This window comes from Eptesicus fuscus, chromosome 6 (genome assembly GCF_027574615.1).
Source record: "Eptesicus fuscus isolate TK198812 chromosome 6, DD_ASM_mEF_20220401, whole genome shotgun sequence".
NCBI lineage: Eukaryota > Metazoa > Chordata > Mammalia > Chiroptera > Vespertilionidae > Eptesicus > Eptesicus fuscus.
The window spans coordinates 29,476,878-29,590,468 of NC_072478.1; the positions used below are offsets into that span (position 1 = coordinate 29,476,878).

Genomic DNA, 113,591 nt, shown 5'->3' on the forward strand with positions numbered 1-113,591 from the left:
TCTCTAAAATCAATAAAAAAATTTTTTTAAAGAGTCAGGGACAACTATTTTCCCCCATTTTGTTATTCAGTCATTACAGCACTATTTGTTGAAAGACTATTTCTGTCCTCCATTTATTTAACCTTTGTGGCAAATCAGTTGACTATATAAATGTGAAAATACTTTTTCTTTACTCTCTTTTGTCTGTTTCACTGTTTTGATTACCATAGGTTTATAATTAATCTTTTTTTTAATGTTTTTATTGACTTTAGAGAAAGGGAGAGAGATCGATTGGTTGTCTCCAGCACACTCCCTACTGAGGATCGAGCCCACAAACCAAGCATGTACCCTGAAAGGGAATCAAACTGGTGACCTCTCCTCTTGGTGCATGAGAGGACACTCAACCAACTGAGCCACACCATCCAGGGTTCTCTTAGTCATTCTTTTTTTTAAGACTTAATTATATCACTTAGTATTAACTATTAATACTAATACTTAAATACTAATTCTAATACTTAATTCTAACGATTGGTTTTGCCTGTAATTGAACTTCACATAAGTAGAATCATACTGTATACACTCTTTTGTGCCTGGCTTATTTTGTTCAGTATTGTATGGTGTAATTCATCCATTTCATTCTGTGTATAAGTAATTTGTTATTTAGTTGCTGCATAGTATTCCATTGTGTGAATATATTACAAGTTATGTATCCATTTCTGTTGATGGACATTTGGGTTATTTTGGATGGATTTTGCTAATAAAATGCAGCTACTTTGAACATTCTTGTCCAAGTCTTTGGTGGATATGTCACTGCTTTCTTGTTGGGAACAGTAGTGGAATTGCTGGGTCACAGGGTTATACATATTTTAGTTTAAAAAGATACAGCCAGACAGGTGTCCAATATAGCTGTGTAGTTTTACATTCCTACCTGAAATGTAAAAGACAGATCTGGTTGTTCCATATCCTTTCAACACTTGATGTGTGTATGTGTTGGGGGGAGAGTGGCTAGGGAGGGGTCGATGGGGGAAAAAGGAGACATATGCAATTTTTTAAACAATTAAAAAAAAAAGAAGAGCAAAAACCACCCCCAAAACACTTGATGTCATTAGTCTTTCTAATTTTAGCCATGCTCATAGGGGTACAGAGGTATTTCATTGTGGTTTAAATTTATATTTCCCTAATGTCTAATGAGATGGAGCCATATACCCATTGGCCATTCAGATGTTTTCTTTTGTGATGATGAGCATGTTCGTGTTTTGCCATCTCTCGTGATTTGTAAGAATTTTTGTATTGTTCTTCTTGGTTTTCTGTTTTGTTGAGCCATGTTGTGGCTATACTGGTAAGTCCATTGTCAGATATATGTATTGCAAATGTCTTATCTCAGTTTATAGCTTATTTACCCTCTGAATGGTTTATTTGTTGGATTGGCACTGTATGTATCTCGTTACCATTCCTGGCACATGGAAGGCCCTCAATAAATGTTTGTTGAGCCCTAGCCGGTTTGGCTCAGTGAATAGAGCATTGGCCTGAGGAACAAAGGGTCCCAGGTTTGATTCCCGTCAAGGGCACGTACCTTGGCGCGTACAGGAGGCAACCAATTGATGTGTTTCTCTCACATGATGTTTTTCTTTCCCTCTCTCTTTCACTCTCCCTCAATGGAAATATATCCTCAAGTGAGGGTTAACAACAACAAAAAATGTTTGTTGAATGAATGACTGCCTAGTTCTGGGCCATGGTTACACCTGTCCTGCCCATATCACAGGATTTTGTGAGAAGTGCAGGAGAGGCAGGATCTGTTCACCGCAGCGTCGGGTTTGCAAGTTTCAGGTAGCGTCAGCTTTTAGAATCAGAAAAGGCAGAGCTGGACTCTTCTCCAGGAACTTGCCAGAGAAGCTCCACGTGGGCGCCCCGCCCACGGCTGTCACTTAGTAAGGGGCAGGACTGGGAGGTTTTTCTTAGAGCCTGGCTAGTACCCGAAACCAGGAAGTAGGTGGAGCTCCGGGGACACTGGCCAATAAGAGGGAAGAGTCCTGAGCCGGGGTGGGCGGGGCTGAGTAGGCTCCGAGGGCGTTATCCGCGTTTCCACTGGGCGGCCTGGTGTTGCGTGGGAACGTGGTATCTTCACGGAAGGTGGGACTTCCGGGGGCGGGCTGTCGGCCCCGGAGCCTGCTGTCAGCTGACCGGCCACCATCTTGTCCGCCATTTGCAAGTTCCGTGGAGCGTGAGGGGAGGGGAGCGCGGCCTGCCCAGCGGATCCGCCGCTGCCGCCGCTCCGCCCCGGACCGCCGCAGGCCTGGCCTGGTTGCCCGCCCCGCAGTGGCGGCCGGCGGCACAGCGCTCCGCGGGAGGCAAGGGCGGCCCCTGGGTCCCCGCACGGCACCCGGCATCAGGCCTCCCGGGGCTCCAGCCCGCCGGCCGCCGCCGTTATGGCCCTCAAGATGGTCAAGGGCAGCATCGACCGCATGTTCGACAAGAACTTGCAGGACCTGGTGCGCGGCATCCGCAACCACAAGGAGGAGGAGGTGAGCCGGCCGCGCGGCTGGCCCGGCCCTGCCCGCGACCCCGATCTGCGGCTCGTCCCGAGGCTTCCTCCCAGCTTGAGCCCCGCCTGTCCCCGGCCTGGGCGCCGCACACCCGCTCCCTCCCGGAGTCTCAGTTTACTCCCGAGGGCTGAAGGCGGCCCCAGCCGAGACCCCGAAGGTCCCCAAGCCGCGGTTCTCCGACACCCCTTCTAGCCCCTTCTGCCTGGGGGGACCTGCCACGGGGTGGCCTCCCTTTGAGAGCCTCAGTTTACCCGCTTGGTGTTGGGGCTCTCTTCCCCCTTCCCGCGGTGACCCCGGAAGAGACTTCGCGGGTCGCCCCGAGCGGCGGCCCTCCAATCTTGTGTGTCTGGGTCACCTGTTCAAAATACTGAGTCCCTAACCTGCCCCAGGCCTCTTGGTTGAGGGACCCTCCTGTCCGCGGGCAGCCCCGGAGTAATGGGATTAGCGCGTGTCCAGATCGCTCCCTGGGGCCTGGCCCGGAACTGGTTCTTGCCTACGGGGCCCGGTCCGGGGGCTGGGAGGGGGGCGGGGAAGGTGGGTCCTCCCCTCTTAGGGAGAGGGACGGAGGCAGCTGGCGTCCCAGGCCAAAATAAGGAAGCTGCTGAGGGGTCCTGGAATAGTGAAGCCTAAAGGCCAGGGGGAAGGAAAGGTTTTCCAGAAGTAAAACTGTAACCGTGGGCCATCATTTCCTTCCTCCTCCCCCGCAACCTGTGTGACCTAAATTCAGGAGGAATGGGGACAGTGGTCACTAGAACGCTGGCTTCATGGAAAAGGCCCAAGCACGTCCTCGCACATGGGACATTAAAGAAAGCCCCTGCTTCCCTGGCTAGAGAAAGAAGGTGCCCTGAGGAGAGCAACTGTTTGATATTGTGCAGGTGCCGCTACCAGATGCTAACCGGCCTTCCAAGCAATGGCGCCGAGGAAGTCGGGCATTACAGAATAGGAGGTGCAAGGAAGTTGAATTTGCTGGGAGGCAATTGTGCCCTCAGCCCAGGTCCTTCTGCTGGGAGCCTGAGTTTCTGCCTCGGTGGCACTTTTTCAGAAGAGGTGTGATCTCACTGAAATGTGATTAGGTTATTTTCGTTCATTTCCTTAACCTTTCACTGTGTTTTGCATCTTGTTGGAAAGCTCTCCCTAATGGCAATGGTTACAAATGTGTAGCTAACTCCTATCCTGATCGTTCCTTTTGAGTTGAAGGAGTAGTTTAGTTGATTGCCCTTTATTACTGAGCAGTGGCTAAGCAGATCACTGGGCAGTACCCTGACTCTTGGTTTCTTGGGACCCATTAAACCCGGGTACTGGTGGAAGCATTTTTTTAAGTAGCACAGGGCCAAGCTGGTGCTGGAAGTCTTCAGACGTCACAGGTTTCCGAGTGGGCTCTGCCCTGGACCTGTGGGCGATTCCTGGCAGGACATAGCATCTGGGTGCTGTTGTTTTATCATCAGAAGATAGTTATGATCTCGAGGTGTCACTTCTGACTCCTGACGGTTTATCTTTGCCCCTGTAGGAGCGCAGCCCATGACTGCTGAGTTCCTCTCCTAGTCCCCCCCACTCTCTAAAATAGGCGCTTCCCTACCACCCCACCATACCCCAACTGAGACTTCTGACAGTGTGCTTTTCTGCAGCAGAAATAGTTTTCCCCAAAAAGGTTACTTTTTATAATAGATTTTAGCTTAAAACTTCTGTGCAGTATCATAGAAATGAGGTTTAGCAGCAACTTTAAAAGCTGCGTGGAAAGGCAGGGTAAGTTAGTGGAGCTTGTATGAAGTTTAGGAGATTTTAGTCTAAGTTCTTGGGCTTGTTTAACTGAGTGACCTAGGCAGAGCCCTTAACCTGATTCTCATCTGTAAAGTGGGTGCAACTCTGCCGCCTCTCCTTGACGGTGCTGATAAGGATGCAGTGAATAACATAATGCAGGCTTCTGTGGGCACCAGAACACCCCCTCAACCTGTAGCCCTTTAGTGGGTTATAATTCAATTTAAAGGGTTATGCTTCAAAAAAGGAAAAGAAGAAACTAGAAAACCCCAGACTTAATGTACACAGAATAATTGTTTCTTGAAACTTTTATTTCAGTTTATGCTACTCAGTGTGTACATGTGTGTATGTATTGGATTACCAGGGAAAACGTATTTCTTAAAACAAGTCCCCAAAATAGGCCTGATTTACACATTTCTGGATGCTTAAATTTATTATTCTTAAGATACAGCAAGGATAATGTTGGCAGGTAGGGGGAAATCCACTTGTGAATGTCCTTGCTTCTAAAAGTTGGATATGACTAGGAAAAACCCCAATTAATGTTTTATTTTCATGGGCTCTTTTCGTATTATGGGGGAAACTTTTTCTTTTAATCTTTATAAAATTATACCTTTTAAAAAAAATTATACCTTTTTGTAATAAGCTCAGTGTTTATTAAGTAAAAGGGGACACTTCTCCCTGTAAATCAGTTTGTGTCTCGTTAAGACGTTTCTCTGCATAGGAATTGTGGGTGTTTCTCAGTGAAGGTTAAGATTCTGTTGTGACTTGCCTGTGAATTAACAATCTCACTGACAGCTTTCTATGAGAGCATAGGAAGACCCTCCCATCAGTTTATTTAGCCCGTCCCCCTTGGGTGGGCATTAAGTGGTCCAGTTGTTTGCTGTTTGGGGCTGCAGTTCACTCCCTTGGGCACAAGCTCTGCAGGTACCTCTCAGTGTTTGGGTAGAATAGGTGTGGGAAGCTTTGTGTTTGCATCTGCTGCTTTGCTGCCTGGGGCTGGGTACCCAGTGACTAGCCATCCTCCCTTTACCTTTGCTTTTGAATTCGATTCAGACCTGTCTCCTGGAAGCTCCCTGTACTTCCCAAGGCTCCTGAGCCCTCCCTCTGTGCCCCTTGGTAGCCCTAGCACTGACGTCTCTAAGACCTCAGCTACTGAGCTTAATTGACTAGGGGCCCAGCTTCGAAGTCCATCACCTTGTGTTCCACAGGCCATGCTGCCATTCCCAGTTGGTGACTGTGTGCAGGGCCACTTAGGCAGGTGACTGGTCTTGCTGACCTTTTCTTAGCTGCTTCCATCCCGCCTTTCCGCCCTGGCCCTTCACTCAGGGCCAGGTCCACACAGCCTCCTCCCAGCTCCCTCTTCTTTCCTGTCACAGGAGTTGTCCTCAGCAATATCTAGGCACATTTAACCCCATCTTGGGGTCAGCTACTACTGGGCGGGGGTGAGGGAGCCTGGGTTTCTGCCAATGTTTACTGACCTGGTTTCCTGTTACCAACTTTCGAAGCCTACACTGACACTGGAGCCTCCCTGAGGAATGCCTCCTTTTGCCTCCACCTTCACAGCCAGCAGCACAGCCTCATCTGTCTCTCTGGTTCTGACCCTCCTGCCTCCTCCCTACAAGGACCTCTGTGATCACCCTGGGGCCTGTGGGATCCAGGGTCCTCCCCATCTCCTAAGCTAGAAGAGGCTGGGATGTTCTCCCTGGAGCTTCTGGAAGGACCAGCTCTGTCACACTGTCTGGTTGCAGCAGCTGCAGGAGACTTACACTGACCAACTCGCTGGCCTTTGAGTCTTAACCTCCTTCCCCAGTCAGCTCCACACAGCCACTGCTCCTTCAGTCTAAGCCCCTGAAGTGTTGCAGTCACACACACATTGCCCCACGCCACAGCCCCTTGTCCCTCTGAACCACGGTAGCCTCCAGCTGCTCTTCTGCTACCATCTTGCTCACTACTTTGAACAACACCAGCCCTGGGCTGTACCCACTTGTGCTGGAAAAGTCCATCCTGCCAGTTATGGAATAAGTCCTGGAGATGCAGTTACAGCATAGGGAATAGAGTCAGATGCTAACTAGACTTACGGGGTGGTCACTTTGTAAAGTATGTAAATGTTGAATCACTATGTTGTACACCTGAAACTAATGTATTACTGTATGCCAATTAGAATTAAAAATAAATTCAGAATAATAACAACAACAAAACCCCACAAGATAATTCTAAATTTTTTTAAAAGTCCATCTCACAGATGAGGCCGCTCCCAGAACAGGGCCCTGAGCACCACTGCGGACCTTTTGGTGGTCTTCCTGTTCACAAGGGCCCCCTCAGCCTTCTGCACGCTCCTCTTACCCATGCACTTTGCCCAGTTTCCCCAAGAGCATGGCCATTTGTGGCTCTTCATATTGTTGCTGCTCCCCCAGACCTATGGGTCCCTGTGTCCTTCCACTCTATGTCCTGGCTCTAGGGCAGTGGTTCACACTGGGAGTTTCTACCTCTGAGGACTTTGGGCAATGTTGGGAATGTAGCTTTTGAGCTTGCCAGCACCTTGGAATCCACTGCAGGGCTTTGTAAAAACATAGACTCTCTGGGCCTTGACCTGAGAGATCCTGACCACTTGTCCATGGGGGGCCCTGGAGTCTGGATCTTTTAAAAAGTGCCCCAGGGAACTCTCTTGAGCAGCCAGGGTTGAAATGGTTATTTTATTGCAGCTCTGAGGGGTTCATCTATGAAAGATATTTGTATCCTGTGTTTCAAATTAAGTTCTGTCACAATAAAAGCAATGCTGATTTGCCTGTGGTGAAGTGTGAATTGGCATGGGACAGGCTGAGGTGTGAGAACTGTAACCATGTTTGCAACTCTGGTTTCTTCTAAAAAATGTCAATGATAAAAAGCCATTTATCTTAAACATTAAAATAATTCTAATTTATGTTTTTACATAATTTTCTGGATCTAAATTATGTCTGTATATCCCGACCAATTTTTTTTTCTTCTTGTAAGAGGAGGAGTAATATTTTTCTTTCTGTCATCAATGCTGTATAGAAATAAAAGATTAATATAATTTCTTCCCACATTCTTCACTTTAGCTTTACATAACTTTTAGATAAATATTTAGCACTCTTAAGTGAGTATAAAGCAGATTATTTATTTATTTATTTTTTAAATATATTTTATTGATTTTTTACAGAGAGGAAGCGAGAGGGATAGAGAGCTAGAAACATCGATGAGAGAGAAACATCGACCAGCTGCTTCCTGCACACCCCCCACCGGGGATGTGCCCGCAACCAATGTACATGGCCTTGACCGGAATTGAACCTGGGACCCTTCAGTCTGCAGACTGACGCTCTATCCACTGAGCCAAATCGCTTTCGGCTAAAGCAGATTATTTTTCCTCTTATTTATTTTTTGTTAATCCTCACTTGATTTTTTTTCTTTCTTTTTTAAAAAAATACGTTTTTATTGATTTCAGAGAGGAAGGGAAAGGGAGAGAGATAGAGCCATCAGTGATGAGAGAGAATCATTGATTGGTGCCTCCTGCACACCTCCTATTAGGGATTGAGCCCACAACCCAGGCATGTTCTCTTGACCGGGATTGAACTCGGGACCCTTCAGTCTGCAGGCCAACACTATCCACTGAGCCAAACTGGCTAGGGCTTGATATTTTTCCCATTGCTTTTTTCAGAGAGTGGAAGAGGCGGGAGGGAAAGAGAGAGAGAGGCCAGCAGAGGGGGGGCAGTTGGGGGTGATCAAGCAGGCAGGCAGGTGAGCAGTTGTGAGCCAGCGGTCCTGGATTGTGAGAGGGATGTCCAACTGCCGGTTTAGGCCTGATCCCAGGGATCCCCCCCCCCCCGCATAAATTTCATGCACCAGGCCTCTAGTATATATATATGTGTGTGTGTGTGTGTGTGTGTGTGTGTGTGTGTGAACACACACACACTAGAGGCCCAGTGCACACAATTTTTGCATAGGTTGGGTTCCTAGGCCTGACCAGCGATCAGGACCAATCGGGGGCCTTCTGGCTGCTGGCCAGGGCCTTCCTTCATTCTGCGCCGCCCCCTGGTGGTCAGTGCACATCATAGTGAGTGATTGAACTTCTGAGGGGACACTTTGCATATTAGCCTTTTATATATAGATTTTTTAAATTGATTTCGGAGAGGAATGGGGGAGAGAGAGATAGAAACATCAATGATGAGAATCATTGACTGGCTGCCTCTTGCACGCCCCCTACTAGGGATCGAGCCCGCACCCCGGGCATATGCCTTTGACTGGAATCGAACCTGGGACCCTTCAGTCCGCAGGCTGATGCTCTATTCACTGAGCCAAACCGGCTAGAGCCTGTGTTGATTTTCTTATACATTAACCTCTGTTGCAGAGGAAAGCCATTGTAGTCTGCTCCTTAAAAAAAAAACACCAATTACAAAAGCAACATGTACACTCTACTCAGACAGAGCAAGTCCATACAACACCTCGGGCTTCATGGATCTGATCCTGGCTCCAGACAGTCCCTGGTATCATCCAAGGGCAGGTGGCAGCTTAACTGAGCCCTTCCTGAAGCCTCAGATCCTCCTGGCCAGCTGCATATCCTTTGGAAAGAGAGTAACATGGCCAGCATGTAGAGAGGGGAGATAGACATCCTCAGATAGATGTATTAGAAGTGCTTCTGTTGCCTCTTGTAAGGCCAAAAGGGCCTGGGCTTGCCAATTGAAGTCCACAGCATGTGTTAACACATGTTTCTCTTGCCAGGGGGCTGAGGGGGTTCTTTCTTAACATTAGGTATGTGCTCTTCTGAAGATTTTGGATCTCATTCAGAACCAACCATATGTCTCTGGTGACCAGCTCAAAGGAAGGAAGTGCCTAAGGAGGGGTGGGGGTGGGGGTGGAGAGCAGTGGTCTTATGCACCCCCTTGGGGCTTCAGGCTTGCGCTCTAGGGGTGCTGGTCCATGGCTGATGTGGAGGGTCTTGGTCCTAGGGTACCTTCTCTGCCTTCTAGGTTCTGGGGTAAAGACTGGCGTCTGAAGGAGATTTAGGAGCATCCTGGCCATGCGTGCCCATGTGATAGGTCCCTGAACAACAGAGCTACCTCAGGTTCAAATGGTCCACCCACTTGGTTATTTTCTGTCACTTCCTCTGCTGAGATTTACTCATTTTATTCATTGTGAGTGCATTTTCTTTGTGTTTCATGAGAGCATTGTTACTGTTGCTGAACTGAAATCTGTGTGTGAATTTCATTATCCTGTTTCTCTCAGGGCCAGTCTTCATTGGTTCTTGTTGAGTTTTCCTGTTTCTTATTTTGAATAATTTTGGATTGTATTCTGGACATTGTAGAGACTGGATTCTGTTGTATTCTCTGAGGATTATTCATTCTGTGGGGAGAAGGTTTTGTTTAGTGGGCAGTTAATTCATCTGGGCTGAAACTACAACTCTGCCGCTCTTACCGGGGCACAAGGTCTGTGTAATGTTTATTTTTCTAGCTTTGGCTGGGTTGTGTGGAATGTGCCCATGAGTGCATAGTTGTGGTGTCAGCCAGAGATTTGTGTGGACTTTATATTCAGAATGTGGGAACCACCCCCATCTCTCTTCTCTGGGATTTCCCTCTTCACTTTTTAGTGGCCCCATTCACCGCAAACACTGCTCTGGTTCTTTTTTCTTTTTTTCTTTTTTCTGCTCTGGTTTTTGAAGCCACTTGGACACAAGTCTTTCCCTGGATCTCAGCTTCTCTGCTTGGCACTCAAGATAAAAGCTACGGCCCCACTGTTGCGGCTCAGTGGTTGAGCACTGGCCTATGAGCCAGGAGGTCACAGTTCGATCCCTGGTCGGGGCACGTTGCCTGGGTTGAGGGCTCGATCCCCAATGTGGAGTGTGCAGGAGGCAGCCCATCAGTGACTCTCTCTTTGATGTTTCTATCTCTCTTTCCCTCTCCCTTCCTCTCTGAAATCAATGAAAAGTATGTTAAAAAAGAAAAATATAAAAGCTATGAAGAACAGGACATTCTGCAGTGCTTTTGCTTGTACTCCAGTGTGTCTGGATAGTTGTTGTAAACAGTGTTTGTAGGGGCCTTAGTCTGGTGGGAACCGCTCAGACGTTACCGGAAGTGGACCCTGCCCAGCCCTCCTGACAGCTGCCATAGGCAGGTGAACCACATTGTGTGTTATCAGCCAGTGAATATTTGGGTTGTTTCTGCTTTGGGGCCATCACAGGTTGTATATTCGGGTGCCAGTGTATGTTTGAGCACCTGTTTCAGTGTTCTTGGGGGTCCACCTGAGAGTGGGCACTGTGCTCACCCTTTTGAGGAGCTACATTGTCTTCTATTAACGTCTGCACTATTCACTCCCCATCCACTGTGTGTGGCTGATTCCTCCAACACTTGTGATTGTCGTCTTATTCTTTCCCTTTTAAATCATTAATAATCCTGATCCAGGGGGCAGGAAGGAGTCATTTGTGTGAAGGGACAGGGAGCTGAGGTCCCCTGAGCAGGATTTAGTAATCTGAAGCCCATTGGAAAGATATGGTGACAGTTGTTCCATTGTACCAACTCTTGATCATAAAATATTCATAAAATATTCTGTGGCTGAGGGCACTTGAGTAGTTCTTTGCCCTGTGAGACTGCTGGTGGCTGAGGGTCTCAGAGTGTGGTCCAGGGTGGCATGTGAATGGCAGGTGTCCCTAGGGCTACCCTCGAAGAAGTGAGCCTGGAGCACGCGTGGTTACACGCGGGGCACGTGGAACAGGAGCCCGCTGTCTGCTATTGCTTTGCGTGCTTTCTGCCCTGTGTCTGGGAGGCAGGCTCTCTAGATGGTGCAGCAGGGGAACATTGAATCCTGCCGCCAGCTGGACAAGCTATTGTTGGTGACGGGGGCTCCTCATACTTCATGGAGTGCTGGACAGACGCGTTCTGACCCATGGTGACTGCTCCTTGCCTGGCCACAGGTTTCCGTTCTGTTTGGGGCTGCCATGGCGTATGTCCTGGGGTGATAGGAGGCTGTGCCATGCTGCTCCCAGAGGGTACATCAGTTGCTCTGGACCTTGTGGATTGGTATTGCTTCAGGTCTAACTTTTGTGTGTGTTTTTGTTTGTTTGTTTTTGGTCTTTATTAATCCTCACCTGAGGATATTTTTCCATTGATTTTTAGGGAGAGTGGAAGAGAGAGGGAAAGACAGAAACATTGATGTGAGAGAAGCACATCGATTGGTTGCCTCTGGCATGAGCCCTGACCAGGGCTGGGGCTGGGGAGGAACCTGCAACTAAGGTACGTGCCCTTGACTGGAATTGAACCTGGGACCCTTTGGTCTGCAGGACGACGCTCTATCCCTCTATCCACTGAGCCAAACCAGCTAGGGCCAGGTCTAACCTTTTTGAATGGTGTTTTAGGAGATGTTCTGAGTTAGCAAGGAAACCCAAAAGAACTGAAAACATACGTGCACACTAACACCTGTACACAAATGACCATAATAGCACTATTCACAAGAGGCAAAAAGTGAGAAAAATCCAAGTGTCCATGGGGAAATGGATAGAAACAGTGTTATCTACATGCACTTGGTAGAACTGGAATGAAGCACTGATGCTTGCTGCAGCTTGGATGATCCTGACATCATGCTCAGAGAGAGGCAAGGAAGCCACAGACAGAGATGCTTAGTCAAGCTTGTGCTGCTTTAGGAGAGGCTGTCCTGATGTGACATGCTCAGAGGGGACTGGAGAGCTTGGCGGGGAGGAGCTGGCTGAGTGTGGTTGATGCCCAGTTCCTTGGGAGCAACTGGATTCCTGGGTTTCTAAGGGAAGAAGGGTCTTCTCACAGCCAATCTTCCCCCAGCCTGGCTCCTTATCTGTACCTCCATGCTGGTCACAGCCCCAACACAATCTGGCCTACTATGCTTTGTGCGCCTTGACACTGTTCCTGGGCAGCTGCAGGGCCTGGCCCATCCTCCCCCTCACCAACCACTCTTGTTCCATTGGCACTCCCCTGGCCCTCCCTGCCCTCAGGAGGAGGATGGTGAAGGAATCACAGGCATTCTAGCCAAATGAAATGGTTTTTTAGGCCCTGGCAGTATAGCTCAGTTGGTTAGAGCATCATCCTCATACTCCAAGGTTTCAGGTCCCCAGTCAGGGCACATCCAAAAAGCAACCAATGAATTAATAAATAAGTAGAACAAGTCGATGTTTCTTTCTCTCTCCCTCCCTGTTTCTCTCCCCCGCCTCCCTTCTCCCTTCCTCTCTCTGTCTAAAATCAGTAAATTTTTAAAAAATTTAAAAAGCCCAGCCAGAGTGGCTCAGTAGGTTGAGTGTCATCCTGTGTACCGAAAGGTTGCCGGTTCAATCCTGGTCAAGGTATATGCCTGGGTTGTGGTTTTGATCCCTGATCAGGGCACATATAGAAGACAACTGATAGATGTTTCTCTCTGTTCTCGCCCTCCCTCAGCATGTCCTCCAGTGAAGATAAAAAAATATTTACCAAAATGAAATGGCTTTTTAAAATTCAGTGGTTTTTAGTATATCACAGTCATGCCACTATCACAAAACGAGTTTTAGGACCTGTCTCTCTGGATTTGCCTGCTGTGGACTTTTCACATAAATGAAATACTATGTGGCTTTTCACATAAATCAAATGCTCTGTGGTTTTTTGTTTTGGTTCTGGCTTCTTTCTGAAATAATTATTTGTAACTATTTTAGCCAGGCACTCATAATTTCTCAAAATTTTTTTTCCTTTTAGGCAAAGTATATCTCTCAGTGCATTGATGAAATCAAGCAAGAGCTGAAACAGGACAACATCGCAGTCAAAGCAAACGCCGTCTGCAAGCTGACGTATGTGAGTGCTCAGGCGGCGCTTCTGCACAGTGCCCTTGTCCTGCACCCCTGGTGCTGTTACCAACTCCAGCACCAAGCCATCTATCCCTCCATCTCTCTGTCCACCATCCATTTCTCTGTCCGTCCATCCATTTTTCTGTCTGTCCATCCATCCCGCCATCGGTCCATCACTTGTCCACCTGCCAAACATTGATTGATGCCATCAGCTCCAGGCACTGGCCTCCAGCATACAGGGCTAATTCTTAAGAGTCAAGGGAGAGGTGAGCAATGATTATCAGGTGCACAGAGCATGGTGGAGCCCCGGACCCATCTAGCCTCACTCCCCTTCAGGCCGTGCTGAGGAGCCTGGTGGGTGGAGCTCTGGACCATCCTGGGTGGGTTTTCTGCAGTGTCCCTTATCTGGGTGTGGTCCCTGGTTGTTGTGGAAGCCTGGGCCATGCACCCGCCACCCCCCCCCCCCCACCTCTTTCTTGGTCAGAGTCATGTAGGTTTCATGAATATCATTGTAGAGAATTTTAACCAATACACAGGATGCTGTGATTTCAGCTACATACGTTCATCATCCTATAGTGTTTGTTACTACTCCATCCCTGTAGTCTTTAATATGAAGATTTAACTGGTCAGGAAAAATGAAATTCCCCAGGTTGTGTGTTGGGTAAGCCTGCGTGTTCAGAGTGTGAGTGGCATGTGTCCTTCTGAGAATTGGGATGCTGGATGTTAGGGTTTAGGCTTGTGAGTCACTTGTTTCTCTCCCAACAGTTGCAAATGTTGGGATACGACATCAGCTGGGCTGCCTTCAACATCATAGAAGTGATGAGTGCCTCCAAGTTCACGTTCAAGGTGAGCTTGCTTTGGAGCCTGAACCCTGTGGTGATGGGGACTTGGGCAAAGTGGGTCCCTGGTGGAGAAGGGGAAGTCCCCTGTGCATTCCTGAGGTTCATCCTATGGACAGAGGTTGCACTGTGAAAAAACAAAATAAAAAAATAATTACCTCTTTCAGTCAGATTAGCCATTCAAACATCACACTTCCAGATTTTGTCAAATTATTAATGCTATTTACATAATATTTTTCTTTCAATTTTAAGTGAAATGATGGTTTTATAGGATTGATTTTATATCTATATATATTAATGTTTTTATTGATTTCAGAGAGGAAGGGAGAGGAAGAGAGAGATAGAAACATCAATGATGAGAGAGATTCAATGATGGGCTGCCTCCTGCATACACCTACTGAGGATCGAGCCTGCATCCCTGTCATGTGCCCTGACTGGGAATCGAATCCTGACCTCCTGGTTCATAGTTTGATACTCAACTACTGAGCCATGCCAGCCAGGCTGGTTATATATTTTTAAATACAAATTAAAATGAATTCATTACTCTTCAAGAAAACAAGCACTGATTATGTCACCCAGAGGCCATCACTCATCACGTTGTCCTGTGCTCTCAGTCATTTTCTGAGGGATACTACTTGTGAGTAATTTGGGACACTGTTTTCTTATCACTTGATATCTATATATATAAAAGCCTAAGCGACTGGTTGCTATAACATTCACTGACCATCGGGGGGCAGTCAACTTGGGCAGATGAAAAAGGAAACAGGCAATTGAGTCTGTGAAAGATTGCAAGCAGGTGGGGCTGAGCTGCAGTTCGCATTGGGAGGCCGGGCCATCAGCCCAAATTCCACTGCTCCAGAGGTGCAGCACCCCTGACACCCATCAACCCCTCTGGCTGCGTGCTCCCGGGCAGCCAGGACTGAGGGATGGAGGGACGGAAAAAAAGAGACCATGAACTCCGTCCCTAGCACCCGTCTCCTCCTATCAGACTGGAGCAGCCCCAGGACTTGCAGGATGCTGTGCAGCTACCACAACTCCCCAGTCCGCCCCTTGGGCACTTACCCACTTCTCTGAGCCCCAGGGACCCACTTCTCCATAGCTGGGTGTGGCAGACCAGGAGATGCGGGGGGCGGGGGCGGGGCAGATGCTTAGCTGACTGGGATGAACGGGGGCCAAGATGAGTGGGAGTGGCTCCTCCCCGGCCACCTGCTGCTTTGCGCACTGCTATATCCCTTGAGGGATCTAGGATGCCAGTTTTAGCCCCAGCCCCAGCCCGATCTCCTCAGGCCATGCTGAGAGACCCCACTGGTGCACGAATCCATGCACCGGGCCTCTAGTTGTAACATAAACATGTCTCCTGTATTAGTACATATTCTGAGAAACTATTTTCACACCCTGGCACATTTGTGGGTATTCTGGAATTTTCCTGAGTTTGCTCAGTTTTCGATGACAATGCACACCAACCAGGCAGTGTTTCCAGCCCCGGGGCCCTAAGCAACTGCCAGTGAGTCTCTGCTGTGATCAAGCCCAGGTTCCCTCTAAAGAACATGGTCGTCCTGCCTGCTGGCTTCTCTTGAAATGAAATGCTACACTTGCCAAAGTTGTGGTGGGGCTCTGCATGTGTCTTAAAGCATCATGTACATGTGAGAGTGTGACAAGGTAGCTGCATCAGCCTAGCTGAGAGATTTGAATCCTAAGAAAACCAGTGCTTAGGATGACTTACTGCATGAGATCATAAAAGCAATTCCTGGCTGACAAGTGAAAAGGTAGCATTAGTAACAGGACTCCATGGTTTGGCAAACCTTAAAGGAGCATCGTATTTCAAAGACCATATACTCCCTGTGGAGTTTTAAAGACTCCCAGCTTGGTTTTTGAATGACTTCCCTGTGCCCACCCACCTGTGACCCCCAGGCCGAGGGCTGCTTGGTGCCAAGATCAGGCGAAGGGCTAGGAGCCTCTAGGAATACTGCATGGTCCCCTTGTGTCACCTCTGATGCCTTCTTTTGTCCAATTCAACAGCGCATTGGCTACCTTGCTGCTTCCCAGTGCTTTCACGAAGGGACTGATGTCATCATGCTGACTACAAACCAGATTCGTAAGGTAGGCTGCCCTTCCTGTAGGCCCCATGGTCTCCTTGGCTCTGTGGCTGGGTTCCTTTAGGTCCCTACATGAATGTCTGATCTCCAACACTGTTTTTTCTGTCACTTTCATGCGAATAGAAAGCACTAAGGTCAGCGAGATCTCACACAGTTCTCTTATCAAGCAGAGTCTTCTGCCCTTGGTCACGTCATTCCCAAGATACACCCACACGTGGCAGGGCAGGTCTGCCTTTTTGCCTGGGCAAGAGGGAGAGGTGGAAGCTGGCTGGACTGCCCTCTTTTTATTTCTTGGCTCTGGAGGGCTCCTTTCACGGTCACTCTTCTCTCCAGTCCTGTCCCTCTTAACAGGAGTGCCTGTTGAGGTTGCATCCCTTCCCAGTATGCTGGTTTCCCACTGTGTCTTTTGAGTCACACTGTGTTTATATTTCACTTATGTGTAAGTTTGTTTTGAAATGGGCTTTGAAGGCCATTGACTGAAAAAAATGTCCTCCTTGGCCCCAGTACTTGGAACATCTTTTGTTTCCTATAATCAGAGGGGGTGTCATCCTTTCCTGGCCCCAAACCACACATTGGAGGCAGTAGCCCCAGCTCTCAGTGACTCTGGTCCAAGCCAGAATGTCCTCACTCATGAGCTCTGGTCATCCCACATGGTGACCTAGGAATGGGCTCTTGGGTGAACACTGTAAGCAGGCAGGTTGGCTGTGCTGGCACTAGCTAGGTACTGGTGTTGGCATGGATAAGATGTGGGTCTGAGAAATTAACTTCTACGCTTGCAGTTCTTGAGGGCTTGGGGTGTGGGGGGAGATGCGTGGCTGTGGGCCAGGTAGCGCAGCAGTGCTGGGTATCAGATGCCCTGGGGTGATGAGGGGCAAGCTTAACTGGTAGTGGCCTTGGAGAGGAGGAGGGGAAGCACTGTAGAAGCACTTTGGGTGTAGGATGTTGGGACAGTAAATGGGAGGGTTGCAGGAGGGTAGAGGGGCTCTGGGTACCCAACACCAGCCCACCTGCTGAGGCCCAGTTTTTGTTTTCCTGCTGGCCCTCTCTGCACAACCTTACCACCTTGATTTAGACAGAGATTTGTCACCGATTCACATTAAGATGTGTTAGAGACAGGTCACCTAGATCCACTCTGTTGGGGAGATGGCCCAAGCCTGAGAATGTCCTCGTAAGAAAGCAGATGATGTAGTAACATCTGGGCTGGTGACTTTAACCACCACCACTGCCCCCTCTGCCTGTTGTCATCTCAGCCTCACTCACAGGGTCCTCTCTTTATGCAGCCCCAGCCCTGTCTGCCACTGCCATTCCTCTCCATTCACATCCCCAATGTTGGCAGTCCCTGTGCATGCCATTTTAAATGAACCTGAGACTTTTGAGCACGACTGCCACAGACCTGCCCACCAGTGTCCTCTTCCCAATCCTGCATTTTTGAGAAGCCTCATGGCATTTCTCCATAGTGTCCACCCTCTGCTTGGCCCTTTGTGAATCACTCTGAGATGGAAAGTCCGCCAATCAGGGACCGAGTTCTGTACCGTGAGTTCTGGTGTGTTTTTATCTCGTCAGCCTTGGTTGGAGTGGATTTTAAAAGCCAGTAATTTTTATATTATTAGCATAGTCTAGAAGCTTAATTCTTAAAATGCATTAGTTTTTTTTTTTACCATATATGCACATATAAAATGTTTTAAGAGGTTCCTTAGAAAATGTCTCCACAAAAACAAGTTTGTGATATAAAAAGAATACTTTCCTAATGTTAACATGAGGTACTTCTGCGGTTGGTCTTAGAACTAGAGATTGAGGGCAGCAGGTGAGTGACATTGTGGGGGCATGGGGTTAGGTATGTGTTGTTCTTTGTGGCTGGTTTTCCTGTTCACCTTGAGGATGAGGCATAGGTCTAACTTTCTGCTTTGGGGAGGGGCCCAGAGGAATGATCCCTGGCTATTGAAGGGGAGACACCCCAGTGGACGTAGAGGGGCTCCCAGTGGGTGGGTGGGACTGGCTGGCCACACCATCTCCTCGGCCCTGGGTTCAAGGGCAGGGAGCTCAGCCCTAGTCACATCCCTGGGACATGGGGCTGTGCCAGGAGTGAGGTGCAACCCTCCTCTTATAACTACTGGCTGCTCTGTGTTACTCCTTGGGATGGCGGGGGCACGGCGGGGACCTGGGTGATGCACGATTGGCGCATGCCCCTAACCCTTCTTCCTTTCTTTCCAGGACCTGAGCAGCCCGAGCCAGTACGACACTGGGGTTGCACTGACTGGACTGTCCTGTTTTGTTACCTCAGATCTTGCCAGAGACTTGGCCAACGACATCATGACACTGGTGAGTTTGTGAGTGTGCAATTTGAAATGCATGGATGCCTGGAAAACTGGGGCTAAATTGTCACACTGAGAACACTCAGGCATATGGAAATAGGTCTGGATCCCTGGGATGAGAGAGGGAAATCGAGTCACTGTCTTCGTCTTCATCATCTGGTGGCCACCATCATTCTCAAATTCTTACTTCAGCTCCTTTGAAATAGTTCTGCTTGGGGAGAGGGTGTGTCATTGGCAGGTGTGGTCTAGCTGAGGGTCTTTCACCCTTGAGATGTGTGACCTGACAGTTACTCTCTTATTGAGGTATAGGTGATGGTATCGGTTGTCTCAACAAGCAGTGTGGTCAGGGTTATCTTCTTCTTTCTCCACCCCTAAGGCCATTTGTTTCTGTCTGTTTACAGTTTGACTTCTCACCGTTTATTTGATCTGAAAGGCATAATCCCAACCAGTTCTGATCTCTGGGGTGTCGGGAAGTTCATTCTAAATATGGATGGCCTCCTAGAAATCATGGCCCTCAGAGACACTAACTGTGCACTAGTTCTCCAACTCCGTGTGTGTGTGTGTGTGTGTGTGTGTGTGTGTGTGTGTGCGCACGCGCACACTTCTTTTGATCATGTTAATGCCACATGATCAAAAGGTAATTCTGGCCTTACACAGTCAGCCTGTTTGCTGTGCTTGCTGGTGGGCAGGCCTCAGCTCATGACCTCAAGGACTGTCAGTGCAGTCAGCTTCTAGATCAGGGGCCAGCACACCACAGCCATCTGTTGTAAATCCTTGTATCTGTACGTGACCCTGCCATTCATTTACTCGGTGTCTATAGTGGGTTCAGAGCTCAAAGGCAGAACCAAGTAGTTGGGCAGAAATCTTTGGCCCAACAAGCCAAAAATATTGACTATTTGGTGCTTTTAGAAAGTGTGATGACTCAGACCAGGTGACAGTAATATGATCCCACAGAGGGGTGTTAGTGAGTTGCTTATGGTGCACGTTGGTGCCAGGTCATGGGGGTCTGGGATAGCTTTCTTAGGAGGTGGCTCCCTGGGGCCTTGACAGGTGATGAGTGTGCCCACCTGGGCCAAGAGGCCTTCATGGCAGGAATATAGTCCCAGGAGGACAGAGCTCCAGGGCTATGGAATGTGGAGGCACAGAGCAGATTGAGGCCCAGGTGAGGGGAATCTGGAAACGTTCCTCAGCATCCTGGTCTAGGGACAGGTCTTGGCAGCCTGGATAACCTGAGGCCCACATTGATGGGCAGGCTCTTTTTCCAGTGTGAACTTCTTTTCACCTTCTCTGCCCCCATCTCCCCACCAGCTCCTCAGCGAGTCCATGGAGGAGGGTCTCGGCCTCTGGAGGTCAAGCCTAGGGTCATGGATACAGGGAGACAGGTTTTCATCCCACCCAGCACACTGTTGTGTGATACCTGGGCTTGGTGGGGTTGGGAGGTTGGAAGCTAGAGAGAGGGTTTTCCTTTGGGAAATGGAGGTGAGGCACGGGCAGGCATAGGACGTGAGCAGGGCAATGTGAGAGGTGAACATGCAGGCGTGGGAAGGTGAGACATGAGTAGTGGGTGTGGGAGGTAAGTCATGGGTAGGAGGTGTGGAAGGTGAGCAGTGCAGGTGTACAGGGCAGGTGCACAGGATATAGTGTTGAGAGAAGCCTGATGGCCCTCTGCTCCCACAGATGTCACACACCAAGCCATACATCCGGAAGAAGGCTGTGCTGATCATGTACAAGGTGTTCCTGAAGTACCCTGAGTCTCTGCGCCCTGCCTTCCCCCGCCTGAAAGAGAAGCTGGAGGACCCTGACCCTGGTTTGTTGATTTGAGATAAGATGAGGATTGTACTGGGTTGTGGCGTTTTTCCAGTATCTAGAACCTGGTGGAGGATGTTGTGAGGAAGGAGTTGAGGACACTAGGTCCCAGGACCCCTGTTCTGCAAACCCATCCTCCCCTGCACCTCTTTACTTTCTGGCACAAGAGGCAGGTTCAGCCCTGGAATCCGCCATGTCTCCAAGCAGCCCTAGTCCCATTTATTGGTGTGGGACTTAGAAACCGAGGTTGGGACACTCAGTGTGCCCGTGCTGCTGGGGAGTCAATCTCCTAGACCCTCAGCAGACACCAACACCCTGGGCAGGGGCCTGTCTGTCTGTCTGCATATTAATAGTCACATGTTTATTACAATGCCTCGACTCCCATCCTACACCGGGGGGCTTATTCCAGCCCTCATTCCTCCCATTACTTTCTCACTCCTTCCGTGTCTGGGCTGAGCAGGTGCAAACTAGCTTCTCTAAATCCACTGTGGGTTCCAATGCTTCTCGGGGAATCTGCTGTGCATCACAGAGAATTATAGGTGTAGAAAGTTCTGGCTGGAGAAATAGCAGCCAAGGCAGCAGACATGGTGGGCTAGGGGCGAGAGTGGTTGCCGTCAGGTTGAGGGGAAGTCCAGTCACTTTGTGTGGTGGGCATCTTGTTCCAGGGATTACTTTGATCCTACGGGGACCCACCTCACAGCCTTTGGTCCTCTCCTCTGGGGAGCAATGGTGGTCAGAGCCCCAAGGGACTGGGCTTTTGAGCATTGCCCATAGGTGATGGGTGCAGTGCCAGGCATAAGCAGGAACCCTGCACACAGCATGGCCAGCCTGCTGAGGACCCCATCCCTTAGTGATGAGGACCTCTGTTATGTAAAGTGCCAAGATCCAAGAAGGCCTCAACGTATTGTTTGTGAAGAAATAACCTGGAGGACTGGCTGAGAAAGACATGAGTTTATTAGAACTTGTGTATGCACTGTGGGTAGCCAACTGGTGAAGTCTCCACAACACAAACTTGCAGCACAGGGTTGTATAGAGTACAGAAAACAAAGCAAACAGGGCATGCAGGGTAGACGTGCTCGTGCACGAGCTGTGTGAGATAAAAATGCCAGCTGTTTACAGCCGGGTCACATTTCAGGGCAGTTTCTTTTTGGCCCTTCCTCGATTGCGGAGCTGACTAGTACAGATGGCCTTCATTATATTCCCACATGTTGGGAGGGGGAGCTGGATCTTGGGAAGGGGCCATCTGCTCCTCACATATGCTCAACCCCTCTGATCTCACAGGGGTCCAGTCGGCGGCAGTCAATGTCATCTGTGAGCTGGCCAGACGCAACCCCAAAAACTACCTTTCCCTGGCCCCACTATTCTTCAAGCTAATGACCTCCTCGACAAACAATTGGGTCCTCATTAAAATCATCAAACTCGTAAGTATCCCCAACTTTCCTTCTTCTCATGTGTGGAAAGACCAGGGGGTATCCTGGGAGCTCTCAGTGCTGGGAGGGGGTGGGGGTTAGCGTTGGTCAGCATGGTCGTATGGAATCCCAAATGTGCCTATCCTACTCTTGCTGCCTGTGACCTGGGCCTCTCATCCCCTAGTTTGGTGCTCTGACCCCCTTGGAGCCAAGGTTGGGCAAGAAGCTGATTGAGCCTCTCACCAACCTGATCCACAGGTAAGCCTCGGGGGCCTGTCTCTGGTACCACACACACACACACACACACACACACACACACACACACACCTGTCCTTGGCACACCTGCTGTGGGCAAGCCTGCACTCCCTGGGAGACTGTCGACATGTGTGAGGAGTAAACGCAAGGAAAGTTGGATGGAAAAGCAAACACACATATTGTGACTTTGCTGCAGATGAAAAACTATGCCTCGGTACCTGCTGGCCCTCCTGGGACCAGGCTGGGCTTTTAAAACAACACAAACAAAGGAAAACGAAGAAAGGTACTCACTCAGCCTCTTGGTCTTAGTGGGCTTCGGCAATCATGGTGAAGGCCTTAAATGACCGTGTTGTTTTTAGTTTGTCTGTTGTCAGATCGTGTTCTAAGAGCTGCCATGCCACTTAAGATGCCTGCAGTTGAATCCTGGGGGGCCAAATGGCAGGTGGTTCAGTAGATCTGCTGCCAGGGTCCCCCAGTGAGGTGGATGTGGGCAGCAGGAGGAACTGGAGCCATGAGGTCATTTTCTCTGAAAAGTGATAGTGGTGAGGGCTCCAAGGGGTTTGGGTTTGAGCTGTTCCCAGAGGTGATGGATGGGCTCAATGCCAGGCATAAATAAGCAGGGTCCCTGCACACTGAATGGTCAGCCTACTGAAGATCCCTGCCCCCTTATTGATGAGGAGCCCTCTGACCTTACAGGGGTCCAGTCAGTAGTAGTCAGGGTCTCCATGCTCTTTCATTTGGGGGTTGTTTTTGTCTCCCCATTTGGCTGCCTTTTTGGGTTTGTGTCTATGTATTAGGTAGATCTCCTGCAACTCCCAATCTCTAGTGCAGGACAGTGTCAGATTCTGTTTCTGATTGGCCCTGAGCACCCTGTTTGGGCTATCAGCAATCCATAGCTTGTGGCTCCCTCTGCTGGGGCTGGATGCCTTTTCCCCATGCTCATCATAGCCACATGCTCCTCCCCATGAGGTCCAGGCCTCAATACATCCCCTGGGCTTTGGGCTACTCTTGCATAAACCAATCAGGTGTTCCAAGATAATTAGGTACAACAGGTGTCTAGGCGTGGGACTTTTGGGGTTTTATATAAATAACCAATCATGGAGTTTACATCATAGCTGTGGTTTTCAGAGATTAGCAAGGAGCCATTAGTCATGTGACTGGGGATGTGGACTGGCTCTGAATGTCCCTGCTCCTGGAACATGCGGCCTCCATACTCTGGGGTTTGGGTGATTAGGCTGGAGAGCATCACTTGTGAGAATATCAGCTGAGTATATGCACTTGGTCTCCACCTTAGTTGTAGGTCTGGGCTGTGCTCACATTTCCCTACGGGGTGGGGGTGGGGCGCATGTTAGGGCCACGGACTTCTATGATCTGCCCGCCTGTGTGTGGCCATGTCTGCCTGCCCCTCAGGCTCCTCCATCAGTAGAACCGGCAGTGGTGTTCTGACTGGTAGAATTGTCTTTGTGCTGCCAGAGCAAGTGGGGAATTTGACTTTCCCTCATGGATGTTGCACAGTTGGAAGGTTAAGGGAATAGGCTCCTGTGGAGGGAGCGTTGCAGGTTGCCTGTGGTGAGTGGATGGGATGCTCTTGTCCTTCAGAGCATTCTGATGACTGAGGTGAGAGAGCAGTCTCTGGGCCTCACTGACCAGGCAGAGATACCAGATGCCAGGAGCATGGACAAGAGCCAGAACTCTCACCCTAGCCCCACCTTGGAGCAGGGAGAGGCGGGGGGATTAGGCCAAAGGGTGAAGCCATATCCGATTTGACTTTCCGACTTCAGTTGTCACCGACCCATTGCTGACATGATTTTTAGATGCAGTGCACTGGGGTCTACTTGTGTCTCACAGAATAGCTCATCACTGTTCTCACGTCTCTTTGTTCCTTCTCCAGCACATCTGCCATGTCCCTTCTCTACGAATGTGTGAACACTGTCATCGCAGGTAAGAACCACAGTTACCTGGTTCTGAAACAGATGGCTGTCCTTAGTGGGAGGCCCTACCCCACTACCACCTCATGGGGTCTCAGGTGGGACAAGAGTGTGCCCATCCTGGTGATGAGGCCTGGGACAGGCTGGTCCCTGATGGCCGTCCCCAGCCCCCGCCAGTGTATACAAGGTCACCTAGAGTTGCAGATTCCCAACCTTCTCTACCCGATTACCACCTGCTTTCAGTGCTGTATGTTTAGTCCATCTCTGAACCACTCCCAGCCCCATGGGAAGTGTCACAGCCAGAGTCCACTGCCCTCACTGGCCTCCAGTGTCCAATCCTGCTATTTTTGTCCCATCCATTACAGTCGCACTCTGTAGGTACTTAGGTGTAGGAATCCACAACACAGACTTTGTGCAATGCAATCATGGCTGCTCCTGAGAAGGTCTTCTGAGAAGCCGTTTGTTAGGGTCAGGACTTGGCCCAGGGCCATGCAGAACGCTGCTGATGGGTGTTCACACCATTGAGGACTTACAGTCTCTCTCCCCGTTGTATCTGTTGGGACTCAAGTTGTTACTCTTGGGCCGGCTGGCTATCTCCTGGTTCGACGTCTGAACCATGTGTCGCTATAGCTGGTCATCTTACAGATGGGCAGTGAGAGATGGAGGCTCAGGACCCATCCTGGACCCATGGGCAACCTTCAATTCAATGAATCACAGGAAGCTGGCCCAGAGTCTGTGCTTCGTGCCTGTAGCTGTGTGGCCTGGACCATGAGTATCCCTAAGGGTTGATGACAGTTCCGGAGAGAAAGGGGTGGCATGCAGGGCAGGCCATTGCCTGGAGATGGTGACCACAGATCCCAGAGAGTAGTCTCCTACATTTGGAAAGTCGATGGGGTGGGCTGGGGCATGGCAGGATCAGAGATGGCCCTGGAGATAGGTGGAGCAATTGGGGTTACTGGGAGGACAGTGGCCTTGGTCAGGTTTTCCAGGGGCTGGCACATTGCAGAGGCCAAGGGTCTCATGTGATTGTGCTGAGCACCAGGCATGACAGTGTGGTCTGAGCTCTGTGGAACTACCCTGGACAGAGATGCCTGTTCTCTTAGGGCTTTGATTTTCTCTTGACCACAGAGACCAGCACCCAGGGTTCTCACTGGGGCTAGTCACACAGGCGCCTCTGCCCAGAATGTGCAAGGTCCAGACTCCAGGATAAGTGCAGGTGCTCCACATAAACCATGGGTTTGTGAAGTTTAGGGACAGGGAGTGCTCCTCTCCTGCCCCCCACCCCACCATTAGTTCAGTTCCTGGACTCTGTTTCTGAGGACCAGCCTTGACAGACTTGCAAGCCTGCTTTCCCAGGGAGAGTGGTCAGGCTGCTGTGTTAATCCTCTCCTGCACAAACACCAGCTGTGCCAAGCAGTTCTCAATGTGATGGTATTTCCCACTCAACATGTCCAGTGTGTAATTGGGTCCCTCCCCGCAAATACACACTGGACATGTTGAGTGGATGTCAGCCTGCCAGGCTCTTAACTGAAGGTTGTCTGTTTCAGTTCTCATCTCCCTGTCCTCCGGCATGCCTAATCACAGTGCCAGCATCCAGGTATGTCCCGAGCCAGACACATGCCACAGGGTCCTGAGGCTCTGCCATCGTCTGGGCCTCTTCTCCCTTCAGTGTCCCTGCCCTGGAAGCCTCCTGCTCCTGTGATCTGACAGATGCTGGCCCACCCTCGTATGTCCCCATCATTCATGCCTGGTGCCCTGCACCCTGCACTATGCCTAGGAGGGAGCAAGCCAGTGGCCATACCTGTTCGACTGCCCTGGTACAGCTCTGAGTTCTTTAGCAGCTCCTGGCTCTCCTTGCAGAAACCTGAACCTGTGCCTATGTCTTGTCCCCTGTTCTCAGGTCTCCCCCATCCTGGATCTCTATCTTCTTTGTGACCCCTGTAAATGCTGTGTTCACCCTGGAGCACAGAGTCCCATGGGCTCCCTGAGTGGCCTGGGGACCGTTGCAATGGTCACTCCATTGTTTTGGGGGTTCAAGTTTATTTTTATTACATAAGTAACATGTAAGTAGGTCCCTGGATCTCATCCTTGCCCCAGAAGGCATTGCTATGCTGTCTTGTGTCCTCACACATGTGAGCACCCATGGAAAGTGCCAGGGTGTCCTTGCATGTTTCTGTGGGTGCTCTCACTGCCCATCTGTAAGATGCATCTACATTGGGTATCTACTGTCTCTCTGTCCTCAGTGGTGCTTACAAACAGTCCTGAGCTCAACTGGGTGCTCCGTAGTATGCAGAGGGAGGCCGTGGTGTGCAGAGGCCCCCGGTTCATAGGGGTGTGGGGCAGGCTGGAGTTCACTGCATCCATCATTGCTTCAGGAGATGTAACCGGTGTCATCTCCTCGTTTGCAGCTCTGTGTTCAGAAGTTAAGGATATTAATAGAAGACTCGGACCAAAACTGTAAGTCGCTCCCCTTTGTAGAGCTGTGTGCTTTCCTGCTGGGTGCATGAGACTTTCTTGTCATTAATTAGATACGACAGCTCACAGCTCCTTGATGTCTTTCTGACAGACATGGAGCAACCCTGCTGGTCTTGTGTGCACTCTTCTGTTGTAAATGTGTTCTGTTGAGAGATTCCAGCCAGTGACACCGCCTAGTGCCTGACTGCGGTGGCCAGGGCTTCTAAGGCCCCGGCATGTTGACTGCTCTTTTTGAGGTCAGATCTGTTTAGAGCAGGGACAGCCAATAAGTCTTCAGTTTTGCAGTTATATAGTCTCTGTTCTTGTAGCTTAAAAGCCGACTTTACTCAACATTTAAGTAACGGGTGGCCTTGTGCCAGTTCACCTTCATTTACAGAACAGGCTTCAGGCTGGACATGGCCTGAAGGATGTTCTGGAGGGTGCAGTGAAAGGAGGCCAGCAGTGAAACATGTTCTCAGGGCACCCAGGTGGTCAGGGCCAGGTGGCAGGCCATCTACAGACTTGGCCTCTCTCTGTGTCAGCCCTGAAGCCTTTTACAGTGTGTTCAGGTTTAACCGTGTCTCACTGTCTCCTCAGTGAAATACCTGGGGCTGTTGGCCATGTCCAAGATCCTGAGAACGCACCCCAAGTCTGTGCAGGCCCACAAAGACCTCGTTCTGCAGTGTCTGGATGACAAGGACGAGTCCATCCGGCTGCGGGCCCTCGACCTCCTGTATGGAATGGTGTGTGCCCCTCCGGGGTCGGTTCTATCATTCTCTGTGTTCCCTTGCCCAACCCCTCTCTCACAAGCCCCCCCCCCCCCCCCACAGGTGTCTAAGAAGAACCTGATGGAGATTGTCAAGAAGCTGATGACCCACGTGGACAAGGCGGAGGGCACAACCTACCGGGACGAGCTGCTTACCAAGATCATTGACATCTGTAGCCAGTCCAACTACCAACACATCACAAACTTTGAATGGTACGTCCCCATGCATCCATAGCCCAGGGGACACAGGGACCAGCCTCCTGGTGGGCATGTCTCATTGGCTCCCTTCTGCAGGTACATCAGCATCCTGGTGGAGCTGACCCGGTTGGAAGGCACTCGCCACGGCCACCTCATTGCTGCACAGATGCTGGACGTGGCCATCCGAGTGAAGGCCATCCGAAAGTTCGCCGTGTCACAAATGTCTGTGCTGCTCGACAGCACTCATCTGGTGGCCAGTAGCACCCAGCGCAATGGGATCTGTGAGGTGCTCTACGCCGCTGCCTGGATCTGTGGGGAGTTCTCAGAGTGAGTGGGCGCCAACGGGCTCCTGGGGCCTGTGCTCACGAGAAGAAAGGATGAGGGAACGTGTTCGGCAGACTCGTCCTCTCCCTGGCATCTGCCACACCAAAGCCTAGTCTGCAGACCTGGTTTCCCCATCACAGAGCGCTCCACCTCTGCACTGGCAGCATCACTGCTGCTTTCCCCTTAGGGAAAAGTCCCTGTAAGCTTTGTGACCATCCTCATGTGCATGGGTTTTTTCCTCAGGTTTTCTTCCTGTCCTTGTCCGTTTCAGGTTGTCCATCACCACATTCTTGCTGGTGAATGGTGTCCTTCCCTTTTTTTTTTCTTAACTCTTTTCTTTTTAGCTACTCTGTGATTGTCACATTGTTGCCATGGTTTTGTCCCTTAAATCCCCTCCCTCAACCCCTGATGCTGGGTGGGGTTGGGAGTAGCCCCCCCTTTAGCAGAGCTCATGACCCCCCTTCTCTTTTCACCTCTCCCTGCCATCAGGCATCTACAGGAGCCCCACCAGACCCTGGAGGCCATGCTGCAGCCCAAGGTCACCACTTTGCCAGGCCACATCCAGGCCGTGTATGTGCAGAATGTGGTGAAGCTGTACGCATCCATCCTGCAGCAGAAGGAGCAGGACTCAGATGCTGAGGCAGCCCAGGAGCTCACACAGCTCATGGTGGAGCGGCTACCCCAGTTTGTGCAGAGTGCAGACCTGGAGGTCCAAGAGCGGGTACGTGCTAGTAGGCAGCACCTCTGAGGGGGCACAGGTGGAGAGTTGTGGGGAATGTGTGGACAAATAGTATCTGTTTTAAGGGTGTGTGGTTGGCAGACTCAGGGTCAGTGGGTTGCACTCTTGAACCCTAAGTTAGAGCTCCACAGTGCTGCTGGCGGTCTGGGCATGGCCCCTTCTACACATCTTGCTTGTGGGCCTGGTTTTGTTCCACTTACCTCTGCTGAAGGAGCTGGGAGCCAGGACTGTTTGCTCCACAGCCAAAGACTTCTTGTGGAGCCTTACAGGTGTCCTCAGCAGGGCTCAGACAAGCAGCTGAGTGTCCCCTCCACGGGCTGGGTTCCTGTATGGTCTAAGCGATGCCCTGTGATTGTCAGATGGCTTTCAGAGCCCTGTGCTCCTTGACTCATCCATAGCTCTTCCATGGCCCCCACAGGCATCCTGCATCTTGCAACTGGTCAAGCACATCCAGAAGCTTCAGGCCAAGGATGTGCCGGTGGCAGAAGAAGTGAGCGCCCTCTTTGCCGGGGAGCTGAACCCAGTGGCTCCCAAGGCCCAGAAGAAGGTTCCGGTCCCCGAAGGGTGAGCCATGTGGCTCATAAGAGGAAATGGAGTTGGGGGCAGGGTTTGTGGCTCCAAGAGGGGCGGTGGGTGCAGCACTGCCTGGACCTGAGTCTAAGTAGGAGAAAAGGACCTCCTGTACCTGAGGCTCCCATAGGCTGGGTCCCCATCACATAGGCCATACCAGAGTTCACCAGTTCTTGTGGGGCCCTGCTGTCTCCATCCTTGGTGCCACTCCCAGGAAGTGGGTCTGCTGGCAACTCTTTCCCACAAACCTCAGGGGTGGTGTGAGCCCCAGAATAGGGGCCCCAGAATATGGGGAGGGCCGTGAGGTGTAGCATAGGCTCCAGGGTCCCTTGGACTCTGCCTCATCCTTTGTGACCCCTGCCATAAGTACTCCAGGGTCAGGCACACAGGCTGGAGCTGCTATGTGACCTCGCTGTGCCTTGCAGCCTGGACCTGGATGCCTGGATCAACGAGCCGCTCTCAGATAGTGAGTCTGAAGATGAGATGCCCAAGGCTATCTTCCATGATGAGGAGCAACGGCATGCCAAGCAGCAGCCACCCAAGGCCGATGAGGAGGAGCTGGCCCGGGTGAGTGCCATAACTGGGGCAGCTGGCCCGCTCAGAGCAGGCTCTGAACCCCGAGCTCGTGGCAACCGTGCATGGTCCTGCCGGATCTAGGCTGTGTCCCACTGTCGTCCACAGAGTGCTGAGTCAACCCTTGACGCCAGAGTTGAGTTTTGTTGCAGTGAGGAGAAATTCCTTTGACCCTGGAGAGACCCATGGGGGCCTGACCTGGCGCCCAGGGCCCTATAGGTGCACTCAGCACACTTCCATCAGCTCCATAGCCTCCTGGGTACAGGACTGTATAACAACAGCCCAAGAAAGTACAGAGATGCTGTGTTTCCCTGTTTACCTATCCCACCATACCTGGCTCTTTCTGAAATTATGGACACTACCCCTCACCCAAGGAACCCCTCCAGTCCCCCACTTATGAATTGTCCTGGGCCTCCCAGGCTAAGCCTTTGGGCAGTGTGACCTGGCTCCCATCTCGGCTGTGCCCTGGAGTTGAGGGGGTCTCCCCACTTGAGATCTCGTCCTTGCACTTGGAGATGGTAGTTCCCCCCTCCTGGGGTTATTGCCACCTGCTGCCTATCCCCACAACTGCTACTTCCTGCTGCTGACCTCAGTATTCTTGTTGGTCAAAGGCCCATAGTGAAAGTACTGGTGAACCCTGGCCCCCTAAGTTACCCGGAACTGCAGCATGGAGGTGGCCCACAGCTGGAAAGGAACAAGGGCTTATGCTTCCTCCTCCATGTCCAGCATGGGACCAGAGAAAGGGGTGAAGCTGTACACGTCCATCCTGCAGCCTTTTGTGAACCAGGCATAGTTTTGTAGAAACTGTCAGTTTCTACAGCCCACTCACTCTGTCCCTTATGCTCCACATGTTCACTGACCTTGAATCTTGTCCCCACAGCGTCGAGAGGCCCGGAAACAGGAGCAGGCCAACAACCCCTTCTATATCAAAAGTTCCCCATCCCCCCAAAAGGTGAGGCCTGCCTGAAACATCCTTCAGGGACATACACCTGGCCCTTCGGGGACCCTGTCCATTCTTGGGGAAACCAAGGGCCACCATCTGCAGGCCAGTGATGGGCTCTCTTCATAGATCCACGTGGCAGGACTGAGGAGGTTTCCAGACCCTGGGACCTAGGAAACAGGCAGTCCCATACATGTGCTCAGGTTCAGGCTACTCTGACCAATAGGCAGAAAGGCTGCTAAGGTGGCGCCTCTCAGCATGTGGGGACTGCACATGGGATGGTCTGCTTGGCAAGAACATTCATTGGTCCGGGGTGGCACCGGCTGCTTTGATTGATACCCTTCACCCAGTGGACTCCCAATGGAGGGCACGTTGGGCTCTGTGCCCGAGATGTGGCTCTGTGTAGTGAGCTCAGGTGCTTCCCTTCTTGGGCTTGCTGGATCTCTGCTTGACCTCCTAGGGGACCCACAGACCCTTCCCCACCTGCGGTGTGAGAGGGTACCTGTGTTGTCTGCCTAACTTGGAAAAAAGGGATTCAGAGGGAGAAAGTTAATGGAAGTTTTGTGTCTCAATCTATACTTGTTCATGCTGTAGACAATCTCCCAGGAGGACCCCTTGCTTCCCCATGTCGTCACTAGCACCCCCTCACTGGGCAGTGAACCCCTCCTCAGGTGTCACCGTTCATCCTGCCCAATAACGTTTTTGCTGTTTGCCTCTGCAGCGTTACCAGGATGCGCCGGGCGTGGAGCATATACCCGTAGTGCAGATCGACCTCTCAGTGCCCCTGAAGGTGCCAGGCAAGTGTCTGCCTAGTTTAGGGAATGCAGGTGGCATAGGGACAGGGAGCTCCTGGTGGCAAGGGTGGCAGGAGACCCTGAGCCCAGTTCCCAACTGTCATTCAGAAAGCTTCCACCCGAGTCTAGTGGCTCGAGGGGCATTGCCTGCATGTCCCATCACCCTCTAGTGCAGGCAGGGTGCAGGGTGCTTCTCCTGAGCCCGGGCTGCTCACATATGGCTCTGGGGCCGGAGTTGGATGGGGTTGAGGCCCACGTTCATGCCTACAGGGCTGCCCACATCAGAGCAGTACGTGAAGCTGGAGGAGGAGAGGCGGCACCGGCAGCGGCTTGAGAAGGACAAGCGGAAGAAAAAGAAGAAGGAGAAGAAGGGCAAGGCGCGACGCCATAGCTCGCTGCACACAGAGAGTGACGAGGACATTGCCCCGGCTCAGCAGGTGGACATCGTCACTGAGGAGATGCCCGAGGTCAGCCTTTTAGCCCGACACAGGCTTCTTCCTGCCTCCATGTGACCCAGCTGGTCAGAGCGCTACACTCAAGTGTGCTTCCTCATTGCCACTATCTCTGTGCCCCAGGAAGGCCGAAGCCAGTGCTGTTCTATGCCCAAGCCTAAAGGCCAGGGGGTGTTGAGCTATGAGTGGACGTGTGTGTGTGTGTTCGTCTCTTCTCCCCCCTCCACCCTGCACTTCCACTCTGTTTCCTGTAGCCTGGAGGTACTGGCCCATTCCAACCTTTTGGGCCGGTCAGATACTCTCATGTCTGTGGACCTGGGCATTTGTTTCCAAGAAAGGTGGTGGAGGGCACCTCCTGATAGGCTCAAGCTCAGGGTCCAATGGGCTGGATGAACAACAACAAATCTCTTTCTTCCCTTAGAATGCTCTGCCCAGTGACGAGGATGACAAAGATCCTAATGATCCCTACAGAGCCCTCGACATTGACTTGGATAAGTGAGTGTGGGGCTGGGCCTGGGTAGCGACCCTGCAGGGCTGGACTCAGGCGTAGGCTTTCCTGATGTTTCTCTGTCCTTGCCACCCCCCTCCACCCTTTACATTTTTATACAACGTGTGTGGACAGAAGGGGTGGCAAAGGGTTCATCCTCCTCCAGACCTCGTCACAGGCCACACGCATGCCTGGTGGCAGGGATCAAGTGCAGGAAGACGAGCCCGGCTTTTCCTGAGACCTGCCCCTACCCCACCCCCAGGCCCTTAGCTGACAGCGAGAAACTGCCCGTCCAGAAACATAGAAATGCCGAGACTTCCAAGTCCCCTGAGAAAGAGGATATACCTGTCATAGAAAAGAAAAGCAAGAAACCCAAGAAGAAAGAGAAGAAGCACAAAGAGAAAGACCGGGAAAGAAGGAAGGAGAAGGAGCGGAAGGTGAGGCCTGCCTGCCGCGATCTCATCGTCCTTCTTCCCTCCCTCCCTCCGGTGCCGGCGGGCAGCCATATGGGAGACGGGGCAGGCACCCCAGCCATTGGTGGCACTGAGACTTGTCACAGCCTGTTGTGATCAGGGGAAGATGAACTATTGTCAGCCTCCCTGAGCGGAACATCCAGATATTTTTGTGTTTGCATGCATTTTATCCATATGGCCCTGTGCCCGGTGGAGGCTGCCTTGCAGGTTCCACCCAGGGTTTCTTGGGGCCCGTCCTGCTGCTTTGGCCACAGGCCCATCTTTCTGTGGTTTCAGAGCGAGGACTTAGATTTCTGGCTGTCCACCACACCACCACCACCTGCCGCTGCGCCAGCCGCATCCATGGTAAGACCCTGACCGGTGCAGTGTGCTAACCCCAAAGGTCCTCAGCTGGATGGGTGCATTTCATGGCCTATGCAGAGCTGCCTCTCTAAGGAGTGCAAGGACACCCTCTCTGCGTACTGCCCACATAAGCTCTTCCCCTCCATCACCCATCGGGACCTTCCTGGCTGTCCAGGCCCCAATGATGGACTCTCACACAGGCCAGCCAGATTTGGGCAGCTTTCATGCCTCATGCCTTACCAAGGCAGTGGCTGTAGCAATGTGGCAGTGGTTGGGCGACTGACCCTCAACACAGAGCCTGCCACTGCCCCAGCCCCACCCACAATGCCCCCCAAATCTGGCAGCAGCCTTGAGCAGTCTCTTTATGAAAGTAGATGGTGCTCTGGGGTCTTATGCAGTGACCCCAGTCAGTGCCAGTTGGTCTCAGACCAGGCTTCCTCTCCCATCTGTCAGCCGCATGCACTTCTTGATGGCCATACACCTGCATGCTGACAAAACATCTGGCATGCAAGAGGAGGCCGCCTGGGCAGAGGGGCCCAGGGTGTTTCCCAGTATGAGGGTAGGCCAGGGCACAGGGTGGAGGATACCCTGTTTTGGGTTCTGGCTACCCTCTCCCTCCTCCACCCCCCACTCACCCCTGAGCCTCCACCACCGTGTTCCCTGCAGGAAGAGCCAACAGTGAGCACAGTCATCACTGCTCCTGAGGAAGAGCGTGAGGAACCCAAGAGACAGGAGCAAGATGAGGAGGAGGAGGAGGAGGAGGAACGAGACTCTGAGAAGGTGAGGATTCCCACCTGGTCGTTCTCATTGGGGTGGGCCATGCACCTACACTCAGGGCTGGTGGAGAGACAGGTTCAGGGGTGGAGGGTGGTTACCTGTTGCCCAAATCCTTCCAGTGGGGCCATTGACCTGATGGTGGTCTCCTGTCGCTGTGTTTATGGGGTTCTGGTTTTTATTGAGTTGTAACTCATACCACAAAGCTCGCCCTTTAAAGTGAACAGTTCACTAGTGGTTGGTGGTACATTCTAAGAGTTGTGCAACCATCTGCCTAATTCCAGAACATTTCGTCATCCTCTCTTCCCAAAAAAAGAACCTGTTGCCATCAGTAGTCACCACCCCAGGAAGGCTGACCCCTGCCCAGCCCGACAACCACCAATCTACTTCCTGTCTCTGATTTTGCCTGTTTTGGACATAAATGGGATCACACACTGTGACCCTTGTGTTGGGTTCCTCTCACTGAGCATTGTTTTCAAAGTCCATCCACATTGTGTCAGTGCTTCACGCCTTTCCATGGCTGAGTAATGTTCCAGTGCGAATGGACGACTTGTACTTATCCTTTCGTCTACTGAAGTGCTTTTGGAGTTTTCACTTCTTGGCTGTTGTGAATCCTGCTGCTTTGAACACATGTGGGCAAGTTTCTGTGTGGACATAGGTTTTCAATTCTTGGGTTTTTTTCTGAGGAGTTTCCTATTTGCTGGGCCATTGAATGAATTCTTGCTCTTTTCCCCGGTATGTTTTTGCTCCAAATCAGCAGCAACTGTCCGGCAGTGAGTTCCCAGGTTCTTATCTCAGCTGTACTGAGCTTTGTCCATTCCCCATGGACCCTGGGGGGTTTTTGGCCCATCCACCCTGACATCTGACCCTTACCTGGGTGCATTTGGTCCCTGTGTCTTCAGCCAGGGTACATGAGGGGAGGGCCTCGCCATAAAAGTTTGGGGTTGACCCTGACCTATGCTCTGGCTTCAGAAACCATCCAAGCATAAGAAGAAGAAGCATAAGAAGGAAAAGGAGGAGAGACCCAAAGACAAGAAGAAATCCAAGAAGAAGCCTCCTGCAAATGATGGGGTGGCAGAACCCCTGGAGAACGGCGCACTCCATGAGCCTCTTCCGGTGAGGGGTACTTTACTTACCTCTTAGGAGCCAGCTGTGGCAGTCTGTCGGGCCTTAGGCGGTGGGCTGGTGGTCCCTAGGGTCTGACTGTGGACATTGGTGGAGGGGGGGGGCGGGGTTCACCTCTCACCATGCTGGTATTGGAATCCCCTGGGCGTAAACTTGTGTTGTGGGTGGGGAGGGCTCCTTGCCCCCAAATCTCACAGTCCTACTATTTCAACCCAGAGCACTTGGCAGCTCCCGCCGACTTTGTTTAGTGAGGGCACTCTAAGGCTCTGGTGAACCAAAGCTGAATCGTTTTCCTTTGTTCCCAGCCCATGTCCAGCTACTCTCTCCTGGCTGAGAATTCCTACGTTAAAATGGTGAGTAATGCAGGCATTTCAGAGGCGCTGGTGGGTAGCTTGGGGTCCCTTTGTATGGGAGGGGGGAGGTGGCTGCACCATGAGGGGCATGAGTGGCTCCAACTGTGCGTCCCCCATTGGCAGTCTCTCCATGGAAAGAACCCCACGTCACGTGTGATAGCAAGGCCTGCTCACTGTGGGTGAGGTCAGGGGCAGATGGGATGGCAAGCTGTTCTTGAAGAAAGGACAGGAATAGCTAAATACTGCAGACAGAACGGAGACGAGGCTTTCAGTGAGGACTAGGAAGCATTCCTCCCCACTCTTCTGAGCTTATGGAATGGGTGTTGTGTTCCCTTGGGCCCCTGTGCTGGCCCAGAATAGGTCCCATGGGCTCCCACCACAACCACTCAGCCCAGCCTTGCTTTGCAGACATACGACATTCAGGGCAGCCTACAGAAGGACAGCCAGGTCACCGTGTTCATTGTACTGGAAAACCAGAGCAGCAGCTTCCTGAAGAGCATGGAGCTCAACGTGCTGGACTCACTCAACACCAAACTGGCCCGGCCAGAGGGCTCCTCTGTCCATGACGGCGTCCCCGTGCCTTTCCAGCTGCCTCCAGGTGAGCAATGGCTGACGTCCAGGGCTCAGTGGAGGCCAGGCATTCTCTCAGGCTTGAGCTCATTCTTATCACACCTCCTTCCTTCGGTCCTAGGGATGCCCACTCACCTGCTTCCGGGGGGCTGGCTTCGTGCAGCTTCTCAGGCCAGCCTGCCTCTCTCTCCCTTCCCCCCTCACCAGGCATCTCCAACGAAGCTCAGTTTGTGTTCACCATTCAGAGTATCATCATGGCCCAGAAACTCAAGGGAACCCTGTCATTTATTGCTAAGGTATGCGGGGCCTGAGGTAGTGGAATGGCCTACATTAACCCCACACCACTCCAAGCACATCCAGAATCCAGGGCTGGGTATCCAGAGAGCAAGTGAGGCCCTGCATGGGAGCCACTCCCAGATTACCTGGATGCATCTGAGCTCGAAGACCCTGCCCCTTTCCCTAGTAATCCTGCTTCCAAGCTCAAGGCCTGGCCCCCACTCCCCACTCACCCTGCTCTGGAGCTCTCAGGCATAGTCCCTGCATCCCACTCATCCAGCCCCTCCTCCCTACTCACCCTGCACCCCTGCTCCCACAGAACGACGAGGGCTCTACCCACGAGAAGCTGGACTTCAAGTTGCACTTCAGCTGCACCTCATACTTGATCACGACTCCGTGCTACAGGTGCATGAGCCCACCTGCCTTCCCTTCCCACCTTCACCCCGAGTCCCATGGGGCAGTCAGAGTGGGTCCCACCCCACTTTACTGTTGTGTGAGGCTCTCTCTCTGCAGTCACCTCACAAAGTCCTCTGACCTAAGGTGTAAAAAGGCAGTAGGGTTGGGTGACCAGCTTGTAGGTAGTGCAGAAACTCTGGCTCCTCTGCCATGTCAGCAGCTCAGGCCACATAACAAACACCATAGGCTAAGCAGCTCAAACAGCAAACATTGGTTCTCTCTCACAGCGTTGGAGGTTGGAATCCTAGATCAAGGTGTTGGCAGGTTGATTTCTTCTGAGACCTCTGTCTTTGGCATGTAGACGCCATGTTCTGTGTGTCCTCACATGGTCATCCCTCTGTCCTGATCTTTTATAAGGACCCAGTTATGTGGATGAGGGCCCCCTGGTGACCCCCATCTCCCAATATAGTCACATTCTGAGGTCCTGGAGTTCGGGGCTCAACATAGGAATTGGGTGGGGAAGGCACAGTTTACCCCATGATATCTTATAAGACCCTTGGAGACCTCCCAAGTCATTGGCACACAGGAGGGGTCCCACCTCCACAGCTGGGGGCTTTGTCTGCCTTGATGCTGGGGAGCCTGCCTATTAGCCTCCCTGTCCTATGTCTTTTCCACAGTGACGCCTTTGCCAAGTTGCTGGAGTCTGGGGACCTGAGCATGAGCTCAATCAAGGTTGATGGCATTAATATGTCCTTCCAGAACCTTTTGACAAAGATCTGCTTTCATCACCATTTTTCTGGTAAGGGATTTGATGAGACTGGTAGGCCGGAGTCTTTGCTAACACATGGTTCTCCCTCTGCTCCCCTCAGGGCCACATTGGCCTCACCCACTTGCTCTGTTGCAGTTGTGGAGCGAGTGGACTCCTGCGCCTCCCTGTACAGCCGATCCATCCAGGGTCACCACGTCTGCCTCCTAGTGAAAAAGGTGAGCCTACATGAAGGCAGCCTTCTCACTCCTTGCCACCATGCCCCTCACACCATGTCTCCTCCCTCTAGTCCCTGCAGACTCTCCAATGTAACACATGGCTGAGTTCAGTCTGTGACTGCTCTGCTGAGGTCCCTGGAGCCCATGTTCATGAGGACAGTTGGCCTTGCGTTTTCTGCTGGGTTTGGGCCTCAGGGCACCCATGGCCTCATCACATGAGGTGGGGAGCTATTCTCCCCTCCTGCATTTCCTGGAAGAGGTTGTGTATAATTCATGTATTTCTTCCTTACACGTTTTGCAGAATCCACCAGGGAAACCATCCAGGCTTGGAGGTTTCTTTTTTGGGAGGTTTTTACCTACACATTCCTTTTATTTAATAGTCATAGGATCCTCAATGTCTCTGTTTCCCCTCAGGTGAGTGTTGGTAGTTTGTAGTTTTCAAGGAATTAGTTTGTTTCCCCTAAGTTACCTAATTAATTGATGTGGGCAGAGTCATTTGTGGTCCTCTTGTTCTTAGAATGCCCAAGTGGTCAGTAGTCATTACTTTCCTTCAATTCTGACGTTAGCAGTTTGTGTCTTCTCTCATTTTTCTTGTTTTTTAAATTTTTTTCTTTATTGTTGAAATTTTACAGATGTCTCCTTTGGGTTTTGGTTTTTGTTTTTTCCCCTCCTCCCCACACTCACCCCTCCCAAGCCTTCACCACACTATTGTCTGTGTTCTCATTTTCTTGGTTATTCTAGAGTTTATCAATTTTATTTATATATTTAAATTTTCAGTCAAGCTTTTAATGAAAATATAATGAAATAATAGTTTCTCATCACTATACATTAAGAGTGCACACTTCTAGAGAGATCAGTCATCGGTGAATTGCTTTTCTATGACACTTGAGGACTGCATACTTGCAGCTTTGACCTGAATTTATCTAACAGTCTCAATTTCATTGATCTTTTCAAAGATCAATATAAAAACTTCAGGTGGAATATGGGTATGTCACCACCCTATCCGTCCCTTGACCCTCCCCTCTGTGAGCAGTTTTTGTATTGCACTTGCAGACATCAAAGATGCCATTACATCACATTATACTTTGTTTTCGATCCTTGATAGATTTCAGAGAACTCGGGAGCAAGTGTCTGTTGTGCTTTCCCATGTGTTGACCATTTCTATTGTTCTCATTCCTAATGTTCATGTCTTCTTCTGGCTCAGTCCCTTCTGTCTGAAGAACTTTGTTTTAGCAATTTTTAAAAATTTTTTTATTAATTTCAGAGAAGAAGGGAAACGGAGAGATAGAAACATCAATGATGAGAGAGAATCATTGATCAGCTGCTTCCCACTGGGGATCAAGCCCACAACCCGGGCATGTTTCCTGACTGGGAATCAAACTTCGACCTCCTGATTCATAGGTCAGCAATCAACCACTGACCCACACCAGCTGGGCTGTTTCAGCAATTCTTTTAGGACAGATCTGTTGGCTATAGATTCTCTCAGTTGTGCTTCAGCTGGTTATTCTTTACTAGAGGCCCAGTGCATGAAATTTGTGCACTCAGTGGCGGGGAGGGCGGTGTTCTTCAGCCCAGCCTGCGCCCTCTCGCTGTCTGGGAGCCCTCAGGGGATGTCTGACTGACAGCTTAGGGGAGCGGGCCTAAGCTGTCAGTCAGACATCCTTAGCTCTGCTGCAGAGGTGGGACTGCCACCGCTGCTGCGCTCACAAGCTGTGAGCCCAGCTTCTGGCTGATCGGTGCTCCCCTGTGGGAGCGCACTGACCACCAGGGGGCAGCTCCTGTGTTGAGCGTTGTTCCGCCGTTTGGTCAATTTGCATATTAGCCTTTTATTATATAGGATTTCATCATTCCTCAGGGCTACCTTTGCTGCATATACAATTCTGCCTTTGCTAGCCTTTTCTCTTGGTACAATGCTCCTTAATTTGCAATGGGTTATGTCCTGAAAAATACACCGTAAGTCGAAAATTCATTTGAGACTCTGGCTGGGTATCTCAGTTGGTTAGAGCAACATACCAAGGTTGTAGGTTTGATCCCTGGTCAGGGCACATGCAAGAATCAACCATCCCGGCCAATGTCACTCAGTGGATAAAGCATAGGCCCCCACACCAAAGGGTTACAGGTTCAATTTCCAGTCAAGGGCACATACCTGGGTTGTAGGTTCAATCCCCAGCCACTGGGTGCATGCGAGAGGCAACCAATTGATGTGTCTCTCTCACATTGATGTTTCTCTCCTCCCTCCTTCTCTCCCTCCCTCCCTCTCACTCTTTTCTATATCAGTTAGTAGAAAAAAATATTCTCAGGTGAGGATTAACAACAATAAAAAATCACCAGTTGCCCTAACTGGTTTGGCTCAGTGGATAGAGTGTTGGCCTGCGGACTCAAGGGTCCCGGGTTTGATTCCGGTCAAGGGCATGTGCCTTGGTTGCGGGCACATCCCTAGTAGGGGGTGTGCAGAAGGCAGCTGGTCGATGTTTCTCATCAATGTTTCTAACTCTCTATCCCTCTCCTTTCCTCTCTGTAAAAAGTCAATAAAATATATATTAAAAAAAAAAAATCACCAGTGGCCCTGGCTGGTGTGGCTCAGTTGTTTGGGCTTCATCCCATGCACAAAAAAATTCCTGGTCAGGGCACATACCTGGGTTGCGGGCTCAGTCCCCATTAGGGAGTGCAGTTGGCAGCTGATTGATGTTCTGCTCTCACATCTATGTTTCTCTCTCCCTCTCCCTTCCTCTCTCTCCAAAAAATCAGTAAAAATCAATTTTTTAAAATCAACTAATGTGCCCTACCTGGTTTATCTCAGTGGATAGAGCATCAGCCTGTGGACTGAAGGGTCCTGGGTTTGATTCCAGTCAAGGGCATATGCCCGGGTTGTGGGCTCAATTCCCAGTAGGGGGCATGTAGGAGGCAGCCAATCAATGATTCTCTCTCATCATTGATGTTTCTATCTCTCTCTTTCCCTCTCCAAAATCAATAAAAATATTTTTTAAAAAATCAACTGATGAATGCATAAATAAGTAGAACAACAAATCAATGTCTCTTCTCTTCATGTTTCTGTCTCTCTCTCTCTCAAAATGTTAAAAAAAAAAAATTTGATACACCTAACCAGCGAATATCAGAACTTTGCCCAGCCTGCCTTATAGGTGTACAAAACACAAGATCCAGAAAACGTAACCAACACAGCATACTGGAATGTGTTGTTCTCTGTCATGATCATGGGGCCAACAGGAGCCCAGCATCACAAGAGAAATTGTATTGCATACCACTAGCCAGGAAAATATCTAGATTCAAAGTTTGGCATTAAAGTCTAAAAATTCTAAGTCAGAGACCAACTAACTTTAAAAATATGCCATTTCCACTTGGAACCCATGGTTTCTGATGAGAAGTTGCACTCCACTGTACCTTTATTCTTTATACTAGTGGCCTGGTGCACGAAATTCGTGCACATTAAAAGGGAATTAGAGGAAATATTTTAATATTGCTATTTGCCCTTCTCTATAATAGAAGTGTCAGAGATAAAAGAAAATTAGTGAAATGTATATGAAAATCTCCCTCCTATCAGAGTCTGGGGCATGCTGTGGGACCCAGAGTCAAGTCCCCGCCCACTCACACAAGCCTCAAAATCGTGTGAGACCCAGACCCAGCTGGCCCCACCCCAGTCAAGCCCCGCAGGGCGAGGGGCGCAGCCTCAGGTTTCCGTCAAGCCCCACTGGATGGGGGGGCGTGGCCTCAGGTCCCCCAGCCCTGGTGCGAGGGTGCAATGACCATTTGCATGTTAGCTCTTTATTATGTAGGAGGATAGGATAGGGAGTTCAACTTTTTCTCTGGCTGTTCTCAAGATTTTTCTTTGTCTCCAATTTCCAGGAGTTTATGATGTTTCTGGGCATTTAATTCTTTGGGTTTATCTGTTCAGAGTGTGTTGAACTTGGTGAATCTTTGCATTTATTTCTTTGTAAAATTTGGGGAGTTTTGGATATTATTAAATATTGCAGCACTGCATTTTTTTTATCATCTCCTGGCAGCCCAGAGACCTGAACCCAGACTTTGTTACCATTCTTCAAGTCTTTGAGGTTCTGTCCACCCCATGTTCCCTCAGTCCCTTGTGCTGTCTGTTCAGACTGCAGTATTTCTAGTAACTTGTTGTCAAGTTCATTTGTTGTTGACTCTTTCCTCTGCTGTTGAACCCATTCAGTGAGATTTTTATTTTGATTATCACATTTCTGGTTTAATGTTTCTATGAGGTTTTTCTTTACATCTTCTATTTCCTGAGGTGCTCTGTTTTCTCTTTGTTTCAAGAGTGTTGTGATTGCTTCTGCGAGATTCCATAGCAGCCACTTCATCAGCTCTGTCAGATCCGTCTGACATCTGCTTCATCTCAGTGTGGGTGTTGTATCGATTGTCTTTCCCAGTGAGCTGAGATACCCTGGTCTTTATATGCTGAGTAATTTGGGACTATATCCCAGATATTTTGAATATGCCAAGTTTGTGAGCCTTAAATCCTGGGGAGAATGTTGATGCATAGGCTCCTACTGCAATTTTCACACCTTTGTCCTCCACAGCACGGAGCTGCTCACATGCCCCCATGCGTGGGGCCAGGGCTGGGTGGTGCTGTGTGTTCTCAGGGTCTGGTGTTTTGGCTCGTCAGGGTGAGGGCCATGTGTGCTCACCTTCAGGCAGGTCCTCAGTTCATGAACAGTTTTGCAGGTCACTTTGCCCGAGCTGTCAAGCTCTTCCCAGGGTTCTGATTCCAGTTGTGGGCCCCTGGCCACCACTGCAGGCCTTAGTCCAAGTTCCACAGTTCCTCGTTTGTTCTGATTTTGAAAGCACCCCTACATAGGGACAGCATTTGGAAAAATCAAAAGTACAGTACATGTATTCATGAGGCAGGATTTTCATGCACTTTTCAACATACTGGACTGCGTTTTCCCTTTTTCAGGGTGAGAAGTCTGTATCGGTGGATGGGAAGTGCAGCGATGCCACACTGCTCAGCAACCTGCTGGAGGAGATGAAGGCTACATTGGCCACGTGCTGACTGTTGTCACTGAGGCCACCACAGAGAGGATGTGAAGGAGAGACAGGTTCCAAATGCTAGTTTCTCCTTTGTCGCATGTACTTATCAGCCCGGCGTTAAGTCCACTGTCGTCACGGTTAGACATTGAGGTCATATGTTCACTGATTTCTCCTGTCATCTTTTTTACTTTGACTCTTCCCACTCTCTTTGGGGAGAAACCCTGTTCCAGTCCTCAAACCATCAGTGACTCCTGTAGCCGGGGTCAACTGCACGTGGCCGCAAGAGCTGTTCAAGGAATGAGTGTGACCACCGTCCAAGCCAGGACTGGGTGGGCCTGGGTGATGGGTCTTCAGCGGACAGGGCAGGGAGGCACGTCCTGCTTCTGTGAAGTCATCCAATCCCACTAATCTCCAAGTCCCCACCTGGGAGGCGAGAAATGGGCTGGCTGCTCACCACAGTGACATTCCCCTTTACACCTCACAGCCAGTCAGTTCTCTCTCGCCAGGAAACATGGTGGGGAAATGGTCATGCAAGCCGTTGTCCATTGCATTGTGTCCCACTGCTGTGTTTGTGTGCCGGGTAGAGAATGGCAATGGATTGCAAGGCGTAGGGGTGAGGACTGCAATCTGGGTAGGGATTTATTCAGGACCCTTACCAACAAAGGGACTGGACATTGTTTTGTTTCCTTTTCAGTAAAATAGGTCTCGGTTGACATTGGTATGGTGAGCCATAGGGTTTGTCCTCCCATCATATCCACAGCTGCTGGGAAGGCCCAGGCCTGGGTTCCATGGTTCTGATGGTGAAGCACATGCGTCCTGGGGAGGTCGGGTCCCTTAATGCGTCTCATGGGCAGGGCAAGGGGACTCTGGCCCACCCCGGTGAGACTTTCCTCAGAGATGATGGTCCTCAATGATGTTTTAACTATCCTTTTGATGAAAACTGTCACTTTAGCATGTAATCTATTGCAGAATCCTGTGCAGTGATTCTAGAATCTCGAAATTGTATGATGTGTTATATAAGAATTTGCTATCAACATTCCCATGTAAAGGAGACATATCACGCTGCTGTCATGATTTTGTGTCAAGATGATCCAATAAACTTGCAAAATAGGCATTTACCTGTTGGCGGGGGTCATCCCCTGGTGGCAGGGGAGTTGCGGGGGTCTGTGAACATGCCTGAGTCGCTCAGAGTCAGATGGGGCTGTGGGACACCCTCATCCTCTTGGGAGTTGACATGATGCCCATGTGCCATCCAGGTCCCTGGACTAGGAGTAATAGGGTGGCCATCACCCTCCCTTTCCCAGAAACCACACTGGTAAGAGGGTGTGCTGGGTGAGTGGCGGGAGCAGATGCTAGAAGGAAAGCCCTGCTGGTGTTAATTCGCCACATTGCCACTGGCTTCTTCTGACAACGCATGGACAGGGATGACTCAAGTCCGGTCAGGCTGGGTCAGTGGACAGAGAGCCCAAATCAATCACAACTTGAATCCCCTAGTGTAGGGGGGTGAAGATCAGCCCCTCCCACATCAAAGCCCACTTGGAGCACCAGTTGGGAGAAAGGCCTCGCCAGTCCTGCCCCTACCACCGTCAGCCAGCAGGCTCTTTCCACTTCTCAGTGGGGAAAAGTGCATCATGTAGCACGCCTACCCCTTGCAAGGCCCTCGGGCTGGAAAGGCAGAGGCCAAGGTAGGAGACATAGCAGTGACGAAGTGACCAGGATCCTGGTGATCAGCCAGCTCTGCTCCTGGCACACACCCCTCCCTGTGTTTATTGAAGACATCCCACGACTCCATTATTTGACAGTCTATCCCAGTGATCGGCAAACTCATTCGTCAACAGAGCGGCAAACGGCGGCTCACGAGCCGCTTGTGGCTCGCAAGCCGCAGTTTGCCGACCACTGTTCTATCCAAATACCACGTGAGCGCCTTTCTCATGCTGTTTTGTTTAAATCCTACCGAATATACACACAGGTGAAAATGTGGCTAGCATTCTGTCAGGGAAACTTCAGTAGGAAGCCGTGCAGGGTGTGTGGGGTCCTCAAGAGTCCTGTGACTCAACCCCCACTGTCCCCCTCCAGACCAAGAACAAGAGGGAGCTGGAGGAAGAAGTCAGGGAAGCAGCACCCAGGCCGAGAAAGGAGTGCCTGCTCAGGACAGACAGGACAGGTACCTCAGGGCAGCATTTGAGAGCCTCCCTCCCGTCTTACAACAGCTATACTGCCTGGATCACAGTCCACGGGGAGTGTTTTCAGAAGCAGTGCTGTAGGGTTCCTTGGACAGGTTCAGTCCCACGTGACCTGATGACCTGAGCCCCATGATACACTGAAGCCAACCCTGTTTCACTAGACTGCAGTCTCACTTGAATCATCAGAACCATCTCGCTCCCCGGCTCCTTTCCAGGTGAGCCTGCCCAAGTACACTCTGGCAAATCACAATCAAATTGGTGTGGGGACCTGACCTTTGGACCCTGTGCCCATGAACAGATGTGTCTTGCCCAGGGACCCAGCCCATGCCTCACATGGTTTCTCCCTGCCCCTACAGGGACTGCTCCATGATGAGAAGTGTCAGGGACATTTAATCATCCATCATATAGTTCTGATCCCACCTAGCACCTGCTGTATACAATCTATCCCCCTTCCCCTCCCAGTCTTGGCCCTGCCTGGGCTCTGATGGGGTTGTGCAGGGACCCCCAGAGAGCAGCAAGCCTGCTCTAGTCAGGCTGGGACAGCCCAGCTGAGTCCTGGCCCCACATTGCAGCTGGGGGGTCCAGTGGGCCCGCAGGCTATTTGTGCTGTGTCAAACACTCAGAAGCATTTTCCAGTGTCAGGTTGATGAGGTGTGGGGGCTCTAGACCCATGAAGCTTGGTGATACCAGGCTGCAGAGAGAAACAGGTGCCTCAGTACTTCCTTTCCCATCCCCACCTCAACCTAACTGGTAGGTGTTTGCTAGGGGCCTGGGCCTCCTCCCATCTAGGGCATGTGACAGGGTTGCAGACAGACCCTCAAAGTTTTGTCCCCACCCAACTCCCACCAGGCCAGGGCTTTGGAGAGGGGGAGCTCACCTTATGTTGGTGCCCTGTCTGAAAGACACGACTGGGCCCTGGTTAGCCCCATGACCCCCAGGTACCTCCACTGGGGTACATCCATCATGGGAGCGGGGGTTCCTCCTACGTTCTAACCACAACCCTGCTACTCACTTGGGGCAGGGGCAAGACCAGACTGTGGGAAGGAACCCTTTAACCAAGATGATCTGGGGCCCTGAGCACAGGGTCCAGGTCCTGCCTCCTGATGGCTGCCCTCGCACATAGCCTACTGACTGATAAAACTCATGTTGGTTTGGAGAGGGGGGTCTTGTGCCAATTATTTCTACAACTCTCATGTAAAGGAGGAGGCCCTGCACAGCTGTGTTCCACTGCACCGACAACTGTGGGGACACAGGGTGTGGAGCCAATGTGGCCCTGAGTTCAGAGGGCCAGTTGTGCCCACCCCCATCCTACCCACGGGATGAAAGGCAGGGAGGAGGAGGGACACATGGCCTGGACAGAGGCTCACTCACCACAGTGATGCTGACAATCATTGCGGCCTGTGCAGGGACAAGAGCATGGAGAGCACCTTCTTAGCAGGCCCTGCCTGTCCCTGACTCCAGCCCACCTTCTCAGGCCTGCCCAAGACTTAGGGTTTGTCCATCAGTCACCTGGGGTGGCTCCTAGCCTGGAATGGAGTGGCCACTGGACAGGGTGGCAGCAATACTCACCAGTGCCTCTGGGGGCCAGTTGGGGAAGGTTGCAGGGAGGAAGAGATGGGATTTATCTTTCAAGGGGCCCTGCTGGCGCCCACTGAATGAAAGAAGGGTTCTTCTCAGGGAGATGCCCTGCTTCTGGATTTCTGTCTGGTCCCATGCTGGCCGCAGGCTCTGAGTTATAATGCCTGGATGCACTGACACCCTATCCACATAACAACAGCCCCAGCTACGGGCCCTGGCCCCGGGGCTCCCAGCCTATGAGGGGAGTAAAATACTCCTATGGCCCTGGGAAGCACGCCCCTCCCTCAGCCCTCACTAGCTCACTTTCAACGGTGGCATTCTGGATGAGGTGCACCTGCTCCCAGAAGATGGCTTGAAGCTCCTTGGGGAAATACCCTGATGGGGGTTGGCGGGAGGAGGGAAGTCAGGTTCGAAGGGTGGGCGGTCGGGGGTGTCCTAGGGCGGATGGGCCATCCCCTTATCCGGGAAATACATCTTCCCCTGGGACAGCTGTTCCATCTTCTGGTGCACGGTGTTTGCCACTTGGTTCAGCTTTTCCCGGGCTAGGCACTGAAGGAGGGGAGGGGTCCGGTGAGCGGCCCGGGCCGGGGTCTGCCTGGGCCGGGAACGCACTGATCGCGGGGATGGCCAGGTGCAGCGCCTTCCTTATGTCCTGGCTCCAGTCAGTGAGCAGCAGCCCGACGCGGGAATGTCGTCCACCTACCAGAACTTGAGGTTCATGTGATGGCGGGTGAAGAACTCCAAGAAGTTGCCACGACAGTGCGGCAGCCGCGGGCCAGCGCGGCCTTCATTTCCAGTCACAGCGGCAGAGCCATGGCCCGGCCATGCTCACCACCAACTGACCAACCGCACCTCCCGCGCCACGCCTCTCCACCACGCACCAACCAACGGCGCCCTCGGGCCCCGCGACGGAGAACCGAAGACGCGGGCTCAGCCTCCCAGGCCTCGCCCGTGAGCCGCCACTCCCGGAAAGTCTCCACTCCCCAGATCGGCCCCACCCTCGGACCGCGACCCTTTTAGCGCCCACAGGCGGCGCAAGCTCCTCCTTCCAGGACGTTCCCTGCTCGAGGCCCCGCCCCGCATTCCCAGGGCAGTGGAGGCTCCGCCCACAGGCTTCAACCGCAGGCACTAACCAATGGCATCACGGCTTCCGTTGCCAAGCAACATAGAGCGCGGTGTCGGGGTGCGCCCCCTCTCGGTGGATACCTCGGCCCACCAGCTCCGCTTCCGGGGAGGCCTTAATCTGTAGCGGAAGTAGATCCGGCCGGGCGGGGCCGAGGCAGGCTCTGCGCGGAGTTCCTCCTCGGCGGGAGGCGAGGTCCGAACTAGCGGGCACCCGGGGACAGAAGACAGAGGGCGGAGGCCAGCGCAGCCCGGCGGGTCGGCGTGAGGCGGCAGGTGGGTCCTCGGAGGGGGAACGCGGGCGGTGGGAGTTCTGGTCCCTCAGGAGGGGCAAACGCGGGCGGCGGGAAGGGAGTAGTCGTGGTTTCTCGGTCGAATTCGTGGCTACCACTGTCAACGTGGGATCAACCCCGAGCCGTGCCACTTACTATCGCGAGGCCCCCGCCACCGGTTTGGGTCAATTCCGCAGGATTTCAGGGCTCTACACCTCGGGGAGTCGGCTTTTCAGGAGCGTGCCTCTTGCTTCCTGGTCCCGAGTCACTGAGCGCTGGGCAGAGGCTGGGCGCGAGGTGTGGGCGGTGTCCGCACTGCCCGTGGCGGGGACTTGGACTTCGCAGTGCCGTCTCTGCACTGGCTGGTGGGCTGGCATTTGTTTGAAACGACCACGTATTTTATAAGATGTCACTGAAAGGGGAAGAGGGGCGTGGTTGGAAAATACAGAAAAATCACAAAGCAGAAAATAAATCATGGGTGACCTACCACCCAGAGAGCCAGTATTAATTTCAGGGTAAGATGCTTCTGGTCATTTGAGGTTTAATGGGTATACGATGCACTGCACGTATTTAAAGCACGTAGGTAAATGTTGAGGATGGTGTACATGCATTTGTGCAGGTTTCACAGCCCAGGGCCTGTCTGCACTCTCTGGTTTGGGACTTGCTGGTGTTACACGTGGCCTCTGGGCAGCTGCTTTCTCATCCTTCCCTCACCCAATATAAAGGGGGTGCTTATAAGCCCATTTTACAGACTCAGGGCTGAGGGATGCCACTGGGCTGCAGACTCCCAAAGCCCTGAGCCCCTGTTCTCTGCCCTTTGACATCTTAAAAAATGAGTGACCTTTATTTTTCCTGTTAATCCTCATCTGAGGATATTTTTTCCATTGATTTTTAGAGAGAGTGGAAGGGAGGGAGAGAGAAAGAGATTGATAGAAACATTGATGTGAGAGAGACACATCAATTGGTCAGTCGAACCCGAGACTGAGTATGGAGTGAGAACGCAGCAAGTCCAAGTCCTGGCTGCCCTGGCCCCAGGGCTCCCTGCTTCCCTCTTCCCTCCCAAAAGGCACCCTTGGTGTCTTCACCCCAGATCCTGCTCTGATAGCTGTGTTTTTCCTCCCAGGGCCAAATCGACACCCACCTTAGACAGCACCTGTCCCATTGCTCCTTTCTTCTGACACCTGGATTTTCCTCTCTTTCAAAACCCTCTGGAGCCCTGGCCAGTGTGTTCAATGGTTAGAGCATCAGCTTCGAACCAAAGGGTGGAGGGTTCCATTTTCCGTCAAAGGCACATACCTGGGTTACAGGTTTGATCCCCAGGTTGATCGGGGCGTGTGGGGGAGAAGGTAATGGATGTTTTTTGGTGTGTTTTTCTCTCTCTCTCTCTCTCTCTCCACTTTCTCCAAAAATCAATGGAAAAAATATCCTAGGGTGGTGATTAACAAAAAAACCTTCTGGAGCTGAGCTGTCCAGGGCAGCAGCCACTGGCCACAGGCAGCTAGTGAGCCCTCCAACCATGGCTGGATTAAACTAGGACCTGCTATATGTGCAAAATGACCACCAGATCACAGGGGCTCCTATGTTTTTAAAAGGCAGACTAACTCCTTAATATTTTCTATATTCCTTAGGTGTTGAAATGATATTTTGTTACCCTTGTGTTAAATAGAATATATTATGACTTGATTTTACCTGTTTCTTTTCATTTTCTTACCTTTCTTTTTTTTTTTTTAAATTTCTTTATTGATTAAGGTGTCACATATTTGTCCTCATCCCCCCACTCCCATCCCACACCCCTCCCCACGGATGCCCCAACCCCCCGTTGAACCTATACGTTGGATAGGCTCATATGCATGCACACAAGTCCCTTGGTTGATCTCATTTTCTTACCTTTCAATGTAGCTACTAAAAATTTTTATATTAACCATGGGTGTATATTATATTTCTAGTGCCTTCCATGGTGTTTATTCTTTCTGCAAATATATGTTCAACTCTGGCTTTCCTAGGCTTTGTGGTTTTTTGCTTCCTGTTTGTGGTTTTAGTAACTTCTTCATAGGGGTGAACTACTTAAAGGCCTTAGCCAAATGCTAGGTGTTTTTTAATTGGTGAATTAGTGTTAGCTATTTTTCTAATAGACTTATTTAGTTAGTTAGTTAATCCTCACCCAAGTATTTTTTTTCCCATTGATTTTTTAAGAGAGAGTGGAAGGAAGGGGGAGAGACAAAGAGAAACATCAATATGAGAGAGACACATTGATTGGTTGCCTCCCGCACACACCCCAACTGGGGCCAGGGATGGAGCCTGCAAACCGAGGTACATGCCCTTGACTGGAATCGAACCGGAGACCCCAAGGACTGACACTCTAACCGCTGAGCCAAACTGGCTAAGGCTTAGTAGACTTTTAGAGCAGTTTTGGACTCAAGGCATAACTGAGCAGAAGGCACAGAGATTTCCCATTACCCTGTACCCTCGCATATGCACAGCCTCTCACACTGTCAACCTTCCTGACCAGAGAAGGGTATTTGTTACAAGGATGAACCTACACCGACACACCACTATTACTCCAAGTCCACGGTTGACATAAGAGTTCATTCACTCTTTGTGTTGTACATCCTTTGGGTTGGGACAAATGTATAGTGACGTGTCCACCATGACAGTGTTAGAGTATGGCACTGCCTTAAAAATCCTCTATGCCCCCCCCCCCCCCCCGCTTATTCATCCCTCCCTCCCCCAACCCCTGGACCCCACTAGACCTTTTAATGTCTGTGTAGTTCTGCCTTTTCCAGAATGTCCTCGAGTTGGAATCGCAATGTCACCTTCTCAGACTGTATTCTTTCTCTTAGTCATGTGCATTTACAGTTCCTCATGTCTTTCATGGCTGATAGCTTACTTTTTATTGGAACCTCCCTAAAGGAGAGAACGTGCCTTTATCATCTTTGCATCTCCTACAAAGCGGAGCTCAATGTTCTCCGTGTCCCAGGCATCTCAAGTTACTGTGATCATCTGAAGTATAAGTTCGTTCTCTCTCTCTCTCTCTCTCTCTCTCTCTCTCTCTCTCTCTCTCTCTCTCTCTCTCTCTCTCTCTCTCTCTCAGCAAAAGCTGTATTTTAGTCCCTCAGGGGATTCGTGGAAGTGCTAGTTCAGTTCCTGAACTTTTTAGACAATTCATATTCTGACAAGTTTAAGCCAGGCTGTTTCTTCTGTGGAAATGCTCCTGCTCCGAGGCTGAGCTCTTACGTTCCTGGAAAAGTCAGCCATTAATTATCTTTTGAGAGTTGTTCTCACATCTCCAAAGCCTCATAAGATGGAGGTTTAACAAAATCCCCCAGCAGCGTCTAGGAAGTTGGGTTTTTACTCTGGGAAGTTCCAGACGTGCCCCAGCTGGTGAGCTCTGTTTCTGATTTCCTGGAATTTCGAAGTTCAGATAGTTTAAGCAGAAAGGGGGAATCTGGCTTCAGAAACTGGATTCTGGGAAAGACAAGGTCACTCCTGCGGCTGAGTCCCAAGTGAGACATTCGGGGTGGGCACTCTGCGGGAGCCGTCCTGGGCACTGTAGGGTGTTGAGCAGCATCCCTGGTCCCTACCCACTCACTGCCAGGAACACCCACAGGGTGACAAACATAGATGTCCCCAGACATCCCCTGGGGTCCCCTGAGGGCAGGACCACCCTGGGTGAGACCCACAGCTAGCTGACTTGCTGGGAGCTCTTTACAGACACCCTTCCCCCTCCCTGTCCCCTCCCCGCCCCCTCCCGGAGAGAGTGAAACCCTTGAGTGGATGGGCCTGGCCCTCAGTGGACAGCTCAGAGCTGTGACTCCTTCCCTCCATCGCCCCCTTTCTCTGAGGTCAGTGCACAGTCAAGTCCATATCTGAGGATCCCGATGTGAAAAGGAAACTAGGTCAACAATAAAGACTTATCTTTTTTAAAAAAAAGGGGAAGCGTGAACAGCCAGTGATGGGCATAAGTGTGGGTGGGCGTTCGGGGGCACTGTTTCCTGTGTCCCGCCCTTCCTGACATGCCTCTGGTCAGTGACGGTGCATTGAAAGAGGTGTGGCTCCTAGGTGGACACATAATGACCCATAACCTTTCTCACCTTCCTCTCTGTCCCCCAGGTGACACGGTTTTGTCAAACAATATATCTGTATTTGCCCCTATGGGAAACTGAAGCAGAGAGAGCTGGTCCATGCACACACCACACCCCTCTCTGTCTTTTTTTTTTTTTTTTTCCTGTTTAATTCTTCCGTAACCCCTCTCTGACTTTATAGAAAGGCTGGGATGTAGGGACACACAGTTCAGATCTCAGCCCACCTCATGTGCTGTGACTTCTTAGCTCTCAGCCCTGGGAAGGGTCCCTTCTGCCCCTTTCAGCTGCTGGTGACTTACTGGCAGTCCTTTGTGCCTCTGGGCTTGTATCACCCATGTCTGCCTCTATCGTCACATGACCATCGTCTCTGTGTGTCTGTGTCCAAATCTCCCTCTTATAAGAACATGTGTCCTTGCATTAGGGCCACTACTCTAGTGTGACCTCACCTTAACTAATTACACCTGCAAGACCCCATTTCCAAACAAGGTTTCATTCGTAGTTACCAGGGATCAGGATTTGAACATGTCTTTTGGGGTGGTGGGAATGTTATGGAATTGGGGATGGTTGCATACTCTATGAGTTTACTAAAACCATACATTGACTTGTATACTTTAAAAGATTGGAATTGGCCCTAGCCGGTTTGGCTCAGTGGGCAGAGCATCAGCTTGTGGAATGAAGTGTCCTGGGTTCAATTCCAGTCAAGGGCATATGCCCATGTTGTGGGCTCGATCCCCAGTGTGGGGGGGCATGCAGGAGGCAGCCAATCAATGATTCTCTCTCATCATTGATGTTTCTATCTCTCTCTCCCTCTTCCTTCCTCTGAAATCAATAGAAATATATTAAAAATAAATAAGTAAAGGGTCTGAGTCACTGAATAAAAATAAAAGGGTGGAATTTACGGGATGTGAATTATATCTCAATGGGGCTGGAATCTACAGAACCATTCAACAGCACCTGGCTTGGAGCGGCCCCCTCAAACCTTACTTCCTGCCTTTGTACAATACATGTTGGAGAACATCACCCACAAAACCAAGACCTGAGCACAAAAGGCCAACAAAATGCAAATCCTCTCCCCATGCAGGAGGAGGCCCGAAACCAATCTCAGCAAGTACCCTACAGGATGGTGGGGACCTTGCTGCGCAGGGAGCTGTGGTGATATTTAAAAATGAACATTGCCCAGCTGGTGTGGCTCAGTGGTTGAACGTTGACCCATGAACCAAGAGGTTGCTGGTTCAATTCCCGGTAGGGCACATGCCTGGGTTGCGGGCTCGGGGACGTGCAGGAGGCAGCCAATCAATGTTTCTTTTCTTTTCTTTTTCTTTCTTCACAGGGGAAGGGAGAGGAGGAGAGAGATAGAAACATCAGTGATGAGAGAGAATCATTGACTAGCTGCCTCCTGCACGCCCCCCACTGGGAAAGGAGCCCGCAGTCCAGGCATGTGCCCTGCTTGGGAATCGAACCGTGACCTCCTGCTTCATAGGTCGCCAGTCAACCACTGAGCCATGCTGGTCGGGCCAATCGATGTTTCTATCTCTCTATCCCTCTCCTTTCCTCCCTCTCTAAAATCAATTTTTAAAAAACACATTTGAAAAAATAAAAATAAAAATGAACATTAGGATGGTGGAAGACAGTGCTGGGCACTGGCTTCTGTAATGGAACAGACCCTGGGCCGCAAGCATCTTCCAGCTAAACACTTGGGCTCCTGGCCTGAACCTAGGGGCTGATCTCCCAGATTGGAGTCTGTCCCTCCAATCCCACCGCCACCACCAGGTCGGGGTAGTGTCCCTGAGGTGGTGGCAATGTCAGCAGCTGAGGCAGGATGTGGAGGCACCGGAAGGAAGTGGTGATGGGCCGGGCTTTGCTGCACCTCATGAGGCAAGGCCGTTGCTTGGAGGAACTGTTTTGTTTACAGGAAATAAAGTGGGGGTGGGTGTGTATTGAGTGGGGGATTTTGTCATCTTACCTTGTGTCACTCTAGAAGCTTCTAAGTGCCATACACATCTCATTTGTGGAAGAACCACGGAGCCAGGAGAGCCCTGAGCATTGAATTCTGAGACGGTTCTCCCAACCCCTCCCCATGCCTGCACCCTTGGAGGGGCTCTAAAAATATCAAAGAGAAAAACCCCAAGATGGTAATGGGGGCAGCAATGTGGACTGGTTCACAGCTGGCCACCCTTCGGGCATGGGATGTGTGTTTCTGATACAAAGTTGTTTATCTTTAATGGGAACTCTGCCCATCCAGGAAATTTTCCAGAAAATCATTGCTTCCACTTAAAAAAAAATCCTCCCACCTTCTGAGAAGAGTCAGAAAGGCGAGCAGGAGCCTCACAAGCCCCTTTCACTGCCCTGCCCCATCCTCCAGAGCTGTCTGCAGTGGCATGGCAGGATGTGGACAAAGACAAAGTGGCCTTCCTGGGGCGGGAGTGGGGGGCAGTGGGGCCGCCACCTCCCTAAGGCTTGGCTAGGCAGGGGCTCTTCTCAGTGGTCCTGTCATTGCCCCTAAGGCTCCTGTGTTCCCAGGTCTCATGTCCCCAAGTGACGTCAGTGGTTAAACTCCCAAAGCCATCACCAAAGAGGCCCCAAAATAGGAGGTAGCAGCCGGGCCCAGGTGGGTGCAGATTTCTTTGTGTTGGGATTTCCATCAGGGTAGAAGGTTTGCTGCAGGATAAACAGGAACCTGGAGTAGAGGCAGCTTGGGGCTCGTGGCCTGGCTTGGCCAGCCCCGCTCTGCGGGATGAGGGGTGTGGCACTCCAGTTTGTCTTCTCATTACCAAGTGGGGCTGCCCTTGCCCCACATGGAGGGGTGTTGGGAGGCTGAAATAAGACCAAGGGTGAGGAATGAGGAAGTGTCCCCATGGTGCCAGCAGGCAGCGGGCACAGGGAAGGTGGCTGGCTTTTTTTGGGTGGCCCACAGGGGTTTCTGTACCTTGACTTGCCCCAGAGTGGCCTGAGAGCAACTTGGTTTGCAGTTTCATTACCTGGGCAGGTGTTCAAGCCACTTGGGCAGTTAGCAGTTCTAGGTGGTACTGCAGGGTCCCCACCTGGTGTGTCCAGTGTACACGCCCATGGCCTGGAGGGATCCTAGGATGTCCAGCCCTGAGGGGTGCAGCTAATCTCTGAGACCAGGGTCCCTGAAGTGGCCTCTTAACCAGAGCTTCCTGGAGGTGTCTGAGACGGGCCCATCCTGTCCTCTGGTAGGAGAGAAGTGGGCAGGGGGAGTGTTTATGGTTGCCCATTTCCCTTATTAGAGGCACCACCTTTCCACCCTCCAGGCCCTGTACCCACAGGGCTGTGCCCACTCACCCAAACCAGGGATGGGTGCTGGTGTACACTCTGTGCTGGCATTTTAGAGGTTTCGGGTGGGGGAGAGACCAGCCTCAAGGGTGCCTGGCACTGGATTTGGGATAAAACAAGTGGAGGCTGGGATAACGGATAAGTGGTGAGTTAGGAGACATGTGGCCCAGCAAAAAGAACCACACAACTTCACCCGCATGGTTCAGGGTTCGAGCTCAGGCTCCTCCTTCTACCAGCTGCATGGCCTGAAACACTCACTTAGTAGCTAATTAGTACTGAGTCAGTATCTTCTAATGTGGGGAGCCATCCCCCATCCACTTGTGATAACCCCCAGTTGTGATAACCACAGGTGTCCCCAGACATTGCCCATTTGTGCCCTGACCAGGGATCGAACCCGCAACCTATGTATGTGCTCTGAATGGGAATCGAACCCACAACCTTTTAGGTGTAAAGGTTGACGCTCCAGCTGGGACTGGTTGTCCTTTTTTTTTTTAAAAATATATTTTTATTGATTTCAGAGAGGAAGGAAGAGGGAGAGATAGAAACATCAATGATGAAAATCATTGATCAGTTGCCTCCTACACACCCCACACTGGGGATTGAGCCCACAACCTGGGTATGTGCCCCGACCGGGAATCGAACCGTGACCTCCTGGGTCATAGGTTGATGTTCAATCACTGAGCAACACCGGCTGGGCTGGTTGTCCTTTTTGATCACAGCTGTCCTCGTGTGTGGGGTAGTTTGCTCCCTTTGCACTGGGGTTTCTCCTGTCCTCTGGCCCTGTTGTCTTTGGTTGGCTCCTCCGTCCCCATGCTCAGCTTCTGTGTTTTACATGGTTCAGGCCTAATGGTAGGCCAGATTTCACCAATTGTGTGAAATGACCTAAACCAGGGTCTCTTTCCCCCCTACTGCTCCCCACCCCCACCCCTGGCACTGGGCCCAGGTCACTCTCTGTCGGGGGCTATCTAGGTACTGTGGGTTGTTGAACAGCATCCCTGGCCCCTACCCATTCAATGCCGGCAGCACCCCCAGTGTGACAACTGCAGATGTCCTCAGACATTGCCCAGGGTCCTCTAGGGGCAGGATGACCCAGGTGAGAAGACTGGTTTAGGCGTTTTTATTATATATCTAGTATCGGGTATTAAACTGAAGGCTTTTGGAAGGCAGAGCCTGGCCTTCTGCCATGAAGTCTTCGTTGAGTGCATAGAGTACATAAGGATGGTGCTGGCAGACTCTGCCCTGTTCCCTCTGACCCCCGCAATGGGAGAGACTGGAGTTGGCGGTGGTTCTGGAGAAATCTCTTTAAGACCAAGGCCCAGGAGCCCTCTGCCCTCAGAGACTCTTCCTGTGCCCGAGATGGGCAGGGCCAAGCCTGAAGGAGGCTGTCTGGGCTCCAGGATGTGGCCTGAGCCATGACTCAGCTCTCTGTAAATTTTCTGAAATCCTCACCCTTAAGCCATCTTGTCATCTGAGTCACGTCACCTTGGCCCCAAGGATACAGTGTGTATGTACCAGCTCACTCTCTGGGCCCGGGAAGGACTAGACTTGACTTTGGCCTGCACCCTGCTGCACTGAGCTGGGTGCTGTGTTCAGAGTGGACGTGCACTTCCCTTTGGCTGAGCCTGGCCTTGGCAGTGCTGAGCTCCGTGGATCATACTCCGTTGGGGCTGTCCTGGGTCCTTGGGGTTGAGCAGCATCCCTGTGGAGGATGTGAGGTCCAGTCCCCTTAGTTTGTGGTCATTTGCTACATGGTGTGCTGAGTCTTGAGGGTGGGCCACCAGACAAACCCAGCTGGCCACATGTCACAGAAATGAACTCCCACAAAAGAACATCCAGACCTATAGAAGGATCTTATAAGAAATTTTCAGAGGTTTTTTGAGCCAAACTGAGGACATGCCTAGAAGCTAGTTTTCAAGGGATTGAGACAATGCTCCAGAGAATGGCAGTTTGCAGTTCTTTTTATGCATTTGGAATCAAAGGAGGACAGTAAGGACGGTGAGGTGAAATCGTTGGTGGGAGATTAAGGAGAAAGCTAAGTGGGAAATCCTAGGATGGGGTAAAAGGTAAAATGAGACATGTACTTCTTTTACATCGGAGGGTGCAGGATAGTTAACAGCCTCTACAGTGAATAGGGATGGTATGTGGGCAACCAGATAACACTGAGGAGTACACTTGCTGGTGGGGGTGGTTACCCTCCTGGGGGTCTGGAAAAAAGATTGCTCTGACATTTCAAAGGTGTTAGCCTAAATCAGTGGTCAGCAAACTCATTAGTCAACAGAGCCAAATATCAACAGTACAACGATTGAAATTTCTTTGGAGAGCCAAATTTTTAAAACTTAAACTTCTTCTAACGCCACTTCTTCAAAATAGACTCACCCAGGCCGTGGTATTTTGTGGAAGAGCCACACTCAAGGGGCCAAAGAGCCGCATGTGGCTCGTGAGCCGCAGTTTGCTGACCACTGGCCTAGTGGCACAAGAACAGTGGTCAGGGCTCACTTAACGTAAAGACTGACTCTTGCTAAGGTAACCTTAGGCCTGGGATGTGACCACCCTCCACAACCTGCCTGGGGAGGGGATCGATCAGATCGTCTTCTCTGGTTACGCTTGGTCACTGAGCTTGCCAGGCCTGCCATATGGCCCCCAGGCTTGTCAGTTCTACTCTGTTGCCCCTTTTTTGTTCACACCACAATTTAAGCAAAGAAAAGGGGGGGCGAGGGGCGTTTACTATAACATTATAAATGATTATTTATTACCTCTCTCTGGTGAACTCCCAAAAGACCCCCCCACCCACCCCGCCAGCCCTATGGGCACCCGCCCTCCTTGTTTCCTCCACATGCACACTCCCAGGGGGTGGACCCAGCTGGGCCTGCAGATGGAGACAAGGAGGCTGCAGGTTGGCTGGTGCCATCCTCATGGCAGAGTGATGGCCGTATTGGGGGTGATGCAGTGACTGCAGCCCGAGTGTGAGCAGGGCCTTTGGCTTCATGTTCATTTCATCCTCTCTCCTCTGAGTGGAGCTTGTTACTCTCCCCACATAACAGAGGAGGAGACTGAGCAAAGACAGGAGAAGGTGGACTGGGTAGGAGATCGAAGCCTTCATGGCAGGGGACGCCGGCTACAGCCCCCATATCAAGGCCCTGACCCCCAGAACATGGCATGTTCCCATGTAGGCGCAGACAAGTCCCAGACAAGCTGGTCCACCCTTCTCAGGTGGTATTCTGGGGTGAATAGTGTCCCCCCAAATTCATGTCCACCCGTTGGAAGTAGGGTCTTTGCAGATATCATCAAAATGATAAAATGAGTTCCCACTGGTGGGCCCTAATCTAATGATGAGATTTAGACACAGAGAAGCAACAGGAATTTATTCCCTCTCAGCCTTGGAGGGTGTCATCCCTCAGTGGCCTGGTCCCCTCTGAGGCTCAGAGGGAGTGGTTGTTCCAGGCTCCTCTCCTGGCTCTGGCAGTGTCGGTGACCCCTACTGTCCCTTGGCCTGTAGACACGTCACCCCATCTCTGCCTCCATCATTACATGGGCTTCTCCCTGTGTGTCTGTGTGTTTCCTCCTGTAAGGTCACTCATCATCTAAGGCCTGGCACCCAGATAATCCAGGTCAGGCGTATCCCAAGATCCTTAACTTAATCACATATGTGAATGGGACCTTTTTCCAAATAAGGTCCCAATCACAGGTCCTGGGGATGTGGACATCTCTGTACAGAGGCCACCACTTAGCCCGCTGCGGTCACCCTGAGCCACTGTGCAGGTTTACCACACCCTCTCCCACTTTATAGAGAGCCGCTGGGTGCGGGGGCGGGAGTAGGATGCTGCCTGGCTGGATTCTCAGAGGTCCCGACTCAGCATCTCCTGCTTCGAGACCGTTGGGACACACCTTGGGGCGCTTCTCTTTACTGAGGAGCTGGCACCCTTTTGATAAAACTCAAAACCGCAAGTCCTGGGAAACCCCCCGTGTGGCCCCTCTTGCTTCCAGAACAGGGTTTCCAGGAACAGGTGATAATTCTTTCTGTCTGCATTTCAGATCTCAGGGAAGACCTGGGAGCCAGTGAATTTCCAGTCACCTCTGGGTTGGTGGCCGACACCAGGAGGGTGCAGCGAGGACCACAATGTCCAACCCCTTCCTGAAGCAGGTCTTCAACAAGGACAAGACCTTCCGCCCCAAGCGCAAGTTTGAGCCAGGCACCCAGCGGTTTGAGCTGCACAAGAAGGCACAGGCGTCACTGAATGCGGGGCTGGACCTGAAGCTGGCCGTGCAGCTGCCCGCCGGTGAGGAGCTCAACGACTGGGTGGCAGTGCACGTGGTGGACTTCTTCAATCGTGTCAACCTCATCTACGGCACCATTAGCGACGGCTGCACCGAGCAGTCCTGCCCCATCATGTCGGGAGGCCCCAAGTACGAGTACCGCTGGCAGGACGAGCACAAGTTCCGCAAGCCCACAGCACTGTCGGCCCCTCGGTACATGGACCTGCTCATGGACTGGATCGAGGTGCAGATCAACAACGAGGACATCTTTCCCACCAACGTTGGTGAGTTGGGCGGCCTGGGGTGAGGCCGGGGGTTGGGGGGTGTTTTTTTAATAACAGTTCACTGAGATAGAATTCATAAGCCATGAAATCCACCCATTTAACCTTTTGCACTCGGATGTTGAGTGTGACTCGACACTGTTAGCATCGGTAGCAGCTCTTTTTATACTCTTTGAATGTATCAATAATTTGAAATATAAAAAAATCCAAATAAATAAGTTTGTATGAAAAGAAACTCCAGTTTTTTATTCTACTGCCACGCTTTGTAAAATCTGGGGTATTTAAAAAATTAAATCCCGAGTAGAATAAAGGAATCGAGAAAAAAGCAAGCGAGTGCAAAGGGTTAAAGTGTAAGTTCAGTGCCATTTAGTACCTTCACAGGGTTATGCAACCATCCCTTCTAATTCCAGGACATTTCAGTATCCCCAAAACATCCCCTATCCCCATGAGCAGTCACTCCATCCCTCTCTCCCAGCCCAGTAACCACCAATCCACTTCCTGTCCCCTGTGGATGTGCCTGTCCTGGGCATTCCACATAAATGGAATCACACTGTGTGGCCTTTGGGGTCTGGCTTCTCTCACTGAGCGTCTTGCTTTCATTGTTCACCACGTTGTAGCGAGTGTCAATGCTTCACTCCTTTTCATGGCTGAGTGCTATTCCAGTGTGTGGATCGGATATGGTTTGCTTCATGTTAAGGTTCTTGAGATGGGGAGATTGTTCTGGATTATCCAGATGGGCCCTAATTTCATCAGAAGGGTCCCTGTAAAAAGAAGGCAGAGGGACATTAGACAACAGAAGAGGTGATGTGACAACAGGAGAAGGAAGACATGATCATAAGCCCAGGAATGTCAGCAGCTTCCAGAAAAGGCAGGAAATGGATCCTCCCTGGACCTTCCAGAAGGAAGCAACCTTGCCCACACCTTGACATCAGCCCCATGAAACTGACGTGAGACTTCTGGTCTCCAGGACTATGAGGGAGCACATAAGAGTTATTTTAAGCACTAGGTTGGTGATAATTTGTTACAGCAGTCCTAGGAGACCCACACATAGGCCCTTCTCACTGTCACCATTGGCGTCAACACAGCACCATGAAAAACGGTGAACAGTTTTTGAGGAACCAGCTCTTGGTCGCTGACAGGGTCTGCACCTGGTCAAGTTTCTCACCCCTCTGGACCTCACTCACCCTCTGTACAGGGAACGGGCCTGCCACTGACAGAGGGCTTTCAGAGGCCCATCTGAGGAAAGACCGACTCAGAATAGATGCTTTCCCAAAATAGGGATTCACAGGTGCCCCCACCCACCCATCAGGCCACTGAGTCTGTGCTGTGGCCCTGGAGTCCGTGTCTGCACATGCTCGTGTTCTGACTCACTGCCTCCTGGGTCCCCCTAAAGTCCTGACAGCTCCTCAAGGGTCCTCATCCTAGAACTTAGACCCTGAGTCCTCTAGCCAGTTCCTCGCCTGTGGAATGATAATTCTAGCAATTTTACCGAAGAGGAAATTGATGACCAATTGAGAGAAAATGAACTTGGCAGCTCTACCCTGTTTGACTCAGTGGATAAAGTGTCTGCTTGCAGACTGAAGGGTCCCAGGTTCGATTCCAGTCAAGGGCGCATGCCCAGGTTGTGGGCTCGATCCCCAGTAGAAAGCGTGCAGGAGGCAGCCGATCAGTGATTCTCTCTCATCATTGATGTTTCTATCTCTCTCTCCCTCTCCCTTCCTCTCTGAAATCAATAAAAAAATATATATTTTTTAAAACGAACTTGGGTCTTGACTGATTTGGCTCAGTGGATAGAGCGTCGGCCTGGGGACTGAAGGGTCCCAGGTTCGATTCCGGTCAAGGGCATGTACCTTGGTTGCAGGCACATCCCCAGTAGGGGGTGTGCAGTAGCAGCTGATCGATGTTTCTCTCTCATCTATGTTTCTGACTCTCTATCCCTCTCCCTTCCTCTCTGTAAGAAATCAATAAAATATATTTTTAAAAAAAACAACGAACTTGGCAGATGCCACATGGCTGCCAGACACGGGTCTGAGGCCACACCATCAAACTCGGGCCCTCTGTGGGCCCCAGCCTCTGCCACATGGCCACATCACGGGGCCTGGGTTCACCCCTGCTTTCCTTGGGAGCCTTTCTGTCCCAGGCCACATCTTCCTGCCCTATTTGCAAACCCTAGGCCCTCAGCCTGTTTTGACCCCCAGCCAGGCCAGTGGAATAAAATGCTTTGCATGGACAGCAGTGTCTCTGCTTCTTGTCTGTGGTACTTCTGAGACCCAGAGTTTTCCAGGTGCTCCCTGGGATTAGATTTATGGCTGGGCAAAGAAAGGACGGGGTCCAGATTTTATCCCCGTCTCCCACACCTGTGCCATTGACACCTGTACACCCACTTAGGCCCCAAGCCACCAGCTTATGCTCTTTAATGTTAGATTAGGGTGGCCCACTTTTCCCGTAAAGGACCACACAGTAGCTCTTCATTGGCACTGCTTACAGAGGTGGCAGCCATCTCCTGCTTGGCATCATGGCTTCCCTCAGACCCCTCGTGAAATCCAAGATTGTCAAAAAGAGGACCAAGGCCCGGCCAGCGTGTCTCAATGATTGAGCCTCGAGCTATGAACCAGGAGGTCACAGTTCGATTCCCGGTCAGGGCACATGCCCAGGTTGCAAGCTTAATCCCCAGTAGGGGGTGTGCAGGAAGCAGCTGATCAGTGATTCTCATTATTGATGTTTCTACCTCTATCTCCATCTCCCTTCTTCTCTGAAATCAATAAAAATAGATATATTTTTAAATGAGGACCAAGAAGTTCATCCAGCACCAGTCAGACCAAAATGTCAAAATTAAGTGTAACTGGTGGAAACCCAGAGGCATTGACTATGGAGTGCACAGAAGATGCAAGGGCCAAAACTTGATGCCCAGCGTTGGTTATGGGAGCAACAAGAAAACAAAGCTGCCCAGTGGCTTTTGGAAGTTTCTGGTCCACAGTGTCATGAGCTTAAAGTGCTGCTGATGTACAACAGATCTTACTGTGCTGAGAGGCTCACAGTGTTTCCTCAAAGAACCACAAAGCCATTGTGGAAAGAGCAGCCCAGCTGGCCATCAGTCACCAATCCCAGTGCCAGCGAAGAAAATGAATAGACAGAATGTAATTGTGTTAATAAAACCCTAAAATTCTATGGAACAAAAATAAAAGGTCCACACAGTACATCTTTCCACCTTTATGACCCAGAAGGTCTATGTCTCAACTCTCAAACCTGCCATGTAACCCAAAAGGTGTCATAGATACTGTGTAAACAAACAGGTGGGCCTGTGTTCTAATAAAACTTTATTTAAAAAGCAGGCAGTGGGCCAAATTTCAACCCCTGCATGAAAATACTGTTGCATGCTTAGGCTATGCAGTCCTGGAGATTACATTTCTTTCTTTCTTTTTTATTTTTATTCTTCCCTGAGGACATGTTTAGAGAGAGGAAGGGAGGAGAGAGAGAGACATTGATCAATTGCCTTCCGTACTGCTCCAACTGGGAATCAAAAACCCGAAACCCAGGCCTGTGCCCTGACTGGGAATCAAACCAACAACCTTTAGATGCACAGGATGATGCTCAACCAACCAAGCCACTCTGCCCGGCCTAGAGATTACATTTCTAAGCCCTTCTCCTAGGATGAGCTGCTCTTAATCACTCCCCTTCCCCAGCATCACCCTTGCTGACTCCTGATACCCCCTCTCCGAGGGAATACAAGAGCCATCAGTTCTCACGTGGAGGAGGTCATCTGGCCCCAGATTCAGAGGCGTGGACAGAGCCAGGCTGGTCCTTTCATGTACAGAGAGCCTGTTCTTTCCCAATTGCCTTTTAACTGGACACATCTCAGACCTTCCACGGGGGTGAGCAGCTGTGTTGGCTCCCCATGTCAGAGCTTCAGGTCCCAGTTTTGCTGCAGGCACCGTATCTTGAGCCTTCCGGCACATGGATATCCTGCACTCACCTGGACTTCGTTGGGCCATTACTCAGCCATCCATAGGCCCAATAACCACAGTGCTGTCCAGCTTATTACGTCCCATCTCCTGAGAGTGGGTGTCTGGTGCACCGCAGCTTTCCCATGGTTAGCCACATCTGTGTGTCCTCACCTGGCCCCTGAGCCCCTCTCTTCGAGGATGGGCTGATCTGGCCTTAGCTTAGTTGGTTAGAGCATCGTCCTGATCCAACAAGGTTGTGGATTACATCTCCGGTCAGGGCAACCAATGAATGCATAGATAAGTGGAATAACAAAACTATGTGTTTCTCTCCTCTTCTCTTCCTCAAATCAATTTAAAAAACAAAAAGGATGGGCCAGTCTGTCAGTCCTGGCCCCAGGCCACCTACCTAGTAGCACCGGTTGGACCTCATGAACATGTGGCTTCTGTCTTGCCTGTGGGAGAAGGGGACTTGAGGTCTTGGTGGGGTAAGCAGGCAGGAGCGGGAGGAGCCCATGGCGCACAGCAGCATGGATGTGCCTAAGGCACCAAACTGTCGCCTAGAATGACTCAGATAGGGAAGTTCAAGGTGGGTGTACTTCACCACAGTTTTTTAAAGTAAATAAATTAAATACAATAACAGGAGGAGAAATTGCAACATGGTGCATGGATTCAGTTAAGCTCCGACAAGTACATGAAATTATTTATAAAAACATATGTAAGCCTTGGCTGGTGGCTTGGTTAGAGTGTCGTCCTGTGCACCAAAAGGTTGCAGGTTCGATCCCTGGTCAGGGTGCGTGCTGGAGGCAGCAGCCAGTGTTTCTCTCTCACAGTGATGTCTCTCTCTCTCTCTCTTCTCTCTCTCTCTCTCACTCTCTCTCTCTCTCTAAAAATCAATAAAAACATCCTCAGGTGAGGATTTTTTAAAAACTACTTAGGATGGAGAGAAAGATAGCAAGTGGAAAATATCAAAGGTCAAAAAGTATGTTTTTAGGGGTTGTCCCATTCTATTAAGAAAAATAAATGTTGCTAGAAATAAACACATACACATGACCAGATCCCAAAGTGCACATAGCAGATCCACAATTTGCACACGTGGGTGGGGAATAAAATGTTGGTTCTGGGTTCTGGGAAAGGAACTAGGCAAAGGCAAAAGGAATGTGTGGCACCCAGCACATTCCCAGGGAGGGCGGACCAGCGGGCCAGAGCGGCTGATGGCGGCGCCCTGAGCATGGGCTTTACCTCTAGGCCTGTCCTCGTCCATTCCCCGGGCAGTTAGGCAGCAGAACCGTGGGTTTCTCGTGGCATTTCAGTGGGCTCCCTGGAGCTGGAGGTGAGAAGACCAGGGTGGGGATCAGGAAGCCGAGGGTCCTGGAGGAAGGGGCTCCTTCCTGGGGACAGACACCGCCCACCCAGTCAGCACTTGACTTCAGGAGGAAACCGGGACGTGAGCTGTCTGAGCTTGGTGAGGCGGGGTCTCAGCCTCCCTGAGCCTCTAGTTCACAGGCTGGTTCACGCTCGCAGTCCAGGGGCAGCCTGGTTTCAGGCCAAGCGGGGCCCGAGGCTGCCTCCTGAGTGTCCTGCCCTCTCGCTGTTCACAGGCACGCCGTTCCCCAAGAACTTCCTGCAGGTGGTGAAGAAGATACTGTCCAGGCTGTTCCGCGTGTTCGTGCACGTCTATATCCACCACTTCGACCGCATCGCACAGATGGGCTCCGAGGCGCACGTCAACACCTGCTACAAGCACTTCTACTACTTCGTCAAGGAGTTCGGACTCATAGACACCAAGGAGCTGGAGCCACTGGTGAGAGGGGCAGGGACTGAGGGGACCAGGGAGGGGACGCTGGGGCCAGTAAACTGGGTTTTGTGAATCGTTTTATTGGCACGCTCAGCCGTTCACTTACTACTCCTGCTGCTTTCAGCAACAGGGCAGAGGTGAGCAGCCAGACACACCTGGCCTCCAGGGCTGACAGAGTGGCCTCTCGAGCCCTTCACACAGCTTCCCACCCCCAGCCCTGGGCGTGCTGCTGTCTGTTCCCTTTTCTGTGAGGTTTGACCTTCAGTGAGGCCCACGAGTCTCCTGAGACTGCACCCCTGCTTCTCTGTATGTGTGTGTGATACCCGTCACCTCTGTGTCAATCCCTGATGTCCTGCTTGTTCTTAACAGAAAGAAATGACCGCACGGATGTGCCACTGAGAGCCCCTGGGCCCCGCTGTCACCGGAGCAGTGCCAGGGGACACTTAGACTTGAGGGCCACCTTCCCGGAACATGGACTGTGTTCCGCCCTGGCAGCTCGGTGACCTCCACAGCTGTCAGGTGGTGACCTCTGTGCCCCCAATGCTGCACTGGACACCGGGGTTGAGTCCTCTCTCTGATTCTGAGACGACAGCAGCTGTGGGTCCATGCACCACGGGCCCAGCCTCCCAGAGCCCCACGGGGGCAGCTTGAACTTGAACTCTGTGATTCTGTATGCTGTGAGCAACTGGGAAAATCCACTTTATCTGTAAAGCACTTGGATCTGCCTGAGGCTGGAACTCTGCTTGCCCTTCGCAGGTCTGTCCCGTAATGCCCCTAGCGTGCTCGGCCAGGAGAGGACAGGCTGCACAGGCTGTCAGTCAGCAAAACAGGAACCCACCTCTGCTGGGCTTCAAGCCTCAGTTCCCTCGCTTGCCTCCTGAGCCCCATGTCTGTGTCATGAGAGGTACGACGTGCCCCTGGCTCTGTTCCCCTCCACCTCTCTTCCTCAGTCCCTCTGTTCCTTCAGGGCATCCAAAACATTTGGCTCATCCGTCAGGGTTTCCTGGACCCCACATCTGCACCCCAGGTTTCCCGGAGCCCTTTCACATATCATAAAAGATCGAGTTTCTGTTTATTTTTATATTTTTGTTAATACTCACCCGATGATATTTTTCCCATTGATTTTTTTAGAGAGAGTGAAAGGGAGGGAGGGAGGGAGGGATGGGGAGAGACAGAGAGAAACATCGATTGGTTGCTTCCCGCACACACAGCTAACGGGGCTGGGGATCAAACCTACAACTCAGGTACGTGCCCTTGACTGGGAATTGAACCTGCAACCCTTTGGTCTGTGGGACAACACTCTAACCATTGAGCAACTCCAGCCGGGGCAAAGATTGAGGTTTTTATACAGTCGCACTGACAACCACCTTGAGATGGATGTTAAAGGAAAACAGCTTTTTATCTATAAACTAGAGGCCCAGTGCACGAAATTCATGCACTGGGGGGTGGAGGGTGGGGGTGAGGGGTGGGAGGTGGTCCCCTCAGCCCATCCTGCGCCCTCTCACAGTCCAGGAGCACTTGGGGGCAGTTGAACATCCTTAGCGCTGCTGCAGAGGTGGGAGAGGCTCCCGCCACCGCCACTGCGCTCGCCAGCTGTGAGCCCGGCTTCTGGCTGAGCGGCGCTCCCCCTGTGGGAGTGCACTGACCACCAGGGGGCAGCTCCTACGTTGAGCATCTGCCCCCTGGTGGTCAGTGCGTGTCATAGCGATGGGTTGTTCCGCCATTTGGTCAGTTTGCATATTAGCCTTTTATTATATAGGATAATGAACTCACCTCCCCTCTAGACAAATATCCCTCCATTATGAATAACCCAGATGACCTTCCCACAGAACCTGTCCTGGATTTGGGGTCTCTGAACTTGGCCTTTCTTCAGGTGCCTGCCCTTTATATGAAACCCTTGGTGTGGCCCTTCATGGCCAGGCGACCCGAGACCCAGCATTGTCTCCCCGAAGAACACGGGCACATGGCCAGGCATGGAAGTGACCTCAGGAAGTCACGTGCTGCCCCAGCTCCAGGCTCCCTGCATCTCAGTCCTGCCCTCAGGGCACAACAGTGGCCTTTCCCATGGCAGCCCTTCCCACCCAACCACACCCACCTCTGAGGACCTCTAGGTGTCTGGGACGCCCACAGAGAGAGGGGCACCATCTCCCAACACCAAACAAGTGCAATTAACTCAACCTCAGCCTCGTCCTGGGTACCACCGGGTCGAGCTCTCAGATCCCCGGGAACACAGGCCTTGAAGGAAAACCATCCAGTCGAATGTAGCTCCTTTTAAATACAAAACCACAACCAAACACCAGAACCACTGTGTCCCCTCCCAGGTCTCCACCGGTTTCTCCCCTCGGCCAGGCCAGGCTGGGGAGGTAGCGGGGACTCTGGGGCAGGAAGGGTCCCCTCCCCTCTCGTGCCTGTGGGTATTCCCACACGAACGTCAGAATAAATTGTCATTTTCATAGCCGTCGCTGCTGGCTGTCATTTCTGTTTTCCTGGCAGGGGGCTTGGTGTCGGGGCACATCACTGTCATTGTCACCGGGGTGCTCTCATCCCAAAGTGGTGAAATAAGTGTCACAAGGCTTGTGGCCCACCAAAGCACCCCAACAGATAAACACATGCACAGAGTGTGGGTGGGTTAGAACTTCGTGGGGTGCAGGGTGGGGCTATTAGGGTAAAAATGTCAAAAACAGGTTGAAGAATGCCATAGGGAAGGCAGGCTTTGTGTTCTCGTCTAAATTCTCCCACCTACCCAATGTAATTTTAACTCTTTGGCTTTTTGCCATGTGAGAGAAGTTTACAGAAAACATTGGACTGAGTGCAGAAGAATGGTTGAGAGGGAACAGAGGGATGTTCCTGTTCCAGCCATTATTATTTTTTAAAATATTTTTATTGATTTCAGAGAGAGAGAGAAACATCAATGATGAGAATCACTGATCGGCTGCCTCCTGCACGCCCTCTACTGGGGATTGAGCCCACAACCCAGGCATGTGCCCTTGGCTGGAATCGAACCTGGGACCCTTTATTCTGCAGGCTGATGCTCTATCCACTGAGCAAAACTGGCTGGGGCCCATTCCAGCCATTATTAACTAGCCCTGCAACCTTGGACACAGGACAAAGTGACCCAAACTTTTCTTTCATAAGTGAAAAATGGGAGCAGACACCTTACTCTCAGGGGCCCCTTTCAAATGTAAAGTGTCATGATTTCAGGGCCAATGGGATTTGGTGTTTTGCAAGAAGGCTTGCAGGCCTGCTCCTGGAGTGGGAGCAGGTGGGGAAGAGGCGCCTAATGGACGCCAAGGGCCTCGCAGAGCCATGGGGTGGGCTGGCAACAAAGAACCTGCGAGCCCAGTGTGTCTTCTGGCCCCCAGAGGGCGTGCTGACACCGTGGGAAGGGAGGTGCTTCTCTTCAGAGTGAATTGATTCCACGTTGCTTGGAAATACCTTCTAAAGAAGCCATTGTCTCCTTACCCTTTGATTTACCCTCGGTAATTTCCAGGACCAGAATTGGGAGCTGTTATTGTTATTTCAACAGCCCCCATCCCAGTTCAGGGACCTGTGGACATGTCACCCCACATGGTAAAGGGACTTCCCAGATAGAATGATCTGAGATGGGGATGACCCTGGATTCCCCACGGGAGGGTGGGGCAATGTCATCACAGGGTCCTTATAAGAGGAGGCAGGAAGGTCAGAGTCAGAGATGGAAGAGACTAAGCTGCTGCCTTTGACGAGGGAGGAAGGAGCCACAAGCCAGGGATGTGGCGCCTCTAGAAGCTGGAAAGGGCCTGAAGCAATTCTCCCTGGAGCCTCCAGAAGAACCAGCCCTGCCCACCCCTGGGTTTAGCCCCATGTAACCCATGTTGGACTCCTGAACCCAGAACTTTAAGGGAATAAACTTAGATTATTTAAGTCACTGAATTTGTGGTCATTGGTTACAGCAGTCATAGGAAAGTCATACACCCTCTAGGAAGAAATGCTTTGCACAGCCCAGCCAGTGTGCTCAGTGGTTGAGCTTCGACCTATGAACTAGGAGGTCACAGTTCAATTCCTGGTCAGGGCACATGCCCAATAGGGGGCGTGCAGGAGGCAGATGATCAACGATTCTCATCATTGATGTTTCTATCTCTCCCTCTCCCTTTCTGAAATCAATAAAAATACATTTTAAATAAGTAGCCTTCTGATCTGTGCAGAAGCATTGTATGGTGCTGGAATGGGGCTTCACTTGTTACTGAACAAAATCAAAATTTCCATAGAGCCTTACCTCACACCATACATGAAAATTAAACTCTCTAGTTTCTTGTTTAATATAAATGAAAGAAAACCATGGGCAATAAGAAGAAAATGAAGGAGAATATTTACATAAAGGTCTTCCCCAGCCCAAGTCTATAAGTTTATCACCAAGAGTAGAAGCCATCAGGGAAAAGAGTGACCAAAAATGTAAAAAAAAGGAAAAAGTATATCAGTGTTCTTAAAGACAAACAAGAAACCAGGAGAAATTTATGTAATATATATGATAAATTATATGTATAGAAAAGCTTTTATAAATAAGTATATAAAAACATAAGCCCATATATAAAGAATTTAGCTAACCAATAAGAAAAGACCACTCCCCAATGATGTGAATTGGCAATATAAATGGTCAACAATGCATTACTGCAGTGAGGATTTGTCCTGTCAAATTGATAAATGACACAAGGCCTAATATACAGTGTGGGGAGAAGGATGTGGGGAAATAGAAACCAGGAAACATGTCCATGGACGTGATAATTGGTACCTCCTAGCTGCAGGGTCCTATACAACCCATCAAAACATCCTTCCAAGGTAAATCCCTCTGACACCAACACCACAACCCAGGCATGTGGCCTGACCAGGAATCTAACCGTGACCTCCTGGTTCATAGGTCAGAGCTCAACCACTGAGCCACACAGACTGGGCTCCAGTTTTAATGTACTTTTTACAGAGTTAGAGTAATTGTAATATCTGGCAATATAAGTTCCTTGTTATTATTATTGTTTTTGTATTTTCTCAACTATTCTAAATACTTAGCATAGTAATATTATACGTAGGGGAGTAACAGTATTATCATACTTAGAATTGCATTTAGTTCATAGTCCAGGTGAACTTTAGAATTACTTTATTTATTTATTTTTGCTCATATAATTTTTAAAATATATATGTATTTATTTATTGGTTTCAGAGAGGAAGAGAGAAGGAGAGAGCGATAGAAACATCAATGATGAGAGAGAATCATTGATCCGCTGTCTCCTGCACACCCCCCACTGGGGATCAAGCTGCAACCCAGGCATGTGCCCTTGGCCAGAATCGAACCTGGGACCCTTCAGTCCTCAGGCTGAAGCTCTATCCACTGAGCCAAGCTGGCTAGGGCACTCATATAATTTTTTAAATTGAGCTATAAGTCCCATGCCATAAAATTCACTATTTTAAAGTGAACAACTGAGTAATTTTTAGTACATTCCCCAAATTGTGCAACCATCGCCATCAAATTCTAGAACATTCTCATCACCCCAAAAAGAAGCCCTGTCCTTCTCAGTAGTCACTCACACCCCTCCCCCAGCCCCTGGCAAGCAGGAACCCACTTCCTGTCTCTGAAGACGTGCCTGTTCTTAACATTTCACATCCGCCTGTGTCTTTTTATTTTTTATTGATTGACTTCAGAGAGAGAAAGGGAGAGAAAGAGAGGCATCAATTTGTTGTTCTACTTGATAAATTCATTCATTGGTTGATTCTTATATGTGCCCTGTCTGGGGGATAGAACCCACAGTCTTGCCATATGGGGACGACGCTCTAACCAAGTGAGCACCCCGGCCACGGCTGCATGTTCCTTTTAAAGTTACTTCTTAGTTATTTTGGGCTCCAACTATGCAACCATGATGCCTTTCTCCCCATTGTACTTTCCGGATGGTTATGTCTGGAGCAGGTAGGAAATCTCTTGATCTCGCCATGGATTTTGTAACTGGCTTCTTTTCTGAATGTTAAGTTGATCCTCCTGCATTTGCTGGGCTGAGGCTCACACCTGCAGATGACATTAATTGGATGTGGTCACCTTTTATCATCAGAATTAGTAATTAGTAGATACTGTTTCATAGATGATGACAATTGGCCAAATTAAGTTTAATAGCATATATATTTAACCACTAGTAAAATGTCAAACACTTTTAGATTAACTGAGGGACAAAGACAGGAAAACAGTACCTACAAAAGAGAGGAAGCCCAGAAAACAGCAATGATGTTATTTCACAGCATAACACAAGACTGGTTCCTGGAAAACCAAATGCTGCAGTCATGGATCAGGGTTGGCTAAAGGCAGCCTACCACCTGCTTTAAAAAAATTTTAAAGCATGGCTTAGTGGTTGAGCATCGACCTATGAGCCAGGAGGTCACAGTTCGATTCCTGGTCGGGGCACATGCCTGGGTTGCAGGCTCAATCCCCAGTGTGGGGCATGCAGGAGACAGCCTATCAATGATTCTCTCTCATCATTGATGTTTCTGTCTCTCTCTCCTCCCTTCCTCTCTGAAAGAAATAAAAAAATATATATATAATTAAAATAATATTTCACATATAGGTAATTCATTAAGGTTTATTTACTATTTTTAAAATTTCTTACTCGACAACTAGAGAACCTCTTTTTCTGCCAGAATATCATAAAAACATTTGTGGAAATTGATTTTCTTTTTTAATTGATTGTACACATTCAACTCTATGAAAAATGTCAAATTCAAAAAAAAAAAAACACCAACCACATAAAAACCAAACATTGTACAGGCGATTGCCTCTAGGCAGAATGCAAGAAAACTAGAGATTAATAAGCAGGATCAAATAACTCTCAGCCATAGGCAAGTTCAAAGCCTTCTCTTGGATACCCCTGGAGAGAGAGGACAGCCCAGACAGAGTTCAAGGGAAGAGTCCTGGCTGTAGGGTCAGAACACCTAACAAGAAACATAAACTCTAAACATCAACTTCCTGTGTGTAATATGGACCTTGCACTTCTGTGTCTTTAAGAGTAGCTGTTTTAGAGAAGCTTGGAACAGACTGTCAAACTTCAGAGGGAAGGCAAGGGAGGGTGGAGGTGGGGGTAAGAGATCAGCCAAAGGACTTGTAAGCATGCATATAAGCATAACCAATGGACACAGACACTAGGAGGGTGAGGGCATGTGCTGGGGGGTGGGGGTGGCTGGGGAGAGGTCAATGGGGGGGAAAGGAGACATATGTAATACTATACGTAATACTTTGAACAATAAAGAATTTAAAAATAAATAATAATAATAATAAAAAGAGTAGCTGTATTAACTATTAGTTATTAATCAGAAAGGAACTGTATTTGTGGGCTACTACATAATAAATGATCACAGACAAAACCACTCAAGACAATACACTGGCTGCTGCCACCGAGATGGGCTAAGCTGTTTTCTACCTCCTGGCCACCCTCAGGGGCAATGCCTCCCCCAGCACCAAATACATCAAGAAGATGCTGGATATGCCCTAGCTGGTTTGGCTCAACGGATAGAGCATCAGCCTGCGGACTGAAGGGTCTCAGGTTCGATTCCAGCCAAGGGCACATACCCAGGTTGCAGGCTCCAATGTGGGGTGTGCAGGAGGCAGCCGATCAATGGCTCTCTCTCATCACTGATGTTTCTACCTCTCCCTCCCTCTCCCTTCCTCTCTGAAATCAATAAAAAATATATTTTTTAAAAATAATAAAAATGAATTAAATTTAAAAAAGAAGATCCTGGATAGCATGGGCATCGACGCCGTCAACTACCAGCTCAACAGGGTCATCAGTGAGCTGAATGGAAAAAACAACGAAGTTGCCATCACCCAGGGTATTGGCAAGCTGGCCAGAGGTCCCGCTGGCAGGTCAGTGGCCGGCTCTGCCACCCCAGGGTCCGCAGCTCCTGCTGCTGCTTCTGCCCCAGCTGCAGCAGAGAACAAAACGAGAAGGAGGAGGAGTCAGATGATGACATGGGATTTGGCTTGTTTGATTAGAGTCCTGCTCCCCTGCAAATGAAACCCTCTTTACATTAAAAAAAAAAAAAAAAAAAAGACAACACCTGTTTGCTATCTCACGGTTTCCGTGGGTCAGAAATGCCCTGCTCAGGCTGCAGTAAAGGTGTCGCAGGGCTGGGATCTCACCCAGAGGCTCAGCTGGGGATGGGTCCGCTTCCAAGTCCTGGGCCTGTTGGCAGGATTCAGCTCCCGGCAGGTGCAGGCCTGAGGGCCTCAGTTTCTTGCTGGCTGCTATGTGGGCCGCCCCAGCATGACCACTTGCTTCCGCAGAGCCAGCGAGAGAAAGTGGGCCAGAAGGGCATCACAGCTGATGTGACTATGGCCCCACTCATTGGTCAGAAGCGAGTCGGGGGAGGGGACCACACAAGGACATGACCACCTGACAACTGTCCGGCTTTGTCTCACTAAGTGGAAGTGACACTCCCTGAGTCACAGGTCCTGCTTCCTTAGGTGACAGGAACAGCAATCAGGTGGCTATTTAAAGACATGAAAGCAGTTGGAGTTACTCGCTTGTAGAGACAGTGCTGCTGGAACCTTCTTGATGATTCTTCCTGCTCTGCTTCAGAGTCTCTCTAGACCAGTTCCCCACCTGGCACTGCTGGCCCTGGGCCTGGATTATTCTGCAGCCTCAGCCCTATGGGATACTGAGCAGCATCCCTCGACCAACCCACTGATGCCAGGAACTCCTCCAATGTGACAAACACAGATGTCACCAGACATGTCACCAGGTACTTTCCTGGCACAGGGTGTTGGTGCCTTCCCAGTCTGCCCCTGGGCAGAGTTTGGACTACCTTTGAACACATGCTCTCTCTCACGCACAGTTCATTCTCCTGAAACTTCTTGTGAGTGAGAAGCAGGCGTTTCCTTAAATGCCTTGTTTCCCAGTGTTGATCCTTCTCTTGAAAGTGCAGTCTGAGTGCACGCAGTCTTGGCGTGCAGCTCTTGGTCTGCATGCTGCAGACTCCCGGGGATTCCACTGGTTCCCTTCTTTGGTTCACACAGATTCTCTCCTTCATAACCTCTCCGGGCCAGGATGCGCTGTACAGTGTGATTTGTTTTGTGTCCAGTCTTGGTCAACAGGACAGTAGTTTCTCCTCGTGCCCCAATGGCACCATCAAGCTCCTCTGCACCACACACAGTCGCGAGCCTCCACCCTGCGGGGCTCACTGGTCAAACATCTTTATTGGGATCTCACTGACAAGCTGCACAATTCACCCATTTATAGTGCACATCGTGCCCTAACTGGTGTGGCTCAGTGGATAGAGCATCGGCCTGCGGACTGAAGGGTCCCGGGTTCGATTCCGGTCAAGGGCATGTACCTTGGTTGCGGGCGTATCCCCAGTAGGGGGTGTGCAGGAGGCAGCTGATAGATGTTTCTCTCTCATCAATGTTTCTAGCTCTCTATCCCTCTCTCTTCCTCTCTGTAAAAAAATCAATAAAATATATTTAAAAATATATATATAGTGCACATCGCAGGGGCATCTGGTGCCTTCAGCGTCGTACAATCACCACCTCCATCTAGTGCCAGAATAGTCTCACCACCCTGAAAGAAGCCCTGGTCCCATCTGCAGTCATCCATCCACCCATCTCCTCTTCAGCCCCTGACAACCACGAACCCACTTCCTGTCTCTGTGGATGTGCCTGTTCTGGACATTCCACATAAATGGACTCACACACGGTGTGGCTTTTTATGTCTGGCTTCTCTCACTGAGCATCATGTGTGCAAGGTCCATCCAGGTTGTAGTGAGTGTCAGTGCTTCCCTCCTTTTCATGGCTGAGTAATATTCCCGTGTGTGTGTGAGCTCTTGTGCTTGTCTGTGCATCCATTTGATAGGTCATTGCAGCCTCTGGCTGTCCCCAGTCACGTGCAGAGTTTTGTGCCTTTGTGCCAGGAGCTGTGTTCCGCAGCCCTGTTTACACAGCACTTCTGCTGACCTTCTGATGCTAGCGCCAGTCACCACCCAGGGCAGAGGAGGGGGGTGAGGGAGAGGAGAGTGTTCCTAGATATTTCTGGAGTTCTCTGGCCTTCTTTCCAAACCAAAGACAGTGGATGAAAAACAAATCCGCTGCCACGCTCTGCCCCTCCCACTGGGCGGGACTTCTGCTCCCAGAAAGGTCGCTGCACTGCAAAACAGCTAGAAACAGACGAGGTGGAAGCCCGTCCCTGCACCCAGGCCAGCGAGGTCACCGTGGCCCTGTTGCTGGCCTCAAAGGTCTGAGTTCCTATCACATGCCAGGGTTGACCTGAGTTTCACACTGGTGACCCTGAACGCCCTGCAACGCATTGTTGGAAACGGAAGTTGGGGTCAAGCATGCTCACCCATGAGCCCCCAGCACAGGTCCCCAGTGCTGATTGACAAAGTTGCTGGAACCTTCTGCCTCCCGGGGCTCTGGTCTTTTTTTTTAAATCCTCATCCAAGGATATTTTTCCATTGACTTTTTTTTTTTTTTTAAGGGAGTGGAAAAGAGGGAAAGACAGAGAGAAATATCTATGTGAGAGAAACACATCGATTGGTTGCCTCCTGCACGCGCCGGACCAGGGCCCAAGCTGGGGAGGAGCCTGCAACTGAGATACGTTTCCTTGACTGGAATAGAACTGGGACCCTTTGATTCGCAGTCCAATGGTCTATCCACTGAGCCAAACTGGCTAGGGCTAGGATCTGGTCTTGACTTCAGTGAAAGATGGGCCCTGAGACTGCCTGGGACACCACAACACGGTCCCTGTCAGCCATGATGCAGGAAGGTGGCCCCAAGCCCAGTGTCCCTGCAGACACCCTGCATCTTTTGGAACCTCTGTGTTCCCCGCACCGTCTGACCCGTGTGCGGGAGCATATCTTTCTGCCTGTTCCTCTGGTTCAGCTCTGGGGGCCATCATGCGTTCTGAGCACCCAGCCAGGCCAAGAAAGAACAAGCTTTCCACTAGGAGTCCTTTAGGAAAGGCCCAGAGAGGGTGGACCCATTTCACCTTCTGTCAAATGAGCACCCTCATCCATCAGTCCAGTCCCCAAAAGCTGCCGAGGAGCCATGCCTATGCATGTCAAAGCAGCAACAGAAGACCTATGCACCATCATCCCTTAGGATCAGCCTGGAGAGACAGCACGGTGACTTCCTAGGGCTGCTGTGACAAATCACCAAAACGTGGTGGCTTAAAACCACAGACTTTCATCACCTCGCATCTGGAGGCCAGATGTCCGCAAAAGGCTAAAATCCAGGTGTGGCCGGGCTGGTTCTTTCTGGACGTTCCAGGGGAGAATCTTTTTCTTGCTTTTCCCAGCTTCTAGAGGTGCCACATCCTTGGCAGGTGGTCCCTCCCCCATCTTCACAGCCCACCCCAGGAGTATCTCCACAAACCCCAAAGAACGCTGGGTACATGGGAAAGCTTCCCACGGGCCCTGGGCCCAGGCGGAGTGTGGAGACCACTGACAGCCCACGGCCCTCCTAGACCTAAGCCAGCCCTCCCCAGCACACCTGGTGGGAAGCAGGAAGGCTGCTTTTAGAAGAGCTGGAGGCCGTGCCACCTGGGAGGCATGTCCAGCTGCATGCAGGGCTGTGATGGTCCTGTTTTATGGGTCAGCGGGAGTGGGGACACTCAACAATGTTTAGAAATTACTTAACATTAGGTGTGTGCTCTCTCTTTCATTTTACTTTATATTGGACTAGTTTTAAACTTACAGAAAAGTTGCAAAATTATACTAAGAGTTCCCAAATGCCCCCAACCCAGTTTCCCTAAAGCTAATGTCTTACATCATGGACATAAGGAACAAGGGAACAGGATCCAAGCAGGACACCCCAGGATAGTGGCGTCCAAAAGTGCTCAGGTGGGGGTTGATTTGGGGGGGGGGTGCAGGAAGTAGGGCCACCAGGGGGAAGCTGGGGCCACATCTCAAAACCTGCCATGGACCAGGAACCCTACCAGGCTAATCGCCCCCTCCTCCCCAAATCTCTGGGCCCTGCCTCCCCTCCAGATGCCGGCCCTGTTCCTTGAGGCTAGCCTTGGCAAGGGTCCTGGCCTCAGGCAATCTCCATGCCCCCAAGGGCCACCCCAGGAGGCAGTCCAGGATTGCGGCACAGAGGGGGCAGAAGAGGGGTGAGGAGGGTCTGTCCATAGTGGGGGGACGTTGTGGCTATGGTCACTGCCCCCCAGAATCTACAGGGTCGAGGTCCTCATTACCACCCCACCCTGTGGGGATAGTGCCAGGCATTGAGACCTGAGACCCGGTGGAACCAACCTCTCTGCCCCTCCAGGTGGGTAAGGGTCCCTGTAAGGGATGTTTCCCGGCGCTCGGGAAGAGGGGTAGGCGTAGGAGCCCAGGCCTGGGGAACAAATCCGGCCCCACCTGCCGTGTGGCCGTCTGTGGTCGCGTTACAATCTCAGGGCACTACAACCGCAGGACGTGGTGACCCCCAGGGAGAGTGGGCGGTTGCTGCATAGGGCCCAGTTGCATGCTGTGGCGCCACATAAATGCAGGGGCACCCTTCAGGGAAGTCACAGACTCTGAAGGCATTGCCTCCATGCCCCTGCTATGCGCATCTGGCGGAAACTGAGGCTCAGGGAGAGCCGGAACCGGTCTGCATACCCCATACTGCAGGCTGTGCCTGCCACCCTGAACTAGGAAGTAGTAGACAGACCGCAAAAAGATGCGTGCGGTCCCTTTAAAAGGGGTGCGGCTCTACGCTCGCTGCCTAGACAATAACAATCCCATTGGCTGAAGCGCAAGCCAAGGCCACGCCACTTTCCTAGGTCCCTGAAATCCTATTGGCCCAGCGCCAAGACTCCGCCTCCTACTCCCTGAAAGCCCGGGCACTGCGCCACTTTCTTTGACGTAAACGCGTTGCCCTGGCAACCGCTCCAGCAGCGAGGCAGAGTTGGCCCTGGGCCGGAGTCTGAGCACAGGCGCGACCGCCTGGGGTCCCTAGGGTTGGCCCGGTCTCCGGAGTCCACGGCGCCCCACGCTGGCGCTCCTCGCCGCCTGTTACCTCAGAGTAGCCGGACAAGAGGCCCCGCATCGTGGATGAAGAGGAGGCGCCTCGGGAATGGCATGCCTGGCTGGGGTTCCAGGGACGGGCTGGGCGCCGCGGGCGTCGGGCTGCAGAGGGCGGGGAGGGTTCAGAGGCGCCCGGTCACACGCCTGGCAGCAGATCGGCTCGAGCTTTTAGCAGCACAAGCAAATTCAACCCTGGGAGAGGGCATTCCCGGAGCCTGGTTCCTGCACCGGCCTGTGGTCAAGAGGAACCCGCCACCTCAGGCCACAAGAGGCCTCCGTGGCGGAAACTGAGGCTCAGCAGTCCAGGCTTCCAGGGTTCTCCTGTCCCCTGGACAAGTCGCCCCTCTCTCCTGTCCCATCAAGGGACCTGGCCGAGAAGCCAGGTTTGCCTCCCCGCCCGCCCCCCGCCCCCTCCAGGCCTGGCTGGAGTCACCTCGTTTTTGCTCATCTGCAAAATGAGAACTCTGGGATGCGCCCGGGTTAGTGCCCATATGAGCCTCCTAGGGCAGCTGTAACAAATTACCACGGATTTGGGGACTTCCTTAGACATTTATTCTGTGACAATTCTGGAGGCCAGAATTCCAAAATGGACCTCATGGGACTAAAGCCAGGTGTGGTCGGGGCTAGTCCTTCCCAAGGTTCCAGGGAGAGCCTTTTCTGGACTTTTCCAGCTTCTAGTGGCACCGCATCTCTGCCTCATGGTCCCTTCCTCTGATTTCACAGCCGGCAATGCTACCTCTTCCATCTCTCTGACTCTGACCCTGCTGCCTCCCTCTTACAAAGACCTTGTGATGACACTGGGCTCCCAAGCAATCCAGGATCAACCACATGTCAGAGTTCTTGACTAATCAATCCCACCTGCAAAGTCCCTCCCTCTATCTCATGAAGTGGCACATCCGCAGGTACAGGGTCTGAGAAGGCGATGTCTCTGGGGGCTGTTATTCTGCGGACCCCAGGGTGTGACTGAGCTTTCTGAAGCATGGAGCTAGCTCTGCCCTCTGCCTGGCCCTAGGGGGAGTGTCATTAGCACATGTAACACTCAGTGCTACTCCGGGCCAGGCAGGGAGCTCCCGCAAGGAGGTGGCCCCTAACTACACCTGGAGTCAGCCAGTAGGGAAAGGCCCTTGGATTCCAGACAAGATGATTTGGGAGCAGGCGAGCTTAGTAGTGTGGCCTGGTCAGGCACAGGGATTCCCCCACATCTACCTCCCTTTTCCTCTCTGACCCCCCAAATCCATCCAGCCATACCCTGCCCCTTCTCTCTACCCTCCTCTGACTGTGACCCTCCTAGGATCCTACTATGCCATGAAAGCCCCCTACTCTCTTCAAAACTAGGGTACTTTGCCCTGGCTGGGTAGCTCAGTTGGTTAGAGCACTGTCCTGGCATGCCAAGGTTGCAGGTTGGATCTCCCATCAGGGCACATACAAGAAGCAATCAATGAATGCATAAATAAGTGGAACAACAAATCAATGTTTTCCTCTCTCCCTCCCTCCCCCCTCACTTCCTTCCTTCCCTTCCCCCCTGCCACTTCCTCTCTAAACTCAATTAAAAAAACTAGGGCACTTGTACATGATGCCCCAGGTCACCATTTGGGAGCTGGGAACAGGAAACCTGGCTCCCCCAAGAGTCACCTGGGTGTCGCCTTGGATGTGGTAGAGAAGCGATGATAAGCCAAGTGCCCCATCCTCAGTCACCGGGCAGAGTGGTGGCCTTTGGGACTTTTAGTGACTGACCCCTGGGAGGCAGGACTTGGGCAGTACTATCCCCTATCACAGTGGGGTGGGCCCCAAGGCTGCAGAGACACCCACAGCTGGTAGCTCCTGGCCACGCCCACCCCTGCTTTCCTTTTTCCCTGCCCTACCCCCTACACCCTCAAGGAGGACTGGGGCCCTGGCTCCGTCCCCAGGACTGCTGAGCCACTGGAATGGAGTGAGCCATGAGTCAGCCAGCAGGAAGGGACACTTACAGCCACTTGCATCAGATGTTCCTGCCTCATGGCCCACTGCCAGAGGCCCCAGCCTGTGACCCTCGTTTATATGGGGACCTCCTGGGGCTTGTGGTTTCTGTCACTGGGGGGTCCACACAGGTGGGAACATGCACAGGGAGTGCAGGCCAGGCTGGATGCCAACCCAGGACTGACTCCTGCCCCCCATACCCGCAGCCACCACAGCCTCTAGGGCTGACCCTGATTCTAATACCCTGATTCTAGCTTAGAATTTGGGTTGAGATCTGGGCTTCTCCCACAGCAGCTCAGTGCTTGAGGGCCAGCCCTGTAACATTCTGAGCCTCAGGTGCCAGGCTCTGAGCAGAGAAGAGAGTGACCCTCCCCTCAAAGGCACAGGCTTATGAGGAAACTGCAATGGTATCAGCCCCACAGCACCCAGATCCACGCATGGGCACCCCCAGCTTTCACATGTGCATATACCAAGTAGGTGCATGGCCCCCACACCTTCATCCCACTCCCACTGATGCACAGGGTTTGTCCTACACAGACCCAGGCTGTGCCTCTCTGAACATGCACAGACACACATACACACCCCAGCCTGCTTGCACCTGCACACACACCAAACTGGTGCCTTTTTTTTTTTTTTTTTTTTTTTTAATGTTGGGAGACAGCCCTCACTGGTTTGGCTCAGTGGATAGAGTATCAGCCCGAGGATTGAAGAGTCCCGGGTTCATTTCTGGTTGAGGGCAAGTACCTCGGTTGCAGGCTGGATTCCCTGGCCCCACGTGCAAGAGGAACCAATCGATGTCTCTCTCTCACATCAATGTTTCTCTCTGTCTGTCTCTCCCACTCTCTCTAAAAATCAGTGGGAAAATATCCTCAGGTGAGGATTAACCAAATGGGGGACAGAGATGCTTACTGTCACCCCTTCGTAGGGTTGCCAGAAAGCATACAGGACACCAGTTAAATCTGAATTTCAGATAAGCAATGAATAATTGCTTGGGCCCTGGCCAAGTGGTTAGAGCGTCGGCCATAGACTGAAGGGTTGCAGTTCGATTCCTGGTTAAGGGCACATACCTCAGTTGCAGGTTCAATCCCTGGCCCCGGTCAGGGCTCATGCAAGAGGCAACCAATCCATGGCTCTCATTCTCCCCCTCCTCCCTCCCTTCCACTCTCTCTAAAAATCAATGGTAAAAAGTATCCTCAGATGAGGATTAATAATAATAATAATTATTATTATTTATGCATGGGGCTTACACTGAAAAGTTATTGTTTATCTGAAATTCAAATTTAACTGGCATGCTGTATTTTTATGGGCTGGTTATGGAGGTTCTGAGCTGCCCTGGAGTTCCCTGGACACTTCCCAGGAGGTGAACTCTGCACGACTGAGCCCCCAGGATGCCAGGGCTCCAGATATCTGCTACCTGACCAGATCAAAGTGGACACCTCCCCCCCCCCCGCTGCCTTCCCCCCCCCCGCCCCCTCCCCCTAGCTGCCATCAGCCTGCCTCCTCCTGCTCAGGGGAAGTAGAGGCCCCAGGGCTGGCAGTCAGGACCTGCCTGGTGTCTCCTCTGGGGTTTTGGGGTGACCCTGAGAGTCAGCCTGCAGAAGTGAGGGACTTCTTGGGAGCTGGCTGGAGGCAGACAGGGCACTCCCTAGAGAGCCAGCTCCCTACACCTTTGGCCCAAGGCTTGTCAAGCCCCCTTCATGACTTGGGCAGGAAGAGCATTTACTACTAGTTTCTCCTTTTTTTGGTCATCACTTCCCAGGACCTTCTCTCTGCCCTGCGAGCCTCAGGCTGGCCTCTGGCCCATCAGGGCAACCCTGAGTCCCCCTCTCAGGCTGGCCATTTTCTCTGGCATCCTTTGGTGGGGAGTTTCCTTGTCCTGGGCCCTGCCTGTCCTGCCCACCAGCTCTGGCTGGACCTGCCCCTTGCTGACTGTCACTGCCCCAGCCTGGATAGAGAAAACCTGCTGCCTAAAAACTGAGAAGCTTGAGAAGTAGGGGCTAGGCTTCCTGCCTCACCTGCCTAGCAGGTTCCTTCCACACAGGGGCAGGTGGGACCCCCTCCCTGAGGCAGGGGGTATCCTTGAGGGCCCCAGGAAAAGCAGAGTGGGAAGGCCCAGCTGTGCCCCAGAAACCTTCCAGCCCTTCTCCTTCCCCAGCCCCTAGGTGCCCGGCACCTCTGTGGCTGGGCCTGTAAAGAGGACCATCTCCGGGAAGATGGCAGGTGTTGGCTGTCTGGGGCTGGTGACGGGCCTGCAGCAGGACAGAGCTGAGGCCTGAGAGCTGCAGGCAGGGCACAGAGGTCCTTCTCCTTCCCTGATTCCCATGAGCAGCCCCCTTGTCCCTAGTGCAGGCTGGGCTGGGGCTGGGGCTGGCTGCCTTACCTAGGCCAGCACAGCCAAGGCACCCACAGATGCCTGCCAGTCCCAGTGCTCAGCCTCCTGTGTCTACAAGCCAAGGGACATCAAGGATGGTTGGCACCACCAGGAGCTGGAAGGATCCTCCCATAGAACCTTCTGGTGAGGGTGTGGCCCTGCCAACACGTTGATTTCAGGTTTCTGGTCTCCAGAATGTGAGAGTATGCGTGTGTGTGTGTGTGTGTGTGTGTGTGTGTGTGTGTGTGTTTAAGAATAGTTTATTGATTTTTAGATAGAGAGGAAGGGAGAAGAGAGAAACATCAATGTGACAGCACATCAATCAGCTGCCTCCTACAGGATTCCTACCACGGATCGAGTTTGAAACCATCATGTGTCCTGACTGGGGATCAAACCAGCAACCTTTCAGTACATGGGACAGCCCCAACCAACTGAGCCACACCAGCCAGAGCAAATTTATGTTTTTTTTAAGTCACCATGTGTATGGTACTTTGTTACAGCAGCCTCAGGAAGCTATTACACTTATACCAGTGGTCGGCAAACTGCGGCTCGCGGGCCACATGCGGCTCTTTGGCCCCTTGAGTGTGGCTCTTCCACAAAATACCACGGCCTGGGCGAGTCTATTTTGAAGAAGTGGCGTTAGAAGAAGTTTTAAGTTTAAAAAATTTGGCTCTCAAAAGAAATTTCAATCGTTGTACTGTTGATATTTGGCTCTGTTGACTAATGAGTTTGCCGACCACTGACTTATACAATCCCCATATGCAAGTACACACACACACACACACACACACACACACACACACGTGCACATGAACACATTTGCAAATGCTCAAACACATTCCTTCTTTTCAGCAATATTCAGTGAGTACTTCCTGCCTGTGTGCCAGGCCCTGTGCTGGGCAGTGGACAGAACTGTGCTCTCGTGGAGCTGACCTTCTGGGAAGGGGCAGTGGCCCATCTGTACCCACCTTACCATCCAGAAGTGTATGAAGACCTGCAGGTGATTACATAAATACAGGATGAAGGGTGGCGGGAGAGAGGTGGGGAGGATGAGGAGGGACCCATGGCTTCTCCTGGGCAGGCAGGTCTGGCAGCCCCACCCCAGGCACCTGGAGCCAATGTATGTGTCTATACACACACACGTGCACAAACACACACACACGGAGGGGCTGGTTGGGGAGGGTCTTCTAAACGACCAGGGGGCTGGCTGAGATGAGGCCTCACAGCTCCTGTAGCCTGAGCTGTGGTTTTGGGGGGGCAGCATATAAATAGAAGCGGCTGGCAGGGAAGGGACAGTCCAGCCTTAGGTCAGCGGGGCCTGGTTGGCAGAGTTTGGGGTTGGGTGGCCATAAGCTTCTGGAAGAACAAGCTGGAGCTTAGAGGGCACAGGGTCTGAGGACTTTGCTCAACATTGCTGGGGGGACAGGCAGCTAGCCAGGGCTGACTATCTTAACCTGGGTCGGGTGCTCCAGCCAAAATGGAATTGTTTTACCTCCTGTCCTGGCTCCCCACCGCACCAGTCCAGAAGAAACGCTCCTTTGCAGGACTGAGGAAGGATCCTGCATAGACCTTAGTACCCATCCCCCACTGTGGTCCCTTTTCCCTGCCAACAACGGGATGACCTCTTGGGGAGTTCAAAGCATGTTGTGTGCATATTGGAGCAGCTGAGACCAGGATGGGGAGCTGCAAGGCAGGAGTGAGTGAGCAGGAGTGTCGCCAAAAGGAGTCAGTGTATCCTAGGCCCCCCGGCCGGCACACTGGGGGAGCTGCCAGGGGGCAGGGCCGGGCTCCGTCTAGGAGTCCCCGAGTCTCAGACAACCCCTCCCGTCGCCTCCGACACCCTTTCTAGCTGACGCGCCGGGAGCCACGCTCGCCGCGCAACGCAAGCCGCAGAGACACGCCCCACGGCCAGAGCGCGCAGCCGCACTCCGGTCCAGAGCGCCCTTCCAACCCCGCCCCCGCCGCGCGCGTGTGGGCGGGGACTGAGGGGCGGGCCCTACGTTGGGGGCGGGGCTGGCTTGGCCCATAAAGGCGGAGACGGCGCTGCGCGCGAGACTCCACTCGGCGGCGGCGGCGGTGGCCCTGGTGGATGGCTCTGCGGTAGTGGTGGTCGTGGCGGCGGCGGCACTATTCCCCGCGCGGTCCGCGCAGCGGGATCCGGGCTGCGCGTCTCAGTCGGCGGAGGCGAAGGAACAGCGCCCCCGCCCCAAGCCCGACCCCAGTGAGTGCGGCCCAGCGACCCCGGCCTGGCCTGGCCCCGACTCAGGCGCGGGGATCGGGCCCCGCGGAACCTCGCTGCCTGGGCCTGTACTCTCGGTGCGCCGACCGTGGCCACTCACGCCCTTCTTTGTCTGCCCCCGCCTGCAGGGTCCTCTCTCCGGCCGCCCCCCGCCCCCGGGCCGCCCCCCGGGCCCTGCGTCCCCTCCCCCGCTGGCGGGGCCCGGACAGAAGATGGTGCAGAAGAAAACAGCCGAACTTCAGGGCTTCCATCGTTCGTTCAAGGTGAGGGCCGGGTTGGTTTGGTGGGCGCCGCGGGCTGGACTACCTGAGTGGCCGGTGGGAGGGGCGCGGAGCTCGCCCTCAAGATCCCCCAGGCCTGGTGCTGGTCCCCCGCGTTGGCCTTGGCCTTGGGGCAGCCCCTGGCGTGCGTGCGACCACAGGCCAGTCTGATGGATCCTGAGGTCTCAGGTCTTTCCTCTAGGAACCCGAGGTGGGCCCTTGTCCGTGGGGCCCTTGGTTGTGTGTCCCCTGCAAACCTCAGCCAGGTGTATAGTGCTGGGTGGGGCGTCAGCCGGCTACAGTCCTGTCCCCAGCACCTTGAGGTCTGTGAGGTCTACTCTCCAGAAGGGCCAGACAGGGTTGCAGGTTCCTCCCCCGACAAACACGCCCTCCTAAGTGGCCTGCAGAGTAGGGGTGTGTGTGGATTGGATGACCCCCAGACATGCACCTCCCAGACCCAAGCCCTGTTTCCTGTTGGAATGGGAAGTCTCTGAGGGGGCCCCAAGGCTTCCGAGTTCTAGTCTCAAATGAGCAAGTCTAGGGGGGTTTGGCAGGTGCTGGGCCGAGGCCCCATGGGGCCTGGCCCAGGGGAGGCAGTGATGTCAGCAGCCACCCCACCCTCCTGCTGAGTTATGTAATGGCTTTCCTGGGCCTCCTTGGGCAGGAACCTGTTGCCCTGCAGAGGAGGCAGGACCTGTGTGTGTGTGTGTGTGTGTGTGTGTGTGTGTGTGTGTGTGTAGGCAAGTTGGACACCAGTGTGGGAGGAGCCAGCCTGGTGTGTTTGGGTTAGAATTCCCAGGCCTGTCCAGCCAGCATTCACCTGCCAGCGCCCCACCCAGTACACACGCCTGTCATCCTAGCTTCCACTCCAGGGTAGTGACAGCCTTGGCATGTCCCAAGTGGCCAGGGCTGGGTGGAAGGCTGGTAGAGCCAAGATGTCACTGGCGGTGGTCTGTTAACTCCTGGGCCTGTGTCTGAGCTCAGACAGGGTCAGTGGGCAGGGCCAGCTCTGCGGTCAAAGCATACTCAAACTTTCTGGATGGTTCCAGCTGCCTCCTGCCAAGGCCTGCTGACTAAAGGCCCGCAGCCAGCCCTGGGCCTGGCCCGCCTACACTGCTTAGGCCTGAAGGCTGGCCTTTGCAGGCCACCCAGGAGCTGTGCATGCCCTGTGCTGAGGTGGGACTGTGGGAGTCCCAAGGGAGGGAGTGGGGACATGGGACAGGGAATCTTGGCTCTAAAGTGGCCCTCCAGGGTCCAGCTCTTCTGAATTGGGGTCTGGGAGAGATGAATGGGATTGCTGAGGAGACCCAAGTTTGGCCCCTTTGGGTCCTAGAGCCTTTACTTGATTGTTGGGGGCAGCTTCCTGACGTCGACTCCATCCTAATCCCTTTTTGTGGCCACCCTGGAGCCACTCCTTCCAGATGGAAGGACGGAGACTTATCAGAGCATTGATTGCAGTCCTCACGGGAGCCAGACTCCTCAATGGGCAGGAACAGGGACTGGTGCATGAGCATCAGCAGGCTGGCTTCAGTGCCCCCTTCCCCCTTCCTCCCTGCACCTCCTAGCAACTATCTGCAGGGTGGATAGGGAGGCTGGGAGGGCCCGCCTGTTTTTCAGCTGCTCCCTCTGACCTCTGCCTGCACCCTCTGCAGCTGGCCTGGCTTCCGGGCCTCCTGTCTGCAGGAATCTGGCCTGGCAGAGTGGGCCCCTCCAGGTCTTCCTGAGGCTCTCCTGGAGTTCCTTCTCTGTGGGATGATTCTCCTGCCACAACCCCAGCCCCAGCTGTCACAAGGCCCAGAGAAGGGCAGTGACTTGGCCCAGGTCACCCAGCATCGGCCATAGCACCACAATTATGTATACAGGCCCCCTCTGTGCCCACCAGGGCCCTGGCTGCCTGGTCCATCAGGATGTTGGGAGCTAATTAGAACTAACTTCTAGGCCAAAACCGGTTTGGCTCAGTGGATAGAGCGTCAGCCTGGGAACTGAAGGGTCCCAGGTTTGATTCCAGTCAGGGGCATGTACCTTGGTTGCGGGCACATCCTTGGTAGAGGGTGTGCAGGAGGCAGCTGGTCAATGTTTCTCTCTCATTGATGTTTCCAGCTCTCTATCCCTCTCCCTTCCTCTCTGTAAAAAAATCAATAAAATATATATATTAAAAAAAAAAGAACTAACTTCTAAAGGAACCTGGCCAGGCCTCAGTGTCTCTCAGCCTTTATTGGAGGGACTGTCAGCCCTTATACAAGATCTTTTGCTCTGCAGAAATGGCATTTATCCTAACAGCCTTCTGTTTGCCCCATAGGCGATGTCTCCAATCCCTGGCATGCCTGTCTTTGGGCAGGATCTAGTGCCCTCTCCCCAGTTTTGGGGGCCACCCAGTGATCTTGAGCAGGCCCCACTCCAACAGGGCTGGTTTCTTCACTGGGCACTAGGCCTGTGGGGCTCACTCCTGGGGGTCTCTGGGGGTGAACAGGACAGTGCAGGCTGTGGCCCAGGCAGAGAACAGCCCAGTGTTCACGCTGGAGCCCATGGATAGCTTTCCTGTAAGCCTCTGGGGGATTGGTGAGACAGGAGAAAGCAGCATAAGGCAGGAAGGGTGATGGCACCCCTTGACACAGGGAGGGCTGAGCCCACAAGGCCGTGGGAAAGCAGGCAGGGCAGCTAGCGGGGAGCCCCGCCCTAGAGCTGGTGACTCACCTCCCACTGACTGCTCTTTGCCTTTGATCTCCAGACTGCTGTCCCCATTCTGCAGGTGAACAAACCAAGGTGCCACAGTAACTTGCACCCCCTCCTCCCTGCACACCCTAAACTTGGTGGCCCCAAGGGCCCTGGCTGGGGGTAGAAGGGCTATTTCTTCATGGTCAGGCGAAGCCAGGCTTTCACCCCTTTGGCATATGTACACAGGGCTGGGTCACTCTGTAATGGGACAGTTCTGACAGCAATACGGCCTGAGAGCTCTCTCTTCTCTATTACAGGGGCAGAATCCTTTCGAGCTGGCCTTCTCCCTAGAACAGGCCCACCCCGGAGAGACTGACTTCAGCCTGGAGTGCCCAGCCCGCCCTGGTGAGGGGCCTGGAAGGGAGGGGACTGTGGGTGAGGGCCAGGTGGGGCCTGAGAGCCACAGGGGCCAAGTGGGCCTCACGCCCGGGTCTCCTGATGCAGATATGCCCACGAGCCAGCCCATTGACATCCCAGACGCGAAGAAGAGGGGCAAGAAGAAGAAGCGGTGTCGGGCAACTGACAGCTTCTCAGGCAGGTTCGAAGGTGAGTGGTGGGCAGGGCTGGGATAGGGGGAAGTGACTAGGTCGCCCAGGACAGCTCTCACTGCCATCTCTGCTCTCCAGATGTCTACCAGCTACAGGAGGATGTGCTTGGGGAGGGCGCCCATGCCCGTGTGCAGACCTGCATCAATCTCATCACCAACCAGGAGTATGCAGTCAAGGTAAGCACAACACCCTCACCTGTCGCCTTACCTCTCCCCAGCAATGCCTGGGATCTGGCAGTCAAGCTTCTGGACTCACAGCTGGGGAAAGCCAGTGTCTAAAAATTACCCCTAGAATCCAGGTCAGCCTGGGCTGAGCCCCAAGTCGAGGCAGAGGTGGGAAGTGACCATGAAGTTTGGCCCCTAATGCAGGTGGCCGCAGACCTGGTGCCAGAGTGGCCATTGAGAGTGGGATGGGGGTTGAGGGGGCTTTGGTCAAAGCTAATGTTCACCTGCTGGGTTACTTCAGGCTGGTCCCCAGGCACAACTAGTGCTTTACCCATGTTGGTTACTGGGATTAAAAAGCAACGCCATACTTAGGGCCCAGGGGTCTTAGCATTTAGGAAGACCAGGGCAGAGCCTCCTTCATGCCCATATGGCCTCTGACCCAGGGTACAGCTTGGGAGCTGTGGCCTGTGACCTCTGTTGTCTGGCTAGACTGTTGAACCCTGCATTCCAAGAAACCTTCCAGGCTCCTCTCGTGACCCTGCATCTGAGCTAGATGGGATCACAGGAGGCAGGGAGGTCAGGCACTCCCTGGTAAGCACGGCTGACCAGATGCTTCAGGCCCTGGTGGAAGTACAGTGACAAAGGCAGCTGTGGTCCCTGCCCCCTGGAAGCTCCCAGGTGGAGTGGGGGTGATGGTGTAGGAGAATTGGACACTAAGAATGGAGGACCTTCTGAGTACCCGGTGTGTCTCTGAGTATCTTTCTCCTAAGGACCTGCTGGGCAGCCTGGCTTACTGTCTCTGTTTGACAAGTAGGGAAATTGAGGCTCTGAGTCACACTGTGTCTGATCTCCCAGAAGGCCATCTCCCTCCCCTGAGGGACTGCAGTGTTCTCTATGAAGTGGGGTCCTAGCCAGATTCCCAAGGGACAGGATGAGGTTCAGTTATTGTAGAAGGATGTGGCTGGTGGCTTTGTCTCTAGAGGCCCTGGAATCTGTTTTTCCTGTCCCTCTTCGGGTCAGGTGTGTTTGTCACTAGACAGATGGGCATGCATAGGCCCAGGTCTTGGAGGTCAGTGGACTTGTGTGCCTGCCTGCTGCAGGAGCCTGGCCTGTGGAACATACTACATTCCCTTCCTCTAGGCCACTGCGGTGCCCAGGGAGCCTCGGGCATAGGTGGTGACCCTGCCTGTCCACCCACCCAGCCAAAGGGGACCCGAGGCACCTGCTAACTCCACCTCTCTCTGAGCAAGGTTGCTGGGGGGCATTTGGGGATGGGCCCAGAACTCTCTAGTTCTTAGAGTTCCTGGGTGCCAGAAAGGATTGGGGACTTAAGTGTGTGTTGGCTTCCTGAGGCTCTGGGGTCTGGGAAGCTGTGTCTGCTGGTGAGCAAGGTGGCCAGTCTGGGCTGGCCTGAAACACCCAGGCTCGTGGGGTCACAGACATCTATTCAGACTGGTGTGGAGCGGGGGAGGCAGGACCTGGTGCAGAAGCAAGTGGGTATGGCATGGCTGGCAGCGGGGTGCCTGAGGTCCCTCTGGTCCCCTGGATAGTGTGGGAGTCAGCATGGTGGCCACCAGTCTCCTGGTCATAAAGGGGAGGTTGCTTAGTCCAAGGGAAGCTGACACTGTGAAGGGGTATTTTGCTGGACCCTAGGCCCCAAATATATCTCTGAGGCTTTTTGTCCATCGGGAGTGGATAGGGCCGGCTCCTTCTCCCTGCCTTCCTGTCCCACTCACTCCTCTCTTGGTGCCACTTGAGAAATACGTTGCCCACTACTTGTGCTGACGCTGCAGTTCTGACAGGCAGATTCTGGGTCCCCACAGGAGAACTCAACTTTCTAGATCATAATGGTCTAAAGCTTTAACAGTTTCAGGTATAGCACAGGGAAAGTTTCTGGTGGAGGCCCCTCGGGCTGTGAAAAGTCTGGCTGACACAGCTGCTGTGTCCCCCCACCCCCACACGTTTCAGATCATTGAGAAGCAGCCGGGCCACATTCGGAGTAGGGTTTTCCGGGAGGTGGAGATGCTGTATCAGTGCCAGGGACACAGGTAATGTGACCCACCCTCAGCCCTGAGCCATCTTTTAGTGGATGAATGGGCCTGAATGCCTCTTTACCCTCAGCGAGCATTTAAGGCAGGGGTGGGGAATCTTTTATCTGCAAAGGGCCATTTGGCTATTTATAACATCATTCATGGGCCATACAAATTTATCAACTTAAAAATTAACCTGCTGCCTGGCTGGTTGTGGCTCAGTGGCTGGGCGTTGAACCGTGAACCAAGAGGTCATCGGTTTGATTTCTTTTTTTTTTTTTTTAATATATATTTTATTGAGTTTTTACAGAGAGGAAGGGAGAGGGATAGAGAGTTAGAAACATTGATGAGAGAGAAACATCGTTCAGCTGCCTCCTGCACACTCCCCACTGGGGATGTGCCCACAATCAAGATACGTGCCCTTGACTGGAATCGAACCTGGGACCCTTGAGTCCGCAGGCTGACGCTCTATCCACTGAGCCAAACCGGTTAGGGCCATCGGTTCGATTTCCTGTCAGGGCACATGCCCAGGTTTTGGGCTCCATCCCCAGTAGGTACGGGCGTGCAGGAAGCAGCCAATCAATGTTTCTGTCTCTCTATCCCTCTCCTTTCCTCACTTTCTAAAATCAATAAACCATATTTTAAAAAGCCTGCTGTATTTGGTCAAACATTTAATTAACTCATCCCTAATGCCTTGGCAGGGCCAGACCAAATGATTTCGTAGGCCTTACACAGGCCGAGGGCTGGATGGTCCCCACCCCTGACTTAGGGAGTTCCCACTGTGTCCCAGGCCGTTGTGAATGGACCCAATGTTAGGCTGGCAGTCTGAGGTGGGCAAGATGGAGGCAGGCCTGTGGGCCCAGTCCCAGCCTTCCTTGGGCAGGTGGAGGTGTGTGTGGGGGGGTGGACCCCTCATGAGCTGGGCATGTATAAGGGCTTTAGGAAGTCTCACTCCTGTCCTGTCCCCCTCCCCCATCCTAGGAATGTTCTAGAGCTGATTGAATTCTTCGAGGAGGAAGACCGATTCTACCTGGTGTTTGAGAAGATGCGGGGCGGTATGTGGGGCCTGGGAGACACATCCAGCTAGGTCCTAATGGGCTGTGGGCTCAGAGCCACCTCGGAAGACCTATCAGAGGGTCCTGTACATCAGAGGAGGCTTGTGGGCTCTGAGCCGGGGTCAAGGACTTTGGGTCCGAGGAGGCCAGAGTGGAGGCTTCCCTGCCAGGTGGGAGTGGGTGCTGGGCAGTGGCCTGGGGACACAGGGTTATTCTGACATGTTTTTTTCCTCCACTATGACCCGGCCCCAGGCTCCATCCTAAGCCACATTCACAAGCGACGACACTTTAATGAGTTGGAGGCCAGCGTGGTGGTGCAGGACGTGGCCAGCGCCCTGGATTTCCTGCACAACAAAGGTGGCTGATGGGGTTGGCTGCTCAGGGTACCACCTACTTTTTGCCATCCTGCCAAAGATGCCTAGGTCCCATGGATGTCCAGACTTGCCCCCAGTACAGCTGCCCAGGACTCCCTAAAGATACACCCATCCCACCACTGACTCCCTGGTGGTTCTACCCACAGGCATCGCCCACAGGGACCTAAAGTTGGAAAACATCCTCTGTGAGCACCCCAACCAGGTGAGGGACGCTGGGGGTTGGCCTTCCCTGCGGGATGGGGCCCTGTGCAGGCTGGACAGGACCTCCAGCCACCTCACCTCATTTCACTGCTGCTTCCTAATCCCCTCCCAGGTCTCCCCCGTTAAGATCTGCGACTTTGACCTGGGCAGTGGCATCAAACTCAATGGGGACTGCTCCCCCATCTCCACCCCGGAGCTGCTAACCCCAGTGAGGACCCACGGGGTTAGGGGAGAGCTGGGAGGGGCAGGGCGAGGGGACAGGATTACATTCTGTCGAAAGAAGTGGTTTGGGACCTCTAGGAGAGATGTGGGGCAGCTTGTAGTCTTCGTGCTGGGGCCTTGAAACTCGGGATTTCGCTTAGCAACAGCCGCTGATTGGCCCTTCGGCTGTGACGGGGCGGGACCACGGTCAGGCCGGGAGGGGCGAGCTTCCAGCACCTGTTGATTGGACAGGGCGGGGATTGGGGCGGGGCTGTGGTCAGGTGGGGGCGGGCTGGCACCCGCCATCAGCCTGTAATTGGCCGAGCAGAGCTGTCAGTCACTGCGGGCTCAGGCTCAGGTGACTGGGCGGTCCCTTGCCTCACATTACACTGGAAAGTCCCGGCCGGTGGCGTCCCCCTCCCCCATGGCATCTAGTCTTCATGCTCTCCTTCTTCCCCGCAGTGCGGCTCTGCAGAGTATATGGCCCCTGAGGTGGTGGAGGCCTTCAGCGAGGAGGCCAGCATCTATGACAAGCGCTGCGACCTCTGGAGCCTGGGTGTCATCCTCTACATCCTGCTCAGTGGCTACCCACCATTTGTGGGCCACTGCGGCAGCGATTGCGGCTGGGACCGCGGTGAGGCTTGCCCGGCCTGCCAGGTGCGCAACCCCTGCCCTGTGCAATCCTTGGGGCCTGGTCCTAAATATTGATTGCATCCACAGAGTAGTGCTGGCCTGCCTGACCTTCCTGGGTTTCTCGAGGTTTAGGTCTCCTGCCTTTCAGCATAGAGCAGTTTGGTCAGGGAGCTGTGGTGGGGTGAGGCCTATGGTTTGGAGTGAGGCCTGTTTTCTATGCAGTATTTGAGGCTCAGGATTCATGTGTGTCCTGGAGTCCTTAGGAGGTTGGCTCTCCTGACCAGCTACCCTCAGACCTGTCTCTTAAAAAAAAAAAAATAGATTTTTATTGGTCTCAGAGAGGAAGGAAGAGGGAGAGAGAAAAACATCAATGATGAGAGATAAACATTGATCTGCTGCCTCCTGCACGCCCCCTACCGGGGATTGAGCCTGCAACTCGTGTGCCCTTGACCAGAATCAAACCTGGGACCTTTCAGTCTGTAGGCCGATGCTCTATCCACTGAGCCAAACCGGTTAGGGCCCCCCAGACCTTTCTTCCTCACCTTCCTTGGCCCCTCAGGTGTGCCCATCCTGCCAGCTGATCCCAGGGCTCAAGTTCCATCCCGCTGTCTGGGTAGTAATCTGGGGTCCTTGCACCTGGTTCTTGGGCCACCGGTCAGGCCTGGGGCCCTGAGAGAGCCTGTCACTTAGCAGTGTCCCAGCTCCTTTGGGGTCCAGGCTTGCCCATCAGAGATCAGGATGTGGGCCTCAACCCTTTTGGCTGCAGCCGCCCCCCCCCTCATGTGTTCCCCCAGAACATGCTATTCGAGAGCATCCAAGAGGGCAAGTATGAGTTTCCTGAGAAGGACTGGGCCCACATCTCCTTTGCTGCCAAAGACCTCATCTCAAAGCTGCTGGTTCGAGACGCCAAGCAGAGGCTAAGCGCTGCGCAGGTCCTGCAGCACCCCTGGGTGCAGGGGGTGAGTGCCAGCCCCCCTGGGGGCAGCCGGCATGGGTCCTTGCCTCTGTCCAGTCTCTAGTGGGCCGGGGCTGTGCTGGAGAACCCTTGGGGCCCAGTGTCAGGACTCCTTGTGATGTGGGTCTAGAGGTCAGTCACAGTTATTTTCCGGGGGCCCGGGCACAGTTATGAAACCTTCCCCATCTGCTGGCTGCAGGAGCTACTTAGCAAATCCCTGGCCTGTGCCCTAGAGGCGAGCAAGCTCAGCTCAGCCACAGGGCAGACGGGTGGGTGGCCAGCCTGAGACAGGACTCTGTCCCCTCCGATCCCAGAAGAGCATGGTGTTTGTCCTTGCCAATGGTCATCCAAGCTGGGGCCACCAGGGCAGAGGGCCTATGGGGAGAAAGGACTACCTGCTCAAGCTAGCCAGTAGAAGGGGCTCTGAACTCCTGGGAATATGGGATTGAGAAGGGAGGGGCTGGGCGGGGAATGGTTAGGCGGGGTGGCTGGTGAGCAGGTAGGCCTGGGGAGCCACTGGCCCCTGTTGGTGTCAGAGCCAGCTGGGGACCTGGGAGGGTTGGCCCTGGGTAGGATGGATGAGCCTGGCTCTGTTCTCTAGACCTGCTTCTCTGGTCTCCTTGCAGTGCGCCCCAGAGAACACCTTGCCCACGCCCATGGTTCTGCAGAGGTGAGACCTGCATGGGGTCTCAGGTTGGAGAGGGGAGGTTAACCCTTTGCACTCGCTTTTTTCTCGATTCCTTTACTCTAATGCTAACCGTGTCGAGTCACACTCGACATCCGAGTGCAAAAGGTTAAAAGTTAAGGTGTTTAAAAAATACAAAATAAGTTCTCTTTAAGTTGTAGGGGAAGCCATTCAAGACCTGGGTGTCCTTTAGGGGTGGTGGATTAGGTCCCAGGCTGGGGGGAGGGGAGCTTGGGGCCATAGCCCCTCCTCCAGGGCACTGCACAGACCCTGGGGTCCCAAGGGAAGCAGAGGGTATACCTGGCAGCCACCTCCCCTTCCTTGGTGACGTCCCACCTTGTCCGCAGGAACAGCTGTGCCAAAGACCTCACGTCCTTCGCCGCCGAGGCCATCGCCATGAACCGGCAGCTGGCCCAGCGTGAGGAGGGTGCGCTGGAGGAGGTGGGACCGGGCCAGCCCGTGGTCATCCGAGCTACCTCACGCTGCTTGCATCTGTCCCCACCATCCCAATCCAAGTTGGCCCAGCGGCGGCAGCGAGCCAGCCTCTCTGCGGCCCCCGTGGTCCTGGTGGGGGACCACGCATGACCCCTCCATTCTCTGTACATAGGTCACCCCTCCCCCATCAGATCTCAAGATTTTTTTTAAGCTATTGCCAGCCAGTGACCAGCAGGCTGTGCTACACCCCCACCCCCACCCCCCTTGGGTTCTGAGGTGCTGTGCTCAGCTCAGCTGGGGGGTATCTTTTTATATAAAGTTTTTGCTGTTGGGTTTTCCTTTTTTTTTTTTTCTGTCCCCCACCCCCATTTTTTTCCTTTGAATGGTGTTAAAAGTAAACAGGCACCCTGGGAGAAGAGCAGAGGGCACATGTGCTGCGCATGCCCCCACCCTGCCACCCTGGCCGTACAGGCTCAGCTGTACTGTGAAAGGCCTTGTGCCCATGGTCCCTGCCCAATGTGACTCAGGAGAGGAGGACATTGCTGTCTTCCAGAGCTGGGGGACCCAGGAACACACCTGCGCCCCTCCCCCTTCCCTGCCCTTAGTGTTCTCAAGGCCAGACTCACCCTGCACCTCCTTTCACCCGAAAGGCACCCTGGTGGCCAGGGGGGTCCTGGGTGTGGGCAGGTGGAGTGAACAGCCACCCACATGGACCCCACCCCACCTCACCCCACCCCTGATTGAGAACCTTAACCTTAAGTTGCAGCTGACAGGGGGAAGGGCTGCACCCATTACCACTACTCCCCACCCTCTCCACGGGACTCTGTCTACCTGGGGTGGGGGGAGGGGCACTGGAGGAATGGGAGGGGCTGGACTGGCACTCGTCAGCCAACATGGGGGACCCATAGATCCCCCACCCCGGGCACCCCAGTGCCCCTTCTCAGGGCTCAGTCTGACCATGGCCACGTCCTGCCCCCTGTCGACCCTTGAGTTGACATGGAAATTCTGCCAGCCCTGTCTCCTCCCCTCCGTAGAGCCAGGGCTGACGCAGGTTCCCGATGAATCCCCCACTCCCAAAGGCAGCATTCCTGCTCTGCCCACCTTTAGGGGAATGGCCTCCCTCAGGCACCCAGGAACCTCTCTGTCCTCCACCTCCCCACCCCAGAGTCCAGGTCAGATGTCTAGTGACTTGCTGGGCTCGAGGAGACTCTGACACCCCTCTTTGACCTTAGGTGGGAAACACTATGCAATACAAGCTTCCCCTTCCTTCATGCACACGTGTTTCTGCCAGTGGGCGGCCCCAGCCCTCTTCAGGCAGCTCGGCCTGGGCTCTGGCTGGGTCCTTCTGGCAGGCCAGCTGGATAGCCCTCTGGCATCTAGTTTTCATCCTGTTTCATTAGTATTTTAAGAACATCAGTTGACTTCCTTTTCCTGTTCTTGAAGAATACTTGAATGTCAGGGGGCCTTGTGGGTTGGGGGGCTCAGACACTGCCTCCCTCCCCCCCCCCCAAGTCTTGCACAGTTGTTGCAGTCTGGGGGCTGATGCCTGTCTGGCCGCTTAAATCTGTGGACTGGTCTTTCCAAAGACCCCAGGGTGGGCGGCCACCCCCACCTCCATCATTTCTTGCCCATTAGTGATTCCATGTATCACGACTGGGGGTTCTGCCTTTTGTAAAAGGGCCTCACTGGCTACAGGCGGTGTGGTCAAGTCAGTCTGGAAAGCCGACTGTGAGCAGCATTTTCTGCTCAAAGGTGGGACAGCTACTTACTCTTCCCCCATCACATCTACAGGGCAACCGGGAGGGCTGGCCAGAACCGTCACTGTGAAGGAGGGCCTGGGTCCCAGGGTGTCCCAGGCTGCTAGGCTGCTCTGGTGCTGAGGGAAGGGGGACTGGCAGTGTTTCCATGTTAATATATTAAAAAAAAAGACAATTTTCTTTAAAAGTGGGGGAAAGACATCCAAGCACTTTAACTCCACTGTACCAGGTAAACTGATACAGCTCAAAAGTTTTCCTTGACACCAACTGTCAATGCCGGAATTTTGTATTCTGTTTTATAAGGATTTAATAAAACTCAGAAAAGCTCATTCTGGTTTTCTGCTGCTGTATAACAAGCTGTCCCAAACCTAGTGGCCCTGAGCCATTCATTGTCAGTGATGCTGTGGCTTAGGAATTTGGACAGGGCATGTGGGGTTGGCATGTCTGTGGGATCTGTGAGGGTGGGGGTAGGCGGTCCTTGGGTGGCCCATCCATTGTTGGCCCGGGAGCCTTCTGTGACAGGCTCTCACTGGGCATCATGTTCGAGGCTCATCCACATTGGTGCCCATGCTTTAATGCTGTTCGTGGCTGAGGAGTACTCCGTGTCTGGATGGAGCACATTGTGTTGACTCATCTGTCCGTGTTACCAGTTTTGGCCACAGTGAACCGTACTTCCGTGGACCTGTGCACAGGTTTTCACTTGTGGAAACAAATGGAAAACATTTCACATGTGGATGTGTTCATTTCTCCTGGTGGACACCACGGAAGGGATGTGAGCAGGGCAGAGACCTGATCGCATGTGGCTTCCGGAAGGACCATTCTTGCCCCCGTGTGGAGTGTGGATGGGGTCTGAAGGACTCACTAAACCATTGTCACCCTCTAAGCCAGCCAGATGAGGGATGACAAGCCTGGTGGGGGTGGTGCCCAGTAGACCACAAAATGGCAAACACCGGGCATGGTGAGGAGGTGGCCTGCCAGCACCTAGGGACAGCCTGGACGCGGGTGAGCAGGGGGCTGTCTGGAGAGAAGGCGCGCCTGGCAAGGTAATAGGCACTAAGGATCCCTGCGACATGAGGTGCAGTAGGTCACCCCCTCCTGTCTAGAAACCTGAGATGAGCAGGTGGCACACCTTCCACCTGGCCCTTCAGTAGGAAACCTGGACACCCGAGCCTGTGCCCCGCCCCCTGCATTTATTTGCTCAGCTGCCTCCTAGACCCTTCCTCTCAGACCCCACAGCTACCTTCTCCTGAGCCAGGCCACCACCAGCCCTTCCAGGGCGACGGCCCAGCCTGGTCTCCTGGCCCCCACTCAGCCCCCAAAGATCCCATCTCAGTTCCCCCAGGCCCCTTGCTTGTCCCCTTCCCAGCCTGGCATAGGTGTGTGGGCAAGGCGGGGTGGCTGCTACATGCCAAGCCACCACCCTCCTACGTGGCACAGAGCCCTGCCCAGCCCCACCAACCCATGCCAATGACCGCTCCCTGCCCCTTGTCGCCTGCCAAGTCCTGCAGCCAGGCACAGCCTGTTCTCTGAGCCTCTGCTGTGGATTGTATGTTGCGTAGATCCCGCCCTTCCACCTCCTCCGGGAGCAACAGGGAAATCCCGGAACTGGAGCAGCGGGGAGCCTTTCCCCAGCTGGTGACTGGCTGCCCTGGCCCCTGGGCCCAGTCTCCACCTGGGTAAATGGAGGCGCTAGCTCGGGCTCCCCAGCTGCCCACAGGCACTGGCCTCCCAAGTCCCAGCACAGAACTGTCAAAATCACATCTGTGACGGGAAGCTGCTCCACACGCCCCTTGACAAGACAGTGGCAATGCTGATGTTCGATGCTAATAATAGGAACAGGCGGGGCTATGGAAACTATTTGCACTAAAGGCACAGTTTTCCTGTAAACCTAAAACCTTTTTTAACCCTTATTCAAGATATGCGTCGTGTTCTTTTTTTTATTATTTATTTTAGAGGAAGGGAGAGAGAGGAGAGAGAAACATCTATTGGTTGCCTCCCCTACATGCTCCGACTGGGAATTGAACCCCCCACCTTTGTTTTTTTTTTTGTTTTTTTTTAATTTCTTTATTGATTAAGGTGTCACATATCCCCCCACCTTTGTTGTTGTTAATCCTCACCCAAGGATTTTTTTCTTCCCCATTGATTTTTCAGAGAGAGTGGAACAGAGGGGGAGAGATAGAGAGGGGGAAACATTGATGTCAGAGAGACACATGGATTGGTTGCCTCCCACACATGCCCTGGCCAGGGTTGGGGATGAAGCCGGCAACCAAGGTACATGCCCTTGACCCTTCAGTCTGCAGGCTGATGTCTAACCACTGAGCAAACCTGGCTAGGGCAAACCCCCCACCTTTTGGTGTATGAGACAACACTCCAACCAACCGAGCCACACTGGCCAGGGCTAAACCTAAAACGTCAAAAAATACTTTATTTATTTATTTATTTTCATAAAGTGAGAGAAGACAGACATGAAAAGCCACAGTGATTTCATTTATGTAAAATGTCCGGAACAGGCAAGTCCGTAGAGACAGGAAGTGGGTTCATGGTTTTCGGGGGCTGGGAGGCATGGGGAGTGACTGCTGATGGGGATGGGCTTCTTTTGGGGGTGGTGGAACATTCTGGAACTAGATAAGAAGTGATGGTGATGGTTGCACAATATGGTAAATGTACTAAATGCCACTGAATTTAAAAGGGTGACTTTCTTCTTAATAAAAATTGAAAGGGTGATGGGACCAAATTTGTGTAGAGTCTGGTACACAGTAAGTACTCAATAAATGCACCAAGGAATGACTTATCACCCTGCGGGGTGGGGAGGAGGCCGGCACAGGCATCTCCTCCCAGACGCAGGGATTTGCGGGAGCTTTCATTCCTGTCATTGTCACTAATCCCCTCGACGCGCGCTCCCTGTGAGTCACCCCATCTCAGGGTCCTCCTTAATTCTCCCGTCTCCAGAGGAAACCTGGTGGTCCGTCCTGGACTTAGACTCACCGGAAGGAGGAGAAATGGGTTTATGTGCTTTTTATTTTTTTTTTTTTTTTTTTTTTTTTTTTTTAAACATACATTTTATTGATTTTTTACAGAGAGGAAGAGAGAGGGATAGAGAGTTAGAAACATTGATGAGAGAGAAACATCAATCAGCTGCCTCTTGCACACCCCCAACTGGGGATGTGCCCGCAACCAAGGTACATGCCCTTGACCGGAATCGAACCTGGGACCCTTGAGTCCACAGGCCGACGCTCTATCCACTGAGCCAAACCGGTTTTGGCGGTTTATGTGCTTTTTAAAAAAAATCCTCACCAAGGATATGTTTTTTATTGATTTTTAGAGAGAGGAGTGGGGAGAAGCGGGGAGGGGAGGGGCGGGGAGGAGAGGGAGAAAGAAGCAGCAATGTATGAGAGAAACAGCGATGGCTGCCTCCCATATGTGCCCCAAGTGGGGCTCAAACTGGCAGCACAGGCACATGCCCCGACTGGGAATCAGACCTGCAACCCTTTGGTGCAGGGTCAGAGCTCCAACCAACCGAGCCACCGGCCAGGGCTGAGAAACGGGTTTAAAGCAAAGTGTGATGGAATCAAGTCGGGTGTGAGGAAGGATGTACCATAGCTCAAGCTTGATGGGATGAGCTGGGGCAAGGGAAGGGGTGTGGACAGGTGGCTGGAGCCCGGCGGCTCTGGTCCCCACTCTGGGCTGCATTCGTTCCCTCGGTCAAAGCCGCGTAGTGCCCCTCCCCATGTAGGGCTTGGGGTTTGTGGGCAACCCTAGAAGATGCCTGGGATTTCCATCATGTCTCTCATGGAGACTCAGTTTCCCCTCGTGGAAGCTTATTCTCTCCCCTGCCTCAGTTTCCCTTTTGTGACCTACTGTGAGACTGCAGAAGGCTCAGATACCAATGACAGGGAGCTTGCCCTGTGCTGCGCACTTGGCTCGGGGCCAAGGAGACTTCCGGAGTCGGGGGTCCCAGGACGCCCCTGCCAAAGGCCCTTGGGAGACTTTCCAGCAAGAGGTTAGCAAGGCCCCAGGACAGATTCCCAGAATGACGAACGGGATGCTCTGGCAGGGCCGGGGTTTATCTGTACATTCAGAGTGGCACCCAGCCTGCCATCATCCCAGTGACTCACCCTGTGCAACTTGTAGACCCTCGTCATGGATCACAGTCCCCGTCTCCTAGGATGGTTTCCCCTCTTGCCACGGCCTGGTGCCAAGCACGCATGGCAAGAAACCAGCTTACAACCTCTCCAAATTGGGGCCAGAACCAACGAGGGGTGAGTTAGACCCTCGCCTAGGCAGAAGATTTGAGGGAGCGCCAAAAAACTGCACTCACCGTGATAATACGCGCTGAGGTGTTTGTTAACGGCTTCAAAAGCAGCTTTGCTTAAAAAAATAAAAAAAAATCCTCACCCAAGGATATGTTTTTATTGATTTTAGAGAGAGGAAGGAAAAGGGTGAGAGACACATAGATGTGAAAGAGAAACATCACTTAGTTGCCTCCTGTACACACCCCAACCAGGGGCCGAACCCCCAGCCTGGGTATGTGCTCTGATCAGGAATGGGACCCACCACCCTTTGGGGCACAAGACGATGCTCTGACCCACCGAGCCACACCAGCCAGGGCTGCGCTGTGAGTTTTGGCAGGAACTATTGTAGGGTCACATGCAGTTGCAAGAAATAACATTTTGCCCAGTTTCCCCCAGTAGTAGCATTTTGCAAAAACAATTACAATGTCACAACCGCAATGTTGACATTGCTACAATACATCTTATTGGGAAATCGCCACTTCCACTTGTATCCACTGTGTGTGTTTACAGCTCCTTTCTTGTCCGCCCACAGGTCTCAAAGCGAACAGTGCGTGTATTTAACCTAAAGGACACTCAGCTCACCCTCTGTTCTCACTGGGAAATGGAAGCATGTAAGACTGAGCTGTGGAACCGGGTCTTTCAAAAGAACTTTCTGGCAGGATGGACATGCTCTCCATCTGCAGCCACAGGTGGCTATGGAGCACGTGACGTGTGGCCAATGAGAATGAGACACAGAATGCCCCCATGACTACATTTTTATTGATATAAATTTATTTAGCCCGGCAGGGCTGCTGGGGCCCCAGTGGGGGACACAGACAGGTCCATCCCTCCATTTTTAGGAGAAATTGCTCAACCTCTGCATTGTCTTGTGTTTTTGCCCTGAGTCCTTGGATGGTCCCGGCTCTCATGTCCTCTGTCTGTTCGTCCTTCTGGGCACACATGTGGTGCTCAATAAGTGCTCATGGAGGGAGAGGCCAAGTGACGGAGGTCTCTGGATGGTTTTCTAACCTCCACTCTGTTCCCTTAGTGTGAGGTAGGGCTCGCCCCCAGGCCTCATTTTGCCCATCTGCAAAATGGGGTGGGGCATCCTCCTGTCTCCCACACCCCTTGCTGGCGAGCTTCCCTCGGGCTTCATACTCTGTAATGGCCACCTGGGTTAATACATTTTGCAGCAGTGGGTGGCATCTGGGTGGGGTCACCAGGACCCCCACCCCAAATCGAGGTGTGGAGGCAGGGGACAAGGACCCAGTGGGAATGGAGCACCCGAACCCCTGCCGTTGGGGCCTGGGGCAGGGAGGGCACTCCAGGCGTCCCGGGCAGGGAGGGGGAGGCAGTTTCAGACGGGGAAACAGGATGGAGCCGCCGAGCCACTTGCCCACAGGGACACAGCGAATGTGTCTACGGCTGGAGGGCGCTCTCCGGAAGTTTCCAGTTACTTCACCCAGATCTCTGCCTGTCCGCCTCTCTCTCTCCGCTCCATCCCTGCCTCCCGCTCTCCTCCCTGCCTTCTGATCACAAAAGCAATACGTATTTGCTATAAACCCAGAACCATTTTAGTTCCCAGAATGAAAATACGTAAACTACGTGTGTGCTGTGGGTTGTAACCAATTTGTAAGCGAGTAAAGGAGGTGTTCCACGGAGGGGAGGAAGCGATTATGGTTTTCCTGCCCCGGGTGGGGCGGCCCCTGGCAGGTCTCCGTCCACAGGCCGAGCCGAGCCGGGTGATGGGTGATGTTACCGCCACCGGAGGGTGGTGTCTGTGGTGTGTTTTGCCTTCTCAGTCGGCAGGTCCCGGCACCTGGTCCTCCCCTCCCGTGGCCGGGTTGCAGGTGGAAGCTAGGGAGGGCTGATTTCTCCGCGGGAACAGCAAGAATTTGGGAGTTCGTGCTTAATGGGGACAGACTTTCAGTTTGGGAAGATGAGAAAGTTCTGGAGCTGAATGGTGGGGGTGATTGCCCAACAGCAGGATTGTACTTAATGCCCCTGAGCTGTGCACTTCAAAGTGGTTACGATGGGAGCATTTTGAGATCTTGCTTCCTGGCATTGTCATCAGTTTGGTGCAAATAAACCTATAAAAATTTTTTTAAGTGGTTAAGATGGCAAAGTTATGTTAAGTATATTTTTACTACAACTTTCAAAAAGAAAAACAAACCAAACAAACCCCACATGGGCCTATTCTGGCTCCATTCCTAGTGGCTGGGGCCCATCTGTCCGCATCCCCCCACTCCCAGGCTCGAGCCTTCCCCGGGGACGGAGGGCCCAGGCTTCTGGGGGACTTTTCCTGGCCAGTCGCGTCCCTTCCGCTCAAAACTCATTGGCCAGACCGTTCACCAGAGCCCACCCAGCCCCAAGGCGTCAGGAGCGCAGCCCTACTGCTGCCGAGAGCACCCGGAACACGTGAGGAACAGCAGCCCACACCCCCAGGGCTGTGCCTGTGCCGTGGGACTGGCTCTGCCGCTGGGGATGGGGCAGGAGCTGCACCTGGGATGGGGCTGGCAGCATGTGAAGGACGGAGGGGCCCGGGGCCGGGGAGAGAAGTAGGTGGGGCAGGCTGGACCCCCTGAGGCCACTTCCCGCAGGTCACCAGCCAGCCGGGCAGAAGCCACTCCCCGCTTCCAGGCCGAGTCCTGAGGAGGCCTGCCCAGTGGGCACCGTGGGAAACAGGCAGATGCCCGCGTCCTTGTGGCTCTGCCACCCCAGAGGACAGCGACCAGCAGCTCCTGAGTCTGCGGAGTTGGCTCCTGCCTGTCCCTTGTGACACATGCCAAGCCCTTCACTCTTCCCAGCGCCGCGCTCTCTTGATTGAATCTCTGCTAAAGGTGGTGGTGGAGTGGGGGGACCCCTCAGCACAATGCCTTGCCGCTAAGGACTAAGGACGGACCTCGCTATCTAAAGGAGTCTGCTCGCTCCACATCCCTGGGGCAAGCACTCCATTCTGTGCACAGGCAAGCCCCGGGGTCCGGCCACGCGCCTGTGAGACCATAAATGGCCCGAAGATCAAAACCAGGCAGAGTGGCCCGGTAGCTCAGTGGGTTAGAGTCGGTCCTACACCAAGGTTGTGGGTTTGATCCCCGGTCAGGGCACATACAAGACTCAACCAATGAACACATAAGTAAGAGGATCAACAAATTGATGTTTCTCTCCCTTTCTCTCTAAGATCAATTAACAAACATTTCTTTAAATAAAAATAAACCCAGGCAGACTGCACTGGCATCGGCTGCCTGGTCTGGGCCCTCCTTTGGGGTCCCTGACCCTCATGAAGGAGGTCCCCCTCCTGGGCCAGGATGCCTGGGGTTGGCTTGTCAGAAGCATTTCCACCTTTGACCCCAGCTAACGTAGGCCAAGGGGAATCGAGCAACGTCGACCCACAGCTGATCTCACTGGCCAACGTCTGGTGTGTGTGTGTGTGTGGGGGGGGGAACCTTCCCCTCTACCCTCTTGTATTCGGTCTCTGGGGGCTGCAGCTTCAACGAATAAAAGACATTGTAACAGGAGGCATCACTCACTTACACCTTTATTAATTAAATTATTAATTTTTAATTTTCCATGCTGGGGTGGATGCCCAAAGAAACTGTGCGGTTCAAGAGCTTCCATGCACAGCGATGAGGGGAGGAGGGAAGCCATGGCCATTTGCAGCCGAGCAGTGAACTTGAGGGAAGGCCGGTGGCCCCAGGAGGAAAGGCAGGAGGGATAGTATTTGTGACCAAGTCTGTCGGGGAGTGCTTCCCACTCTCTTTTCCAGGAAGAGAAAATTACAGTTGATCACAGGAAGGGATTTATGACCTTTTATTTATTTATTTTTCTTCAAGAGGCTCTGCTTTTAGGCAGATAAGAGATTTTAGGAATTCAAATGCCTTCAACTCAAAACAATTCTTATGCTAACGTAGCATATTTTGGGGTGACATATCCTGGTCCCCTGCAATTGCTCTCCCACCCAGTATTTTGCTAACTGTCCAATATTTTTTCTTCAATATCATGCATTTTTGGTGTGAAGGATATCTCTGTGTGACAGCCCCAGTGTCCTAGAGTCAGGGTGGTGGGGTGGGGAATGACACTGTCCCACCTGTTGGCCAATGAGGGTTTTATGGAAATTGTAGGAGCTATAGAAATAAATTTAAATTCCTGGGATCGGGCACCATATCTGAGTCTCCATCAACCTGGCTCTCGTTGTTCGCCCAGCCCTGTGGGTTCTCTGAGACTCTGCCCCACCCAACTTGCAGGCTCCCCCAAGTTGTTTTCAGTGGCTTTTCCATACTAATGGCCTATCTTGGCTCATGCTTCAGACTTTGCTAAAATCTCTCCAACAAGCAACATCTGGCCTCTGTGTGCTCCATACCCCTCACTAAGTGGCCCCAGGCCCAGCACTAATGGCAGCTGATCTTGATTTTCAGGTTGGCCTCTCCTGGGCACCTCCAAGCCCAGCACAGGTAACAGCCATCTGCAGATCACTTTGTAGTTCATGCCAGGTGGCCCCAGGTAGAACACAGGTTGTCCTACACCTCCTGGGAGGTCCCAGAGCCAGCGCACCCAGTGAACAGCTTCAGATCACGTTGAAGCATCACCCAACCACCTCCACCAGCAACACACCCATGGGGAAGCCTCAGCAGGCTCTGAGGTGAGTCATACTTCACGGGGTGGGCCACGGCACCGCTGATCCTCCACAGTGTTAGCAGCCAGTGCTTGTAGCCGATTGTCCTGGGGGCAAATCCCTCCCGTGGACGTGCCAACAGCAATCAAGGCTTAACTACCACAGGAGGGTGCACACAACCCACACAGGGGCACAGCTGGAGTGCCCAGCTTGGGTGAATAGGGAGGCTGAGCCACTGGACCCTACAGGACACCTATCACACTAGGCCACTCTGCCAAGCTGCGGAGATGTAGCAGCTCACCTAATACATAGAAACAAACACAGGCCGGCTGCCAAAAGGAAGAGACAAAGAAATATGTCTCAAATGAAAGATCAGAAAAACAAAAACCTCCAGAAAAAGAACGAAGCAAAATGAAGACAAGGAATTACTAGATGCAGAGTTCAAAACACTGGTTATAAGGATGCTCAGTGAACTTAGGGGAAGAGTAGATGAACTTAGTGAGAAGTTCAACAGCATAAAATAGGACACGGAAACCACAAAAAAAAAGAAGAACTAGTCAGAAACAAAGGATACTGTAACGGAAATGAATAATTTACAGGGAACTAACAGTAGAATAGATGAGGCTAAGAACGAAATCAGTGATTTGGAATATAAGAAAATAGAAAACACCCAATCAGAACAGTAAAAATAACTTTTAAAAACTAGGATGGTGTAAGGAGTCTCTGGGACAATTTCAAGCACACCAACATTTGCATCATGGGGGTGCCAGAAAGAGAAGAGAGAGAGAGCAAGAAATTGAAAACCTATTTGAAAAAATAATGACAGAAAAGTTCCCTAACCTGGTGAAGGGAACAGACATACAAGTCCAGGAAGCCCATAGAGTCCCAAACAAGATGAACCCAAGGAAACCCACACCCAAACACATCATAATTAAAATGCAAAAGGTTAAAGGCAAAGAGAGAATCTTAAAGCAGTAAGAGAAAAGCAGTTAGTTACCTACAAGGGACCTCCCATATGATTGTCAGCTGATTTCTCAATAGAAACTTTGCAGGCCAGAAGTGATTGGCAAGAGATATTTCAGGTGATGAAAAGCAAGGACATACAACTAAGATTACTCTACCCAGCAAAGCTCTCATTTAGAATTGAAGGACATATGAAGATCTTCCCAGACAAGAAAAAGCGAAGGAAGTTCATCACTAACAAACCAATATTACATGAAATATTAAAGGCTCCTGTTTAAGAAGAAGGAAAGCCCTGGCCTGTGTGGCTCCGTTGGTTGGGTGTAGTCCCATGCACCAACCTGGCTTGATTCCTGGTAAAGGCACATGCTTGGGTTGCAGGTTCAATCCCTGGTGGGGGGTGTGCAGAAGGCAGCCAATCCATGTTGCATCTCAAATTCATACTTCTTTCCCTTCCTCTCTCTCTAAAAATCAATAAACAATTCTTTTTAAAAAACATATTAAGAAGGGGAAAAAAGATTAAAAATATGAACAATAAAATGGAAATAAATGCATATGTAGTGACAATTGAATAAGAAAACAAAATAAACAAACAAGCAGAAAAGTAAATAAATAAATAATTCCTGGCTGTGGAAACAGCGCCGTCTAGCGGCCGCTGCTGGCTTAGGCGGGTGCTGCGGTGGTTGGAGGACTCCTGGGTGAGAAACTCACACTGGGGGCAGGTGTTTGATCAGCAAACAGCAAGAAATGTCACCAAGGTGAAGCAGAAAAGGCGTGGTGACCTCCCCTGTCATTCCTGGGGCCTAATGGGCCCACTTTCTGCACTCGCAGTGAGTTCTGTGTCTTGGAGAAGATGCCGGACCTGAAGGTAAAAATGTAACATTATGTCAACTGAACTTAACTGAGAGATGCTTTACTTAGAGTGGCCGACACAGACCCTGAGTGTCGTGTGATGAATAATTTAGGCAGGACCCTACATCACCCCAACCCCATCAGGATCTCTGGTCAGGGTACATATGTAATGCAACTGATCGCCCTGTTCTGTTCCTCTCTCACATAGATTTCTCTCTCTCGCGCGCGCTTCTCTCTTTAAAATCAAGAATAAAAAAATATATATATATCCTCAGGTGAGGATTTAAAAAAAAATCTAGAACATTCCTGCCTCCCAGAAAGTTCCCTCCACCCCCCACAGAAGTTGTGCCTGTTCCAGAAATTCATCTGGTTAGGACTACACATGATGTCCTCAATGCCTGGCTAAAGAGCTGTGACCTTACAAATGTATGCCATGAGGTAAGAAAGTTCATGTTGAGAGAAATTTTAAATATTTTTTTTAAATTATATATATATATATATATATATATATATATATATAATATATATATATATAATTGATTTTTTACAGAGAGGAAGGGAGAGGGAGAGCCAGAAACATCAATCAGCTGCCTCCTACACGCCCCCCACTGGGGATATGCCCGCAACCAAGGTACATGCCCTTGACTGGAATCGAACCTGGGACCCTTGAGTCCGCAGGCCAACGCTCTATCCACTGAGCCAAACCGGTTAGGGCCAATTTTAAATATTTTTTAAAAATATATTTTATTGGTTTTAGAGAGGAAGGGAAAGGGAGAGAGAGATAGAAACATCAATGATGAGAGAGAATCATTGATTGGCTGCCTCCTGCACGCCCCCTACTGGGGATTGAGCCTGCAACCCAGGCATGTGCCCTTGGCTGGAATCAAACCTGGGACCCTTCCTGAAGGCCGATGCTCTATCCATTGAGCCAAACCAACCAGGGCTTAAATATTTTTAAAAACTTGAAACATAACAACCTGTATTGATAGATGCATTGATTTCTTTCCTGGCTGGACAACGAAGTATGAGATATTTATTTATTTATTTATTTAATTTAATATATTTTTATTGATATCAGAGAGGAAGGGAGAGGGAGAGATAGAAATATCAATGATGAGAGAGAATCAGGAGGCAGCTGATTGATGTTTCTAACTCTCTCTCTCTTTCTCTTCCTCTCTGTAAGAAATCAGTAAAATATATATATTTTTTAAAATGATGAGAATAATTGTTCAGCTGCCTCCTGCATGCCTCCCAGTGGGGATGGAGCCCGACCAGGCATGTGCCCTGACCAGGAATTGAACTGTAACTTCCTGGTTCATAGGTTGATACTCAACCACTGAGCCACACCTGCCGGGCACCAGTGTAGCTTCTTGCAGGCTGGGCTGCTGCGTGGAGAACGAGCCAAGGAAGCCATGTGGCACCTTCCAGCCCAGCCCTCCCAATCCTCCAGTGTCTGTCGGTGTTCTCATAGTTACCGTAGGTGAGGGCAACACAGACAGGCCCGGCCATCATACAGAATCATAAAGATGACAGTCCATTCACTCTGTGGGCCGCAGAATAATTCCCCCCTCCCCACAAAGATGTCCACATCCAATCCCAGGAGCTATAAAAATCTCACCTTCCATGACAAAGGGGACTTTACATATGGGATGAAGTTAATGATCGTGAGATGGGGAAATTATCCTCGATTGCTCAGGGGGCCCAGTGTCATCACAAGTGTCCCTATAACGCCCTGGCCGGTTTGGCTCAGTGGATAGAGCGTCGGCCTGCGGACTGAAGGGTCCTGGGTTTGATTCCGGTCAAGGGCACATGCCCGGGGTTGGGGGCTTGATCCCCAGTGTGGGGGCATGCAGGAGGCAGCCGATCAATAATTCTCTCTCATCAGTTTCTATCTTTCTCTCCCTCTTCCTTTCTTTCTGAAATCAACAAAAATTTATATCTTTTAAAAAAGTGTCCCTATAAGAGAGAGGCAGGAGGGTCGGAATCAGAGGAGATTATTTCCAGGGCTCAAGGAATGCAGCCGCCTCTGGAAGCCAGAAAAAGCAGGAAATGATTCTCTCTGGAGCCTTCAGAAGGAACCAGCCTGCCCATGCCTGGAATTTAGCCCAATGAGACTCATTTCAGATTCCTGACCTCCAGAATGGTGCAATAATAAAGGTATTGTTTTAAGCCACTACATTTGTGAAAATGTGTTACTGCTGCCCTAGGAAACTAATACACATTCCCAGAAATTTCCTTCATGTCCCTTTCCAGCCAGTTCCTGCCTGTTCACGGAGTGACACCTCTAAATCTTTGTATGTGCTCACAGATAACTGGACCTACTCACCAGGCAGCTGCTTATACACATAATCACATAGCAGCAAGGATTGTTATAAGGCAGGCAAGGACAAAGTCACCTCCCTCTCTGTCGTTAAAAAGAGGTGTTCAGCCCTAGCTGGTTTGGCTCAATGGATAGAGAGTCGGCCTGCGGACTGAAGAGTCCCTGGTTCGATTCTGGTCAAGGGCACATGTCCGGGTTGCGGGCTCTGTCCCCAGGGGCGGGGCATGCAGGAGGCAGCCGATCAGTGATTCTCTGCCATCATTGATGTTTCTCTCTCTCTCTGCTTTCCCTTTCTCTCTGAAATCAATAAAAAAATATATTTTTTAAAAAGAGGTGTTCAAAGGGGCCACCAGGGCCAGCTGAATCGGTTACATGCTTTTAGCCACAAGGAACAGAAAAACTGACTCTACTTGCTTAACCTCATAAAGACATTTATTAGCTCAGAGAACAAAGAGCCCCAAGCTAGGGCAGCCTCCAGGCTTGGGATGGTCAGGACAGTTCAGCAGTGTCATTTCAGACCCATATTCTTTCCATTTCCCTATTCTGCCATTCTGGGGGTTCGTCTGCAGACACTTTTCCTAGAAGCCCCCACCATGCGGACTAGTCCTCTCCTCTCAATGGCCAGCACTGGTCACATGCCCAGTCCCTGGACTGATCAGCTGGCCAGTCATTCATGCCATGATAGCTGCTGTGATCTTAGATCTTAATTTTCAACCAGAAGTTATTTTAATACTATTGATATTACTATTATGATCTGAACTTAAATGTTATGTTGACAGATAAAATGAGTAAGAAATTACACAAGTTGGCCCTGGCCGGGTAGCTCAGTTGATTAGAGCGTTGTCTCGAAATGCCAAGGTTGCAGGTTTGACCCCCAGTCAGGGCACATGCAAGAATCAACCAATGGCCCTGGCCAATGTAGCTCAGTTGATTGGAGCATCGTTCCATACACTGAATGGTCACGGGTTTGATTCCCGGTCAGGTCACATACCCAGATTGTGAGTTCGATCCCTGGTTGGGAGGCAACTGATCAATGTTTCTCTCTCACATCAATGTTTCTCTCTCTCTCTCCCTCTCCCTCCCTTCCTCTCTAAAACCAATAAAAACATAAACATGTCCTCCACTGAGGATTAAAAAAAAAAATAGAATCAACCAATGAATGCATAAATAAGTAGAACAACAAATCGCTCTCTCTCTCCCTCTCTCTCAAAGTCAATAAATCAAAAGAAATTACACAACTTATATTCAGGATCTTAAAAAACTTCTATGATTCACTAAATGATGAAAGAAAACAGTAAAATCATTTCTAGAACAGAGGTCTGCAAATATTTTCTGTGAAGGGTTACAGAGTAAATATTTTTCGCTTTGCATGCCATATGGCCTCTGGATGACAGAAAGCAGGTAGACAGCAAGCAAATGAATGGGCATGGCTGTGTGACAATAAAACTTTATTTAAAATAACGGTGCCTGGCTAGTAGGGCTCAGTGGTTGAGCATCGACCTATGAACCAAGAGGTCACTGTTTGATTCTCCTCAGGGCACATGCCCAGGTTGTGGGTTTGATCCCCAGTAGGGGGAGTGCAGGAGGCAGCTGATCAATGATTCTCTCTCATCATTGATGTTTCTCTCTCTCTCCCTCTCCCTTCCTCTCTGAAATCAATAAAAATATATTTTAAAAAATAAAATAACAAGTGGTGGGCCAGGTCAGGTGTAGTTACTAAGGACACCTGTTAAGGAGTATTGTTAGAGCTAAACTGTAAATAGCAATATGAACTCACAGCCTCTAAAATTTATCAATTCTAGCCCAGCCAGTGTGGCTCAGTAGTTGAGTGTCGACCTGCCGGGAACCAGTTTCAGCATGTGATAATTACAAGAGTTTTATCAAAAGGTTGATGAAACTGGTGGATTCAACAATGGCTGAGTCACACAAATGTAGTTTACCTGTTGGAACGGCTAAAAAGCATCTCCCCCAAACCTGAATAGGATTGTTTGCTGCCAGACAGCTCAGGGAATCTTAATCTGCATGTTATTGCCTCCTGTTGGCCAAACACCTGAACAGCTGTAGGCTATTCCCCAATCTGACAATGCTTCTGTAAACCCTGCCCTTTGAAACCCTACCCTTTGAAGTGTATTATCTCCTCCTTGCCTTAGGACAATTTGTGTTAATAAATAGCACGGGATCCTGAGTCAAGGGGAAGTCTTTAGCTCCTTTAGCTGAAGCTCCTCTGACCCCCAATGCCTTTCAAAACTATCTTTCATCCTTGGACTCCTTCTTGAATCTATGTGCAGCTCCTTTCTCCAGATTGCTGACCCCTTCTTAATGCTGGGACAAGAACCCCGGCATTAATGGACGCCCACCCAGGGCCTCCAATATCGACCCATGAACCAGGAGGTCAGAGTTTGATTCCTGGTCAGGGCACATGCCCAGGTTATGGGTTTTATCCCCAATGTGGGGCATGCAGGAGGCAGCTGCTTGATGATTCTCTCTCATCATTGATGTTTTATCTCCCTCTCTGAAATTTAAATAAAAACATATTTAAAAAAAACTTATCAATTCTTCCTGAGCATTGAAGTAGACTTTAATCAGTTTTCCACCAAAAATTTGTGTGTAGCCGTGGCCAGTGTGGCTCAGTTGGTTGGAGTGTCTTCTGGTAAACCAGAAGGCTGCAGGTTCGATTTCTGGTCAGGGCACATACATAGGTTGGTGGTTCAGTCTCCAGTTGGACACGTACAGGAAGCAATGGATCAATATTTCTCTCTTACATCAATGTTTCTCTCTCTTCCTCTCTCTAAAAATCAATAAAAACATTTCTTCCCTCAAGTGAGGATTTTTAAAAAAGATGACTAAAGTCTGAATGCCATGAATCTGTAATTATCCTCAAAAAGCAAGAATCCGGATTTTCATTCTTTATCAAATCACTAGCCACACCTGCTTTTATTTGGATGAGCCGTTTTTCAGCATCCCCACATAAACAGGCTGATATCCCCTTACCAAATGCTATCCATTCCGGGTGGTACCAACTATATAAAAAGATTCTACTCTTTGTAAAACACAAAACAAAACAAACATGAAAAAAAGATAAATATGCACAGAAGGATGAGAGAGGATGTTCATTTTTTCTTGCATTTGCAAGTTCCCATCTTTGTTTTGTTTTTTTAAATATTTTTTTTATTAATTTTTTACGGAGAGGAAGGGAGAGGGATAGAGAGTTAGAACACATCGATCAGCTGCCTCCTGCACACCCCCCACTGGGGATGTGCCCACAACCAATGTACATGCCCTTGACCGGAATCGAACCCAGGACCCTTCAGTCCGCAGACCGACACTCTATCCACTGAGCCACACCGGTCAGGGCAAGTTCCCATCTTTGTTTTCCATACACGTATTGTATGAGGGAGGCTGCCGGGCACTGAGCTGGGAGGGCTGTAGGAGCCAGAGGCCCAGAGGACCCTGCTGTGTCTAGGAAGCACAGAGCACCCCCACAATGCAGCAGCATCACCCCTCTTGGCTCCGTTAGCCCCTCTGTACAGTGGGGTCCCCTCCACCGGGCAGGCAGACCACTCAGGGCTGAGGGCTGGGGTCCCGGGTCCCAGGTCTGGGGTGTGGGCTCTGGGGTCCAAGCTCTGGGTTGGGTCTGGATTTGGGATTTGGGGACTTGGGTCAGAGACCTGGATCTGGGGTGCAGGGACCGGGTTAAGGGTCTGGATGGGGGTCTGATGTTTGAGATGGGGAGTCGGGTCCAGAGTTTGGGATCTGGAGAGGTGGCTGAGGCCTGAGGTCTGGAACAGAGGATCTGGAACAGCGAGGACGAGGGTTCAGCCTAGCGTCCGAGGTCTGGGGTCCGGGGCCGGGGTCCTGGATTGGGGATTTGGGTTGGAGCCCGAGGTGA

General features: G+C 51.8%; 4 protein-coding genes and 1 long non-coding RNA gene across 8 annotated transcripts; 3 read left to right on the forward strand and 2 right to left on the reverse strand.

Moving 5' to 3' along the window:
• Positions 1-2,210: 2,210 nt before the first annotated feature.
• AP3D1 (adaptor related protein complex 3 subunit delta 1) lies at positions 2,211-43,418 on the forward strand. Its single transcript, XM_008150668.3, has 32 exons — positions 2,211-2,501; positions 12,974-13,069; positions 13,828-13,908; positions 15,921-16,001; positions 18,209-18,316; positions 19,987-20,116; positions 21,397-21,536; positions 21,709-21,782; positions 23,671-23,720; positions 25,255-25,304; positions 26,116-26,164; positions 26,759-26,904; positions 26,992-27,140; positions 27,222-27,452; positions 27,939-28,170; positions 28,607-28,752; positions 29,184-29,325; positions 30,212-30,283; positions 30,993-31,068; positions 31,336-31,532; positions 31,939-32,012; positions 32,267-32,441; positions 32,754-32,822; positions 33,486-33,599; positions 34,566-34,709; positions 35,024-35,071; positions 35,480-35,669; positions 35,849-35,937; positions 36,237-36,322; positions 36,991-37,112; positions 37,218-37,297; positions 42,231-43,418. The coding sequence occupies exons 1-32, from the start codon at positions 2,406-2,408 to the stop codon at positions 42,324-42,326; spliced, it is 3,633 nt and encodes a 1,210-aa protein (XP_008148890.2). The 5' UTR covers positions 2,211-2,405; the 3' UTR covers positions 42,327-43,418.
• Positions 43,419-44,970: 1,552 nt separating this feature from the next.
• IZUMO4 (IZUMO family member 4) lies at positions 44,971-46,880 on the reverse strand. The gene is given in 8 exon segments (XM_054718366.1): positions 44,971-45,178; positions 45,365-45,382; positions 45,855-45,885; positions 46,369-46,443; positions 46,530-46,607; positions 46,678-46,740; positions 46,743-46,829; positions 46,832-46,880. Coding segments are annotated over 8 exon segments (495 nt in total). The 3' UTR covers positions 44,971-45,084.
• A 462-nt stretch (positions 46,881-47,342) lies between these two features.
• On the forward strand, positions 47,343-66,543 carry MOB3A (MOB kinase activator 3A). 2 transcript variants are annotated; one of them, XM_008150669.3, is made up of 4 exons: positions 47,343-47,463; positions 58,868-59,373; positions 64,913-65,115; positions 65,479-66,543. In XM_008150669.3, the coding sequence occupies exons 2-4, from the start codon at positions 58,953-58,955 to the stop codon at positions 65,506-65,508; spliced, it is 654 nt and encodes a 217-aa protein (XP_008148891.1). In that variant the 5' UTR covers positions 47,343-47,463; positions 58,868-58,952; the 3' UTR covers positions 65,509-66,543. The 2 variants fall into 2 exon arrangements, with proteins under 2 accessions (XP_008148891.1, XP_054573512.1); XM_054717537.1 differs by lacking the exon at positions 47,343-47,463 and adding an exon at positions 53,002-53,049.
• A 4,202-nt stretch (positions 66,544-70,745) lies between these two features.
• Positions 70,746-79,831, reverse strand: LOC129149428 (uncharacterized). Its single transcript, XR_008556320.1, has 3 exons — positions 79,744-79,831; positions 78,104-78,213; positions 70,746-71,134 (listed from the first exon to the last, which is right to left on the reverse strand). It is a non-coding gene; the product is annotated as an uncharacterized LOC129149428 (long non-coding RNA).
• Positions 79,832-84,476: 4,645 nt separating this feature from the next.
• On the forward strand, positions 84,477-95,268 carry MKNK2 (MAPK interacting serine/threonine kinase 2). 3 transcript variants are annotated; one of them, XM_008150670.3, is made up of 14 exons: positions 84,478-84,659; positions 84,806-84,940; positions 87,910-87,997; positions 88,097-88,198; positions 88,279-88,376; positions 90,333-90,412; positions 91,376-91,449; positions 91,702-91,806; positions 91,970-92,025; positions 92,137-92,232; positions 92,688-92,882; positions 93,653-93,817; positions 94,440-94,483; positions 94,846-95,268. In XM_008150670.3, the coding sequence occupies exons 2-14, from the start codon at positions 84,890-84,892 to the stop codon at positions 95,081-95,083; spliced, it is 1,392 nt and encodes a 463-aa protein (XP_008148892.1). In that variant the 5' UTR covers positions 84,478-84,659; positions 84,806-84,889; the 3' UTR covers positions 95,084-95,268. The 3 variants fall into 3 exon arrangements, with proteins under 3 accessions (XP_054573513.1, XP_054573514.1, XP_008148892.1); XM_054717538.1 differs by lacking the exon at positions 92,137-92,232 and having other exon boundaries at positions 84,477-84,659; XM_054717539.1 differs by lacking the exon at positions 94,440-94,483 and having other exon boundaries at positions 84,477-84,659; positions 94,846-95,012.
• The last annotated feature ends 18,323 nt before the right edge of the window (positions 95,269-113,591 follow it).

What these genes read in the sequence shown, in the direction of transcription:
- AP3D1 (XM_008150668.3), top strand. Translation starts at nt 2,406, where the DNA reads ATGGCCCTCAAGATGGTCAAGGGCAGCATCGACCGCATGTTCGACAAG. An exon ending in CTACAAACCAGATTCGTAAG is followed by an intron (nt 16,002 to 18,208) that starts GTAGGCTGCCCT and finishes CTTTCTTTCCAG; the next exon opens with GACCTGAGCAGCCCGAGCCA. An exon ending in ATGAGGAGGAGCTGGCCCGG is followed by an intron (nt 29,326 to 30,211) that starts GTGAGTGCCATA and finishes TTGTCCCCACAG; the next exon opens with CGTCGAGAGGCCCGGAAACA.
- MOB3A (XM_008150669.3), top strand. Translation starts at nt 58,953, where the DNA reads ATGTCCAACCCCTTCCTGAAGCAGGTCTTCAACAAGGACAAGACCTTC. An exon ending in CATCTTTCCCACCAACGTTG is followed by an intron (nt 59,374 to 64,912) that starts GTGAGTTGGGCG and finishes CGCTGTTCACAG; the next exon opens with GCACGCCGTTCCCCAAGAAC. An exon ending in CCAAGGAGCTGGAGCCACTG is followed by an intron (nt 65,116 to 65,478) that starts GTGAGAGGGGCA and finishes TGTTCTTAACAG; the next exon opens with AAAGAAATGACCGCACGGAT.
- MKNK2 (XM_008150670.3), top strand. Translation starts at nt 84,890, where the DNA reads ATGGTGCAGAAGAAAACAGCCGAACTTCAGGGCTTCCATCGTTCGTTC. An exon ending in CTTCTCAGGCAGGTTCGAAG is followed by an intron (nt 88,199 to 88,278) that starts GTGAGTGGTGGG and finishes TCTGCTCTCCAG; the next exon opens with ATGTCTACCAGCTACAGGAG. An exon ending in ACCAGGAGTATGCAGTCAAG is followed by an intron (nt 88,377 to 90,332) that starts GTAAGCACAACA and finishes CACACGTTTCAG; the next exon opens with ATCATTGAGAAGCAGCCGGG.